Raw genomic sequence first — 144179 nt, 5'->3', positions numbered from 1 at the left:
TCGGACGAGTTTTGTTTTTCTTACGTATTTCTTAGGGTCGGAGGGCATTAGAAACAGGAAGATTCTTTGAGGTAGGTAATATATTTATCTATTTTTTGTTAATTAAGCTTTTAATTTCTTTTGTGGTACTAGAGGTCTTGTTGGAACTGCAGTATTGGCGGCAAATACTATTAGAAAACAGGTCGTAAAAAAATCAAAAAAATTATTGTTTGTTTTTTTAGATATTATTCGATCAATTCTCGCATTTTTTCAGCTTATATAAAAATTGTGTTCACAAAGAGCGCTGAAGCCCTGCATAAATTGTGGCTGGGAAGAGTGGCGTTGTATCGTTTCGATCATGTCGTCACTGTCTCCGCAGCGTACGCTTGGTGGGTGCGCCGACGGCACAAGTGACGACGTGACTTAAATGACTACGTCACTCTTCTAGGCATCATTGTGGGCACGGGTTGCGGGGCTTTTTTCGCGTGAATTTTTCCTAGTAAAAAAAAGCGTGAAAAATGTTGATCACTATTTTAAAAACAAAGATAAATTCTCATTATATAAACTTTTTTTAATTTGTCTCGCGTTTGACCCTAAATTCTGTCAGCACTATAATTTAAACACGAGTCATAACTCTAGTATTAAAAGTCTAATGAACAAATTTTAGTTAACGATTTGACGGTAGAGTTGTTTTTCACAAAACGTTTTTCCAGTGGTCGGTTTTGTGTCAAAAGAATAGTATAAAAAAAGGTCAATTCACATTTTTGTTTTTAATTTTTTAGCGAGAGCGCGTACAGTGCTTCGAAGCTGTTTGTTTAGAAGCATCAAATGAAAATATTGAAGGCGAAAAGTTTTTCACCTTTATTTTCATTCGGTTCCATTTTGGCGCGTCCACCTCCTCGACATTTCAGCGGCTTCAGATTCCTAACCAGAGGTCCTTTACAGCGCTTCTCCGTTGGATGATGAGCTCTCATCGTCTGAATCTAATTTCGAAAAGCGTTAGAAGTTTGAATCGGAAGAGCGAGTGCTTCTTCTGGCACTACCACCAGAAGAGCCGATATTCGAAGCGAGCGTCACGTGCGCGGAGCGTCGAAACTGAAAGCTCTAAACGGTCCAGCAAAGCGAAACACCGTGCGAATAGAAAGTTTATAGTTCGCCAAAAACATAACAAATAGAAAAGCCTCCCGCGGTGCGCACAGTTACCCGTTTAGGCGGGCACCTTCAAATCTGTAATCACTGCCGCACAGGTACGGCAACGGTTGTCAAAGGGTTCATTAATCAAATTACCATTACGGTTATCCCCTCAATGAATATACGCCGAGCCTGATAATTACGTACTAGTAGAGACGGCACTCACCTAACCTTCACCTCAATAAAGAAATAGAACCTGTGCGAGTTAAAACTGAAAACGTTGTCAATTATAAAAAACATACATTCGTAAAATAATTGTTCTTCATCATTTTTTATACGCTCCACTTGTACACCATACTTTTTTAAAAAAAATATTATTTATGAGATATTTCACTGAATATCGAACATCGAAATCTAGTGTTCCGTTGATGCGCAGCCCCTCACCGTTTGTAGAATGATGGCTGCGACGTTTTTTTGTTTTTTTTTACCAACTTGTTAAATTTCTTGTTTTGGCAATGGGGATTATCGAATAAACAACAGCGGACAATATTAGTTGAAACACGTCTCCTTGCTTCGCGGGCACAAACAGCGCTAAGGACGAAGACTAGTAGAAGGAGTGGACTGGGCGGGCGCTGTCTAAGAACTCACATTTATCCACCTAGTCCACCCGATTATTTTGTTAGCCTCTTGGCTTGTTCGGACTTCTAGCCAACTTTAGGAAGCTTTGGTTCAAACTTCACTTGGAACGCGAAGCTCAAGTCTTAATCTTCGAAGGATTTGACAATTGGATATATGACGAAGTTCGCTAGTACTGTAGGCGCAGCAAAAGTTCTGCGTTGCGTGTTTCAACTCGTATTGCCTGGGGGTGTAACGTTTCAGTAGTTCCAAATACCCACTCCTCACTCGCGCACGACCTCTAAAAACAACGACTCATCTCGCGAACCCGACCGAAATCATCTCTCTCAAGAACCTTCCAAATTACGGCCAGAGGTAGCAGCAACACCGCCGCCCCCCAGCGCAGCGATCTGCGCCCCGTTTCACGCTCCGGCGAACGGGAGGGGCCTGCCAAGCAAACGGACCCCTATGAATTGTTATGCGGTAAACTCGATAAACTCTGGCGGCGTAACTAGGTTACGGGGCGTGCCTGGGTCCGGGCGTCCTCCATCGAGGAAGGGGAGAAGGGGGAGGGGGGCGTTCTGGGGCTAATTAAATAAGCCTTAATTCCGCGATAGAGCCACCCCCCGCGCGCTGCGGTTGCAATTAGAGAATTCCTTCTGGCGGAAGCTTGGTCAGTCCGCGACGGGTAATCTTGGCGGCCGCCGTGGTGTCCGTGCAAGCGCGCGAGATGAGTGTGGGAAAGAGCGGACCCGAGCAGGCTGATCTAATTACTCTTTCCACACGGGGACGCCTCCGGCTTGGGCTACTGCTGCTGCTAATGCTGCTGCCGCTGCGAGCTTGGTTACGACGACCCCCCGAAGTTGGGGAAACCGGGAAATACCCCCTTCTGTTTCCCTCACTTTATCTCTCTCTATATGGGGTTGAGGACGGCCGAAGGGTAATTGCCTCCACCTAGCGGATGGGCATCGAAACAATGCCACGGCAAGTTGGAGGTACGTCGCAGGACTGGCGAGCGGTGGCGCTGCGGTAACCAGGTCTTAATAGAAAGCCTAGAGTTAAGAGAGCGAGGCAACTTAAACCATGGCGTGTGTTTGAAATCTAAAGGCCCGTTCACACCCTTGCGGCCTCTTAAAACTGGGATCCTTGAAACCTCTTACAATGAGAGGACACACTTGCGCCATCTATTGGGTAGCAGTGTAAACTTGGCTGTCTGGCATATTTTATATTTCTCTCCAGCATTATCCTTTCTTTCTTGGCTCGGAAACCCTTTGTCAACGTTATAAACAAGCCTTTTTTATAGGTATTACGCACATCTGACCTCGGAAATCACGCAAAACCTTCGCTCTTGTGAAATGCAGTTCCGGGGTCATCGCATAGATGGCGCCAGTGTGCCAGTGTGCTCTCTCGTCCTAAAAAATTTAAAAGGTTTCAACAGGTCTCGTCTCTCTCAGTCGTATTCGGTTGCAAGTGTGAACGGGCCTTAATGGCGGACGCCTCCTGCGCCTATTGATTTCAAGTGCTCTAGAGCTACGTTGTTTATAGGCGAGGAGGAAAGCCGGCAGAAGGGTTGAGACGCTTGCGGACGATCATCGCTTTTGTCACCTCTTTCGCAGCTGGTGTTGTGAACGCTGCCCGTAAACCACGTGCCCCCATTCAAGCAATTGGAAACTAGTAATGTAGGCTTTCTAGCTAGTTCAAAAAGTGTTTGGCGGTCGTGTAGTGAGGGGTCAAAGATAAGAGAGGTGCATGACGCAGAGTCCGTTGTCCTTGTATTTAGTCAAAGGTTACATTGGTGGAAAGTGGCATTCTTCAGGGTTCTCACCCTCTCTCCCTTTTTTTTTTCTTTTGTATCGAAGTGCCTATATAACCAGATTTCGGAAAATAAAAATTTCAGCTGTGTTAGAGACTGTTTAGTGTTGTGTAATTTACCCGCAGTCTCGGGGATTTTTCAACCATGTAGCTAGTTCTACTGCTGTTGCTACGAGTAACGTGGGTACGCTAAAAAAAATTAAAAAACAAAATTGCGGGAAAAAAATTTTTTTTTTTTGTTATTTCGCTAACGAGAAAAAAAAAACAACATAGCAACATATTAATGACTAAAACATATAGCAAAGTTTACCTTAATCAACTACGTGAAAACGAAAAAAAAAAATCACATGACACGTCATTTCGCCGACAGTTACGGTAGAGGAATAAACACCCTGCTATACAATATTCGACTAGTCAGTAAAGAAAAAAAACGAAAAAGAAAGAGAAACGAAGAGGGCTCAGGCAGGGTTGTACACTCGCAGCTCTGCTCTTCATGACAAATCTCGGCGAATTGTGAAAGAAATTACAGTAGAGAAACTTAGGTTTTGATGTGAGTTATACAGAAGGAGGGAGAAATGTAGTACTGGTAATACCAGGACTGATGTGTGCAGACGACATAGTACTTATGGCAGACAATCAGGATACAATACAGGAACTAGCTGGAATATGTGCAGATGAAAGGTACCATAAAATGACCTTTTTACTTTTGCCCAGATAACTTTTACATTAAATCTTCAATGTTCATTGAATGCCGAACCGACATCCGTTTTTGTGTCGGTTTATTAACTTCTACACAAAAAATTAATTAAACACCGACTTTTTCTTTCTCTCCAACTGACCGCAAAACAAGCTTCGGCGTAATTTTGAGGGTCGTGACGTACTCTGGCACAGGAACCGGAAGTTCTCTCGGCAGTAGGAGATTGGGAGCGTTAGCGGCGGCGAGTTGGGGGTGTGCCGGTAGGTTCTACTGCGCTGATGGCCCTGATGTCATCGACGTATTTTCTGAATTGGCGCCTCTCATCGCCACGATAGCCATGGACACATCGTAGCTGAGCGAAATTCAGTTAGATATGTTGGGCTACAGCGACAGCATGGGACCAGTCCCATACGCCGGTATGCCTGTTCCGAGGTTGCTGGTCCGCAACGGCTCGACAGTAAATTAGCACATGCATATTGTACTGTTCGTTAACGGTGAAGTTGTCTGCATTTAACGCACTTGTTATTATACAGATGGTGAAATTTGTTTGATGCTCGCGACGTGACTCACCGTGGTCTTTTTACACTTTGCGACTCTCTCCTGTTCGGGGGGCGACGGTAGCGGAAGTGTCGGAATCGTATCGGGTTTCAGGCGGAGGACTTTTGGAACACCATTCGCGGAGAACACTCTGAATGTGACTGTAATCACGCCCGGTGTTAAAATGTTCCGAGCATGCAGGAATGTCCGTAGACCCGGGGTCCCCCAAACCGATGAGCCTGCACCAAGTGCTTCGACGTGGTTCATCGAGTGTCAACCGGTGAAACTGCAACTGTTTCTATTTAACCACCGGACTGCAGAAGCTGTAATTCGGGCACTTCGGTACACTGCAACCTTTCAGCATAGCACACGAGCGAACGATCACAAACAATGTAAAAACTACTCGAGCAGCCAGAAAATAAAAGTGTTCCCTGCGAAGAAAGCGCGGCCAGGAGCAATCCCGTTCAGCAGACGACGCTCGTCGATTGACTGTGCAGGCGAAGTAGGGTCTCTCTCTTGTTTCGTTTACCACACGATAGATGGCGCTTGGCTCTCAGCATAATCAATTTCGGCAATTTTCGCCATATCTCTAATTATGCTACAAAATGTGGATCTGAATATTATTTAACAAAACGTTTAGTAAACATTCGCCGGCTATTTATTGTTTATGATCGCGGTGCTGGTGAGGTAGGCTCTTACCCAATAGACGACGTGGATTCGGCTGACGTGCTGCGGTTCCGCGGATGCATCGAGTGAAAAAAGAGAGCTTTCGAAGGAAAGAAGGCGCAAAAGAGTCCGGTTTTGTTTTAAAAGTTTTATAGCGAAGAATTTGTTTTTTGGTTCTCTATTTTTTGTTTTTTGGGCGTCTTTCACGCCTTTCACGACGTGCGGTGGATGAAATTCGATTTTAGAATCGTTTCATGGTCCCTTGAAGGGCACTCCTTGGGCATGAGCTTTAGTAGTGACAAGTCTGGGGTAATGGCGTTTAATGACGAAAAGAGGGAACCCCTGAGTATACAAGACATTGTAGTTTACCATGTAGGAAAATAAATATATCTGGGAGTCTGGCTCAATGAGGAAAGGAAATACATAGAGGAACACGAGGAGAATATAATTAGAAGAAGGAAAAGAAATTCATCTATTATGAAGCTCAAGACACTATGGAATTATAATGAATATGAAGTGGCTAGAGATAAATACTAGAAAGAAGTGATGGAATCATGACTGTTTTTCTAAAAACAGGGTGGGGTAGTGTGGATGAAATCAGAGGCTGTCAGGAAAAGAAATTTGACAAAGAAGCTTAGACAGATTGGCACTGGGAGAACATGGAAAGACACCAAATGAGTGTGTACAGAAAGGAATAGGCTTTTCGTCTTTTAAGAGCGGAGAGGCAATAAGTAAGCTGAAATTGAAGTTGAAAGGATTCCCGAAATGAATGATACGCGGTGGGAACGGAAGGTATTTAAGTATTTGTACATAAAAAGTATAAACACAAAATTGACAAACCGAGCCCGAATGCTTACATTTAAGTACCTACACATTAGTGGTGGGGCTGAGCAGACTATTTCAGTAAAGAATTGATTGAGAAAGGCAGAAAGAAAAATGTGTGAGTTAAGAATGCAGGAAAAATGACTTCTAACAATTTAGAGGACACGAAAATAGGACATAAGAAAAAAAAGTGCTTCACAATTAGCCGGGAATTTCTTTACTGTTTGAGGCGAGAACGGGGGTTTTAAGAACGAGAATGTATAGAGCTAAATTTCAGGAGACAGGTATATTATGCGCTGCTTGCCGTAATGAGAGCGAGACACTCACTCTCATTTGAAGTGCGCGGTGCTTCGCCCTGCCCTCTCTAAAAGGGTAATGGATTTTGCCGGGGCCCCGCGTTTCGCTGGGGAAGATAGAAGGACGTAAGATAAAATGATTACAGCCAAAGAAGAAGCGATTAGAGAATTTATGGAAATTATCTAGTCAAAATTTAATGATGCACAACTAACTAGCACACCTGGGGACAGGCGGGACAGAGGAAAATTGGGAGTCCCTCCCGCGTGGCTCCGCCCCAAAAGTCTCAACACTGTCCATCAGTGTGTCCGGTGCTGGGGTAACGTCGAGAAGATTTCACCCGAGGAAAATTGGCGACTTTCTCACCGGGGGAAAGAGGCGGGGGGTGATGATTTTTTTTCCCGATCCCCCAAAGGCCATCTTGGTGATATCCCACACTGTCTGGTGATAGTTAGGGGGAAAACATTGGCTTAGAAGGGCAGAAGGAATCTAATGTTTGTCTTCTTAAACCTAAGCTACGTGGCGCAAGCTACCCCCCGTTACAAAGAATACAGCCATTAACATCCATCGATCTATCCGGTACGGTGACGGAGCAATTAAAAAGATGTGATGAAGCACAAGTGGTTGGGATTGTCTGCAGCCTCCATCCGTTGTCAAACGGTTTCCACACCCCTAAAGGCATACACCAAATTAGCATTGTTCTGCTTTTCAGCATACATTGTGCAGCCGTATTGCTGAGAATGTGAAAAGTATATCAAAATTTAGGTTCGAAAACTTTGAAAGAGAGGAGTGATGACTTTGTGCTTGTGATGTGAGTTATGACTTAGGTATTTGTTCGGGTAGCCTGTGCATGCATGGGAATAAACAAACTCTTTTGTGATGAATTGATTGTATATTTTTCGGTTAATAGATTGTCACGCCCTTTTTCAACGAGAACCATGGGACTTGTAAAGCACGCAACCAAGCCTCCGCTACTTCGCCACCGTATGTACAAACTTTCTCGTGACATAACACAATAATTAGCAAACGGTGGCTGCTAGATAACCGTTATAGTAAACCAAATACAAAATTTAGGATGATGAAGTGTATCACCATTGCTAGATACGGAGCAAAAAAACCTGCTAAACTGACAAAACTCATAAATATTCAAAAATAATATAAGTATATTAGTACTATTGAATAAGTTGGCCAAAAAGCGCTTGCCATTGTTGATGCAAGTCGGGAGTTTTGAAAAGATTGCTGAATTAATCTTGCTGAGAGAAATTTTCAAAAGTTTCCAAAATTTCGTGAAAACAAAAATTGTTGTTTTTAATCGGCCATCAAAATTTTCAGAAGTTTTGCATCCCTAGCTGCGAGCTTGATTACGACGACCTCCGAGGTTAGGGAAACGGGGAGAGAGACAACCTTTCTGCTCCTGCGCTCTCTCTCCATCTCACTCCATTGGGAATGAAAGACGACCGAGGGGTGAGTGACTCCACCTAGTGGAAGAGGATCAAAACATAAAGGCACGGCGAGCCGGGGCGCATCACTGGACTGGCGAGTGGTGGCGTTGCGATAGCCAGCTTTTAATAGATAGCTCGGATTGAAGAGAAAAGTTTACTCAAGCCACTGAATAGAGTTTGAATTTTAATGGTGGATGACGCCCGGGCTTATGAGTCGCATGTGCGTACGCGCTGTATTATTGCTTGGCGAGGGAGCAAGTGGATGGATAAGCGGAGAGGTGGGTGAGTGAGCAAAGCTTTTGTACCTGACCCATAAACCACGTGACCGCAATAGAACTGTTGGATACACTCTAAAAATGAAAGCCGTTAACAACTCTCTGTAACGCCGAGTTAGAGCGCAGCTCTTGAGAAGGAGGACGGGAGAACACTGAGGGGAGGTTATACCCCTTTTCCCTCCTCCTCACCTCCTCATCCTGCCTGCAACTTCGCCATTAGGGCCACGTGCGAGGTCACATGACCCCCCTGAGGTCAAGTAACCTCAGGGGGGTCACAAGATCTCAGGGGGAGGTCACGTGACCTCAGGGGGGTCACGTGACCTCAAGGGGGTCACGTCACCCCCACGAGGTCACGGGGGTCACTTGACTTCACGGTTACGCTTACGCCGCTCAAGCCGGAAACGGGCGCCTAAGAGCTGCGCTCTCAAACTAGGCACACTAGCTTTTAGTAGAGAGCCTGGATTTAAGAGAGGAGGCATATAAAACCATAGAGAGTGTTTGCAATTGAATGGCGGACACCTGAGCAGGTTGGTTGCTATAAGCATCCGTGCGTTGACACGCGGCACAGGGGATTGCGGGTCGAGAACTTGATGCGCTAATTTACTTGGCGGAACCAAGAGGGACTAAGGGACTGCGACATCGCTGCCTGCTGCGATTGGCCAGCCTTGCAACGCTGGCCAATCGCAGCGGGTAGCGATGTCCATGTTTTTTGGTCCCGCTTGGCCCCTCTTTGTAGATTAGGGTGCTTGGAGATGCTTCCTGACGACTGACTTGGTCGCCTCCTCGTCGCGTACCTTGTATTGCAAAGGCGGCTTATAAATAGGAACATGTGTTTTCGGAGTTTATTTCTCTTAAAATTAGGGTGTGTTTCAAAGTTTATTTTGTGGTGAAAATTCGAGGTTTATCGAACTTTATTTTTGTTAGATTAATTGTCTTTAAAATTTGAAGTTTCGTTTACTGTGTTCTCACTTTTCAAAAAAAAAAAAGAAGAAAAAATAAAGTAGGCGTACCGTAACCTTTTGCTTTCTGAAAGAACCTTTATGAGCTAAAATGCAAGCCATTTTCGTCAGTAGTCCGAGGTTTTAAAAGAAACTGAAGTGGCATCTCCTCAGGACCACTCACCCTGTGCGGTTATCAAACTCGTCTAAAAGAGAGAGAAAAAAAATTTCTTTTTGTTTTTTGTCCTTTTGGAATTCGGGGTTTTGTTAAATCCAAATTGACAGAAAATTTCCTGGCGAGTGTTTTTTTCGGAATTTTTCTTGTTTATCCGAAAACACGTAACCCTACCTTCAAATCCCGTGACCCCAATCAAGCAGTTAGAAACACTTTGAAATGTGGGAGTATTAGCATTTAAAAATGACTGTTATTCTGTTGCAGTAAGGAAGAAAAAAGATACACTGTTTTGCCGTGAATCTCATTACAAGCTGCGATATTTACACAGGATTTCACGAATGACGGCAGTACGCGTGCAAAGTTTACCTTGTTTGTATGGTCATGCGTCTTCGTGTGACTAGGCATGGTTCGCAAGGCAGATGTGACAAAGCGCGGAGATACAACGACAACACTTTGTGCGCGTGCAAAATATGTGTACGTGTTTGCCTTAAGGGCACAAGTGTTCTCTGTGGTCGAGATAAAGCTATAATGAGAATAATGACGTACACCTCAGGGAGCACACGACGTGACCAACGGCACCAAAAAAATATTTATGGGAACCGATTTCACAACTTCCAATGCGACGAGAGCTGCCCTCTTCCGCACAATTTTCAACTGTCTGCTGGAATTGTATTCGTTACACAACTGCCCCAGAGTTGTGCGACAAAAGTGAAATTTCAGTTACACTAAACAAGATAAAGAGACATATATAAAATCAAAATAAACATGGCATTGTGTTTCTGGAGCACCACGAAAAATGTGTGCTAGAGAAGGTCATGTTGGACGAACATTTTGAAAATTACAACATCCAAGAAATGCTTCTTCGGGTGGAGTTATACAAATATGTAAAGCCGTCTGTACTATTTGTTTTTTTAATAATTTGTCACTACACCTTGTTTGTGAACTATGCAAGAACTGGTTACGCACGATACGGGATATTTATTTCATTATCGGTTTATAATTTACTGTATTGATATTCTTCACCTGTATTCTCTGCAACAACAAAAAAAGGAAACTTATAAACTTAAGGTTCGAAATTTAGTGATTTCACGCAATGTAATTTCGAACAATTCGATTGCATAATCTAAATACTACTGCGGTAGTTTACCACACTTTGCGATACCTTCCTCTTATAGTTTGTGACAGCCATTTCTCCTTGATGGTAGCAGTACCCAATTGCAGTAGTGTTCAATTTCGCTTCCGCTGCTCTTCAGTCTATGCTTAAATTAGGGCTTTAGACCCCAACTCGATAAATAAAATAAATACTCTGTCCAAGCAGTAGTATGCCAGATACTTTATCGAAACAATGTTGTTTTATGCAGACATCCAATAAGACACTTGTGCCGCTGACGTATCTTGTCTCGTATACGCCTAATTTTTTTTTTGTATCAACATGTTAGTGAGTAGTATTCTTATAATGCACCTCACCGGGTTTCTTTTTTTTCGCTACAAAAAAGTGTTTACATTTTGCGACCTCATTTATCCCTACCGATTCAGTGTCACTAATCCTTGCCTGGCAGGTTACTATGAGCTGGATGTTCAGTGACGCAAATGGGGCTTGTCTTGTAATCGACGCGCTGTACTGTAAAAATTATAAACAAACTTCGAATTTGTCGGCTTAGCAGGGTATTGGATATTTTGAAGGAAAAGAAAATGCAGTGTTTTCTTACAGCAAAAACAATTTATGCATCTCCGTACGCTCAGCCTCCACCGAAATCGATGTAGCGCTAGCTGTTGGGACCATATATGAATGTTCGAGAACTTACACAGTTACGCAATTCGAAAGCTAACAACGATTTTTTTTTTAATTTTGAGTAAGAAAAGGGCGATCAACAAAACCCGCGGCTACATAAAGATTAACGTCGAACAATACCGCGAGCGGGTCTTATTGTTTAATTGAACATTTCAGTAAATCACTGGCAACTTTTTAATTAGATAAGGGTCAGTTCTAAAAATTTTACATTTAGTTCAAACCGCTAGCGCTGCATTTCAGACAACACTGAGCGTTCGGCAAACGGTAGTTTATTTTTTTGGTGAAAAACAAAATAAAAAAAAAAACGCGGTTCTTTTAGAGTGTAACTCTGTATGGCTGGAGTTTCATGAATTTTCCGTGTGCGGCAACAAAAATGACGTCACGTTTCGTGACCTCATGTGACGTCACAACTTTGTGACGTAATGACACGTCAAGTTCCGCGCTAAATTTAGTGGGAAACTTTTCCGCTAAATTTGGCGGGGAAAATGACTTCACAACTTCGTGTCACGTGACGTAAATTTCCCCGCGAGGAAATTGACGTCACATGGGGGGGGGGGTCCAACACCAATTCATTTCCCCGCTCAATTTAGCGGGGAATGTGACGTCACGACTGTGTGTCACGTCACCCATGTACAAATTCAGCGGCAGGAGAAGAGCAGGAGGAAAGGAGGAGGAGGAGAGAAGCGGACCGCCCTCCCTTTGTCGTCGTTCCAAGCCAGTGCCATGGACTAGTGGCGCGGCATCTCTTTACGCCCATCAACACGCACACATACGCGGCTACACAATGCGCACCATCGCCGGTGTAAACCATCTGTGCGTACGAGTGCGTGCATCCCCGATATAGATCAGGAGATTTCCCCGAGGGGTGCTTTTCCTGAACAATTTCTCGCAGACCACCACAAAAATATGGCGATATTGTTTTATATTTATTTTAGGTTGGACGCTGCAAGAATGGGCAATTCAGAACTTTTTTCTTCTTTCGTTCAAACCCGTCCTGACTTTTCCCTTTCTTTTCAAATGTGACACATGGCTTTGTTTACAGCTGCTTGTCATTGTTGTTTTTCCGTCCTTTCCGCATGGTTTTGGTCGCAGAATAGGACGATCGGGGTGATTTCTCTTAACAAGCTGCCTAGGTCTGCAGATCAATCCAACCAATAATATCGGAAAAAAAAAATGCTTACCGCATTTAAGGTTTGCAATCTGTATACAAACCAGGTTGAAAGTTTGAATAACGAAGAAACCAGTTTGAAATAAGATTATAACTTATGAATCAACCAATTTGTTTTTCGATCTCATTGTCTCTTTGCATAACAAGCTACACCACAATGTGCCAGCTACATTACGGGATGTGACGGTTTGTGCTCCATATGCCAAGAACTAGGCGGTTACTAGAAAAATATGTACCCGTTGAATCAGTACCTACAAATATTACGAAGTTTATAAAAAAAATGGCAGAATCATTGCTAGGCAGTCATATCTTACCACCATAATGTTTGCCCTATACGTGCATATAGTTCAAGCAAACAACAGTATTACCGGCATGATTTACGTAATAGATAAAAACGAATTATGAAAAAAAAGGATTACACGAGGACTGCACTTTTTTAGTAACCAATCATGTGCTTATGATCAAAAAGCTACGTTAAACAACGTGCAAAGGCAAAAAAAAAAGTACAGCGTGGTTGTTTCTACACAGGGAAATTTTGTTTTTCTGTATGAAGCTAATTTTTTTTGCAGTTCTTTTTCCGCTACAAAAAAAAAAATGGCCATGATACGAAAAATTCTAGTATGGCAATGGAAAAGTTTGTGCGGCCATCCTTGGTGAACATAGGCATGACTATCACAGAGAGGGTAGCTTATCGAAATATACAGCTTGAAGCCACTGCATCGCAAAGTACAGTGCTAATCACACTTGTCTATAACGCGCGAGCGTACGGCTTTCTCCGGGGAGCGCTAGACTGGTGGCATTCGCGCTAACTAAGCTAGTCACGTGGCGCAACATAGAACGGCCCGCTCGAGGGGTGTCCTGCCAATTCTATCAGCTGGCGGTGAACGCGGAAGGCTGCTCGCAAAGTGTTTACAAACATCATTGCTCGGACAATAAACAAACTAAAGCGTGGAGGCTTATCAACGATCTCGTCATAAAAAAAACAAAAAACAAAAAAACTATATGATAAAGCACTTTACTTGTATCGCTTATCAAGCTGATAGAGTGGGCAGGACACCCCTCGAGCGGGCCGTTTCATGTTGCACCACGTGACTAGCTTAGTTTCCGCGAATGCCACCAGTCTAGCCCTCCCGGAGGAAAGCCGTACGCTCGCGCGTTATAGACAAGTGGGATTAGCAATGTACATCGCGTCTATTCTAAAAATTTTAGGCTTGAAATCTAAATATACCAGGTTGCAATATCGAATAAGCCAGTTTGAAACAGAATTGAAATTGATAAATAAACCAGAAATTTTCTTTTGAGATCCCATTGTCTGTTTGCATATCAATTAAGTTACATCAAAAGGTGCACAACGGGATACGGTGGTCTGTGGTGCATGTGCCGAAAATTAGACGTTTATAAGATAACGCCCCACCTTTTGATTCAGTACCTACAATTATCACGAAGTTTATAAAAAAAATGACGAAATCATTGCGAGGTTTTCACACTGCTGAAATATCAGATAAAAGACAGTCTAGAAACATATTCAAACGCGAGTCATCACGAGATCTGAGCTTCGAATGCCGCACGTTTCTTGACCCTATTTTTTAATAAAGAAGAACTACGCTCTGTAATTTTACAAGAAAAAACCGACCTGTGAAATACACCTTATACGAAAATATTAGATGGCTAGGCGTCGATTTTTACGGTCCATTTTAGATCGAGCCTGGTGACTTGAACCACCCTATATTTGGTATGAACTTAAAACGAGAGGCTAACAGGCACCAAATAAGTTTTTTTCCCTTTCCAGCTCTCATGCGGGGCGCAAATTCGTGTGCCTCTTGAAGAAGGGTTAAGATGAGGACAGAACAGCAAGCTCTTATTGGCTGAATGGAAAAAAAATAGTGGGTAGACCTCAAGGCATCTAGCATTGAGGTCTGCCCACCATTGTTCAAATCAAAGTCAACGAGAACTCGGCGTCGTTCTGATGTCACGGCAACCGCTGCGCAAGAAGCAGATGACTTGCTCTCCGCACAGTCCGGTTTCCTTCGGGCAGGGGGGGCACTATAGTGTCCAGGAGATGCGATCACCGGCAGCGTCCGCGAGACGCGAGCATATTAGGCTTGTCCTAACGTCCCAGCGTGCATTAACCACTAGCATAAACCTCCGTAAAGGGGCACTAACAGAGCGCTTGAAAAGACGTAATGAGAGACAACACGAAAACACAACTTGGAAATATCAAACTTCGCTCGCCAGGGGCAGTGCTGAAAACTTGTGAGTTACGTGTCTGTACACTGTAAGCAGGTACTTTTCGCTGGTTGTCGGATGTTTTGGAACCACTTAATTATAGCAACACTGCGCGACACACGGCAGATGTCAGCTGTCCCGCGACCCAATGGTGTTCACCTCCATTTCCTTCGTCAGCCGCGCAGTGACACTGAGTGGTGTTCAATCTTAAGAAGCGCGTGAAACTCGGTTCATCCGTTTGGGTTTTTACTGAACATTGGGTCTGTCAATTAATTCACAATAATGAGGCTTGATACCTTGCTAAACACGTCTTAGTATTTTCCAGAAGTGCTGGAAAAGACACACGCCAAAACGGGTATTTAAATGTACTATATGTTTTCATGAATTATTCAAGGATATAACTTTCAGTAGAGTCCTTAGTCTTAGAAAGGAGAAAGCTTCTGTTGGAATCCGTTTAGAGTTTTGGAAAGTTTTTTAGTCTGTTGCTATTAATATTTATGTTGTTTAGAAAGTATCTACACATACTCGTATATAAGAGTTATCATTGCTAACCTCCGATATCCATGGTTAACCAGTTTAAAAATAAAATTCAAATTTGCTTTCGTGATGCTCCTAATTTTGTTGCGCCGTAAATTCTCTCCTGTAGGTATATTCGACAGATATAATATATAATCTTTATTTTGGCTTCCCCAAAACAACGACATTGGTCTTCTCATTGCTGCACGAACACAAACAAACAAAATCAGCAAGCAAATACATAGGCTTTAAACGCTTACTAAGTATATAAAACATCTAACACAAAACACAATGCTTAGTGGCTCGAATAATATGATTCCTCCTCAAACCCTCTTAATTTTTGTTTCTTCATCGCACATACATAAATATTAGGCGTTCCTCATTTCCAGACCTTAGACTATCGCAATTCTTCAGTCCTTAAATATAACTCTAGGAAAACCACCTGCCCTCATCCATAGTAATATTAGCATGTTTAGGTTTGTTCAAAACTGCATTTACAAATGATTTGTGCGAAAATGAGCACTGACGTGTTTGAACTTCTACTATATTTCTATCTGTTGTTTCTAGCTACTTCTCTGTAACGTCAACCGAACCTAGGCAATGCGGTTACAAATTAATAAATAAGCATACCTACATGACAAACATTCGTTGACTAAATGTAAGCTACAGAAAATATACTCAGAATTTCACTGAAATATAATTGAATAATTAAATTATTTGAAATCCACTTAAGTGCCTTGTTTTGAAAATGTAATTAAGTCCAAGTATGCTCAAATATTCTGGTCCCACGTGGAGGGCATTGCATTTCAATGTCACAAGCTTGTTTCTAAAACATGCAGATTGCGGAACCCAAAACCGCAGAAGTCTCTCTGGCAAACCCTTATAAGGGTGTAAAAAAAAAAAAAAAAAAAAAAATTTGAGAACGCAAGAAAAAAAAAAGAATTGTTTTCATCCTTATTTCACTTTTTTTTATTTAGACTTAATGTAGGGGTCACCTTTAGCTATGAAAAAAATAAATGCATCTTTTGTAGTGTGCAACTCGGCCGTTTTCTACAGTATGTATGCCAATGCAAAAATAAGCATGAAGTCAGGTTCTAAATAAATTTATGGCATTCGTTTACGTACACAAATATGAGAAGTGCGTTTGTAGGTCAGTCTATTCTCTGAGATATAAAGTTTGCATTATAAATGATAAAAAATGTGATACACTATTATGCCAGAATGTCACTACACCCATGTTTTTTTCAGAAACATATTACGAGTTTTGTTAAGTACGGCGCTACAAAATAAAAAGTTTTCATAAATACCGCGCATAGCTGCCAAAATACTAACTCAATATAACTCATAAAATAGAATACTAAAACGTTCATCCTTTTCTTGCAGGATTCTATGGAAATAACGGGTAAGTAACCTCTGCAAATTCCAGCAGAAATAAAAAAACAAAAAAACATTGCCTGACCTTTTTGTCAAGACATTTTTGAGCTTATTATCGCATGTCAATATAACTTCTGGAATATTCTTACTGCCCGTTTTTTCAAATGTACGCTTCTCTCCCGTAATTAGCTTTATACAAATGTTTGCTGTGGCTTATGCTATGAAGCTTTGAACTCGTACAATATCAATTAAAAGAACTTCGAGCAAGGCTGTTGCTTTTGTTTAAATAAAAAAAATGTTTATGATCAGAAAAGACCCCTAAAGTTAAATAAGCAAATATAAATATTACCTTATATATATTTTTGTTGGTTTAAACGCAACCAAATAAAGACAAAACGTGAGACACACGTATCCTTGCATTTAATCAACTTTGCCAAAGGGTGATGGACAAGGCAATGCTTTTTCTTGTCTAAAACACAGCCATGAACCCGTATAATCTAGCAAGATAGACAACACTATCCAAAAATTCGCTTTATTTACAAACGACAAAAAATATGGAAAAAAAACGTTATTGCTCATGCAAACCAGATTTCTAATCAAATGAATTATTTTATTGAACATCAAAAAGACATTTGAGGAGCGGATGAAAATTCCACTGGCAGGCTTGACTAGGTCCACGTAAGCACAGGTGGCAGATGGCTCCTATCTGCGTCATTTAATTATAGTGATTTTCCTGCCAAGAGCCACATAGGACGGCATCACAACTTTTCTTTATATCCAGGATTCCGAGGTTCGGAACAAAATTTTTGATAGATGGATTTCACAACAGGGTTCATAGAGTCTTGTCAATGGGCGTCCAACATTAACGCGGGGTGGCGTCCCCACTCATTGCATGAAAACACCAGCACTAAAAACAAAAATATCTCGCCATTTCTTTAAGAAACATATCTTAACTTATATAATATGGTCTTATATGTTCATTGGACTCATTCATATCATTTATTTATTTTTGTTTTCACTAAGAACCGCCTCTTGCCAGGTTTCTGCACTCTTGGGGTTCGATTTTGGTCAAGGTGAAATCGAAAGCTTTCTCGGCTGCTGATTGGCTGACGACTCGCAACTAGCGAACGGTTCGCAAGGTCACGATCGGGCAGTAGTTTGGTGAGAACGCCTCACCAACACGCAAGTAGCGAGAGAGGTCTCGAAGCCTCTAATGTGCTTATACTTCGTACTTCTTCATCCCCCGGTCGCTTTCAGATCATGCACAGCAGCAGAACAACTTAATATTTGCGAAAGAAATGCGAGTGGTCATTGATTTCAAACGTGAGATAGGAGACTGCCAGCATTTCAAGCTCCGTCCGATCTCATCTCTCTGCGACTGTCGGTTCGTAGCATACCATAAAATTTGTGCTGGCTCTTCACTCCTTCTGTGATCACATACTGGTTCACATTCTTTTCTGTCGTTTGTTGATCTTTAGATCACTCTCAAGATTAGTAATATATTGACCCACTGCAGAAAGAAAAACAAGTTTGAGAAGTCTTGACAACCACCAGCAAAAATGAAATATTTCACACTACAATTATCCGGAAAATGAAAACTTAAGCCATTGTTTTAGACAGTTACGAAAGGCTTCTACGCAACCCAACGTTTTGCTATATCTTTTAAAAATGCACTTTTATTATTATATTATAAAAGTATGAGGGATGTCATACCTTTAAGAAGAAAAAAAATCGTGAACCACAATTATGTCATGTGCGTTTTCCCCTTTTTTTGAGAGATAACACACCACGTTGTTGCTGATGCTGTGGTTATTTGTCTGAGTCACTAGAAAACCGAGAAGGGACAATTGGCTAAGAAAATCAACCAGCGGTTGTTCGATGCGACTTTGCTAAACGCCATGACATGTCTTTTTTTTTAAAGAAATGGCAGTCTTTTGGTGGATCTGGTAAAAAAAGCTAATGACATCAATGTAAAAAGGAAACATATTCTAGAATGCACGTTCAAGGCTCTCTTAATGCTTCTGAGATGCCACGCACAAAAACACGGCTATAAAAAGGGAAAGATAATTTTTCCTTTACCCCTCTGCACCCATTTCTTGTAACACCTTTCGATGCACGTGGAGGGGAGCTGCATACATTCGAGCATAATGCTCCTAGATTTAAAAGTACCTCCAACTGCTCGATCAAAGTCACCTAGTACATGGGCCCCGCGTTTGCAGCGTCGATTATCTGCAAGCGCTTTTCTCAGCATCTTCGCCCGCTACCCTCCTCGCATGCACACGGGCAACGCATTCGTGCGGAAGGTTACACGCATTACATTACAAACACGCCCTGTGGTTTGCATTTCACCCTTTTTTAAATCTAGACTTACTAATTAATTCTAAAACGTCCATTTAAAAAAAAAAAGTACATGCGCGCCAATTACGTATGCGTCTTGCACAGAGTTAAACAAATAAGAAAGTTCAGCGTGGTTTTCTTTTTGTCCCCCTTTTGATTCGCACTTCCTTAATAAAGTGTTTTTACTTCACCCGTAAGAACATTACAAGCACCCCGCACATGCCAGCTCTGGAGTTCTGTTGGGGACACCAGCAGCAGTGACACTCCTCGATGGTTGCAGAGCTCGACGGCATTAGTGTTCGGCTGTCGCGTGAACGGCAGTATTGCACTGGTACCCAGGTACTGTCACCACCACCAACACCGCCTATACGACGGCGTGCGATACGCACGAGAAGGCAACGAAGGCAGTGTGTGCTTAGAATACTTCGGTGACGAGCTTGTACGGTGGCAGTTCCCGGTGACTTCTGAGAAGAGAGTCTAAGCAAAAAAAGAGGACAGGCAAAAAAAGGTCGTGTTAATCAAAGGTTGAGTACACGGATGCTGTGTGACAGTAAATATGTGTAAACGAATAGTCATAGTGAAGCTTTACGTGTCATAATCTAAAAGTATAAATTCTATTTGCAGCAAGATTTTTAAATGGTTTACACCACGTCCTAACATTTAAAAACATGTACTAAAAACACAAAAAAGTGGAAATTAATTGGGGTCTGGTTTGTCTGCTTTGAGAGCTAATTGTGCGAGTGTGGCAAATATCTAGGCAACACTCGGTAACCTTCTGATACGCATAAAGTTTTTTTTTCTTTAGAGAAGCGTAAAGTTATGACAGTTTCAGATGCTGAAAAGTTTACAGCGAAATCGCGCGAATTAAAACGGTGAAGCTAGAGAAAAAAATGCGCGTGAGTACGGAACATGGTTCGGGCTATAGGTGTCTGCTCTGACTTACTCGATACACTTAAACTAAACACAAAAATTACGAACCATTTTATTTTTCAGGCGTTATGGCAAAATGTTGAGTCGCAAAATAATTTTCTTTGATAATTTAAAATAATGGGACCCTCTTTTAGTTGTTTATTGAAGACATTCGATGGAGCGAAGTGAAAACAAAAACAAGTAGAACATTGGTAATTAATTCTCCCTTAATTTAAATATATAACTGATTATTAAGTTTCTTCTTTTTATATTCACAGAACACAAGAACTTTGTTCAAAGATCGCTCAAAGCAGAATAGTCCTCAGCGCATCTCAATCCACCGTGTCATCGCTTAGACTAAAAGCACATAAACACATATACATAGACGATTGATCATGCTGGACAAAATTGGTAGACACAGGCTGTGTACTAGACCTTCCAGGGAAAAATAAAAAGGACGTCTGAATGGAACCGATTACTGAAGATTTGCTCTCATTTCTGACACACGCCGTGATATGGTCTAGCATGAGAGCAAAGGCCACGAAGAGCGCGACCCCCTATCTGCGTGCTGCGCAGAAGAGTTGGCTTTTGCGTGCTCGAACTAACAATCCTAAATTGCACACCAGTAAAAAAAAAAAAAAAAAAAGAATAAATAAAAAGACCCTGGCTAGCAGAATGAGCAAAGCACTTGGCTCGCAATCTTGTGGTGGTGGGTTCAAGTCCTGCCGGGGAACTGAAATCTCTATATGTGGTTCCCTATGGCCGTAACGCTTTTCGGTAGGTTTTCCGTTGCAGTTGGCTGTTACAGCCGGCCATTACCGCCAAAAAAAAAAAGAAAAAAAAAATACTCCATGAAAATTGACTGATCAAACGAATTTTATGTTAAAAGGGCACTAGGAGTAGCAAACTATTTCTTTGGGATAACACTATTAACTACATTGAACGTCAAGGCACGAGTGCGATGCGATAACTAGAGATTTAATAATATGAAGTTTGCTAATGAATATGATATTAAGCCATTTTTGTTGGCGCATTAAACCAGAAATATGTTGCCCGTCGTAATACCAGGCCAAAACAGTTTTTATATTAAAATAAGATTGCTTTGTGGTGTTTAGTGACAGTTGTCTAAAGTAATTCATGTCCAAAAGGAATGCATAAACAAATAACATTTAAAGAGGTGTTAGTATCCACAAAATCCAAGGATGAAATGAAATGAAAAGGAATGAGAACCACATGCATTACATATCCAATCCCAGATTGAAAAAAGGAACCGTTTTTCAGCAGCACATGACACAGCGCTAATACTGTTTTTCTATTGAGGTGCGCTCCAGGGGGACATGACATACTGCAAATATTGTTTTTATCTTGTTTTGAGCTTAATAAAGGGCACGCTTACGCATGTTTCGTCGTTTTCTTCGATCGCCGTGGTCTCCAGCCTATCTAGTACATACAGGTTTTTGTTTGTTGCTAGGAAGATGATGCTGCTGAAGGCTGCGCTGCATTTACAGCTGCGGCAATGAGCCGGTATGGCCTGCTGTAGTTCCCTTGAGAGATGATGCATGCTCACGAGTCCTATCATTAATAAATCTCTCAGTCAAGCCATAGCCTCCTCTATACTGACAACGCCTGGCAGATCGCCACGAGGCGCAGCCGCCGAAAGTGAAAATGTAGTGTGGCAGACAACAGATGAGAGGCATGTAATGGGCGCACCGCTGTGGCGAGACGCCAAAACACACTTCTCCCGAGCGATGGAATGTCCGCTTGTGCTCCTCGCGATCTTCGCGCTACCGCTTCTTTTCTCGTCGGGTTTGAAAAAGATGGTTTGAAAACCATCTTTTTGGGTCCTCGCCACTGCAGAAGCTGTGCGCTGAATACCAGAAATGCTCTCTGCTACCAGATCCTCGCTCTTTAAATCTGTGACCGGGCTTTCTATGGCTCTGTCATCGAACTGTCAGGCTTTGTGAGTATAGAGGAGGCTATGGGGTGGCCTATGTAGCATTCGCAACATGATAGGAGGATATTATAAAGAACTCCTGTTTTACACGGGGAATATTGTGTGCTGTGAATGATGTTAAAAATTTTCCTTCGGTTTGTGTGGCAGATTACTTTGCGCCACATGGAATATGCTTTGTTTGGTGCAGAGAACACAACCTTAATGCCCTGCCTCGCAGCTATCTTTCATAATCTATGGGTAATTCGATGGATATGGGGTACTGCTGAGGTTTTGTGTTGAGTTTTTGTCGTCTCTCTTCCAAATGTATTAGCTGATTTGTGCTTTAGTTTTGCGTAGATGTTTTCACACGCACGAACTAGGAGACCGATCGAATACCAAGAATCACGTAATTGGGACATTTGAAGGTAAAACGTTGCCCAATATTATGATTGCAGGATACGGTTAAGTGCGATACAAGAGTGGCATTATAGTCGATTACAGGTTAAGAAGGTAGCGGCAAATGCCCCTCAAAGGGATTCATATATCCCTCCGCCACCTCCGCATCCAATAGCGTCCCATCGTTTCCGTGACGTCGCGACCATCGCGCGAGGAGGGTCTTGCCTTTCTGTACACATTTGCTTTAGCTTTCGTCTTTGACTTAGCATTGTGGACGCCACGAGAGGGAGATTAGAGTTTTCCCCCTTCGATGAAACAAATACGACTTTCGGGGATTAGCTTCCCCCTCCGATGGATACAATGGCTGCTTTCAGGCGCTCGGTTCCCCCTCCAATGAATACAAAGGCCGCTTTCTTAAAAAGTGGGACCGGAGACAAGTTGGAATCCATTGAAGCGGAACAAGGAGCGTTTCCAGTGAACCCTTCTTACGACTGCGAAGAGATTTGAAACGGGCGCATCGCGCTTGTGGGAGGGGCTTCTCCTACCTTCTTGACTTGTAACAGACTATAGCAACACTTATTTTTTGCAGTTTTGGAATTTCGGGATGCAAAAAAAAAATAAATCCATTACTTACCTGGGTTCATATTTCTAACACATGTGCATTTCATTAAATTCGAGTGCGAGGCCCAGGAACTTGATGGACCTAACAATGGGTAGTTTAGGCGTGAATACTAATTCTGGGCATTTTGTTTTGGAAGCACTGTAAAATGGCTTCATTGAGTTCATTGTTCTTACCTTCTACCTCCGTTGTACTAAAAATTAGGAAGTCATCGACATACCTGAAGTTGGATGTAAACTTGTTATCATTTAGGTTTTCCTGGGTGGTCCTGGCACATGCTGCTAGGAACGGATCACACAGTTGTGGGGTTATACGAGAGCCTATACACACAACGTTTTTGTGTGCACGGAGCTGGCCTCTGTTGCAGCGACTGTCACTTTTAATTATGCACTGAGCAGTTCCAGAAAAATGTCCCGGTTGAACCCCGCCGCGATTTGTAACGATATGCTCTTGTGTTGTTTTATGGTTTGCCGGAGAATTGATATGAGGCTACATGAGGTATAAAACAATATATTGGATGTCTCTCAAAAAGCCTGAGGCGACATTGGATCCATTTTCTTGAAGGTGTAAAATTGGTTGCTCTGAATTTTGAATCTTGTACGGATCATCGCACTGTATTAAAGACAATAGCTTAGCCAAGAAGGTTGACAGATGTGCTTACCATATACCTATTTCTGACACTAGACTCCACGCAAGCCTTATGCCAATTCTCCAACAAACCATAAAAGAGTACAACAGCACATCGTTCCAGAACGCAGGCGGGCATCAACCTTGACACCTTCGTGGAACTGCTCAATGAATACCTAAAAGCGAGAGTCGTTGGACGCCAATGCCAGCACTCTGTACAAAAATGTTTGTGTGTATAGGTTCTCGTGTAGGTCCACATCGGTGTGATCTATCCCCAGCAGCATGTGGGGGGACCATCCAGAAAAACTTGAATTTTGACAGAGTTACAGCCATCTGCAGGTATGTCGATGGCTTCCTAATTTTTACTACAACGGAGGTAGAAGATCAAACCATGAATGCAAAGAAACCGTTTAAACGATGCTTTTAATAAAACTGCTCATAATTTGTATCCACACATGAACTACCCCTTGATAAGACCTCTCACTAAAATTTAATAAAATACACGTGCGTTGGTAGTATGAACCAAGTTAAAGCGAAGGATTTCTTTTTTATTGTATCCGTACATTCTAAAACTGCAAAAACAAAGTGTTGCTGATACTCCTCTTGTATTGGCCTTAAATAAATCCTGCAATAATAATAATGGACAACATTTTAACAAGCAACTTTCCCGACTACGTCATTCTGGGTTTTCAATCGGTCTCCTGGTTTGCGTGTGTGAAAACATTTGCACAAAACTGAAGCACAAATCAGCTGATACACACGGAAGAGATACGAAAACAACTCAACATAAAATTTCAGCAGTACCCTACATTCATGGTATTACCCATAGCTTAATAAACATAGTCACAAGGCAGGGCATTAAGGTACTGCGCTTTGCACAAAAGACAGCGTATTCCATGTGCTGCAAAGGAAACCGCAACACCAACCAAAGGAAAATTTGTAAAACCTATCACAGGAAACAAAATGCCCCTTGTGAAACGGGCTGTTTATAACATCCCCTTATCACGTGGAAACTGCTACATTGGCCAGACAGGCAGATTTATTAATGATAGGACACATAAGCATGAACAATCTCTGAAGGAAACTACAGCCTAGGCCACCTACCAGCTCATTGTCGCAACTGTAAGTGCAGCGCAACCTTCAGCAGCATCACCATCCTTGCATCAAGCAAAAACCCGCATGCACGAGAGACGCTGGGGATCACAGCGATCGAGAAAATGACGAAACATGCGTCAACATGCCGTCTGTTAAGCTCACCACAAAATAAAGAGAGTATTTGCGGTGTATCATGTCCCGCTGAAACTCACATTAAAAGAAAAACGGTAGTGGCGGTGCGTCAAGTCCTGCTGAAGTACGTATTCTTCAGTCTGGAATTGTATATGGAATGTATGTGGTTCTCATTTCATTTCATTTCATTTTATTTAATCGTTTGGTTCTATGGGATTGTATGGCGGTCTCATGATGAGAAGAAAAGAAGAAGCAGATAGTTGAAGTTTAAGAAGGGGAAGATGCATTAAATCCATAGTTGGTAGTCCACCAGTATCTCACTTTCTCTTTCGCCTACCTCTGTTTGTTTTTATTTTTTTTTTGTCTCCGAAGTTTAAGATTGCCCTATCCTAGTAACGGCTCGCGAGTACTCGACACCTGCTCCCGCAGTGGCCCAGACGTTTACAGATCATGTGCCTTTCAGTTTAGGTATTTCACATTCCTTGCAGATTAAATTTAGTTCTACTCGAAGGAAATGTGGCGGCTTAGTATTTAGGCAAATCAAGAAAAACATTTGAGCAACGATCTCACAAACTATCGTGTGAAGCACCGCGGGATCTTCCGTTCCCATTAACGTTGACTCAAATAAATAATCCAATTACTTCAAGTACCACTTTTGTAAACTTTTAGTCTAAACAGAAACGCATTGCGTAGTGATGAAGTCAGCACTTTTTTATAATAAATTTAATATTAGGTATTGTGAAGAGCTTGGGTGCTACTCACTGTGGCTCCTCCGACGATCCCTGTCACATTCAGCTTCAGAGAATTCATCCAGATCCACCACGTCAGTGGTAGACCGTGCGTCTCGTTCCATGTACTTTCTCGGGCTCCTGACCCAAAGAAATACGACTTGTAATGTCTGTGATATTCACAGGCGGCTTTCAGCCTCTGTGATTACTACCTTCATTGTTAGTATTTGAAATAAACTACAGTGTGTCACAAAAGAAAATTTACAGTTTTTTTTTTACCGCAAAAATAAACTAGGCATTGCCGAACGCTCGTTCTCCGCCCAAAGATAGCGCTAAAGGTAACAACCAGATGCCAAAGTTTCAGCCTGATTCAATAACTTAATCAAAAGTTATAAGGGATTTTCTGAAAATTGCAATCGGAAAAAGGCGGCCGACAGAGTTTTCAAACACATGGGGCTTTATGGCACCAGAAACCAAAAGCGGGAAAAAATGGGCTCCATTTTCCCATTGAACTTTTCAGAAAATCACTTATAATTTCTGATTAAGTTATCGGATCGGGCTGAAACGTTGGCATCTGGTCGTGACCTCTAGCTCTACTTTTGGGCGGAGAACGAGTTCGCCGGTGCCTAGTTTATTTTTTGCAGTAAAAAAGACCGTGAAATTTTCTTTTGTGACACCCTGTATAATCAAATTCACGCTTACTTTCAAATTGATGCCCGCATTATGACAAATTAACATTGAGTGCAAATCTTTAGAGCCGATGAGAGTGTATGGAGATATTCTTACCCAATAAAAACGTCTCCGGAGCGTGCGCACGCGCACAAGAAACACACAAATGATAGCTCATAGAAAAGGTATATTTTCTTTGCAAAATGCGCGCTTTCACTCTGAGTCTTTGTGAAGGTCGTCTACCGGATGCTTTTGTCGAACAGTAAAACGTCCCCCAAAATTGGGTGTTTGAGATTCAAAAGTTAAACACGTTTACAATTCTCTGTAATGCCGAATTGGAGCGCAGCTATTGAGGAGGAGGAGGGGAGAGTACGGAAGGGAGGGTATATCCCTGCCGTCCCTCCGTATTCACCCATACTCCTCTCTTGCTCCCGTCCCATTTAGCAGAAAAGTTTCGCTAAATTCCACGCAAAATTGATCGAAAATTACCCCGCTAACTTTAGAGGGGAAATGTTTCCGCAAAATTTAGCGGGGAATTTTCTCCATTAAAGTTTGCAGGGAAATTTCCCGCTAAATGTAGCGGTAACTTTCCCCCGCTAAATCTAGTGGGAATATTTTCCCACTAAATAAAACGGGGTCGATTTCCTGCAAAATTTAAAAGGTAAATGTTCCCGCTAAACTGACGTGTGACGTCACGTGTATATCACACGCCAATGTTACGTGTGACGTAATGTGACACATGACGTGAAAATTCACGTGTGACGTTATTATGGGAAACATTCTGTTAAATTTAACGAAAACAATTCCCGCCCAATTAAGCGAAACATTTTCCCGCAAAGTTTATCGGGAAACGTTTACCCTTGTGACGTCTCGTGTGACGTCATTATGGGAAACGTCCCATAAGGCAAACGCGCGGTTCCGCTGAGACCGCTCACCCCGGAAACGAGCGCCTAAGAGCTGCACTCTAAAAGAAAATCTTGCAGGAACGGACTGCCAGATACGACGGACTTAAGATGTGGAGAAAAATAAATAAATAAATAAATAAATAAATAAATAAATAAATAAATATATATATGTATGTATGTAAGAACAAATATGTGCAGATGAATGAACCGTACTTAATCCAATGAATCAAAGAATCAAGTTTCTAGGAACCCGCCGAAAGCCAAAAATTGGCGGAGCCAGGATTTGATCTCTGGGCCTCCCAATGTCCGGTCGGGTGTGCTAACCACTACACCACTCCACCTTGGCTTTCTGGCGTTTCCTACCTGTCTTATTAATACACAAGAAACGAAATGTATCCAATCGGAGGTGTTCTGGAAACACACGCCGCCGCGTGGAACGCGGTACGACGCTTAGTGTCACGTGGTACGTGCTCGTTTGTGCTCCAGAAATCCTCCCACTGTTTGTTTCGCCCCGTGTACATGTAGTATTCTTTGTTTATGAGCTTTAGAGGCACGGTATCATCATCGTCTGCGAGAATCAAGAGCCACGTTATTGAGTATACAACACGGGCACTTCACACCATCGTACGTGGTCTCCGAGGAGGATATGAACAAATATGTGTAGATGAATGAACCGTACTTAATCCAATGAATCAAAGAATCAAAGTTTCCAGGAACCCCTTTTTGGCTTTCGGCGGGTTCCTGGAAACTTTGATTCTTTGATTCATTGGATTAAGTACGGTTCATTCATCTGTGCACATATTTGTTCATATCCTTCTCGGAGACCACGTACGATGGTGTGAAGTGCCCGTGTTGTATATATATATATATGTATATATATGAATTAGCAGAGTATTAAAAGCAGACAAATTAACTTCATACTTGCGAACATATACATTTTATTAAATCATATATACCCCTAAATCAGTAAATTATAAAACAGCTTGACGCACGTAGGAGAGTGGTAACTTTAGCGCACCCCCTCTTTCGCCATACGCTTCAAGCGCTATTTTAATTTGTTGATTTAAATGCTTTCCATGATGCTCCGCAATATTTTATTTAGAACTATAAGTTTACTTTGAAAAATTAAAACAAGTTAATTGGTGAATCTTATGTCATTATTTTGCGAATCAATGTTTTTTTTTTTTCAAATCCTCACTTCCGCCGTCGCTGTCAGTTTGTTCCCAAAGGTAATTTATATATTTTCTCAAACATCGTATCTTAGAAATTCTTGAAAGTCTTTACAGAAACACCCTGTGTATTAAAGGAATTACTCTCTCTCTCTCTCTCTCTCTATATATATATATATATAGTTGATACACCGGCTGCCAGTTTGAAACATCCCAGTTTGAAACATCTCTTTTTTAACACGCCAAACTCCACACCGTTTTTTTATAAATAAACTATCGTAAGCCTAGCTATTCACACACCTATTATGCACAGCAATATGTTAAATTGCTGTTTAAGGAATTCCTAATTGCAAAACAATAAGTGATCATAAATTATGATGCTGGATCTATTGCCATGATGATGGGGGTTACATAAACTCTCTTGATGACAATATTTTGGGAAAAATGTGGAAAATATATTTGAAAAAAGTTGAAAACTCACCTATAATGAGGCACTTCGGGATTGTCATCGTACTTTGACTCCGTCTCCAAAAAATCTACAAGGCCTGACAAGAAACAACAACAAGACAGGACAATTTTAATCAAAGGATTAAACGCATTGACAGAAAATACGCACTTAGAAATATACTGTTTAATAACCCATAGTTTTAAGAAAATTTTAAAATACCTCAGAAAATACAACGTTGTCGAGAACTCTTACCTGAGTAAAATTCCCTCTCGCAGCCTTTGGGAACAAAATGCGGACACACTTTTGTTCACTCTGCCTTTTCTAAATGACTCGCTGTACAAATACGTGCAAAAAACAGCAAAGAAAGGCGAGCGGAGGTTCTAATCCTCATGTCATGTGACACCAAGATGCAGTTGCGACATGCAAAAAGAAGAAAAAGAAATGAATCAAAGTATAAATTTGTGCAATCAATGAACATGCATAACTACGGCGCAAACATGAAAGATATTGTTTTTATAAAGTATGCCATTTAAATTTTTTTCAGATTCAGTGAACATGCATAAATCGCGAACAATAAACATGTGCTCGTCTACACCTTCATAAGGATATTCTCCGCACGCGTCAGTGCAATATGGTCAAGACAAGTAATTATGCAACTGAACAAACAATGGCATTTGCCAAATCACGATTGCGACAAAAAGCTCAAAGCACGAGACATTTTTAACACGCATGCGCACATGCACGTCAAAACTAATCAGTGCCGTGGCTGATTTCTGACACCCACTTAACCTCATCAAATCGTAACTTGAGTTTTGATCGAAATTGAAGTGATACGATGGACAATCGAAGAGCTTATATTTTGCAGTATTGAAATGTTCCTGAGCAGTTAGTTATATTTACCTCACAGGCCTTGTTGTAAACAATGGTGAGTGTTACCAGATCCAGACAATAACAAGCTACAATCCCTCTGATGAAATCGCGTTTGTAACGGTGTCGGCGTGAGTGCAGGTGTGGCACTAGGACAGGGTGATCTAGGACGTCAAGCGTGCTCGGGGTGAAAACGAGAACTCTCTAGTTCGGTGACTACTTAGGGTGATCAAAGTGTGAACAGTACCTTGATCTAAATTGAAAGCACCCGTCGGAATCGGTTGCATCCAAAGTCTCGCGTAAGCTGTGTAGTCTTCATTCTGCCGAGACAAAGGAGACGACACAGCTTACTTGGGTGACCCAGGCCTAGTGCCACCACGGCTGCCCTTCGGTTTTTTCTTTGAACTAGGACGTCTGCTGTACCTTTCATGAACGAAAGCCACTTGATACGATTAAATTATGATGCAGTATTAAACTTAAACCCATATCTTCGTCGGGTGCGCGTCATGACGGTGCCTACAATATTTAGGCTTACTGATTACCAGCTGAACGTTAGGAAAAGCGACAATTTAGGCATTCAGATGTACATATATTTTTAATTTGAAGTATAAACTCCCTGGGCGCTTTTAACTACGCACAATATCAGTAATAAGAGTCGGAAAAAAAGGAAATAAACACAAATGGCTATCTTTGTTCCTAGGTTTCTGGATGTTTATTTATTTATTTTTTTACACTTACGGAGCTTTTTTATTTTTTTATTTCGACATTTATTAAAATATAAATTAAAATAAACTTGGGAATAATTTTAACACAGTCATGGGTATTGCGAGATGTAAACCTCGAGTTTACTGCAAGGCGTTGCGAATTGCTTCCTAAAAATGTAAGCAAATGCGAGAAAAAGCAGACTAAATTAGATCTATGGTTTTTACTCATGGGGTAAGAACTTTTAAGATTGCTTGATATGATACATTTTTGTAAAATACGAACTTTTATGTGCTTCCACTGTTCCGAATTATGTTGGGTAAGCATTCTTATTTAAAATATTATAATGTGTATCATTCATCGCGAAATTCACAAACGTAAAGAAACGTTAGAATAGCAGCAGAAGACTTGCTAGATAAAAGCTGCGGGTAGAAGCTTCCCTCACAAGGACGTTTTGAGACTAAGGTCATTCCAACAAGTATGGAGGGTAAAACAAGTAAATCACGGAAATATGAACACGTTGTACAAGCATATTTTATTATATTAAAACATTTCTTAATTTACTGCTACAGTTACACATTTATAAAATAGTCTGACACATGCATACCCATTTACAAACACACAACTGCATGTACAGCAGAAACTTACGTACAAACAAGATAGTGAAATTTAAGAAACTCACATTCACTCTTTGGCATTCGTCCAGTACGTTAAAGCGGAATAGACTACAAAAAATTCGCTCACAGTATACTTATGAGTCATCCCATCTGTAACCCAGGCGTGGACCTATTATAGCACAAGCAGTCCACGTCAGTATAAACTGTTGTATGTTTACTAAGAACCAACAAACTTTAAAATTAAGGCACGTCTTTGATGTATTTGTGTAAGAGGTATGTGGCCCACAGCAATGCAATTAATTCGTGGAAAGTATCTGTCATGATTATTTTTATGTCGGTATGTCCCATAATAACATATTACGGTATTAAAAAGATTTGCTTTTAAATATCTGCTCGAATACACATTCCCCTGTTCAGCTGAATCTATGTTTATCCTGTCTCTTGTATTCTTATCTATCCTGTTTCCTGAACAATTCCACAGTTTCCTCACGTTGCCCGCTGACTTTAACCATATGTATCTACTGTGTTTTGGACCTGTGTTTTTACGTAATTTTGTCTTATATTTAAATCCTCTTATAAATATTACAATTTACATTTTATGGCTATATAACTGGCAAAACGTTTTTTGCATGTATTGGTGTGCATTTAAATTATTAACTTATTCTAGTAAACACCTTTTTAAGAGTGGGAGCAAAAGTTAAAAAAAATACTTAACGTACAGGTGAGATGATGCATATTGAACATTATGGTGAACCCTGCGATGGGTTGAAAAGTGTAAATACATAAAGAGAGAAAAAGAGGCAGAAAACGAAAAGGTCGACAGTGCGTTCCTGCCGAGGGTTGTAAGGAGGAATGTACAATTCGTCTCCGCCAATAACGACACTGGAAAAAGCGTATAGTAGATGCCGGTGAGTGTGCGAATATCTATGTCCCCCTTTTTTGTATCGTTTAATATTATTACTCTTACACGATACGGTGTCCAGATTAATCACCACGTCCAATAATGTCGAACTCGTAGTCACAACCGCTAAATTCGTCACCTCTAAATGTGTAACTCAGGGACATCATACTAGAAACTTTCAAACTGTAAAATGAAGCATGTTGAAGCCCATCGCATTTTAGCCAAAATGCTAGCTATTTTGGTTTTGTGTAGTACGTTTTTGCGACAATGATGTGATGCAGTCATACTTTTGTAATTGTTTTAGAAATTATATTACGATTTACAAGGTAACTTAACTTCCGCGCTTTAGCAGCGCTTTGTATACTGGAGAGTAAAATTGCGCACAATGAAATACTCCTGCTTTCATATTTTTCCATATAAAACGAGCATGAGTAATATATTGCTTTATATTTCTTCTCCTTAAAAGAAAGATCCTTGAGGTTACGATAAGTGAAATAAAGGTTTAAATGAAACAATAAAATATTCTTCTAATAGGTTCCGTTATTATTCCTCATCAAATTATACTCTTATGTCAATGTTAAGTAAACGAGATCTTTAAAACAATCGCTTTAACGTAGCACCACGTTGTTAAAATATTTCCAACATGTTTACACTATGAGCTAGAAGTTGGAGAAAAGAAGTTGCTTGACATTTGTATGTTTAAGCCGAGGCTAGGAAAGGTTCGAAAATCGAAAAATCATTCAGACTTATACTTGACGCTGCATAATTTACGTTCTTTAGGTTTTTTTCTTGACTTTAGGGTGTACCCGACTCTAAGGATCATTTTGTGTGACAAGCGATCTACCAAAATGAGCACTCACAGATGTTCGAAATTAGAAGTATCCAGATTGTTACACTTCCACAATAATCTCTAAATGCACCATTTGCGACACTGGGTGTGCAGGGGCAAGATATATTTCTGCCTAACTCAGTCAACCTTTGAACTTACGCACCAGAAACTTTGAAGTTTTGTGCTATACTTTGTTTAACAAACGTCCCAGTGAGTTCACCCCGTAGCACCATTTATATCTTCATGAAATAAAATCTTGAGCACTACAATCACACCAACTCCATCGTGATATACTTTATATACCACACCGTAAGGTTTCACGCTTTTCTTATAAATATAGTGATTACACAATACTTGTTCATGTACCAAGTACGCACTTACAAAACTTCAACGAACAAATTAAGACAGAGATTGAACTTCATGCGAGAAGGAACTGAATGAAACACGTGCAATAAGAATCACAATGAAAAGCTTATTCGAAGCCCATGAAAATTCGCCAACCTTTAACGATAATACTTGAAACAGTTTAACTGCGCAATTTTTGAGGTCACAAAAACGAGACGCTTTGGGGCTAAAAGCTTGCTTTTTTAAGCGATTTAACCTATTGCTCAATTCAAGAAAATTCCCAAACATATTGAGCAAGTCGGATTGGATTGTAAAAGAGTTCGATATGATTTAAACAACAAAAAGTAAAAAAAAATTACGCAGGTAGGAATTGGTTACAGACGAAGTTCATATGCAATAAATAATGAATAAATAAATATGCACTGAAACATTTTTGTTAGAACAAATAAAGCATCTTTTTTTTTTTGTTGGTTCAAGTACCTGAGCTCACAATCATAAACATCGCTTGTTGCATTTGAGGCAGTTCTTTCTTTGTCACTTAGCCATTTAAACACATTCTCCAACAATATATTGGCGACTCTGCTGTACAAAAAACAAATCTAGCAGTTTGTGCGCTCGCATCACGTACGCCCTTAGTGCTTAGGTAGGAATCTTTGCTTTTGAAGAGCTATTGCCCTAGGCGTAGTTCTGCTACGTCCTCGAACAGAGAAGCTCGGGTACCTGCTTGGGCCTAAGCGGCACGTCGTACAGATGCATTCGGTTCCCGTAGCGATTCCGCTGTAACGTCCCCGCCGCCGACTGGGCGTAGTCGGCGGCCATGTTGGCCTGGAGGTGCCTGCTGGGCGACCCCGACGACATCTCTCCAGCCGACACTTGAGTCGTGGCGTACGGCGACGGGTAGTAGAGTGGCTCCCTCTGGGTGGCGCCCTCGTCGCCTGACGAATCGCAAAAGTGCTTGTCCTTGCCATACGCGGACATGGAGATGCTGTCTGTCTTGCGCACGGACTCGCTTGAATCTGAAAATATGGCAGAAGATGTCCAGGTGGTCACACTTACAGGCCAAGAACTCAAGCCGAAAACTATATGTTGTTCAAAGCACCTTTTTTCGACAAGTTTTAAAAAAGCTCTTCTAAAATCTTTAATACATATTAATAAATATAAATTTTAAAATATTAGGGAAATGTATATTGGTTACTAAATATTTAAAAAAAATCCTCTCGAATTTTCTGTAGAATATAACTTCCCAAACGTGAACCATTACCTAAAGCATATAAATTAAATACATTTATCGCTTGACCTAGGGTAGGAAATTGTATCCTCATAAATCGCAGGATGCCATTATTATTGAGACACGTCTCTTGTTTTTTAAACCAATATTAGTATTTATATAACCCCCTCAGGCTTTTTAAAAATTCACGAGAGGCTGCACTATTAACATATTCTCAGTTTAACTTAAGAACGTGCGGCCAACACTCGCCAGATTATGAAAAAAGGGGCGCGTTCTTCAGCGGTTGCTGGTAAGGATAACTTAAGCAAGACTCTAGAATATCTCTTGTTAGCAATGTTTATGTGAAGTGAAAGAGCTTGTTGTTGCTTTTCCATTGTGTTTTAAGTCCGAGAGGATTTACCAGCTTCCTCTAATAAAAATATGAGCACAAAAGTTGAGTTTCGTCTTAGAACATATAGATGTATGTACTCCTGCACGACCAAAGAAGACCGAACGATCATAAAGTTCAATTTTATAATCTTGTATGTTCAGTCACCAATAGATTTGTTTTTAATTTTTTCACATAGAACATTACCGATGATACATTTCCTTCAGCTCTATAAAAGGTTACACTCTGTTTACTTTCCTACACAAGGCCATCTGAACATTAAAACTTAATTACACATAATAGAACGCTAGCGAGAAAAGCAAGAAGTTTTCCTGTATTTACATCTCAATCTCTTCACACATTACTTCAACAGCCTCAGATGAACCCGAGCGAATGCCCAAAGAGAGTCATGATTCTCACTCACATATGTGCTGCGTGTGGCACGAGTCGTAGGTGTTTTCTCTCCTCCTCAGCACGAGTACCACGCCCACCACGAGGCAGATGACGAGAACCACCACCACGGCGCATGCCACCGGAACCAGGATTGCCGGATCTCTTAGGAACGACGATCCCGACTCCTGGGACTGAGCGGCTAATGGCGCCACAGTGGCTGGAAAAAAAAACATCAAATTTTGGTGTTTTCTTTTTACACTGATTGCTTTTCTTTCCTTTTTAACTTATCGAGATGGTTGTATTGCTGCTAAGATAGAAGAACTGCCGAAAGTTCTAGTGAAATCACGTATTGACGAATTGAAGAATCATCTACAAAAGTCGATGACTAAAAAAACGGACGAGGCACAAACAACTTAATGCATCATGACGTTATAAATTTCCAGTAGAGGAGAGTACTAGTTTGTATAGTCGGGAAATATCTTGAACCGCCGTTCTTTACACTTTGGGAATCTGTGCTCATATACAAGTCACGCGAAAAATACTAAGTGTAAAACGAGCGTGTTGGTAACAGCACTTAAATATGTTTAAGCAAAAAATATAATTCTGAACTTCAATCAGGGAAGGTGGGTTATATATCTAGGTTCTCATCTAGAAGACAAACAAATATATGATAACACATGCATTTATTAATATCTGTGAGAAACCAAGAGGTGCAAGCTTGCTGGAGAAGCAAGTGAAACGATTTTTTAGGAAAAGTGGCGGAAAGAAGGACACACCAAATACTCTTTTTAAGCTTGTGTTTACTGGTTCCTACCGTCATTTTGTTTTTGGCATTGCCACATTTACTCAACCTCTCTTAGTGTTTGCTTCACCTACTAAGCTACTAAGCACATGATAAAAATTCAAAATCATGCACACTCTATGGCTTGATTTCTCGCTGAAACTTGTGCATACTACTCGAAATATCTATTATAGATTGGTGTAGCTCGTCATATTTGTATATATATCCCTCGGGAGTTTCTCCTACGTAACAAAAGCCAATACCTCATATTTAATGACTCCAGCCGATTCCTGTATTGACTTAATTGATCTCATGTGTTCCAAATCACCAACTAAAATTAAGAATTTTGAGAGGAACGTTGCATTCATAAATCGACGCATCTCAGAATGCATGATATACATGAACGTTTTCAGACGTTTTACGTATGTAGACAATTTTGTTGTTCTTATGGATGATCCCCCGGAGATTAGCTTTGGCGACTTAGTTACGAAGATTGTCGATTTTTTAATTGTTTTGTCTGGCGGCTTAAAGCTCACCTAGGGTCTTTCGTGTGGGAAGTGCATCCAGTTTTTGAATTTCCATCTTGCATTTTTCGAGGATCACGTGTTAATGGTACAAACCATGTTCGACTAAAGCATTTCGCCTTTTGACAGTGCTCATTCAAAGTTGAAAAGAGGCATAACTTCTTCCAGCCTTCGGACTGCGGTGTGAAAAAGTTGCCATCACGAAGTAGCTGCCAGTTTTAATCATCAGGTATAGCGCTTAAAAGAAGCCGTTTACCCTTCCTGCTTGATTTCCATTGCGTGTGTAAAAGCATCCTTCAAAGCATCAAGAGAAACGCCAGCAAAATAGATGGTCAACAAAACAAAGTTAAAAAAATAAATGACTCAAGTGATTTGTGATTTGCATAGGCTGTAACACAATCTAAACAAGATAGCTGTAAAATACGAAGTTAATGTGTTTTTATTTTTGCGCCGTCAAATATGTTGAATTTCTGCTCCATGATGACAGGGGAGAAGTTTGTCGAGGGCTCAAAGAAGTATGTCACACAATTTCCATTCTGCACATTTAATGTTGCTTATCAGATACCGCTAACATGCGGGCGCGTTTACATAGGACAGACGAGGCGATGTTTCAATGAAGGGGCGCGTGAGCGTCGACTTCCGGTCCGTAATAAGTCTAGAAGGGAGTAAGGGGGGGGGGGGAGGAACCCTGTGGTTCACTGCATGCGTTGTGGATGTGAACCCGTTTTAGTACTAACAAATGTTATTAAAAGATCCCGTAACAAGGCAGAAAGAGATATAGTTGTGGTGTGGCGTTAATGGATGTGAGCACATGGATTCGCCGAGGGAGACGACGCAAGAGAGAGACAAAACATCTCACCTCCGCTGAGCGTGAGCGTGGCCAGCCGGTACTCTACTTCAGTGGCCCCAGCGTCGTTGTAGGCGGACACCATAACGTCGTACCACGTGCCCGGCGCCAGGTCCGGGATGGTCACGGGGGACTGGGCCATACGGATGTTGTTGGACAGAAGGACCCAGTCCGGCTGCATGTGCGGCTTGTACTGAACAACGAAGAAGGTGATGGGGCAGCCGCCGTCGCTCCAGCCGTCCAGATTCACGGAGATGGAGCTCGAATTGGCCATCAGAACCGACCAGGACTTGTCCTGGGGTGGGATGGGTCCTGCCAAAAGATTTACAAAAAAATTTATTTTGATTCCATTTGTTTATTTGCATCAGCTACTAAGCACATGATACTACAGGCGAGTGGAAGAAGCGGTCACAGCGACAGCTTGACAAAGCCCCAGGCGCTCACATTGAAATTTGTACAGCACAAGCGAAAAATAAACTTTACATGCAGTTCAATATCTAGCGTTAAAAAAAAATAGAAATAGGATTAGCAACGATATATTTAAAAAAAATGACATGCAGATAAATTTTTATCAATCACAAAAACAAAATTCGTACACACCAGTCACCTAGCTGTGTTTGGAGATTTATGTTTGTCCCATGTCCCTCTTGTTCCCCTTCTCCAGGGATTATTTTCAACACCAAGCTGGCTTTAAAACCGCTTGAATTTCAAATGTCAACTACGGAAATGTCAACTATGGTGAGTGCAATGGCCATATTATTTTTGTGTTGGGAAACTTTCTCAAACGGCACCGCTTTATCAACAAAATATAATCGAGTTTTTTTTCCTAATTTTAGTTTGCCAAATTTTGGCAGTACCTTTGTGTCTGCCAAAACTAGTGTCAAGCGAGATACGTAAACAAAGCCACAAAAATAAGAGTTAAATTATGTTAAAATGCAAAAAAGAAAGCTTTGGAAGTGTGTGTTACTGACAAAACAAACGTTCACACCCGCATACTATGTGTTATAATAGCGACATGTCACATTGAAGCCGTCGCTTTTATACAAAGCAAAGAACGAGAAAGGGAAGGAGAAAACAAAATGGTGAGTTGGGCCAGTTGGTTCATAATGGGAAAAGACAAGCGCCGTAAGACTAGGACAAGGTAAGAAGACGACGACACAAGGCGCACTCGCAACTGAAGTTTTATTTATGGAAAAACATAGAAAACGTTTTCACACATAAAGCCTGCTTCAGCGAGTGGTTATTTTTGTAGTGACTCTGTCCCCGATCAATAATTTAAAACGTGTATATGCGTCTATTTTTTTTATTATCACTACCAGCAGGGCCATTGCTGTCTCCAAAGGTTAAAACGATCTTCCAAGTAATCTGGTAAATAATAGCGTAGTTTAACCATACGCACAACACACAAAAAAATGATGTTAAATTGCAGCTAAGATAGCGCTAAAACCTTGTATGCCAAAGCACACTCAATAGTTTTGCTTACCCCTGCCTGTTGTTTCGGCATTCACTAGTTCACTGGGTACTCCCCTCCCAGCAGCGTTGAAGGCAGTGATTGTTACTTGGTAGCGGTTTCCGCATATAAGGTTCGTCAGGAGGTGCTTATGCAGCTTTGAGTTCACTTGCGTTTCTTGCCATTCTCCATATTCGCTCTTGTAGTGCACGACGTATCCTAAAATATAAAAAAATTGTCAATTTGTATAGCTGTTTCCGCGCCACAGGGTATAGCGAAAAAAAAAAGGAAAAGTGGGAGGGTGTCAGTTTACGTCAACGAGCTTTCTGCTTAATTTTTTTACCTCCAGGTAATTTTGAGCGCGTATAGAACTTTGAGTTCATAAACGAATTCGAGTCCAGTGCGAGTTTATCGTGAGAATTCCGTTTGTTGTCACGTTACCGAATGTTTGATGCAAATAGGTGCTAAATAACCAGCGTTTCCAGCATAAAAACTTACCTGTTTTAACATACAGTATAAATGAAAATGAACTAAAAAGATAATTTGAGTCTAATGCGAGTTTATTGTGAGGATTCTGTTCGCTGTCATGTTATCGAATGTTTCATGTAATTGGGTACCAAGTAATTTTGATTGCAAGTATTAAAAAAATCTTTCTTGAGATACAGCATAAATAAAGACGCGAAAAAATTTAAAAAATAATTATTGTCGGAAAGGTTGCTATTTTAAGAAAAAAGGTAGGCAAAAATCATTCTGCGTTTCTTTATTTTTACTTGAGACGAAAGGGGCGCGAACGTTTTAACAACACAATCTCCAGAAAAGGAGTTTGAAGAACAAATTGTCGTCTCAGTGAGGAAAGAACTTTCTACAAACCTGTGATTGGTGTCTCCGTGACTTCCGGAAATTTCCATTCAAGCTCCAGCGTCGAAGACGATTTGGACGTAATCATTAGTTGCGGTGCCGACGGTGGATCTGCGAAATTTGCAGGCAAGAAGAAAGTGAGAACAAGACGGTACTCTAGATTATTAACTGCGCGCGGCAGTCGAGATAGCACCTAAATAGACACCGCTTGTCGCACCTCGTGTGTTTTTTTTTTTATTATTATTTTGTGGCGTGAAGAAGATGTGACAGAAATCCGCCATTTTTTAATAAATATTTCTACAAGTTCTGTTGGTTTAGTCACTGCATTTTCTAACTAAACTCTCTCTGGCCAGGTAGCAGGAATAACGAAGTGTATAACCATAGCCATCCAAACCAAAGCAAATATCAGCGCTTCAGTATTACCCATTTTACTTTTCTTTCCTTGTTCTCTGCCATGTTAAGGCCAGGAAGAGGACCATTTCTTACATAAAATAAAAATATAATCATTTGAAGTTAAGCATTTCGACAACACACACATGGGCTTTATCGTTCATTTTCGTGAAAATCGACAACTTATAATAAATAATTTTCAATACAATTCAGTTAACAGTCAGTGCTCTGTCTGCCTACGTCTCATCTGGTCCTTCGTCTCGTTCGCGCTCTTCTTAATTCTTTAATAAAATGAATACTTTAGCGACTCCACGACTACTAGCAAAATCTAGAGCAGAATTATCTTCATAAAATACGTGATCAATTTTGGAAAGTCGTCTGCAGGTCCATAGAGGTAAACATTTAGGCACTGATGCGTGTCACTTGAGCACCAAGTTAAAGTGAACCTGCAGTTCGCGCCTTTCAGCCATTTCAAAACCCACTAAAGTAGTCCAGTTTCAAAGAGCGCATTTTACCACCGAAGTCATCTGAAACAATGTATGATTTATTTAACGCCTGTTTCTTAATGGCGATTAGAAAAAAAAAACGAAAAAAGCGAGGTACCGTTTCGCCTTTGTAATGATGTCCCACCCTGTACACAACAAAAATATATCTCAAACGTTAATATGTTTAAACTAGCGATATTTCGTCGATGTAGCGCAGTGTAAAATTACGATTAAACGACACAGCTGTGCTTAGTGAGATTTCTTTTTTTTAATACTTTTTACCTAATTTTCGCGCTGTTTATTCTCACGTTGGACATGCATTTTGTAGACTAAAACAAGAGATTATAAAACAAACAATTTTCAAGCACTTCTTTTGCGTGTGTGTGAAACATGAATTGGTTTTCTGGCTGCAGCGCCAGCCTTTTATCTTTTTATCGAACTTGTTACTTCACATTGTTTTATTGATCCCTCTCTATTTCCCCGCTTACATATTACAGAAGTTGCAGCGTTGACACCGGAGGGTGTTGTTGTTAGAGTTGGAGGAAAGGGAAGGGAGGGGGGGAGGAGGTTAGGAGAGAGACACTTGTGTATGCGCTAAGGGCGAATTTGTCCCCGACACCGGAAGTCTGAACCACCCAGGTCTGGTCGAGGGCAATACTCGCCCCGGTAAAGCGTGCACCACCTGGAGAGTATGTTAAAGTGGGGAAGCCAACACTGAATCTGTAGGGGCTGCTGAAAAATCATTTCTCTGTTTGTATTCGCACATCAAACCACTTTTAAGGCGATTAACTGATCAAAGAAACATTTTGTTGGCATTTAATAACTTTTTTGACGGCAGTCAAAAGAATCAAAGTTGATCACATAAATATCTATTTTATTTATGCACGTTTTCAAATTATTGAAAAGCGGACGAAAGTCTTGAAAAGACACATTTGGTCCACATCATTATTTATAGAATCTTTACCCTTATTCTTCCCAAAAAAGTTTAACCATTTTTTCGTGATTGGAAAGTGCTTGTGCTTTGCTAGAATCATCATCTATTTCTTCTAATATCATGTCCTCCTTTGCAACACGCACAGTTTAAGCGATGTCAATGCTGAGATTACCTTGCGTGTAGAAACTCAAGGTTGATCGTAATATTTAAGACATAAAAATTTTGGTGGGAAATATACAATATGTTGCATATTATTAATGTAGCAGAAATAGCTCAGCTTATATCTTTGTTTAAAGGGTATATCGCTATTTTAGGTTTTCGTGTTTCCCCGGCTAATTTTTTATTACTTTTAATTTGGGTACTGTCTTACAAAAGTGCCATAAATTAAGATAATAAACATATAACCTAAAAGTTTAAAAAATTAAACTTTATGCCACAAGAACAATAATGCACTATATGTTCACCTGTTGGCCATATTGAGATTTCATCCCTAACCATTACGAGCTCAAAAGACGATTAACGCCGTACACAATTTGAACCTCGCTTGCTGTACTCACCAAACTCGAGCGTTTGCACCGTGGCTTCTTCGGACAAAGGTCCGGCTCCTTTGTTGTTGAAGGCCTGGACTACGACAGCATACTGCGTGAATCTTCGTAAACCCCGGATCTCAAATTCGTTGTCCTTGGGCTCTTTCTTTGCTTCGTCGTCCTCGACGTTCACAGTTTGGAACTGAAACGTTTCTCTGGAGTTGAGCTGCCTGTATCCCACGTGAAAGCCTTTAAGTTTGCCATGGTACGTTGATTGCAAGGGAGACTGAAACGCAGAAAAACGCGATGCGTAAATATGGCTTCTCCTCATTAATTCAGAAGCGCATCAAGCAATCGACTCAGTAATTGGTAACACAGTATTTCGAGTAACCCTTTTGTAGAAGGAAACGAACGTCCACGAACCTTCCATCGTACGTGGACGGTCTTCGAACTGGTGGCGGTAATTCTGATTTCGTAAGGGGATCCCGAGGGTGCTGAAATGGTATTTGAGAGAAATCACTGATAGCAACTAAGCGCTAAGAATTAACACTGACACACAAGATGCTGCGTTTGCTTCTACAACCACAGGTATTTTTTGTCTAGGCATTTTTAACCTTGTGTCGAATAGATGTATGAGGGTATCCTGGAGATTATTCTAGAATGAAATATCAGTGTGAAAGGCCAATTAAACTTTATTGTACACGCAGTACCGATTATTTGAAAGTTCTGATAGTCACTAATTTTGCGAGTACGCTCATGGACAACACCCACATCATCATCATAATAATAATCATCACCATCGTTTTCAATCATTTTATAACCACTTTTCTTATTAGCCTCTCGAGCGTTCGCGTCTGTTCTTGGACTTCCCCGAGGGCAGTCGCTCAAAACATCCTTTCCTTGTACTGCCCGTCTTATACTCACAACGTGGGACTGGTCACACGTTGTCAGTCATGGTGCTAGACGATATTGTCGGCATTTGCGGAGATGTCAAGAAAGTAATTGTAGCAGGTGTTCCCTGTCGTAGCTCCAGGGTGCAGCGATTGCCATAGGTTGAGCATATCAGAATCAGGCATCACCACACGTTGCGAGGAGTATATGGGCAGATCCAGGGGCGGATTTTTTGAGCGACAGTCCTCGGGGTAATTCAAAAACATACACGAACGTTTTAATTATTTAATTATTTATTTATTTATTTATTCGTAGCTTGAAGGCCCTGGAACAGGGCATTATACAAAGGATGGGCAGATAATGTAAGATAATTAAAAAAAACATAAACACTCATGAACAACAAAACACAAAACCTACAATAAAACATAAAAACAGAAATGGTAAAAAGTTCTAACATATTTTCATTCAAAAATACTAATCTGTTGTGGAGTCTAGAAATTTGCCTAATTTTGTTTTTCAATACGCCTGTATTGTTAGTTATGACTATGTTGTCGAATAAAGCGTTCTTTTCAATTGATGTGAAATGTATAGAAGAGTAAGCGTAAGAAGTGGTGGACGCATATATGGGTTGTATTTCACAGCGGTTATCTAATCTCGTAAAAACTGAAGTGGGAGGAGGAAATAGTTCTTTTTTAATTGTACGGTAATGATAGAAAATCTTGTAAAACAGTGCCAAACGAAATATTTGTCAAATTGAAGTGAGTTCAGGGAGGATCGCTCGTTTATTCAATTCGGACATGCTTGTGTAATAACAAAAATCAGAATAAATAATCCGTAACCCTCTTTCTTGGACACTTTGTAGGTCGTCTCCAAGATACTTTTGCCACGAAGACCAAATGGCTGCAACATATTCTAGTTTTCGACGTACAAAGGATATATAGGCAATTCGCTTTACACTAGGGGGCTGGGCGAGTTTTAATTAATAATAAAAGTGGTTCTAAAATAATTGTGGACGACAGTGATGATGATCATTTTGAAGATCAAGTGCGTATTTTCCCTGAGCACCCTCACAATATATAAAGTACCAGAAACTGAGGGTGCAAGCGAGCTGATGTAAGGAGCTCATAGTGAATATATATATTGTGTATTTTGGTATATGCAGAAATGTAAAATGAATATTAGATTAACTGCCGACAAATTAAAGAGGAAGGACGCTGAGGTAATTATAAGTCTAGCGGTGTTGTTTTAGTTGCTGCTTGTATGTTTTATATTTGTTCAATACCACTATCAAACTCCTTTTTTTATTTCATGACAGAAATGAAATAAGAACGAACCGGGCGTTAACACCTGTTTCCTCTTGCAGTATTACTTTCGCAGTAAATACATAGTACACTGGACGATACTGTTAGCGCAAGGACCGACATTGGCGCGTTTCTGAATTTTGCTCGAAATTGTGCACACTAAACTTTAGAACTTGACAGTCTGCTCTGAAGGAGGCTTCTGGGTCTCACTTGTTTCTTATGAGCACTGCTAAATTACCAATAAAAAACAGAACTAGCAATCGTTTATTCGCACTTTGAGTGTCAAGCTGTGTACAGAAGCATATCGGGCATTCACTAGATCCTTAAAACTTTATAGTTATAACATTGTTGCATAAAACATTCCGCACCAGCTATATCACCAAACGTTTCAGTCGAGAATTGCATTGAACGGTGCAAGCAAAAAGTAGCAGGTTACCTTCCTCCTCCGTGACAACCCTGATCTCGTCGCTGGGGCCTGACTTGCCAACCGCGTTCTCGGCAACGACTCGAAGGATGTAGGCGGTGCCTGGAACCAGTCCTGGCACCGTGGCTCTGTTCTCCGACGTTCCGGTCCTCAGGCTCGAGGGGGCCGACGTCACCTTGTCTTGAACAAAAAGCGCAAGATCAAATTTAAGGCTCCCCATGCTTCTTTCGAAAAATCTAACTATATTTCCAAACGTGTTGTTGATCTAGCAAGCGCTCGTTGCCTTTGATCACGCTGTGGCCGTGATCAAAGGAAACGAAGCATCCTCAAGGATCACGAGACACTGAACCGTTATTCGAGGTAGAAAGCTCGCAGTAGGGACGGGGCAACTGAAGTTCTGCCGGTCTTATTTTGTCAGTGATTCTCACTAAAACTGTGCCTCGCAGGTTTTAGACGCCTAGTGAAGGTGCACAAATGCCCGACTGGAAATGAATTCATCCCGCGTGGAGACCTCTCTTTTAGCGTTCAAATGTTTCGGTATGTTTGCAGTTTAATGCAAAAAAAGAAGACTATATTGAGCCTTGTGCTTAATATGTCCGGTGTTTTAAATAGTAGGGAAATACATGCTTCGTGAAGTTGGTGTAACGAGCAGATAAGTATTGTTTAATCAATATCAAAGATTAAACAAAATTTATCTGCTCCTTACGCCGACTTTATATGTGATGTAAGAAAATATCGCACGATAATATCGTAATGTCAGTTCCAGAGACACATTGCACAGGCGCATTTAGACGTTTCCATCTATATTCATAATTACAATATATCGGCTTCTGCTGATAAGGTAGTTGCGCAGCGTTGTTTAGATTATAGTTAATTATACCTTGAAGTTGTTCTGTGGTGGTATGGAGTTTGTGCAGAAGAAAGGGAGATCACTTTACGTCTTTGCTTTTACGTTAAACTCTATTTGAGTGCTTTTGTACGGTCATTAACGAGTGATATGTACATTGTCATAAAACCGGCGTTTCATAATAATTTATAATTTTTTCTTGTAACTTTATATTCAATTTGTATTCAACATATATGCCTGTCAAGTTGGAGAATCATTATTTAGGCCTGCTAGATTTTTTAAAGTAAATAAAAAACAAAGAACGACAGCAATACCGCTTTTGCAGAAAGATCCCATGCCCTGCCACCACTTACCAGCCTCGGGTACATAGAGGACAGTGTAACCGAGCAGCGGGCTGTTTCCCGTGTGTGGCTGGGTCCAGAAGAGGGTTGCCGACCGGCTGGTTACCTGATCCACGTGAATGTCGCGAGGAATATCTGGAGGACCTGTAAAAAAGAACTAAAATTCACTGTCATGCCCGACTGTTGAGAGTCCGAACGCTTACCAGATGTACACTCTAAAAAATGTCTCTGCATCTACTTTCATGCACAACACTCGGAGAGCCAATCCAAATCAGCGCAACTTACGGAGGCAGCTCAGCGAATGACAATGCGGAAACATATGTTTAGACCAAAAAACGCAGTCTGAGTTGTGACATTAAGCAATGCAAGCGTGACGTTTTGCATTGCTCAATGTCACAACTCAGAATGCGCTTTTTGGTCTAAACATATGCTTCGGCATTGCCATTCGCTGAGCTGCCTCCGCAAGTTGCGCTGATTGGCTTTCCGAGTGTAGTGCGTGGAAGTAGACGCACAGACTTTTTTTAGAGTGTATTTAATTTTAAGATACGGGAAAGTTTTGTTGCACAAAAAGTGTAAAAGGCTATAAAATTTATAAAACAGGAAAGCGCCTCATTCTGCTGCTTGTGTTTGCAGAAATGCATACTTTTAGTTTTAAGTAAAATAAAAACAATATAAATTTAAAAAATATATATATATATATCAAAGAAGATAAATTAAAACCTCAGTGATTAAATTAGTTTGCGCTAGGAAAATGTTAAACAATGATGTCCTGCGTTGGCCTCTAGCACAAAGACATTATAAGCTTCAAATAATTTAGTATTATAAGCAAGTCTTTGAATCATAATATATATCTCAATATCAAGGGCAATAGTAGCGCAGCCAACCTTTGCATCAATATCGCAGAATGTATTTCGTTATTGTTTAGAGAAAAAAAAAGCTTAAATGCTAATATTTCATACTTGCAAGGTAGCCCTAATTGTCATGGTCATACCATAGAAGTTACGGAATGAGTTCGTTCAAGATCTCAATCTTGCGTACGTTGCCTACGCAATGCAGAAGACACTCGGCATGTTCGCCGCAGCACACTATGTGGTTGCCTCTCACAGGTCATTGTGTCTTATATCCTGTAACTTAAAAGATTGTTAAAACACTGATCATTCGACATTGTCTTTTTAATCTGCGGTTTTAGTTTGAGCAGTACATTAAAACAGACTTGCATTTTCAAAACTTTATATGTAACAAACAAGGCGCCAAAGATAGACACTAAAATATCTGTGAGAATAATATGTATTTCAGATTTAAATTATACATCGGACGATGGCTGATCGTTGGTAAGTAAAGATAGAAAACTCTTACCTTGAACAATGAGTTGTATCGTGCGGTCCTTCTTCCCAAACGAGTTTGTTGCTTCGCACACGAACACACCAGAATCTTCCCGTCCGACGGAAGGAATGAAGACTTTAGAAACAATTCCCTCGGCGGTTGTATCCTCCTGAAGAACAAACCTGCGAGAAACAGAAAATATGTACCTCGAATCAGTAGGCAAAATAAAAAAATAACAAGCAAACAAGTATTTTCAACACCTGGTCAAAAAATACACAAAAAGGCACTTCTATTTCTGCAAAGGTTTAAATACCATTAACACTTCTGTGGTCACTGACAGCTTAATAAATGCGGGGCGGGGTTTACTGTGTGCACGCTTTTCGCTTTGCGATTCGTTGTTCTGCATTCGTACTGACCAATGACGCACTCTCGTTGGTATCCGAGCGATAATGAATTGCTCGGACCTAGTCCCGCTCAACGTTTTTAAAGCTGTCAAAAAACCTAATATACTTCGACTTAGTTTTTAGTTGCCCTAGGTTATCGAACATGTTCAGGCATATCACAGGACATCTTAGCAAAACAACAAAATTAACACCTATAAAAATACAAAAACCAAGAGAAGGTAAATTACAGGTACACCGCGAGCTCCATAACTGTTTACATTTGAGGAGTGCCATTTGATTGCGTTTATTGTCCGTGTCAATGACCTTAAGTAGGCAATTCGTATATTATCGAAGCTTACTTACTACGTTTTTTATATTTAGTTATTGACTTGGTTCGTTTAAGCTAAACTTTTGTTCATTTTCAGGGATGAAGATGCAAGTCCATGACGGTCGTTTTGACTGTTTTTTTACTTGCAAACCTAAACAAAGTTTAAATGGGAAGTAAACATTAAATAGAAAACAAAAATGCTATCTGGCTCATACCTTGGAAGCGCCAAGTCGCCGAACGGCCTCCTGTCTTTGGACCAAGCAACAGTGAGCGGCGTCTCTCCAAACACCTCGCAGGAAATGGTAACATCTTCCTTAGACCTAACCGTCTTCGTCTCGAACTCCTCGTGGAAGTACGGGGGAACTGCACTTTGAAAAACACACATTATTCTTAAAATGCGCTAGACAATAAAATGGGCTCATCACCACAGCCACTGACGGCTTAATTGAATTTTCGATGTATTTAGTTATGAAAGACTGATTTTTGCGTGGCCATTTTGACTTAAATGGTCTGCCGCCGCTTGAGTTTCGGTAAACTACGCAATCTACACATAATCGAAGCCACGTAGTTCGTGTTGGAGATAGAAAAACCAAAAGTCGTTTCTGCGTTTTCTAAGTGCCAATTACTTTAGAAGAAAAAAATTAAAAAAGCAATAGATCAATTTGATCAAAATTTTGCAGTGACCACTGGGGCTTTTGCATGGAGTAGCTTGTTCAGCTTAAGAAAGTCACTTGCAAAACTTTGACGGTTACTATGAAGATATGTGTTTAATGTAATGTAGATGCTTAACAGCAACAAACATAAAAAGAAACTTTTCAAACATAAAACTGGTAACGCGTTCAACTGTGGTTTGAATGCAACATATCCGATCGAGGTTCCCTAGCCACCGATGCGTCAACAAGGATGGTCAGTTAGCAGCGGAAATTGTAGACCTGAGAAACACTCCAGAGCATTTTAGTTGACTCGTCCATTATGAGAAAACATAGCGTTTACTAAACCAAGGTGTCTAGTAGGCTTCAAGGGTAAACCAGATATACGAGATCAATACGTGGGAGTTTGGCCATGTGCTTGGCATCGGTTTCTTAAAAAAATATATATACTTCCGATAAGATGTGCTACTAAAAAGTTCATCGTAGGACGATGAATGGTCGTTTTCATGTGTTTTCCTATTAAAATATTTTAGTTCATGATCAGCGCTCGTCCCGTGCGTTTGTTCTTCATCTTCGTCTGTTTTTCGCGCTGTTTCCTACGATGAATTTCCGCCAACTTGCCCAAATATCCATTCTTCTGAAGCGTTCGATCGAACAACGCTACGTATAAAGAAAATTAAGCAAGCGGATTGCATTGGGCCTTATGTATGAATATGTTGACTAAGTTTGAGTAATCTAAACCAAAAAAAAAAGAAAAACAACAACATAGAAATTTAGCCTCGGTGATACTGCTTATGATGCCAGTTCGGTATATATATACATGTAAACATGACTACTGAAGCTTGTGGGCCGGTGATTATTCAAATACAGAAGAAAGATCCATGGACTCAACAAAAACAAGGAAAGTTTCATTGGCGTTTCGATAGGAGGCCTCTTGTGTTTGTTCAGTTCATGAATCTCTCTCTCTCTCTCACACACACACAGGCACACACACATACACACGCACACACACACACACATATATATATATATATATATAGTGGGCATGTGGCATAGTAGCCAAGGGGCCGAAGGCGTATGTATAAAGAAGTGAAAAACTCACGGTGAGAAACAACAAACAGCGGAAGTGTAATCGACAGTTTCGCCGAGAGACTCGACTTCGTCAGGAGATTTCCCGGCTTTATTTTTTTTTTTTTAGCTTCAAAGGTTCACCATCTTTCCTGTGTTTTTGTGTAACTTTTTATATCCGTCCCTTGAAAATAAATTTCCTACAGTCTCTCGATAGGCTGGCGCCCTCTATCGACCAAACTTAAAAGTGTAGTTGGGTTCGGCGATCGATTTTTGAAGTTCACCACGCAGCCACCAGATGTCGACTGCGGACAATGGGTTTTACCTTTCAAGTAATATTTTGAATCTAAAGACGTCGAGGACATTCATAAATAGGCCACTTATATATCATTAAAAAAAAAGGAGTCGACACTTAAGTTGTGTAAAGCTTTTACTTGGGTATTCTGTTCAAAATTAACTCGCGGTCTTTCAGTTTTGTGCGTACATCTTGGTAATAACTTCTACAGACATCTTCAGATTGCAATCTGACTAAAGGATGTTTCCCTTTGCTATTCAGGCATATATATGTAGTAAAAATAAGCATTAAAGAAGTGCAACAAAAAGGTATTAGAAATGTGTCTTGGGGCGGGTGCGTTTGTCATACGTAAATTGCATTAGTGTGGAATTCTAGAAAAGAAATTCGAGTCATTCCATTCCCATGCTCGGGGAAGCCAGCTGGCACAAACCGTCTGCTCTTTTCCACCCCTTCCCCCTTTTTCTGTATATAAGCAAACTCTTGGTGCCATTAAATGTTGTTGCCAGTTGGAAGTTCGTGTTTTTCCGTGTCTCCTCGTTTTCTTCCTCAAGATTAATTATCCCTACCAACCCGCTCGTTCTGTCCTTACGTCTGCTCTGGTTTACGCTGCAGTTGACAGATAGAACAACAAAGAACAAAAACTTGAAAACTTGCTTTTGCGCCTGAAAGAACATCCTGTACATCCGATCGCCTGCGGTACCCTCTGTGGGTATTCCAGTGTCAAACAGATGGTTTATAAAAAAATAATCCCTAGAGAAGAGAAAGAGGGGGACAAATGACAAACGCAATCTCCAATCCCAGCCCTGGTTCGACTCAGGACCAAGGGGTTTTTTTCGGTCGCGCAGCAGTTATCTAGCTGTGATTGGAGATTCGTGTTTGTTTTTTGTCCCCCTTTTGCCCTTCTCTAGGGATTATTTTCGTTAATGCAAAAGCACGCTCGCACTTTTGCATTAACTGCATTATCATCAGATGGTTCGTTTCTGTTTTGCCCCTCGCATAAAAATAACGCGTTTCTCGTTTCTTTAATATTTTTTTTCCTGGAACCTACATTTACAATATTGAAGTGTAATACATTCACCACTTAATAATAGCCCTGTGAAAGGTTTTTTTTAATATAGTTTCTCGGCTCATACACACGCTTTGTGACGCCCACACAGTGCTTGAGAGCTCCGTACCTAATATGTATTTGCACGTTCTACCTTCTAAAATAAGAGCTAGATGAATGAAAGATTGTGACACTAAATTGTTTCGAGCTGCGCTAGGTCTGCGCGAGGGTGCACTGCTCTGTCCCAGCAGTGGTCGCAAAAAGGACTCACCGTTCACTTGCAGGTAGGCGGCCACAGAAAGCGCCGGACCCACACCGTTGCTGGCCTCGCAGAGGTAGTGACCCTGGTCCTTGGGCGTCACTTCGACGATCACCAGGGATCCGTTCTCCAGCACGTGCATGTGGGGACTGCTCACGACGCTGCGAAACTCGGACAGCTTCTCGTTCTTTTTACCTGAGCGTGTAAAACCGCCGTCTATTAGCTAATGTCCACCTCATAATATATTGAATTAGTAATGCATTTAGCTATAGTATATTCTCGAATTTAGTTTTATTATCTTTAGGTACGTGTTTTGGTTGCCTTCCTCCGCGAACAAAATAAGTTGGAACACACTCTCCTCCTTTTTTTTTTGTTTCCGGCCCTACAGACCCCATCTACTCTCAACTTGTGAAATAGTCCCAAGAATAGGACCTCAACTTGGCGTTACTTCCACTACTAGTCGGACAACAGCACCCTCGAAAACTGGAGGGTACGTAAAAAAAGAGTCTGAAGGACTGTTTCAGCTCACCGTTGTCAGCAATAGTATATTTACTTATAATTTGGAAACTTTTTATGTACTTGAGTATTGTGTCTTTATTTATCTCCCTTGGTATTTATATAATGATTATATTGTCTTGTTACGTAGCTATGAATTTGTCTTTTGAAGTCTTTAAATATATTATTAATCACTTAATAAACTATATAAAAAATGCTTGATTACGTGTTTATTTTATCTCGAGCATGTGTGTGACAGAAAGTGACAGAAAACAATAGTTCTGATCTTTTAATAGTGAAAACGTTCGAATTCGAATAATTAAAAAAGTGAAAGGAAGAGGAGACGAAATGTTTTGAGGAGCAAACTAACACAGTACAATACCCTAAAGCTAAAAATTTTTTATTAGGTCTTTGTTTTTCTTGTTTTTTTTTTGTTATGAATTTATTTTCATAAATCTGTTACCTCCAACCGACACCAGAGTTTATAAGAAATCAAATAATTTCGATTAAATTACATAATACACAATGTGAAAAAAAAAAAATTGAAAGTAAAATGTGGTGGGTTCGCTGGCGCGCAAATAAATGTAATCATACCTTTAAAAAAGAATCCGGATTAAAGGTTTAACTCAATTAGGTGATCAGCACTTTTCATAAAATGATCGGAAATCCGGCTTTGCTTCCCTATCGTAGAAGTAAATTTCGGATTCTTAGCCGTTAGGGCAAAAATGACAAATCTCTAACGCGAAATTAGAGCTCAGTTATTGAGGAAGAAAAGGGGAGGGTAAGCCTCTCCTCCTCCTCTCCTCCATACCCTCCACTTCTTACAAACTTCCCCCTAAATTTAGCTGAAGCATTGACGCCACCTGACCTCAACACCAGTTCAATATCCCGCTGAATTTAGCGTCGGAACTGAATCGGTATTGAGGCTATGTGAGTCCTGACGTCAGTTTTACCGCTAAATTTAGCGTGGAAACTGAATGCTAAGTGTGACATTATTGGATGTCACAGACCTACACACCAATTCAGTTTCTTCGATAAATTTTGTGGGGAATTGGGTTTGTGTATAGATCTGCGACGTCGCATAATGCTGAGCCGACGCCGTTACACGCGGAAAAAGGCGCCTAAGAGCTACGCTCTAAAAATGACAGCTACAACGCAGCATCGACGCGCCTAAGAGGAATTTAGGCCATCGGGGGATCTCTCGACCTGCAATCGAAATTTTATTTACGCAACAGCGGTTGCTTTTCAAAGCGTTCCCACGCAAACAAACAAAAAAAAAAGTATGTTTTTTGTTTTTCTTAAGCTGTATACAGATTGTATGTGAGAAAGCGCGAGAGTTTTATTTCTCCCTGGTCTGTTATGCTATCACTTAGTGACTGTCACGCACAAGCACCGCAAGAGCGCTCTACAATATACGCAGGTCCCTGGACATGACAAACTATGTAAAATAAACAAGGCACAGAATTCTCCCCATATACGTGTACATGCCGATGCACATTAACTACACCCACACCACATAGATCTTAGTGCTCTCTCCTGCGTTGTGTGTGTCTCAAAAGCAGATATATTGACCCCATACACGCGAGGCGAGCGGGAGCGATCATTTCTTGGTTCCTCGCAGTGTCCAGCAAACAAAGTGCGACGACAGACAAGACACTACACACAGCTGCACACAGTTACACTGCCATGCCTAACTTTAGCGGACGGTATTCATGTGGCAGTTTGACGTTACACGACACCGCAGAATTCCGCGACAGTGCGATGTCACGTGGCAACGTGGTGTCACGTGACACTACATTCCGGCTAAATTGAGAGGGAACATTGCGACGCGCTGTGGCGCCGCCGTGTTACTACACTGTTATTGTCCGCTAGGTTTATGGGGCAACAGCCTACGCTCCTTAAAATAGACCAAGGATCCGCTATAAATCCTCGCCTATAACCGCTGTCGCCTTACAAACAAGACCAAAAAAACGTTATCAGATACTCGCGCACTTGACTCGAAACAAAGAAACACGCGGAGACGATTCGGCATGCCCGCGCACGAATGAAGATGAACACTCTTCCGAAAGCCACAATATAGAGAAACAAGGACAAGTGTCTGGAGAAGTCTCTGCCAAATCCCTGCAGATAATGTTGGTTGTTTCGGCGGGCATTTAAGACGACAGCAAACAAACTAAACAAACCAATTCAACTGGCGCAGGCTTCGCCGTCTGGCAGATGCGCGCGGAATCGCCGCTCTCACCGTAAGCCACCTTCCAGCGGTGCACGGGCAGGGGATTCCCGTCCGCCTCGCAGTCGAACACGGTGCGCTGTCCGCGGGTCGACGATTGATCGCTGGGCTGCTTCATCCATCTCGGAGACGCTTCGCAGTCGGAATCCAAGGGGGAGCCACGCCGACGAGGGCAAGAGTGGGGAGAAAGGAACGGGGAAAGGCGTGAACACGTTGAACTAACGCGCAAGGTCTGCTGTTCGTTCTGCTAGGGCTACAGTACCATTCACCTTTCGTCCTTCTTCTAAGTACCGACAACCATTGCCGCTAGAGCGTGGGAAACACGTATCACGAGGGAGTGCTTCGCCTCCATTCGCTTCCAAAGGGCGCTCATTTCAGGGATGCACTGCCATTTGATTGCAAGGGCTGGACGATTCATGGGCCTTGTGCATCGGCGCAACATTCGACACTACTTGCGGGACAAACACAAACCCATCAATAGGGTTTGGTAGCCGAACAATAAAGACGAAAATGGGTTGTAATCGCTGCTGCCGCCTAGCTGCGCCAAACGCGTCAGCATTCCCCGCAGCTAGTGTGAAAAGAGCTATTAATTTTATGTGCTTCAATGCTGACTTAACACGGAAAATACAAGAGCGAACGTGCGACACCTGTAGCCTCTTTGACTGGTGTAATTTAACTCCGTTCAGCTGCAGGCTGAGACTGCGGTGGGAGCTACATGGTTGTATGTAACAAAGCATAGAGAAGGCAGCCTCTCGGCACTTTTGGGCGGGGGGAACATTCCCGAAACCCCTCTTCTTCCTGGTGCAGGCAGATCAAGTACCTTAGTGTGTGCGTGAAGGACGTACGGGTGATGCAGGAAAAACGACGATACAATATCGTTGTTGCGCATACACGTTGCGTATGCAGGAGCGACAAAACCGTGCGCTTACGGACCGGTCACACGGCAAGACAACTGCGCGTCAAGAACGGCGTGGTAGGCCGAAGAACAGAACCGCAGCCGGTGTGTGTCCCCAGTTCTCCAAAACCAATTACAGAAGCTTCCAGGCCGTCCAAAGCGCGCACCCGCATGCCGGCCGCGTGACGTAGCACTTAGTAACCGAGGTGCAATTGGGGGACAGTTCGGCTAGGGCGTACTTCCGCCGGCGGCGCACCGAGAGCCCGAGTGCACGAGTGAACCAAGGTGGGTTAATATTTTCTAATTAGCCATCCCCAGACTGTCGTCGCAAAGTGCCGTGAACGGGGGAAGGGGGTGGGAGCGGGGGGGGGGGGGGGGGGGGGGTTTGACACGCGCGCCAGTGATAGACGCGCCGTCCCCCACTGAGTGTCGCCGGTGATCTTCTGTTGCTAGGAGCGTGGTGCCATCCCGTGGCGACGTTGCGAACTTTGAATACGTGTGCTGCAACCAGTCCAAGGTAAGCGCATGTACCAAAGCACTCATGCTGAAGAATTTAAAAAAAATAACAAAAATAAAAAAGAATCGGTGGCGGGTGTGTTAACGCACCGCAGCTCAGAGCACGTGGAGCGAAAGTTCGCACTGACGAACCCAGGGATTGATTATAATGCAATTAAATGCAAAGGTGCAAGCGAGCTGGACAAGAATGACGAAAATAATCCCTGGAGAAGGGGAACAAGAGGGACAAGGGACAAACATAAATCTCCAAACACAGCTAGGTGACTGGTGCGCGACCGAAAAAATCCGCCTGGTCCGGGTATCGAACCCGGGACCTCACCATTGCAGGTGGAGCGCTCTACCAATTGAGCTAACCAGGAGTTAGACGTCAGTAGAGCAAACGGGTTTTATCAGCCGCCACCAGTCTAACACCAACAAGGGTGAAGCTTGCAATTTAAGGTAATGATTATAATGCAATTTGTGTTTGTCCTTTGTCCCTCTTGTTCCCCTTCTCCAGGGATTATTTTCGTCAACCCAGGGACCCTGGGTTCAATCCCTACCCCTGCCCATTTCGATCTGGATGAGCATCGTACCGGCGTGCGGTCGTGTTGAAGTCAACGGGAACATGGGAAAGTGGCAGCATTGCCTTCCCTGCTTGCGAGCCAAACACAAAGATTTACTAACACAGAAACGATCAAACCTTGTAAGGTGGTTTGCTGATTTGTGTTAGTTACCATGACAATATCCATTTTGGTTCATTCAAATTTTTAAGGCCTCGAAACGGTCCTTTTTACCACTCTTGCGAAGATTGCTTTAGAGCATCATCGAATTGAAAGCGTTTCTCGCCAATATAAGCATCTTTGGCATTGTGCACGCAACCCACTAATCAATCATGCTTATCTCAATAGATATCTTACAGTGTAATTGTTCTCCGTATTTAAAGACGAAACAATTATTTTTCAATGCCGCCAAGCACCAACGTCGCATGTGGGGACGGTGAGAATATGTGAGCCTGTTTCGCCTGAGTACGCATGATTACAGAATATCGGTATTCAAGAAAATGTCTTCATAAAGCAACCTGTCACCGGGAATTTAGATAGGCTCACCAAAAATGGAGAGGTCAAGGAGAAGCTGCTCATTCCATGGACCAAAATGGCAACCATACGTGAAGCTTGGTGCTACTTTGCCAGAATTAAGTGAAATTAGGTCGTGCATCACTACTGCGTAGTGCACGTCGAAGACCCCAGTCCAGCGGTTGCATTGCACTGGCAAAATTTCTCATTTACAACTGAGACACCAGAGGCCCATTCAAGCTGACCAACTTCCGGCTGTTTAAACATACACATTTTGTTTATAAATCCATCAAGACGGCATATGTCCTGTTCCTCACACTGATTCTATAAAAATAGGGCTCCCATTTCTTTTTCCGTAGAAAAATTAAGATTTTAATCGGAACATAGTATGGTTTTCATGAGTCACTTTGGAAGTGGTCACTTTATGGTCAGAAAAAAAATGGCCTCGAAATAAATACAACCAAAACAAAAGCGATTGTTTTTAGACCTGTAAATAAACATATTGATGCTAGTTATGCTCTTAAGATTGGAAGCAAGGAAATTGAAATAGTAAGTCATCATAAAACGCTAGGCATAATTTTTTCAGAGTTTATGCAATGGGATCATCATATAGAATTTCTAACTCACAAACTGGCAAAGGTAGCTGGCATCATCGGTCACCGTCGGTCTCTTTTGCCTACAAAAGTTAAGATTCAAATTTATCATGCTCTGTTCGGCTCAAAAATCAACTACTGCCATTTAGTTTTGGGCACAACGACCAAAAGTAACGTCAACAAACTAATAACTCTTCAGAAAAAAATTATTCGTTTCATTGCTAATGTTCCGTACGACACACATGCTGAACCATTATATTTGAGCTACAATATCATGAAAGTTTCTTGTATTTATGACTATCGTTTGCTATTTTCTTACGCCTTTTCAACTTTGGAGTTTATTTCTTTTTTGTCACAGCTAGCAAACCTGAGTGAGCGTGAATCAGTCTTCGATGTTCGTCGTAGAGAATTCTGGAAGGTTCCCCATTTCCGTACAAATTATGCACTGCAGTCGCTTGCTCATAATCTACCTACATTGCTTAACAACATTGCAATGAACCGCATCGATATTCATTGTATAACTAAGAAAACATTGCGTACTTTTTTGTGTTGTTAAATGAAGGAAAAAAAATGTTCTCTAATGTCGGTGATTTTAAAATTTTTATTGGAACATTTTAAATTGTTTGATTTGAATATTGTAAGAAATATTTAGGATTGTTTAAATATGATTGTGTTCCCTGTACATGCAAGGGCACCGGACCCAGTCAAGCTAGCTTCTGTTAGCTTTTTGTCCGGTGTCCTCGGCATAATGTTGCTGAAATAAAGTTCAAAGTTCAAAGTTCAAAGTATACGGCCTCTCGGCGTTTACGAATACAGTCCGGTGGCTAAAAACTAGATTAGGCCGTTCGGATGTCAACGCGATAACACTTCTCTAGACAGCCCCCTCGGGAAAATTCAGCTCTGTAACGGGAACTGCATGCGCATGTGCGGGAGTGTGATAAGCGCATACTATAATGAAAAGAAAGAACGAAATTCCGAACGTCCCCCAAGAAGAACAGAACACGGGAACCCGAAATCTACAGCATGTTGGTCAACTACTGTGCGAGGAGGACAGCTGCAAAGCGATAGTTTGTATGTGCCGTTAGCCTCTCCTCATCGAGCATATGGCCGCGGATGGCAAGGCGTTCGCTGGACATGGCGCAGTCGTTGCAGAGCCTCGCTAGAGGAAGGAGCGAACTGAAGAAGAGACAGTTGATCTTAAGTGGCGACCTGCTGAGTATAAACGACTTTATTAAATGAAAATGGATGGGCATTTGATGCTCAGAGTTCCTCGCTAGAGGTTTTGTGGCAGTTTAATCCGCAAAATATAGCGATTTTAAAAGAGAATCAGTGCTGTTGCATTTTTACTTGGTTTGCAGCGAAGCACCGCGAAAACACTGGGGCCATTTTCCGAAGTATGGCATTAGCTGCTTTTCTGACTGGGTATTTACGAGTATTTACGGATATTTACGAGTATTTATAATATTGGTAGCTCCTCGAGGACAAAGTGAATCATAGCTTGCCTTTTCGACACCGCAATATTTAATATACAATTTTAAATACTACGTCAAGCGGAAATAGAATTCACATCAATAATGCTGAGTCTTCGTGTATCAAAATTTTTAAAAATAAGCCTACATGTGTAAAAAAAAAATTAGCGTGAAATTGCTACATAAAGCGTCCATCTAAAAATGAAAGGCGTCCGGATGACGAAGCAGCCGAGAAAGGGGGGCAGCTAGTGTAATGTAATAAAAATTGCCTGACAATAAAATCTTTATTGAAAAATCTTTACTGTGAAAATTATTTGTCAAAAAAATCGTCCACTACATTGAAAAATATGCACGGCATAATTTGACCCAAAACACATCGTCTGGTATTCGTGGTCAGTGTAGGCGTCTTCGCTCTTATAAATGTCTTTCTCTGTCGGCGGTTGCGCCATTCAGAATTATTTTGTTAGCAGATGAACGCCGTAGGTTGGGCAAGAAGGTTCTTCATTTTTACTCTTTACTTAAGTAAGTTCATACATGTTTAAAAGTGCTATTCTTAAAATGTAACATCCTCGGCAACCTATGTAGACAATCCCAGAACGAAGTAATAAGAGTCCGATGTATACAGCACCTGCAAAGGGCCCACAATTCATCTTACTCACGCAATATATTTGCAAATATTAAGGCGGTTACGTCATTCTGGCGCTTCTTATGGGCGACACTCAACGCCATGAAAGAACTCTTCTTTGATCGCCTATGTCCTGCCCCGAAATGCAGTCCTCGCGCCCGTCAACGAATATCAGAAACACTTCCCGAAGACGGCCGAGACCCATTTGGGAGCGAGAGGCGGCGATGTGCCAGCTCTGCGACGGCAACCGAGATGCTCCCGAGAGCACACATTACCGAGTGACCGTTATGTACCTTGTCGGGGCGCGACAGCTCTTCGGGAGATGGCCGTTATGGCCTCGGGACACCGTTAACACTGCGCAGGAATCCAGAAAGAATTGGAAAAAGGGAAGGGGGTGATGAGGTGGGGGTGAGGAAGGGATGGGGGAAGGGGATGGGGGGGGGGGGGGGAAGGGTGATGGAAAGAAAGACAGAGTACAGGTTGTGTGCTTTCGGGGCTCAGAGAGAACTCTCTCCGGTTCTTGGTCATAAATCCGGAGTATCCGAGGTGTTTGCGAACTGATTTGGGTGACAGGCATCTTGCTCCGCTTGGCCCAGTAATCGCATGAAGACGTGATTCCTATCTTTCTCGAAAACATTTTATGGGACTAGGCGTCCGTGTTCCGGATCTCCATGGACGGACAAAGATGTAATCAAAGTATGACGCCTCGTAACGGCGCGGCTCACTTAGTGGTCATTTCGAGCTTTGAGCAAGTTGTTTTTTGTGTATGTAATAAACGCTCAATATCAATCCTTTTTTTTGTGTAGTAAATACAATCCTATTGCAAGGAACCGTACAGGAGTCTAAATATTACGCGATTTTTCCGCAAGCTTTGTTTTTATTTTAGTTATTGGTGTTCAGACCTTTATGATAAGTGAATTGAGCTGCCCCAGATTCGAACGACTCATAGCCGTTTACCCCGTCCATCACTTGTCATAATCAAGATAGCACGAGCAAGAATACCTTTTTGCAAGATTGAAAACCCTTACTTATCCCATTTACGGAAAAAACAAACGTACAGATATATATGCAGTTTTTGCTACCTTGAAAAAGATGAGAAAGAGTGGAAGCACAAATACATGCAATGTATTTTTGTACATTTATCGTGCTTGCGGTCTGACACGTCTCTAGATGTGGTCCAATATCGGTGAAAAAAAGCTATTCATTTTATGCGCTTAAATACCGGCTTAACATGGAAAATACAAGAGTCAGCGTGCGAAGCCTGTAACCTCTTTGACTGGTGTAACTTAACTACGTTCACCCCTAGGTTGAGACTGCGGTGAAGGCTACGTTCCCGCCGGACCAATCAGCCACCTCCCTTTTATCACCTGAATCGGCTCTCTGCGAACCAGTATGAGCGTGAGCGTTATTAGGTGGCGATTACGTGACGAACAAGAGACAAATGCGATTGGTCCGACGAGGACGGTGCTTCCACCGCAGTTTGAGCTGAAAGAGGAACGGAGTATGACGTCCTGTAGCGCCGATGCATCGAAACTGATCCGGAAGTGGCAACAAAACTCATGACAAAAACCGGCATGATTAAAATGTCACCATTTTGTAGATTAGTTCAAATTCATTCTTTCACCGTAGACTCGATATAACTTTGACGGTGTGACAAGCACAATTCCTCGTAAATCGCTGGCGGATTTCGACTCGGAAATACGGCAAAACTTGCAATCTTGTTACACGCAGTTGCAGGGCCACATGATAGATGACATCAGTGTGTCCTCTCATTGCAAGCGGTTGAAAGAAACCGCAACACAACTCGAGCGCAGCCAGACGCGCGTGTGAACCAGACATTAGGCAGTCACGAGCCGCTAAAACGCAATTAGAACCACTTGTACACACATTTATGCCCCATCTTTAATGGCTATAACTCGGGCGCAAAGAGTCATACGGACTTGGGCGCCAGCTATAGTTGAGCTAGTTGGCACATTTTGGCGATGTGTCAGCTTGAACTTACGGAAAGGGTTGAAGAAAAAAAGGAACAGAAAAAAACAGCCGAATATATGGGGACCGCGCCTGAAAACGACGATTACGCATACGAAAAAAAAAAAAAAAGAAACTGCAGTAAATCAAAGTTGTTAGTCGGCTGTTTTGTCCTGTTTCGTACCTTGGATCGTTTCTGTATGTGCAAGGTGACCCTCCGCCACTATACGTTTACGGACAATCCCGCAAGGCCGCTAGTCAATCACACATCGCACCGCGCGGCGGGAGGAATTGTGGGGTTGTTTCGATGTACGGTTGAGCCGGCTCGTACGCTCTGTACATTCCAGAAGTGGCTTAGTTCCTTCTCTCTTAACCCCTGCGAGTTCAAAACACAAAGTCAAACCGAGTGAACGCTTCGCAAAGCCAATGCGTAACCTACTTCGTTATCGTCCCTTTTTTTTTTTTTGTTCTTTTTTTTCATTTTGGAATTAAAAATGTTAAAGAAACATGAGGCGCTCTTTCTGTTATGGGCAGTCTCCTTCACGCGCCGTACAACGGACGTCCTTAGTGCGTCGAGAAGACGACAGGAAGCGCTGCAAACTTCCGGAAGGGTCAATTCCAACGTCGTTCTCTTCCGGTGCTTACCGCTCACGTCCATCCTGGAGGTGTAGTTGGTGGTGGCGATGCCCGAGGTCGCTTTGCAGCTGTAGTTGCCCGAGTGTCTCCGGGTCACGTTGTCCATGGTGAGCGAGGAGGCGAAGTCCCCCAGGCGCGTGATCTTGGCCTCCGGGTGGACCTCGCTCAGCGGCGCCGAGTCCTTGAGCCAGTCGATCTCGACGGGGGGCTCGCCGGAAAGCACGCTGCACACCACCGTGGTGCGCATGCCTTCCTGTAGGTTCTTCATGAACAGGAACGGATTGATAACCGGCTTGGCTGCAATGGGAAAACCGAGAGTCGTATGGGTGGAGTGTTGGCTAGAACGACCACCGAGTGTCAACAGAAAAAAATTTGAGTGCATACATTTTGAAATTGACATTGAGTCTTTGGAAATGTCATGACAGGAGGCCTAATACTAATTGATTTGGTTTGGACAAGAAACTTAATAATACTTTAATAGCAACATAACATATTTTACTTAGTTCCAGTTACAAAAAAATATAACTAGCGAAGTCCCAAACATAACATATACTGCACATTTATTTTAGATGCTGACACATATGCTAGACATTTATTGCAAGAAAATTGTAAAAACAGAAACGAGATCTCCTGTCTTATGCCTGTTTTCACGTTAACGTGTACAGCGCATGAGCAAGCGCAAAAAAAAAGAACAGAAACTTAAACATTTCCCGCATAATTGAGCATCCAAGTAAATTTAAACGTAAAGGTTTCAATATCAACTTTGAAACGTTGACCGTTTTAAGCTTGCTAATCTGTATATCGGTAAGACAATTTCTGCCTTTGACATCAATGACTTCAACTGTACATCAGCGTTAGTGTGATGTTCTTCTGAAAGACATTACAATATATCCGAAGTCCCGAGTACGTATTAAATGTATTTTACGTCCAGAAAAAAAAAAAAATTACACTGAGATGCTTTGCAATCCAAGTTAGTTAGTGACGGAGTGAGCGTGTGTATGTGTGTGTGTGTGTGAGTGCGTGTGACGGTGCGTGCGTGCGTGCGTGCGTGTGCTTATACCTGCGTACGTGTGTGCGTGTGTGTGTGTGTTTGACAGGGCACTTTCAAGGCGCGTTAAACTTGCGTTGTCAGTATAAAAAAATATGAAAAAAAAATACACAAAAAAAAGTTAAGAAGTCCGTCGTGGCCACCGCCAGCGACCCCGAAGGCGCTCCCGATGTGAAGTCACTTGCGGAGATTGGCACAAGCGCGGAGGAAGCCCGGCGAGCTGCTTCCCGATGAAGACGACCTACGTGCCGAAACCAACGGCCGCTACGTGAGGCACCTCGGCCCATCAGGCGAGCTCGAGGACGGACATCCATCGCCGCGCAAGGCCATCAGGGGACACCGCCCGCGACGAGGAAGAACTCTGATCTCCGACGGGAAATTCCGGTAAATGGATCCAGCGTCCGCAGGCTCCCAAATGGCCGTGTCGTCCCGATCTTGGCGATAGCGACAGCCGCCCTGCTTGGGGTATAACCCTCCGAGTTTGATGCACTCAGAGTCGCCTCGGTGGAAATGGAAAGGCCGAATAAAAAATTGACGAAGAACAAATATAGACTATGGCGAGATGGAGTTTGCGGTGTGCTTGAAGAGAGAGTGCGGATTCAGGTTGACCGCACCGATTTCACGAGTCATCAAGCGCGGAAGATGGTCTGGAAAATCTCTGTTTTCAAAAAGAAAAATCGTGAACGTAGCCTCTGACGCGGTTACGTTTTGAAAATATTTTTTATTCTTTTTTTTAATGTTATTGCCATTGGACCAACGAGGGAATGACCGTCGTCAGCCCAATCTTGTGTATGTGTTTCCCAACAAATTTGGGTATGTAAGAATAAAATAAGTGAGACGCGTTCCAAGCGCTCCAGTGAGTCCTATATGGCTGAGATATTAATATAAGCTTTCTTTTTATGCGCGCTTGGGCTGCAAATTTTAAAGCCCTAGATTTTCTTTTTATCCAACGTTCCCTTACAAAGACACGCCATACGCCGTTTTACTTACGTGTATAATATATTTATATATATATACCAAATACAAAAGCTGAGCTCTTACAGAAGGAATAGGTTGCTGTGCGAATTTATGTGTTAATTTGTTTTGTAAAAAAGCTTTTTTTTTAAAGTCAGAGGTATATCACTTTTGTCGTCACAAGATGTCTATCAGGATCGTAGACGATTGACGGAAGGATAATCATACCCATGAAATAGATAGCGAACTAAAATTTGTTCATAAAACTTTTATCTTCTATAATTTTTTTGACTGTTCATCTTTGAATAGCAGTCTTAAAGTCAGTTATTCTCGGGGGCCAAATAAAATCAAACAATTTGCAAATACGGAAAATGTTTTTGTGAAATTCATAGCTCAGTTATCGTGGACACAGAAAACGTGCCGAAAGTCCTGTTCACTCTCCCGCTTACGGGAGTGACGTAGTTTGTTCAGTCGCGTTGTCAGTGCCTCAGCCGCACGTCTTTGGCGAATGCGATGACGACCGGCTGACGATATAAAGATGAGGTTTCAGAATTGGTACATGACTTTTTTTTTATGCATGAATGTGAAAAAGGCTTGTCATCCCTTTGTTTACATCGCTTTAGACTCAGGCAACAAAAACGCTGAAAAAATGATTGATGAGTATTGCAAAGCCCGTTGCCTTCTTTGAAAATCTTTAAAATACTTTATCCTTTCCTAGTAATTGCACTCCACAGTGCAATAGCACCAACATGATTCATAAAACCGTTTATCCAAAGGTGAATTAAGAGATTTCATTTATTTAGCATACTGATCGTGACGGTCATGTTGCCATCTATTGTATGGTGAGCCTAATACATATGCAGTAAAAGTATAAAAGTATAATTCATCTAGCGCTTGCACCCAAAAGAAAATTTTGCAACAAAAAAAAGCTCCTGTGTATACCGGCTGTTCAAACAAACCTCGAGTAGGTTTTATTGTATAGGTAGGTAGTTGATTCATCACTCTCTCTTAAATTCTGTTTTAGGTTTATAGCTTTTAGGTTGATAAAAGTTTCCTTTCGACTTGAATAATTACTTTTTTAGTAGTAAAAATAAACAAATTTCAATTAGACTCTCGATGGGCATCATTAAAAACCACCAACTTAGTTAATTTTCAAGATATTTATAGTGCTCGCTTTATTTTTTATTTTTCGTTTTAATCTCAAAAAGGCATCCAAGTTTGACGCACCCGCTGGGAATTTTCCGTTTCTTATCTTCCGAAGTTCCGCTCCGCGAGCTTCACGCATGCAGCACGCCCGATAACGCTTCCGAACCTCGATGCTTCCAAAACGCTCTTTTTTTTTCCTTTTTTTTTGTTTATTGATTTATTTGTTTTGAATGACAAGTAGTGCCATATATATTTTTTTAATTAGATCTGCATACTTATCTATTTTTACTATCCAAGAGGTTAATTACGAAATACTGATTCGGGGCCTAATTATGCGAAACGCTACGCGCCCCAATAAACTGGCCCCTCGGTCATTACTAACGCGGTGCCAATCGTTTTTCTCAGCGATGCGCAGCTTTTGTAGGCAAAGTTTTCACGATGTTCGGTGATACACCCTGCATGATCACTACACGACGATTGGTTCCGTTCGCTTAAACAGAGTAGTGTCGGACTCTAAACTGCACAACAATTGATGTTCATTCACAAAATAATATTCTGACACACGAGGAGTCTAGGCATTAAAAAAACCTCTCAGCTCTGAGATAAGAAGTGTACCAACCGATGATATTGAATGTGCGCTGACTGTGTCGCCCTACTCAAGACTACATTTTTTTCTGAACGGTACAGGCTGCTCAAAAATGCATGCACTATTATGTAGGCTATACTAGCTAAACAGAAATTTTAACATCGTCAAGAAATGAAAGCTAAAAAAAAAACGAAAGACCAAACAAAAAACAGTCATGTCCTGTTTTATTTTTTAACCCTAAAACGTGCAAGAATAAAAGACGATTATGGACTGGGAGAAAAAACAAAAAAAAAAGATCGTCGTTGTTTCGGTTGAAGCAAATGTAAACCAAACAAGGGAATCCCTTGAGAAAAAAAAATAAGGACGCGTGCACTGAAAAATAAAACACGGCAGTACCATCTCCGCTGGGATGCTAAATTCCGACCCTCATCACCAAGGGGCAAACACAGACGCCAGGGGGCGCGTCGTTCGCTTACTCGATGCTTGTGTGGTTTTTCGTCAACCCTTACTCGTTGCATATATGTATATATTCCGGAGCCTAAAATCGATCAAATCTTCTCAGGGATCCTTACTACCTACTTAACCCTCCTTTTTGTATTCATTACGTCTAGCCAGTTAGATATAAATTTAAAAAAAAAGTAGAAGACACGTGTATGACAAAAAGTGGAAGCTTGCCATAACCCTTATAGCAAAAATACACGCCACCTCGTGCTTGTGTCAGCGGGCGTGCGTTAGGAACTTTATGCTTCCCGAATTTCCGCTCCCTGCCTCGAGCGATATTGATTTCTTTTTTTTCCCTGGGAAATTAAAGTTCAATTTAGCTTCCTCGAGGGAAATTCCCAGAGTACCAACGGAAAGGAGAAGACTATGTTGGCAGATATAAGTAAATAAAACGAAACTTCGAGGGGAAGCGTTCGCAAGGCCATCTTGCCCATAGCGTACATGTTTTCTTCCTGCTCGTCATGGTTCATTTTATCGACCGGGTACATTTTATGCTATCTCCTTTTACTACATACATGTCTCTGTTTTGAGATATATTTAAATCACTTGTGTATAACTCCTTCCCTAGCAAAATTAAGTCCGCGTTATGATGTTTGCAAACATAACAGAATAAGAAAAATGAGTTTTTATAATGTAGAGTGTGGTGCTGACGATATTTATTGTGCTAATTTCCTAGTGTTCATGTACTCATCTTTGACGCGTTTTGGTTACTTTTTTTCACGCACATCAAGGCTTACTACATGCCATAAGTGAAGTATCAACCAAGATAGTGCGTTTGATCTACCTACATGCTCCTGCAGAAACTCCCACTGTGAGCTTCTCACCGCCTCTTCCTTTCACCTTGTTTCATTTTTTACCATATTCACCAAATGATTGTTACATGCCGTATGATCCTGCAGAAAGGAGGTTATTCCGTTGAAACATTACGTCTATTATTTCTGGCTTTTTGCCCAGTAAAGTACGTTCGAAGCTGAACCTTTAAGGCAGAGCATGTTGCGATGATCACGGAAACACACGTCCTTACAAGAAATGCAATGTCCGAAATGAATGTCTGCCTGCATATCATTTGAACCCGGAATATCTACATTACAATAGCGAGCTCTTGCTTGAAGTGCTGCGAAGGTATGCTGTCAGTTGGCTCTTCTTGTGGCGCCTTCTTTTTTTTTTTATCTCCTTCACTTCTTTAATAATAAGAACCACCATTTTCCATCCAGCATGAAGAGGACCGCCTGTAGTTCGCTCTCTACTTTATTGGCTCGGATACTAGCACGTACTTTCCCTTTGTGTTCAATTGGATTGTAATCATAAACCTCTAAGCGTGTAAAAAAAAAAAAGAAACAAAGGAGGAAAACGAACGAATTGGTCCGTAGACAAAATAAAGAAAAGCAAAATGCGTTTGTTGTTATAGAATAATAAAACCAAATAACTTCCAGGTGCTGGCAGAAAGATCGTGCATGCTACAGTCATAAAAAATTGGTAATATCGTGTAAGAGTTGTGTTAAGTCATTACATAATTACTCGCCTAACTTGCAATCACCACGTTTTTCTTTTTTTTTATACTGCAAGTATCCCAAATAGCTGTTTTACTCTACAACATAAATATTTAGAGTCATAAATCTTCAATCAGTGACGTTACTGAAACACTCAGTTGGAAAACTCCTCGTCAAAACCTGGGCCGCTGGCGTCCACCGCGACCGAGCTAAATACGACAACAGCGCCACTCTTTATCATTTGTCTGTACTGTGGTCACCTTGACCTTTTAGAAAGCATGTTTTTGGCGTAAAAACAAACGGAAAAGACTCTTTTTGTATGAAATTTATTCGAGTTTAGTACAAAATGAAGGGCGCGTGATGTTTCTAAAATCTTTAGTTTGCAAGATTTTGCGGCATAATTAATATTGTTTTCATACAACCATGCCTCAGCGGTGCTTTCCGGTACCGCGTCCCGACCTAGGTGCATTTTAACTTCGGTAGTAAGACGCGGCGCGTCCGCTGTGGAGGCGGGGGTGGCACCTCTGTAACCTCTTCCGCTGTATCTGTTTCGGCACCAAAATGGCCGATTTAAGCCAAAATAGACGTCACGTGCAGTTCTTTGAGTGGCCGCTGCAGAAGAGGTGGCGGCGTTTTGTTCCTCATTAGCTCGGTGCTCGAGGACAGATCGGGGACACTTTTTCAGAGCAGTCATTATGGCAGTTTCCCAACTGAGTGTTTTAGTAACGTTAGTCAGTGCTCAGCAAAAAAATATAATAATAAAAACGTTAAATAAGACCGGTGGTGGGATGCAAGACGTGCGACTAAAATATCGACATCAGAAAAACAGATGGGGCACCTTTCCATCATTCACCACTGAGTCCTTCTAACTTGCCAGGTGCAAATTTGTACTTATATTTTATTGAATCGCACTTTTGGCTTGCCATCGATACACACGCAAATTCAGGCGCAAATTCAGGATGCATTGCACGTCGTACATTTACCGCGTCATAGTGCACCAGGTGTAGAAATGCCTTCTGAGTAATTCGGGTCCATGCAATATGAGCCCTCTGTGATGCATACGAGCTCACGTTGAAACGCGAACATGTTCTTTGTTAACCTAGTCGATAAAACGCTGCACGCAAGGTGCGTAATTGTAGCGATCATAAAAATAACAAAAACAAAAGCGCAACAACTGACAAAAAACAAACCCGCGGTTTTTCCACACACGGTGAAACCCGACTGCGTCGGGTCGATATTCACGAGCCACTAAAAGCTGTCCCAAAGAGAGACATAATGTGCCAAACTCACACTCACAGCCATGCGACGGGTCGATATCAATGAAAGCTTAATGAACGTGTACCTCAACCAAAGGGTCGCTTTCCAAAACAACAATGAGCCTGCACGTTTTTGCCAACCCAAAAGCGTGTGCGAACCATCGATTTTCTTCATGTGTATTTGTCTAATGCAGCCTGGCTTGTTTACGTAGGCTTTAAGCCATATCCTTTCTCCGCGTAATTCGAGTGCTATTTTGTCCCAGCCTCTATTACAACTTGCATGAGGAAAGCTTTATTTTTGTTTTTGTGCAAGAAGACATTTCCTTTACTATTATTTGAAAAGAAAAATAAACTCGCTTCACTGAAAGTGCACGTATGAAAATCTTATATCTGGGCCATATCTGGCCATATCAAACATTATATGATTATATACGGCGTATATACAGCCTTATCTGGCGTATATACATACTTATCTGGCGTATATACTGCCTGATATGGCGTATATACAGACTTATCTGGTGTATATACATACTTACCTGGCATATATACAGCCTGATATGGCGTATGTACAGACTTATCTGGCGTATATACAGACTTATCTGGCAGCCGGTTTTCAATATATCAAAATGTTAAAAAAAGTAAACAAAAATTCTTCCTTAGCAAACTCTGAATGACTCATTGTTCGCGAGCTAAATATTAGCACAAATAATCCCAAACTTCAGCTTTGACAAGCTTAAGTTTGAGATATTTGTGCTAGTTTTCACGAAAATTTCAATGTAGCTTAATTATTTCAAAGTGTTAACATGACACTTGAATAGGCAATTTGCTAAATCCCCCAAGCGCTTCAGCCCGCACTCGAGGAATCATGGGGGCGGTGTTTCTTCAGCTGCCTAATGATCGAAGATTTCGAAAAATTCTATGGTTACACAAATTTGAGTGTAATTCGGAGTCACCCTGAACACGTGCCGTACAGAACCCAAGTACCTGCCATACAACTTTTAAAATGTCCCGCCAATGTCAGTACTGTGCATTCCGTCCAACCTTCAACCTGGATGAGCTGCAGATATATCTCTTACATTATTATCATTCTCGTACAGCTTCAAAGACGCTGATATTAAGTTAGAAACGCTAAAAATGTCATAAACAGATCCGCTGAATCCGAGCTAAATCCCGGGATGGTTGTTGTAATTTCTCGGCTTTTAAGCCATACCTGCTAAAACAACAATCACGAGAATGATAATATGGTAAGAGATTTTGGCGGCTAAGCCTGGTTGAAGGTTGGACAGAATGTACAGTATCATAATAGCTGCCATTGACGAAAAAATTTAAAAGTGATATGACAGGTACTTGAGCCCTATGGGACGCTAGTTCAGGGTGACTACGAATTACACTCGAAACTGTGTGACCTTGAATTGGTCAAGACTAGCGATCGCTAAGGACTGTTTCCAACTCCTGGAGTGCGGGCCAGGGCACTTGGGAGAATTGTAGACAATAAAAAGCTATAAAGTGCTGATTTCAAGCTTGTGTCCTTTTAAAATACCTGGCTAGATCTGGAATTTCCTTACTTAGCCCGATCTGGGATTTCCATACCTAGCCAGGGGTATCGGGCTATATCTGGCAGATATACCATATCAGGTTATATGTGGCCAATTTTTTATATGGCCATATCTGAAATCTTCAGATCTGGCCGGATATAAATTTTTTGTAAGGGATGCATATACTAATGTTGCTCTTCCTTAAATACTTCGTAAAAAGAAGTACAAATAAATAAATATGAAATTAGCATTTATTGTGATCAAATGTAAAGGCTTCTTATTTATATTGCATTCTGAAACGTCTACTCCTTTTAACTTTTTTTTTCATTTGAGCTGCTGGAGAGGCGCAATGCAGAATATATTCGCATTAACACCACATTAGAATAAAAAATACCCCTTATATATTTCCTCAAATTACTTTGAATTAAAGTGATGAATATATAAACATGACGTTGGTAATAAAAACACATTTTGATTCAAAGTGACTACGCTAAAGCGCTTCTTAAAAAAAAGAGCATGCTCGCCGACATTTATTGCTGAATCTGCACGGGTGTAAACCTCTTTTTGTACACAAAACACATTGACTGACTTTGTTCAATTGCATTTTCAAAAAAAAAAAGAATAAATAGCAACTGCTCAGCCAACGACTTTGATACACTGATTAGTGCTTTTACAGCTCACGGGGTAAAAAATGTTAAGATGACGTCAGTAAGCCTGTATTAACAAGAAATAGAAGCCATAATGCAGGATATTGTGTGTGAAACTGTTGTAAGTATGCATGGGCGGGTGTTTTGTTTTGTACGTGCAATAATGGCCGACCGAAAATATTCCAAGAGTTTTCACTTAACATTTGTAGTGGAGAAAATTATGAATATACGCCGCAAAATCATAAATAAAAGTTAAAATTTCTCATCCAGTTTTTGCTATTTTAGAACAATCAGCTGTGAGTTCGTAGCAAGAAAACGTTCACAAATACGTTCTAACATCAACATAGTTTTCTCCTCTGATGTACAAATGAAATTGAATTTCTTTTTTGCCTCTGGTAGTTGTTCAACTAGGGAAAAAGCGAATTTATTACGATATAAAATTAAAATTGGTTAAATCTGGGAAGCATGTCTAACTTTTTTCACAGAACAATGACTCCTGTGAAGACAATAAAAAAAAACGAATTAACACTTTGGTGTTATCAAAACCAAGTAATGCCATACCCTACTGTGTGTACAAAATGTGGCTGGTGTAGGAAGCTTTACATTTTTCTAAATAAATTGAAAGCTTGTTGATTTATAAGATTTTAGCTAGATTAAGTTGTTGCGCGTTTATTTCTTCTTATGATAGGTCACAAAAACTGGAAGAGAGCAGAGGTAACATTTATGGCCCGTCAACGCTCGCTTGCATCTGAGCATTTAAATACGTAACTTACAGTCCCACTACCAATTTGAAAAACAAAAAAAACAAAAAAAAAAAAACATGATATATTTTTTAAGTCGAGGAAGCGCTGAGGCACCTGGGCCGGCTCGCTAAAACAGCGTCTCAGCTGAGACTGGTTGAAAGAAAGCACTGCAAAGGCTGGGGCGCGCGAGCGTCTTGAGACACGGCTTGGGTCCCGCTCAGCCTGTGCGCTGGCTTTACCAGTGCTTTCTTTCACCTAGTCTCAGCTGAGACGCTGTTGTCGGAAATCGGCCCAGGGTTCAGCCTATGTACGCGTTAAACAGTTTTCTGTTAAATAGAACCATGCATGTCCTAACTTAGTGTTTCTTTTATAGCGTCTCCAATGATTTTATCTGTGTGTCTTTGCATTGTATTGTTTACCCTATACCATCCTTTGTTTTTACTTGTTTTATTGAATATAAATCATGAGTCAGCGCTTATGTGTCATGTCTAACACTGCTATGTACCTATTCTTTTTGTGCGCTGCATTCCACGATTTATTTTTTTTACGTCAGACAAAAACATTTTTTGTGCACACTTCAGCTTAACAGACTTTTCGATGTCATTAGCGGCAAATCAAAAGCGAAAACTTCGTCTTCTACTTCAAAGCCAAAGATAAAAGCAAAATATTCGCGCAGGCTAACAAAAATGTAAACGAACCCCCCGACGCGCTGATGAAGTATGCAAAACATAGAAGCATAGGAGCGAGCACAAATCAAACGCTGGAGTCAAAATTCTCGACTCGCGACATTCACTGCAACGCGGTATCTTTTTTTCCTTTTCTTTTTTTTTTGTGTGTCCTTGTGCAAAGGAATGCCCTAAAATGTGCCTCCTCGGCCAATAGCGGCGAAGTGTCGCGTCAACACTTTCTGCAAACTCGCGAGCTATCCAGCCGACACCACTGCGCCGACAGGCCGTTCGGCTCCACATTCCGAAAGACATCGCGAAAGCCAAAGGCAAGCAACGAATCACATAGAAGAGGGCAACACTAGGCACGTGAGACACTCATCAAAAGAATGAGCAGTCGAGCAAGACCCCCCCCCCCCCCCCCCCCCCCCAAGTGTCGAGCTCGTTCTTTCGAAACGCTCCTTCCCCCCTCCCCCTCCTCCACTTCCTCACGGTCGTGCGGTGTTCCCCTTTCTCCTCAATGACCCTCATTTCGGGAGCCTCGATGTAAGAGAGGGAACAACTCAAAGCATGAATAGCGTTTGCAATTTTTTGGCGGACGTCGTCTGCGCCAATGGCTCGAAGTGCGTATGCGTTGCGTTGTGGCGTGGCAAGAAGAACAGAGGGCATAAAAGGCGGAAGACGCTTGAAGATGACTAGCGCGTTCCTCTCCTCTCCACGCCGCTGGTATTGCAAACGCCACCCGTAAACCACGTGATCTCAATCGAGCACTTGGTAACGCTCTGCAATTTAGGCACTCTACCCTCATTTGATTGTGCGTCCCGGAAGCTCTCGCAGGGGAACAGCCGGCGGCGGAACATAATTGGAGCGCTGATTCAGCGTCGCACATTCTCGGAAGGTGCCCGAAGAAACGAGTTTCTTGAGCGCCCGATAATCACCGACCCTTTTAGTTCCAGTTCACTGCGCCGAAAGTCATCGCTATTCGTCGTCTACCGATCCTCGAAAGTCTCAGATAGAAAGGCGAATTTCCGAAGCCGATCAGCAATGCGTGCCCCGCGAAAACGCGTAGTCATCGGGTGCATAGGTGTTACTTCTAGAGGTCGTTGGAGTGCATTCGAGTAGAAATATTGTTGGCGAAGTGAGGTTGGCTGATGTGTGATTCGTCGTGGCAGTTCTGCATTTCAAAGCGAACCTGAAATTTGTCACTGTTCGCAAAAAGCGCACGACAGTTTCAGCAAAAAAGAAAAATATATATATTATGAGACCACAACACGATTTTGTGCTTAATGGTTCAGGTTACCGCTAAATCTTAATCTCGATATTATTACGAAACATTTTGTCAAGTGCAGGTACCTTAGATGTTACTTTATATATTGGTAAAAATGCGGCATTGGCAGGTTTTCAAAGGCTAACAAAAAGGCTAGACAAGGATGGTGCTCGGAAACTGCGAAACTGCGACTGACACGAAACTTCATTGCCATGCTAGAATTTAAAGAAACGAAGAAAACACGTGATATACAAATGCAATCCTATAAAAAAATAAATTCCAGTGAACCTCAGAACGTCAGCATACTCTCTTATAAGACGCTTAGCTTCTGTAGGACAAAGATTTATCTAATATATTTTTTTTTTTATGACCGAAGCGTTGATTGATACTTTAGGCTGCAGGTTTCTTTGCTTCCTGGCGCAACCGCCTAATAACCTAATAATTTACTTGTACAAAAGGACTATCCGTTCTTCTCCAGTACTGCAAACTAACTAAAACCTGCCAATGCCGCATGCGCATTAGCACTAACACGAGAAAATATTATACGAATAAATATTACAGGCACTTAGTAAAAATTAAAAAAGAAAACAGGTGATGTGTCTTCAAGTTACTTCGGTTGCATATGAAAACTGTTTCGTACAATTGTAATGGCGTTTACACATGGCCTTTCTTTCCCGTGAATGCAAATATTCTGACTGGATGTCTACGTCTATTGCTGATAGATGCTTTTTTGTTTGTGTTTTTTAGTACGAAGTTTAGGTTAAGAAGCGTGGCCTTAAATATAAAAAATACAACAAGAATCTAAAGTAACATCACCCTAATAATTAAAATGCAAACACGTGCTGAACGAAGATAATGATTTATCGCTATCTGATGAGAAAATACATAAGCATAAATCTAAAAGGATCCCTTCGGGACGCACAACTCTACTGCACTTCTGCAAGAAGAACACTTTTAAATTAGGCAGGACCGATGACCGTATTTTTAGAATAATCACCTCAAGCCACCCCGATGAGGACAGTCACGCTACCTGTCAATTAGCAAGGGCGAAAATTACATTTCATTGGGCTCCTAGATATTGCGATTTCACATCGGAATACTTATAGAAGATAGCGTTGAACCTATGTTTCTTAAAACATTTCGAGGCAAGCACATTTCAAGTGAAAAAAACGAACTCCTGCACCTCATAATACATGAACAGTTTGTAAACATAATTTGTGCTCGTCTGTTTTTTTGTTTTTTTTACTAGCTTGTGTTTAATTGTGAACGTCGTACACGACTTTCTCCGTGTTTTCATCATTACCTTTGGTAATGTTTATATTAATTGCGGAACAGGTGCAATCGAAGGAAATATTGTCCACTTTTGCGCTATAATCCGTATTCTCTCTACACTTTTTCGCGCATAGACAGCATACGGGCCCAATGTCTCGCATTTTAGCTGCTCCGCGCCCCTTTTTTCTCAAGTGCTGTAACCTCCCCTATCTGAAGCAGAACAAACGAGTCTCCAGCGTTAAAAGGCCGATATTATGTTCAGAATTTGTCTTTTTTTTTTTACACTTTTTCCTTGGTTTTCTTTTGCATGTGGCTCATTGATTGCTTCACGTGACCAGACGACTTCAGTCCCCTGCTGTCGTTCATTACATACATTCAAAAAACGCCTGCACGTCCTCTTTTAACGTTTTCGTCCCTCTGCTAGATGTTCTTCACGCCCATACGCGTATAGCGCTATGTCATCATTCTCTAAAACTCTAAAAATATCTATATTAACAAAGTTCTGCAATGGAGATCATGCGGATATCAAGACCATTTTTTTTTGTAGTTTCATTTGACAGGCAACTCACGTCAATACGTCGATACAACTCAGCGGTTGGCATTCACTTGGCTACGCTCGAATACACTCGCTCCTTATTTGTACTGTGTTTCGTTTATTTCCGACATCGGTTTGCGCCAGGTGTGAAGGTACGATGGAACGATCTCGACAACTCTGACTCGACACCCCGGTGATCACTCTCCATATCGATCTCCGGACATCGATAAAAAGGAGGAAAAAAAAGACAGCAACAAAAACAAAGAAGTTAGGCTTAACCGAGAGAGAGTCATTCATCGTCGCCCTCTCGCCGCTCCGGAAGTCGCGTTTTGCTGGTCACGAGGCAGGGGGATTCCACCGGAAAATCTTTTCCGATCCTCCCCCAAGATGGCGCTCGAAGTACGCTCTTCCAAAAGTAAGTCCGGTGGGTTCGGGAGGAAGCAGACTGAGTAAATACTCTTTACAAAACCATCAACGGGCCCCCATCCGATCGTAAACCTTCACGGAGAAGAAGGCGATCGATGCGCTACCTCAGGTTTTGTTGTGTTGCCAGAAGGGAGACTTGAACAGTGGCGCTCCCTTTCTCGTTGAATGAGCTCTAAATGTGGCTGCTCTGTTGATCCTCACAAAATCTTTTTTTTTTACCGCCCACTTTGTTGTACTTAAGAAAGAGGAGCACCATATCTTGTTGTTGTTTTTGTATAGAAGCAACAGATTCATCCCCTGACCGAAAGATGTCGTTAAAAGACAATAAACACGAAAATACGCCGACAAAAACAAAAGGCACCCAAAACATTATGCGGGTTTGCTGCAAAACAACCTCAAGGGCAGTGTGTCCAATAAGTAATCAAACTCTCTTTGTTTTTGCTTCCCACTTCAAAGTGTTGGAACATTTATGTCAACCTCAAAATCATCAAGGACACATATTTCATCCGGTATTATCGTATAAATAGACAATATCTCTGCAAGGTGAGCAACCATAACTTACATATCGGGAATATACTATTGCTTTAATGTTTCTCGCGGCTTATCATTCCGCAGTCAATCAGATTCCGGCATCGACCAATAAGAAAGCTAAAAAACACATCTCGAAGCAAGAAACATAACGACACGCCCTGCGTTTCTATAGGCTGCGAGTAACAACGCTGGGCGCAAGTTCGTCTGCTTCTGAAACACGGATTATGATGATGGCAGAGCGCCGAGCTCTCATTGGCTGATTGAAAAATACAAATAGTGGGTAGACCTCAAGGCATCTAGCACTGAGGTCTACCGAATATCCTTCCAATCGAACCCAATCAGAACACGGCGTCGTTGTGACGTCACAGCAAACCTTGCACAAGAAGCAGACAACTTGCTCTCGGCGTAGACATCTTTTCATCTTTTCCTATTTTATTTAGATCAAAAATAAACACTAGCATTGGCAACACGTACGCAGACTGTGAAGCGGAACTTTGTATCAAGGCGCTCATCAATAAACGACCGCCACCGGCCGCCGACAAAATTAGCGGCGTGACTCGTCTTCTCACGCGGCCTGATGTCAGACTGCGAACGACACGGCTTGAGATGCCATGTTTCGACGGTCCACGCTGGCAGAAACCAATAACGTTGGCGCACGCCTCGACAGATCGGCAAAAAGAAAAAAAAAAGGGCCTTGTAGTCTTCGGACATCGTTTTTCTTTTTTCTTTTTCTTCGTGCTGTGTTATATATTGCGTTCTTGCAGCGAAGACACTGAAATTTTTGGCGCGCCGACGATACATAAATGGTGATAGATGGAGACGGTGACAGGCATTGTACCCGAGATTCAATTTCGGGTTTTTTTCGCTCCCGAGCCTTCGCTTCTGCGGTAAACTATTCTCCTCGGTTTGTGCTCGAAATTGAAAATATGATACTAAACGGCGAAACAAGAAAATACAAAGTAGTTAGCTCAAACGAGAAATAATGGACAAAGCAAAATAGTAAAAAAAAAAAAAAAAAAAAAAAAAAAAAACGTTAGATCACCTAATAATATATATATATATATATATATATATATATATATATATATTCAATGATCGAAGGGATTAAATCATCGTCATATGTCTACCAAGAACCCGTTCTACGACGGACTTCGAGCGTTCACATGAATTTGTTCAAAAAACGAAAACGTCGTGTTAGTGTGTTACATATCGCTTATTGATTATTGTTAGGGGTAGAAAAACCTGACCAGTGTGCAACACGCACATGTACAAAATTGCTTTTACTGTTGAAACGAGCAGCAAATAGTGAACATTCTTATATGTTTATCCATTTTGTTATTTAAACAGCTATGACAGAGCCATGAAATATCAGACTACGTCGCAGTCTTTAAAGAAGTACAGAACCGGACTTTTTTTTTTTAAATATACAACAGTGTCTACGCTGTATGCAACGTTACTAAAACACTCAGTTGGGAAACTCGCCGTCGAAACCTGGGCCGCTGGCGTCCACCAAGACCGAGCTAAATGCGACAACAGCGCCACTCTTTATCGTTTGTCTGTACTGTGGTCACCTTGAGCTTTTTGAAAGCCTGTTTTTGCGTAAATACAAACGGAAAAGACTTTTTCTGTTTGAAATTTATTGGAGTTTCGTACAAAAAAAGGGGCGCGTTATGTTTTTAAAATCTTTAGTTCGCAGGGTTTTGCGGCACAATTAATATTGTTTTTATACAACCATGCCTCAGTGGGACTTTCAGGTAGCGCGTCCCGACCTAGGTGCATTTTAACTTCGGGTAGTTCGACGCGGCGCGTCCGCGGGGATGGCACCCCTGTTACCTCTTCCGCTGTATCTCTCACGTGCAGTTCCTCGAGTGGCCGCTGCGGGAGAAATGGTGGCGTTGTGTTCGTCATTAGCTCGGCGCTCGGAGACATATTGGGGCCACTTTTTCAAAGCTGTCTCTATGGGAGTTTCCCAACTGAGTGTTTTAGTAACGTTGGCTGTATGTTTTACTTCTTTCTTTTTCGAAGAGCACTAAAAAATAACCAGTTACTATAAAAACAAAATTCCCATATTAAAAGGCTTTTCAGACGTGGAGCATCGTACAAGAAAATACGCTCGTTGAAACAATAAAAAATCTTAATTTAATAAATAAATTCGTAGTTATTACGGTATTTTTTCGTAAGCGCTTTCATTTATACGTATATTTATGTAAGAAAAGCTAGTTTTTTTTTTAAAATAATAAATGCAAAAGCGATAGGAAGTACCGTAGAAACAATAAGGCGGAAATATTTTCTTTTTTTTTTCCTCCGTTTTGAATGTCGTCCTTGAACCGACGACGACAATGGCGTTGACGTGCTCACGTAATTCTCAATCTCAAATCCCGCGATTTATTTTTAGCGGAAACGTTATTTCGAATATCAAGTCTTGTTCTTTTTTTCTACTTTCTACACATCTCTACTCTCTATCTATGTATTTCTACCTATCCCAGTAATTGGCGCTTCCGAGTTTTCGTTGGAGTAGCAGAAGTAAGGGCATATTTTTGGAGGCGCGCTATTCGATCTAATGCCGCGATATTGCGCCGGCGTTCGTGTCGGCATACGCCGCCATAACGTTAGCTGCGGAACGATAATAAATACTCGAACGCTTTCCAGCGCCAAAACTTCGACGCCAGCGGTCGACGTTCGAACGCATTCAAAGAGTGAGTATAGACAAAGGCAGCTGCTAGCTTTGCATCTATCGAATGGTCATTCCAGGCAAATTGTTCGACTCTCTTGCGACCCCCCCCCCCCCCCTCGCTCTCGCCTATCACTATCTCTCAGTCTCTACATGTTTAGGGTCGTTTCATAAAATAGAAAATTATCAAACCAAATAAAACGAGAAAAAAAAAAGGTCTATCTGTACATATGATGTAACCGGCGCCATTGATAAAGCAGCCAAGCTTTCCATAGCCTTCATTCATCCTTTCTCTTTCCTCGTAACTTTATGTACTTCTGCAGGAAAATCAGCGGCTTTCGTATAAACCGGAATTACGAGGAAAGAAAGTGCACGAGACGGCACAATGGATGTTTACAAATTTCCGGACGTTCCTCTCCAAGCAATGATCACTCCCCGTCTCCATTTTCAAATGAAATTTTTTTTGTCTCTTCTTTTTTGTTGCTCGTTGTTTGTTTCATTTTTTTTGTTTTTTTTTTGTCCGGGCTGCGGATTCTATTACACGTAGAAAAATAATGACTGCTAATGTATCTCTCCCTCGCAAAAACGAAACGAACAGCGACGTTTTGCGAGCGTCGGAGAGCGCCTGCAAAAACCACGAATGTATATCTATGCAAAGCGGGTCTAACGACTCCGCCGGAGCTCGCTAAACAAATGAGCGCAGTTCCGACTCGAGTGCCCGCAATGTTTCACGTTTCATCATCGCCGACGGCCTTTCCGGTTTTCGTTGATGTTCTCTATATTTTTCTTCGTTTTAGGGTTGTTCGATTTGTCAGCTTCCTTCACTTTGTTTCGCGTGTGCGTCGGATCTGTGCCGTGTGTTATACGAGAGAGGAAGCCACTGCCTTCCTTTGTGATCCAAGCAAAGTTTTCTTTTTTTGCTTTCAGTCGTCCATTCGTGCCTTCCGACTGTAGCCGTGAACTATTTAAAGAGTTGTACTACGGTTACCGACAGCTCAAGAAATATGGGGAGAGGTTTAATTATTATTTTCAGGCTTCTCGTTACGTGATTGGTCTCTCAGGCATTCATATCGGACAATGCCTCAATCTTATTGGCTGTGAAGACCGATATTGAAATGTCCGGGACCTGTCATGCCCCGCTTTTGTTAAGCTGCCAATGCCTATACAAATGCTTAAAATATAAGGTTCGCACTTAGGTATTTTTTTACTGTTTCACTGATAACGAAAAAAAAAAAAAGAATTTCGAAATGGGAGCGCTTTTGCACAGATATAGGTGCGCGCGAACGTCCGCGTGCACAAACAGACTCACGCTCATAATCGCGCGTACGCACGCACACCTACGATTTTTTGTTCTCGATTTAGTCTGTCTAACAACACGGGTTGATTAGGACAATGTACACGAACGTTTCTCCACAGTGTCCTTTCTCTCAGTTTTTTTTTAAATTCAGCCTAATTTTGTATGCCTTGTACAAGGTCGTGCTTAGTGCAGAGAGACGGAAGCAAAATGCGGAAAATTACGACAGAAAAAAAATTGTTATTATATGAAACTTTGTTCTACAGAAGAACGTAAACAAACAAAACATTTTTATATGTTTTTCTTTCCTTTTGACGACGACGCCCTTTGCGCGAGTTCTATAAAAACATAGGTGCGCAAATGGGAGTCTTAATTACTCATTTTTTTATTGAAAACTGGAGTAGGGGTGGTGGAAACTGATATCACGGAAACTAATTTGCGTGCTCGATTTTTTTACGTGAACCTTCCGGAGAACGCATGGACGTTCCAAGGAGAACACTCACTTAACATATCAGCATGCGCTACGTAAATGCTAATTCTTCTGAAAGAAAAGCACGCTCTCAAGGATTTGCTGCCTTGTCATGGGAGCATAGAGGGTTCAGCCGTGCTCGCCGTAAGGCCCATCGTCTTTCGTCACTGAGGTTGTCAAGTTACGACATTTCGCTCCGAGCGAGCACGATGTACGATTTTACTGAGTCACCGTCGTCGCTTCGCTCAAGCAAGGCTCCGCGAAAATTTTGAGTGTCCGTTATCAGGAGCGGGAACATGAACAGAGATATTTTCGACCAAAAACAATATAAAAATATATCCCCCCCCCAGCGAATTCAAATCAATCTATACAAGTTTATTATTGTATTCGATAAATGGTTTTACCTATGACCTCATATAAAAAATTAAACGCTTTTCAAAGCGCTCTTCTTTCCGTGCAAATGTCAAACTCGATGGGCCTTAGAGACACGCTCCTTCGTTTAGGAGTCAAGTCATGGAATTCGCGCGAACCGAGAATAACAACAACAAACGTAACACGTGATACGGACTGCTCACCGATGACTCGCAAGAACATGGATCCGACAGCGGTGTTGCCCTTCTTGTTGCTCACGGCGCACTCGTACCAGCCCTGGTCCGACTGGCTAACGTGCACGATGTGCAGGGACCCGTTGTCGCTGGACACGAGTCGAGAAGACGGCCGCAGTCCCTCGTTGTCTGCCCAGGTGCCGACAAAGTGAGCGAAAAAAGGTCCATATTAGGCATGCTATACTTTTTCGGGATAGTCTATAGAAGTTTCCAAGAAAATGGGCTCCTAGCCGGTTTCATTTTCAGTTTGTGTGCGTTTGGTGCCTGATTTGCTCGATTCGCGGAGCGACGAACGTGCCCGTTGTTGGGCTGAGGAGATCGCGCGCATTTCTGAGGACTCGTAAATATCGGAATGGTGCACATAGTTGTAATACGGGGATCCTTGTCCGAATAGGCTATAGCGTAGACAGCGTAGGCTAGCACACACCAGTGGCCCTAATCTGGACACTAGGCGAGAAACTCGGCGAGAAATCTAGCGGGCGTGATTGGCCAACGCCGCACTTGACCTTGGCGCCGGCCAATCAGAGCCGCGGGATTTCTCGCCGACTTTTTCGCCAAGTGTCCAGATTAGGGCCCCAGCTCGGAGCACGTGGAGCGAAAGCTCGCCCTGCAGAACCCAGGGGTCCTGGGTTCAATCCCTACCCCTGGCCATTTTGATCTGGATGAGCATCTTACAGGCGTGCGCTTGTGTGTCACTGCTGCGTGATGCACGTTAAGACCCAGGCTAGCGGCTTGTTCTACACTGTCTAAGTTGCTCATACCGCTAAGACACCAGACGCCCGTTGGGGCTAATGAATTTCAGGTTGTATAAACATACGCATAGTGCAATTGATATAATATTCTCATAAGTAATATGCTTCGATCCGCGTAAAGGAAAGGTTTTATGTTTAACCATCTTTGTCTGTTTTGTTTCCTTAAAGACGATGATCGCCCTTTAAAGAAGACTGCGGTTGTGTAAAACATGTAAAAAACCCTATAATGAAGCGAGAGAAGGTACGTGTTTTTTGGCGCCGTTCGCCGGCCCCAGTATTTATTTCACTTATTGCTTTGGCGACCAATTCTAGCTGTAAACTGAAAGGCTTCGTCAGTATGAAGGAGGCCATGGTGTCATATAGGGAAATTCAACAATTACGCAGCGTGATCAGACATTTAAAGACAGAATGTAACACAGAAACTTATCTCTTCGTCGTCACGTTTCACACACTACTGAGAACGCTCGCTCTCGAGACAGTTCTCAAATCGTATTTAGTACGTGCAAAACAAAATGATCGAATATGATCTCTTTAATAGAAAGCTAAAGAGGTTCTCGAAAAATAAAACTAGTTAGAGTTGAATATGGATATATTCATTATTATATTATTATATATTATTCGTTGAATATGGATATCACGGTTGGTTTCCACGAAGATGTGTTTAAACGGGAGAAAACACTTCGGCCAGTCGTTAAGTTATAAAAGGTTCTCTTGTCCGCCAAGTGTGTGTCACTCGCGTGGGCAGCGCATGCAGTTGAGGTACATCCCCCCCCCCCCCCCCTCTGACACCAGAGGTGACGTTTTTTTCTCACTTTTTTTGAAAACAGCGAGAGTGCGCGTGCCTAGCTTTGATAGGCGCTGAAGATGCGGGACAGCGGAACACCTTTAATGACGTAACGCTCCGGGAAGGTGAGTCTTCAGCGTTATTTAAAAAAAAATATATATATACAGTTCTGCAGCTTTTGTGCACAACATTTAAAACAATATTCGATCCATACTCGTGGTCCTGGATGCCAAATGAAGACAACTTAAGTATGTTTACTCAAATACAGAACCGCTTCAGCTTCTCCCAAAGTGGAAAGGTCGTCATGCGCGGTCTCGTAGCACGAAGTGACGGTTCCCACCTTTCTTCCAGGAGATGAGTGTAATGGGGTACCCCGAGGCCGCACACTGCATCCGCGCATCGGAGCCGCTCACGTGGGTCACGTTGTCCATGCGGTGCACGAACGGCGGGCCGTACACCGACAGCCGGGCCGTGTGCTCCACCGAGGCCAGCTCGTTCTCGGCCCGGCAGCTGTACACGCCGCCGTGCTCCGTCGCCAGGGAACTCACGTTCACGAAGCTCGTCACAACGCCGGAAGCGTCCACAAAATCGCCTGTAGGTGTAGTGTAGGAAGAGAGGAAATGGGGAAGCAGTCACCACACTCGAGAAGGGTAGCTCGCTGCCGTAATGAAAATCAATTGCTGGGATAGTTGGGTAAACATTATATATACTATAGCGCGAGAGGACAGGAACATGAAAGGACATCCCTTTGTTCGCCGACACCATAGTTCTAAACCGTTCCCGCAACCGGATGTTCAGAGAGCTTTATGAGCCAAAACTATGAGGGCTCAGGGTAAGTTTTTCTGCCCTTGCTTTTTCGTTTATCTGAATTGTATTAATATTTTTGTTTGCCATTTTTTTACTATTTTTGAATATTTGTGGATTTTAAAATGTTTATAATCTAATAATTTAGTTTAGTTGATTTTGTGTCAATTGTCATCTCTTTTTCTTGTATTTGTTATTAAAAAAAAGAGATAGAAAGAAAAGAGAGGGAAGCCAAGGAGTACCCTCGACTGGCTACTCCGTTAGAGAATAGGAAAAAGGATAAATAAGTGTCAGAAGAAGAGCCGGAGGGGAGAGGAAGAAGTGGGATGGCATTTTTGGGCGTAAACGCCCACGCACATTCTCAAGTGGCGACGTCTCTTAGTGTGCAGTCTGTCGGGACGCTTTCATTGCCGCAAAAGAACACACTAGCATTCATAATCATAACAAGTCCCGGTCACAGATATATTCATAGTCCCAAATATTCACAGTGTGGCTACTGTCACGAGTATTGTTAGCATAAAGAAAAAATTAAACGTTTACAATTCTTTGTAATGCCGAATTAGAGCGCAGATCTTGAGGAGGACGGGGAGGGGGGGGGGGGGTACAAAAGCCCGTACTCTTCCCTCCGTACCCTTCTTTCTTCCTCACCTGCTGCACTCTCATTTAGCGGGAAATTTCCTCTAAATTTCCAGCTAAACTTAGCAAAAATTTCTCCGCCTAATTTAGCGGTATAATATTCCCGCTAAGTTTAGCTGGGAAATTTAACCAAAGTATTCCCGCTAAATTTAGAGGGGAAACTGATTTGGTTTTGAGGTCGCGTTACGTCAATTTCCCCGCTAAATATATTGGGGAAGCTTAACCCGCTAAATTTAGCCGTGAAACTTAGCTGGAAAATTTCCTACAATGCAACGCGCGAGGTTACGCCGACGCTGACGGCCACGACTCTCAACCCGGAAACGGACGCCTAAGAGCTGCGCTCTAAAATTACTGTGGCAGGCTTCAAAGCTAAAATCTCCTTCCAAACATCACATTCCATGCTTCGTCCTCGTCTTGCTCTATAAAGTACCAATTCTGAGTAGCGCTTGTCCTGGCGCCTGCCTTCCGTGTTTCCGTCCTCCTGCGCTATTGTACACTCTTAAGAAATGCCCGCAGGTGTATTCACCCGCAAAACGCTCAAAGAGCCAATCTCTGCGATCTACGAAATCAGCTCAACGAGTGATGAGGCAGAACATCCGTTTAGATCTAAAAGTTAAGTCTGCGCTGTGGCATTTCCCAATGCAAAGCATGAAGCTTTGCATTGCGCAATGCCACATTGCGGCAGACCTCATTTTGTGGTCTAAACAGAAGTTTCGACTCCTCATTTGCTGAGCTGATTTCGTAGATCGCAAGACTGGCTCTTCGAATGTTTTGCGGGTAAGTACGCGCGCATGCAATTCTTAGAGTGTATATACGCGGCAGTAAGTCACAGATGAAACCAATAAACACTTTGAATTGATGTGATTATTTTTACGAGAAATAAAGTCGCCGAGACTGCATCATTTGAACTTAATTTCTGAACTACCTCCAAAAGGTTAGGGTACGTTTATTTTTTTTATTTTTGTTTAAAAATAAAAGTAAATACAGGACGACAGTTAAAACTGCTTATGTTAAGGAACGCGAACGTCACGCAGTGGGGGAGAGTGACGTCACGCTGCCCCCACTGCGCAGGTGCGGCAAACCCTGCCGGCTCCACGGCTCCCGTGACGAAGCACCTGCGTTGCTGCGCTTTTCTTTGTGTTTTCTTTTTTTTTTGGAGGCGCGTCCACCTTAACCTTGAGCGCCCCGCCGACTTCCGGGACGAAGCAGCTGGTATGACGCGTCGCAGCCGGTAAGAACGCGTCGCAGAAATTTTAACTGCCGTTTATTTAGATGCCTGCTTTTTGTGGCCACAGCCAACGCCTTGTGCGCTCCATGGGACAGTTAATGCTCCCGCATGAATACAAAATTGTGTCTTACTGAAGCTAACTCGAGAGTTTTAGTTTCCCGATGCCTGCCTTCAGAGTGACGCGGAGGGCAGCAGAGTTGACCGACTGCAAGACACTTTCGCCGCCCATGAATCACCCATGTTCGACCGCGTGACCCCACGACGCTCTCTGGGCTTATGCCGTGTATTAACGGCGTCTAAATGTAAACGGGAACTTTACTGTTTCTAAGCTTAGCGTCGGTGAAGCTAGGAAGGTGCCTTCGAGATGACTTTTCGAATAATTCATTTAGCACCATCGCGATTACACGAGATGCCCGGCGCACCGCCGTATGCTCATCGTAAATCGGCAAACGGCGAAGGCTACAGTCCCAGTGGGCCAATCAGCGCGCCAGAAAGAGACACGTCACTACACTTTATCCTACTAGTTGCGCGCTATGGTGTCAAAACCACGGGCGGCCAAGAGAAAAAAGGTCGCCTTTCTACAAACCTTTCATCACGGGATAATCTTCTAGGGGAAGAAAACCGTCTGGGACACACAAAAGAAAAAGGCTCCGGGTATGAGGGGAGTTCCTCCTTTTCGTGTTTTCGAACTACCCGGGTTATACCCTTGTTCCTGTACCAGGGGAGTCACGTGCTTCGCCTCCGTTTGATTTGATTGGCTCCAGGGGGCGTTGGCCTTTTGCCAAGTCACGGTGATACAAAGTATAGTACGAGTCCTACTTTTTTTACGTCTCCAGCAACGTGAAATATTTTCGTAGAATAAAGAATAACGAACACCGAAAAGTAGAAGCAGGGGCACTTTCCACGCGGCGCACTCACCGATGCGGAGTCCCGAGCGGTCGGAGAGGAGGCGTCCGTAGCGGAACCAGGAGATCTGCGGCAGTGGGTTCCCCGTCACGGAGCACTTGAGGGAGACCGCAGAGCCCGGCTTAAGCAGCTGGTCCGGGAACGTCTCCAGAAAGTCCGGGGGATTTTCTGCACACGCCGGAAGAGGAAAAATCAAACATAACGAATCGGAAGCGCCCGAAGCTCCTTTGCGGCCAGAAAAAGAAAACAACAACAACAACCAGGAAATGCTTTCTTCCGAAACCATCTTCCGCCTCCTATTCTCGTATTTTGAGAGCCGTCGTCGCTGTGAATTGAAGATTCGGCGCAGACATTTCTTCTCCCATACACCGTTTCACTTTGTGGCGGAGCGCAGCCGACGCCGCGATCCCATGCAACCAATCGAAACGAAAGGCATCGTGGTTTTTGTGCGCTCGCTGTCACCGCCTAAACTAATCACACACATTTATTGCCGCGTCATTCCTCCGTTTTCTATTTTCTGAACATGATTACTTTAGCAGTTCAGAGCAAATCAACAAAGACAAGGCGCACCAGGACGATGCGATTTTGGCGCCGCTTCGTTTACAAGACCGCATTGTAGTGTGGAGTATAGTTCAGGGACGGGTGCTAGAGTCACGTGACTCTCAGAGAGGGCGCAGCGACGACGCTTGGGGCAGAGCCATATATGTAGAGAGTTTGGCCATTCTTTGGGAGGTATAGGAGACAAATGAGGAGGCGCCATTGGCCGAAAGCGGGCTGGGCGTGTTCCAGGGCGTCTTCAGAAATTCGAATGTGACCAACCAGAAGCCGGAAATAATACCCTGGCGGTGGTCGCAAGAAACAAACCTGATAACTCTATTGGAGTAACGCTCGATGGCTGAAAATATGGTACACGTGATGTTTCAATCACGCTCATCCGAAATGATGGTGGAAGAGTGCGACTAGCGGAACGATGGATATAATCCGTACTCCAAGCGCCGAAAGCCGGGAATCTGCCGTCCGAGCGGTCATACTCTGTCCGCGCAAAACAGAGTTGAGCGGCGCATTCGTTTCTTACATCTTTCTGCGTGATCATGATCAAAACATCACGTGCACCCTATTTTCAACCACGAAGAGTTACTACACCTCACTCTTACGCGCTTATTAGAGCCATATACGAACATAGACCTTTGATCAGAACTGTTTCTCGCTACCACCGCTAGGGGGTTCTTTTCGGCTTCTGGTTGGTCAAGAGAGCATGCCAAGCCCTCTTTCCGAGTCTGGCGCACGCCCTGGCTCTGCCCGCGCCTCCCATTGACCAAACTCTCCACATATATGGCTCTGGCTTGGGGCGTCTTGTCACGTGACGCGTTCGCATCGCTGGACTGGCTGGGACGACCCGCTACGATCCATCGCAGTGTGGAACGGAGCGTTTCTGCCGCGCTACCCACGCTGGCGTTCGGCTGAGCCCCTCACACGCGTTTGGCACGTTAAAAAGGAACTTCGATACGTAGGCGAGCTTTTTTCTGTTCACGCGAACAAGCACGTTCCGCCCCCGGGATCTGCACGCATATCACCGTTCATGCGCGCAAAAACCGGTGTTTTTTGTGTTGTTTATTTTTAAAGCGGAGCGTACGCGCGTGTTTTGTTTCGAAAAGCCGACTCCCACGTCGTGGCGCAACGTCAAAAACGTTGGTCGGTTTCTCAGGGAGCTTTCGCCCTTTATTTGTCGGAGCGCACCGGAGTTCTCTCGGGAGGAAAATAGAGGGGACCTTCCCTGGCAATTAATTTCCAACGTAGTGAGGAAAAACGGAGCATTAAATTAACTGCATCGACAGCTAAATACTTGTATGGTTATCTATAGATATATATCCCTTATCTGTAAAAAAAAAAAAAAAAACGTCAAGAAAAAGAGAATGCAAAATTCGATACGTGGAATGTTACTTCTTACGATTATTAAGCGGCCCTAGTCTGAAAAAAAAAAAAAAAAAAAAAAAAAAAAAAAACTTTAAAGAGCCATTTATCTTTCTAAAACTCACCACTTATTAAAAACAAACCGCAGTCCGTTGGCGAAAGTCAGAATCAGAATTGCACCCACACAATGTTTGTCCTTAGCCTACTCATAATAGGCATACACGACGAGTACTTCTACCTGCGCAATATCTTACTCTGTACATTGCTGGAAGGTACGCACCTCGCCTGAAGTTCTGATCCAAATAGACATTTATATACGTCTCGCGTGATGTGCTAGACAATATTTGACCATCAACACCCCTCAGAATCGAAACGTTCTATGGTGCAACAGCAGTAAATAATACACAAACCAGGCGATGAAGCTGCAAAAAAAGTGTGTTATTTTCTACCTAGCCTGAATTCAAACGAAGACTCAGTGCGCGAAAACGAAGCTGCGTGGTCGTTATCTTATCTAGTACGTGTCAAGGCTAAGAGTTCGCGCTCATAGCGTTGCCTGCGTTATATTTTGGTAGTGTTGACAGATGACCTTGCGCTAGTGGGAGAGCATTTTAGAATCACGCGAGAACCCGTGAAAACCCGCAAATGAGAAAAAACCAAGTGTTCCTCCTACTCTTTGCTCCAGCGAATCTTCTCAGCAACGTTTTTTTTAATGATTTATGTTTCGACCACCAGCCGTAAAGAGTGAATGCTTTTCTCTAAATGACGTGCCCTATGTTTACAATTTCTTTATAAGGCCGACAGTTACGCTAGCACCAGCTGACAAACTGCAAAAGCATTCGAGTTGATACAGGCGTTTTAGGCGGTAAAACATCGCCGTCTACTGAAGTTCACAAGTGAACTAGAGGACGACAAATTGACGTGGACAAGACAAAGCGAGACCGCCGACTGCAGTCCCGTATAACTGCAACAGTTTTCTTTTTTTCTTTCTTTTTCTTTTTTGCGGGCCCCTTTCAAACAAGGCTTCCTTAAACTGAAGGACCAGCGGCCCTCTATTTTAACCGCGGCGACGTAATTAGAAAAAAAAGAAGGAAAAAGTCTATCGCGCCAGTTGACAAGCCAACGTAAAAGCAAAACGAATAGGCCTACTTAGGACGCGAAATTGCGCAGCAACGAAAACGGAGCGTTGCAATTTGCAAGAAAACGGAGCGACTAAATATGGTAACAGCGTGTTTTTAAACAGACGACGGAAGAAAGCCAAAAAGGTATAAACAAACGGGGAGAGGAAGAGAGAACGAGAAAGAGTGAGAGATAGAGAGAAAGAAAGGGGCGAAAAGCATTATTCCGATAACGAGGTTCGTTTCGCGTTTGGTACGCGGTGCGCCGCGACAGCCGACGACGCCGACAAGGACAGCGCTCGTGGATCGAGCTCCGAGCATTTTCGGCGGACGGAATTGATCGCTTCGTCGCAAAACTTCGCACGCTGCGCACGTTTCTGAAACTGCGAACGACGTCGAAATTAGAGATAGCGGGGAGGCTTAGGACGCCACGCTTTTGTGTGTGCGAGTGAGCGTGTTTTAAGCCTCCCGAAGGCCCTGACGCGACGGCGCCCGTTCAGCGGGCCTGTCAGCCCACGACCGCTAGACAAAACGATACGCGGCAAAATTTGCGACGATCTCGAGGACGAGCTTGAGCGCCCGTTATAGGTTTTTGTTCGTTCGTTCGTTTTATTCTGTTCTTTTTATTAAGTTCCGATTTGCGAAACAACGCATCTCCGATGCGTGAAGATCAAATGGCTGTTACTGGATTTCGAAACTCGAGCTGACTGCATTGAACGCCGAGGACTAAATACGAGCGTAGCTCGGATTTCAGTGTCATTTTCGAAAGCACTTTAGAAGACATGACGGAAAATTACAGTCGAACATAATGTTTTCTGTTTTAGAAGAATCTGAATGCAAATGGTCGCCGTCTTCCGAGTTTTAGAGGCGTCGTTTTAGCTTTCATATGTTCGCGCAAAAAAAAAAGCTTTACAGTATCGTGTTACGTTCGCGCGCTTGTGTCGGTCCTTGAAGGTTTGTTCAGACAGAGGCGTTTGACTAGGTTAGGTTAGTTTACGACCGCTTACGCCGGGAGTCCCCAAGACATCCGTGCTTCGAATGAAACGTGGCGCGACAGGTTAAAGTAGTAGCTCTGCATGCCGACATGCGAAACACGAATATCCAGGTGACTGCTCACGTAACGTAAGAAATCGTAAGAAAACGCCCCGGTATGAACCGATTTTTAGCCTATAACGTTCTACGTTTGAGCGCATATAAGCTATGAAAAGAGGAGCGATACCTACAGTAAGAAGCATTGTACCCAGCGTCTCTGTGCCCCGGATTATTTGAAGATAATTTTGAACGAAATCAGAAGTTACATCGAATATGTCTAAGTTTAGATTTGTGATAGAATTAGTATCTGTGAACAAAAAAAGATCAGTAAAATACATTACTTACTGCTTTTTCAACCGACATTTTTTTATTGGTAAGCAATTATAAAACCGGTAATGTGCGTGATTCCTCAGCTACTCTGCTCATTTTTACATTAAAAAGGTACTCCCGCGTTTTCTTTATAATCCTCCATTTGCCTCAAAATTTGCTGAGTATACCGACAAGCATTGCTGAAAAATCAACTGACATATTTGGCCAAAATCAATTTGTTTTGCGAAGTTATTGAATTTAAAAATTTGGTTCCCACCGCGTTTCTTAAAGTGAATGTCTCTACTGGCAAGAATGAAAAACTGACGTTAGGGAAAGGCAGGCGTTCACTCTTTGGACAATTTACTTTGTTACCAATGGATTACAAGCAGTTTCATGATGCCAAATGAGTGATTTGCAAGCTCGCTCTAGCACCCTCGCAGCAGCACGAAACAAATGCCCGGCGTAGTCACTCCCTGAAGAAGTTATGTGGACCCCGAAGTTTTGGGAACCGATTGTTTCTGAGCTTTTGTTTTGAGATATCTTTGTTTCGCATTGTTTTCCCCAACCAGACAGATTTCTGTCGAAGATGTTTACTTTCAAGTTTTTTAGACCGTCCGCTCGATCTGAAAGCCTGCTTTCCCCTGACGTCACGGCACTGAAAAGAGCCGGTACATGTGAATGTTTGGTTTTGGGATGAATTTCAGAAGTAAATTTTACAATAACTATTCTGAATTTCGCGACACTAAGAACATACAAGAAAGGCCGGTGATTCCAAAATTATAGTTAGTTAAGGTATAGTTTAAAAAACTCGCTGGAGTACCTTTTTAAGTCCAGGTGGCAGCCGACTTTACGAGCTGATGCGACCAATCAAAGAGCATGACAAGCGCGCCATCATGGCGCTAAAAATGTTTCTGAACATCGTGTATTGTCGCTGAACCAATCATGAAAAAAAAACCTAGTGACTCGCGCTTTCGAGGCTGCATGATTGGTCCCACTACCTGTAGCGTCGGCAGCGTTTGGATGTAAAGTGGCCACTAAAGTGTTTTTTGACATCATCGTTCGATTTTCATAACACGACCTACGAGCTCTAAGCACCGTAAGCAAACCCAAAATTCCATCCACGTGCAACCGATTTATATATTAAAGAGGTGATCAAAATGTTGTGCCACATGCCATTGTCGCAGAATGACAGATGGCGCCACCTAAAACCCTGCTGCATCAGGTCGAACGACGAACGGCGCTTGTCTACCACTCACGAGCGATGGGCTCCCGCGTCGACGAGTGGGATCGGTCCATGTGGGAACATGCATCGTTCGCGAGTGACTGACAAGCGCAATCCGTTGTTCGACCATGTTCAGCAAGTTTCGGTAGAATCATCTATCATTCTGCGACAAAGGTATGTGTCGCAAACTTTAACCCCTTTATTTGGTATGCAAATTGGCCGCGCACGAATGAATTTTTTTTAGGATGCTTAGAGCTCGTAGAGTAAGTTATGACAATAAATTCGGGATCTAAAACGGCCCTTTTAGTCTGAAACTAAGTATAGGAGAAGTCGGTTAGATCACGACATGCTCGAACTGTTTTCTACGTTTTGAGTTTATCCGCGTTATAAAGCGTGAATTCAACGTGCTCTTTATTAAACAAGAACTGAGTTCACGAAAACAATTCACATTATTTATTTGTATTTAGTGAAAAAAGTACCACATGTGTAGCTGATATGCAGCAGTATTACGAATATGTTGTTTTGTTTTATTCTAGAAACACGCGGGCGAAGCATTATAGAGCGATCAAGAAGTCTGATTTTCGTTTGAACCTAAAAATATAATACGAGTCGTGCGGTTTTATAAGTAAATGAAACGAGCGAGGTATAGCCTCTTGATGCGATGCGAATTTCACATTCCGACTGTTTATACAAATGAATGTTTACCAAAAGAGACCAGAAATGCCCAAATTTGACAGCTAAACAAGAACAATAAAAAACAACCCTCGTGCAAACGCCGCAAAAGTTGACGAGCTGACAAAACATAGTTTTACCAACTTGGCGAAACTTTCCTCATATTTTGTTTTTACAAAATAAAATATTAGAGTGAAAACATTTTGACGGTGTGAAATTTCCTCTAGGGGGCACCGCTTCTCTAATCCGCTTCAACGCAAATAAAGCCGACGACAAGAAAATAAAAAAAAAACTAATATATATATATATAAATAGTAAAAAAAAAAAAAACGGGCAACGTCAGAAATTTTAGGTTGAGTGGTTTTTGAAAGCTAAAAGAAGCCGCTGCTTCCACGAGAAAGCTACTTCTCTGTCGGAAACACAAACCACAAAGCTTACGCGAAAAAAAAAATGCGATCTCGCGGCACCCCTCGTCTAAAATACGAGAAACTCGCAGCGACTGCCTTGACAGCGCCACGACAGGCTCCATTAGAGTTTGCTGGAAGTCAAGGGTTACAGGAAGGCGGCTGACGTCGCGGAAACAAAACAAAAATATACGAGTGATCTTATGTCAGCACCTTATCTTGTTTTGGAAGTGTTCAAAAAGCTCGCCGCGTGCCGCCGTAAAAAATAAAGAAAAACAAGTCTCACTTACGGGAGGAGCGCGTGGCCATAAATATATTTGTCAACATTGTGAAATATGTCCAGGAATAAATAATACCCAGCGGTGCACCAGCTTTCAAGTACTTGGCTTCTGGCGCGGCGTGAGACAGGCTCGAACAAGAGAGAGTCAACGCGCGCATATAGCAAATACTAAAAGAAATGTCCCGTGTGCCTGCTTTTCCAGAGAACATACTGAGAGCCAATCAGTAGAATTGAGTTCAGCAATATGATTAGGCGAAAGATATATTTATAACTTAAGATTAACGTACGCGAAGTGACATTGAGCGTGAGTGATCACGTATAAAAAACGGCGTACTTAGTGCCGGTGGAAACACAATCAAACCGAAGGTGCAAGCGAGCTGGACAAGAATGAGGATAATAATAATTCTGGAGAAGTGGAAAAGGGGGGACAAGGAACAAACGCAAATCTACAAACGGAACTAGGTGACTGGTGCGACACTGTAAAAATACGCCTGGTCCGGGTATCAAACCAGGGACCTCTTCATTTCCAGTGGAGCGCTCTACCCAACACCAACGAGGTCTTTCATAATTGTTGGTACTCCGACTGGTAGCAGCTGTTAAAACCCGTTTGCTCTACTGACGCCCAATTCCTGGTCCAAGGTCTGACTAGTTTGTTGAGCGCTGCCCTAGAAATGTAGAGGTCCCTGGTTCAATACCTGGAGGACCAGGCGGAATTTTGCAGTCGCTCAGCAGTCACCTATACTAGTGTTCGGAGATTTATGTTTGTCCTTTGTCCCTCTTGTTCCATGGAATATCATTATCCGCACTTAATGCCATAGCCCAATTTTAATTTTAGTCGATACTATAGTATCGACTAAAATTAACTGAAATTAAAACTAGTTAAAACAAAAACGAAATTACCATAATAAAAACGTATACGTTCTTATTATGGTAATTGCGTTTTTGTTTTAACTTCCCCCGTAAATAACATTGACTGGGTGATTCGGTACAGTGTATGTGGGCACTCGAAATACACCTTTTGATTGGTTGTTATCGTGAACTACACCGACGTAATGCGCAAATATATATTTATCCGAAAGCAACTGCAATCACACACAGTTTTAAGACACGCGGCGCGTGGCGATTCTTGAGCTTCTTACTCATCGTTCCACACCAAGTCATATTGCTGCATTAGCCGATAAGAACGACGTAAGACCAATCCCGAGAAAAGAAGCATGAAGATTACAAGTCATGCCTCACGTTTTATAGGCTGTCACTGACTGTACGCTTCCGTAGGCGACCGACTAGCTTTCAGTTGCGTACTGTGCATCGGTGTGGTCTTCGAAGGTTTCAATATTACAATTTGTATTGAATTCAAGGTACATTAAACGACGTCCGATAGCACGACGTTTAGATAGGGTCAGCTGAACAAAATAAACACGCACAAAGAGAAGATAAAGCAAAGCAAATTGTTGCGTGTATGTTTATACTCCCGGAAGTTAGTCTGGTCTACACCAGTAGGCGTCTGGTGTCTCAGCTGTAGATGAGCAATCTGGCCAGTGCTGTACAACCGCTAACTTTGGGTATTTAACGTGCACCACGCAGTAGTGATACACGACCGCACGCCGGTACGATGCTAACCCAGATCGAAACAAGCAGGGATGGGGATTGAACCCGGGATCCCTGGGAAGAAAAGATCATACACACCGCTGGACAACAACTCCTCTTCTACTACGAACCCCCACGTGAAGAAATATTCTTTTTTTCTTTTTCTTCCTTCTACTTCTCCGAATAACAACTGCTTTTCTTTCTCCTCCTCTTCTACTACGAACCCCACTACAACCCCCCCGTGATGGAAATATTATTTTTTCTTCTTCCCTCCTACTTCTCCGAATATTTAACATCGAAGGAACATTTTCTTGCTTTCTCGTGCAAGCAGTTATCGCCCTTTTCCTCAATGGCAAGGGTCCGCAGGATTTCACTTCCCAGTCTCCTCCTGTTGTTTGCCACGAAGTTTACGTCGTAGAACCGTGCTGAACATTGACATGCAGGATAATGGGTCGGCAAATTTCCTCCTGCTGACAGGTTTTTCAATGACGTAGCGTGCTCCCTCATCCGATCGTTGATGCAATGGCCGTTTTCTCCAATGTAACTTCGTCCGCATGTCAGCAGAATGTGGCGCACCACCTCGCTCTTATTGAGATTTGTGAGCTGTGCCACACACCCTCTCGTTGTTGCTTCGCTTCTGGCTAACTTTGTGACACATGGAAGAGGCTTTGTTCGGAGCCAAACACACCACCTGAACGTCTTGCGTCCAAGAAACCTTCTTAACTTGTGGCTAATTCCTAGAACATAGGGCGCTACCACCACCGCTTGTCGAGTCTTTTTTGTTTCCTTTGTAGTTTCATCCATTAACCAAAATCCGCTCTCGCTGGTCCTGCAGAACTGCTCGCAAATCGCTACCAGGTGCGATTTTTCTCAAGACCGGATTTTTAAAACTTCGCTTGACCTGATGGTGACAAGGCTTGTTTAGGGCGTATAAATAGGCCGAGGTGGAAATACCTTGTTTCACATTGTCAGATTGTCCTGAGTCTAAAAGTCGGAAGCCTTTGCATGACGTGGCTTGGCATCTCCAGCACACCTGGTTACTGCTGAATTCCAATGCCAGGTCCAGGAATATGAAGGAATTATCCACGGGGAGTTCATGGCCGATAATGAGCCCCAAACAGGTCTGTTCTAAGTATCGCGAAACTGTTTCTCGACACCGTTCTATTCGTCAACCTTTGTGTTGCATACAATGAGAATATCATCGACGTACTTACACATACCTTCAATCCTTGGATCTTTTCATCTTTCTTGAATTTTTCTCTATTCCGCAAACCTCGAGGAAAACATCGCTGAGGTACGGGGCCATGCGTGACCCAGTACGTACGCTACTCCTTTGTAGATATGCGCAATTCTCGTGCGACACTACTGTTGCCGTCAGGCAAACACGTAGAAGCTCCAAGAAACTGTTCAGGCTTATGAGGCTGTCTTTTGGAAGGCTACGACTGTTGCTCGATGGTTATTCGAAGAATCGATAGCAAGTTTGCTTGTGGTATAGCGTAATAAACGTCCTGAATGTCAATGAAAATCCCGGAAACGATGTCAGACTCCTTCTCCCGAAGGAAGGCGATCACACTTTCGGAGTTGGGAATCCTGAAAGGATCTTGCACCGTACACTGGGGGGAAATTTCTTTGCCAGACAGGTCGACACCTGTCCTTGTCGTGTGTTTCTTTCCGAAGCTACAGCCCGAAAATAAAACCCGTCCCTCTGTGCTCTTGCTGAAAAAAAAAAAAAAAAACACAAACAGGTGGGTCTACCTTGTTCCTTTGACTTTTGTTACGAGACTTCTTTGAAAGTCGTCTTCATATATCTTGAGAATGGCCTTTTTTTGCTGATATAGTTATTTTTTGCTCCAATGGGAGGAAATTTTGAGCCACGGCTTGAGTCGCCTTTTCCCAATACATTTTAAAATCCAGCACCGGAAACCCTCCCTTTTTATGGACTACACAAAGCCTGAGGCTTTGATCCGCAATTAATGCAAGGTTGTTCTAAAACTAAATTTAAGATGCGCTTGGCTCCTCAGGCTCGCTAGGCAGTCAGTCCCTTCATTAATGATCTGTGATGCTTTCTCTTCGGACGCGTTTGATAGAATGTACCGTACTAGCGTCTCTTTGTCCACTGCTTTCATCTCTATTGGAATTACAATTTTTGGTCATTTTTCAAGCACACGTTTCGCCTACGCCGAAAGACTAACATCTCCAATTACCTGCATTGGCAACATTTCTTGACGGGCCTTGCTGTTTCTTCCTATGTGAAATATCCTTGTAAGAGGAAAGCATTCTTTCCAAAAACACTTTGCAATGCATCTTGTCGTCGTAATTTGGTTTAGGAATGTGTTGTAGCTGGAGAATTTTATTCTCAGAAAATCTGTGAGTAACCGTACTTGACGCCATATGACTCTGACCTGAAGATTTTCAAGACTTGCTGGTTTTTGGACGCAAGACGTTCAGGCGGTATGTTTGGCTCCGAACAATGCCTCTTCCACGTGTCACGGCGTTAGCCAGGAGCGAAGTAACAACGAGGGGGCGTGTGGCACAGCTCACAAGTCTCAATAGGCCCTGTCTAAAGGCAAGGTGGTGTACCACATTCTGTTGACATGCGGCCGAAGTTACTTTGGACGAACCGGCTGATGCATCAAGATCGGACAAGGGAGCACGCTACATCAGTGAAAAACCTGCCAGCAGGAGGACATTTGCTAACCGATTGTCGTGCGTGTCAATGATCAACACGGTTCTCCGACGTAAACATCGTGACAAAGAACAAGATATATTTGGAACCTGAAATTCTAGCGGCCTTTGCATTGAGGCAAAGGGCGATAAATGCTTTAGTGCATCTTCTTTCGCGTTGCACGAGAAAAGAAAAAGGAAACATTTCTTCGGGTCTTAAATATTTGATGGACAAGGAAGGAAGACGAAGAAGGAAGAGAGAGAGAATGAACTTTATCCTTTATAAACTTCATTCGAAAAAGGAAAGAGAATATTTTTCTAATGTGGGGTGCGTAGTAGAAAAGGTGAAAAAGAAAAGTAGTTGTTAGTCCACAGATGTCTATCGTCTTTTTGTTGTGTATGTTCATTTTAGTTCAGCTGACCTTATATGATGTATAAACCAACTAGTTCAGTTTATGCCTGTTGCACGTATTTCGCCACAAACGTTAACACCTGAACTAATAAAAAAACGTAACTTTTAAATATTCTGATATAGAACGGGTGAATAAATCTCTGCTACACAATTATAAATTTCATAGATAATTTTATTAGGTAAACGCTTCAATCGACGTTTAGAGAGGAAATTTTATTGGTGCATAAGCATGCCCCATCTGAGGTTATATACCACTGTATTTAGCGAGAAAACACTAAACCTAACAATCGAGCCGTGACGTACGAGCGCACATATTATCGCCGTCTCGTAACACTTAGCGCTGTCGCATAAATAGCTATGCAATGCTATATCTGACCTCGAAGTGTAGTGAGCTTATAGACCAGTCGCATTTGTATGAAGTGATTGGTTAGTAGAAATATTTATAAAACCCTTAGTGAAAAAAATCACCTAATCTATTTGACCTCTAAGTGTAGTAAACATATAAACCAGGGGTTTATCACAAGTTATCAATCGGTACTGATGTCTATATAACCCACAGCAAAAATAAAGATAAAACAAACGCAATAATATTGATTGCACGTCCAAGCGAGGTGAATGTATTGACCTGTCGCATTTACCGCAAGTGATTTGGTACAGATGTTTATGAAATCCGCAATAAAAAAAGGAATAAAGAACGACGAATATCAGTTTGTGCATGGCTTCTAGGCGTAGCGGAGTTGTGTCCCTTTACCTTCGAGCACAAGCTGCGCCGCGCCCTGCGCCGAGCTGTCGTGGCCGTGGGCGACGCACTGGTACATTCCCCGGTCGGCGCGCTGGACGCCGCTGATGTGTAGCACAGTCTGTCCGACGGCGCGCACACGGTTGCTGGGAACGAGCAGCTGCTGGTTCTTCATCCAGCTCACCGAGGACACCGGAAAGCCCCGCACCGAGCAGTTGAACACGACCGTCTTGCCCTCTTGCGTCAACACCGTGCCGGGGCTCACGCTCACCTTCAGGGACACTGAGCGCGCACAGGACAGTCATAGAAACAAATGTCAATGAGATGAACATATCGTCTGCTTCTTGCGTTGCGGTAACGTCAGAACGATGCCGAGTTCTGATTGGCTTTGATTGGAAAAATAGCGGGTCGATCTCATTGCTAGATTGAGGTCTACGCCCTATTTAAGGAAAGTGGAAAGTTGAGCCAGTTGGTTCATGGTTCTTTAAATAATTAAAACCGCCGAAAAAGATAAGGACAAAGAAGTGGAACGACTTGCGCCTTGTGTCGTTCCACTTCTTTGTCCTTGTCTTTTTCGGCGCTTTTAATTATTTAAAGAGCCCTATTTAAATTGTCAATCAGCCAATAATAGCTTGGCGTTCGACATCATCGCAACCTCTGTGCAAGAACCAGACAAATTTCCACTCCGGATTTGTTCGTTGTTCGTCTCGTTTTTAACACGGAATGTCTTTCGTCAGCCGAATTATATCATAAACCCTCGTTAAGAACCCGGATGGGTTCTTAACTAGACGGGACGATAATATTATGAGGTCATTCGAATGTGTGACGTCATGCGTGACGCCACGACCTCACGTGACCGTGATGGGTTCTTAACTAGACGGGACGATAATATTATGACGTCATTCGAATGTGTGACGTCATGCGTGACACCACGACCTCACGTGACCGTGATGTAACGTGACGCCATATTATTGTATCATTTCGAAAAATATGATTCCTCTCAAAAATCGGGTCCTCTCCAGTAGAAATGGCTACTTACATTACACTTTTTGTATCTCTGGACATCGTTACCCAACAAACCCTGAATTGGCTAAATCGGATCGTGTCATATTGCAAGATCCAGTACTGAAACCGCACTCACGATGTTCACACGTCAAACAAAAGACACTTTGCTTGCTGCAGACATGACAACCGAATTGTCCGAGGACACGTCTCAGGAATATTCAAAGCATGTTTGTCTCACATATACGCATGGATCGAACAAATCTGCAGACAATGTCTGCGGTTATCAAGTCATAAACCAGGGTGGGGGGGGGGGGGGGGGGAGAGGGGGGGTGGTTTGACCTCACGAGACCCCCGCCCTCTCCTCCCGCCCCCCCCCCCCCCCCCCCCTTTGACTTCAGGCACTGGCGTGTCACACCCCGCAGCGTGAAGTGGGAGCTGGCACGTACTTGTCACGACGACCTCGAACTGCGTGCGGTCTTCACCGGCCGAGTTGTTAGCGGCGCAGACGTACGTGCCAGCGTCCTGGCGCACGGTCGACTGGATCAGGAGGAAGCCCCGGAAGACTCGGACCCGGCCGCCGCCGCCGGTGGCCATGGGCAGCACGAGGGAGTCGTCCTTGCGGAACCAGCGGTACGAGGGCGCCGGGTAGCCCTGGGCGACGCAAGCCAGCCGCAGGGGGTCCCCTGCGGATAGCCTCACGGTCTGCTTCAGGCGACGGATGCGGGGTGGCAGGTAGTTGGACGTGTCTGCGCAAAATGCGACACGCGAACTAAGCACGAACTTTGATAGATTAATGAAGAAATGGATATGAGTATAGAGGCTTTTAGCAAACCGGTATTGCGTACCACGAACCGCACTACCTCACCGCCTTTGAAGCGCGCGCCCCGCGGTCAAGGCATTACTCTGGGCGAGCGTTTAAAGGGGCCATGAAACGATATCGAGTTGGAATGTTTATGACTTCGCAGAGGCGTACTGGTCGTTGTCTGGCGGAACTACAATCGCACAAACCGCGACCGATTCAGAAGCTTCCTTGTCGCGGTGGAATTGCGAGGATAAAAGGGAACTATTTATTTCAGTCTTGCCTTCGCAACGCTTGCTGGCGGAATTGTAGAATCGAAGCCACCCACCTGACGACAGTCGAGCGCGGATCATGGATTGGACACGAGAACTGCATGAGCACTCGATTTCGGCTCCTATCAATCGATGCCTCGGTGGACACTCGGGTAGGGGCTTGTGCCCAACCACTGCGGTGATGAGAATAGCCGAACAATGCCTGGAGCTCAGCACGCATTTTCTACTGAGCCAATCCCAACGCATGGCCATGATTAGCGCTGACGGCATAGTGTAGGCACCAGGTCACGTGGCAGCTTGTTGCGACTCCGAGTTCGGGGGGTTAAACGATACTAATATTTCTAGAATTTGTTTGGTGACTGCGGTTGCCTAAAAAGAAAAAAAAACTAAGGCTTCTTGATTCTGTTATCAACGCTAAGGAGTGATTCTAAGTAGTATTTAGCCACAATGGAAAACTTTTTCATGGCTCCTTTAAAAGCATGCTTCAAGGGCACCAGCAGTGTGGTACGCCGAACACAGTGACGGTTCACTAAAAGTCTCTAACGATAAATAATAAATTAATTAGTGATTCACATATTACATTTGTAACCAGTGTGCTGGTATAAAAATACTTCTAGGAGAAAGAATGAAACAAAAGGAGGACATCTGTGTCTGTATCTCACCGTCTGTGTCTCGTTCCCTTTTTTTTAATATTTCTGCTAGGAAGATCCGTATTTTACAAACGTCATTTTAAGGGCGTTTGGTAGGCTTAGTCCCGCGTTACTGCACGTGTTTTAATGCGAAAGCATTAACTGTCCCATGGAGCGGGCCGACGTTATCAGTTTGAATCGCGAAAACGGCACCTAGTTTCCCTGATCCCAAAGGTCCCATTGGCTGGCGCGCGGCGACGAGGCTCCCATTGGCCGCTGCGCGTATCAGTTTTAAGGACCACCTCCAGATGGCGCTGCGTGTCCGTGCCGCCAGCGCGCCGATAAAACTAACCGTCGCAACCCCACGTCACTACGGGCCCCGCGGCGGTTGAAACGGACACGTTGGCGCGCGGTCAGAGGCTTCTGCTCGTCTCGCCGCCGACGAACATGGCGTCGCCTCTAGCATCCACATCGCCAGACATTCATGCTTTCGCATTCACAGCTCATAAGAAGGGCTTAGGTGTCTTCCGAATTTTTTGTTTTGTTTTACTGATTATGGTGATCGGTCGTAATATGTCTTGATTTTATAGTTTGTTTTTGTTTTGTGTACTCTTGTAACTTTACTGCAATGCGTTTTTTTTTTGCTGAATATACCACCTGTTGCAAAGCGTCTTGTTTTTGTTTTGTATTCATTTATACCTTTAAGTTCGAGTGATACTGCTCATATCATTATACAAAAGACAGTCTGCAAACACGAGTCACCGGAATATCCGTCGTTCAAAGGCCGTGTGCCAAGTTTCCTCCTTAAACTCATTGCCATGCGGCATTCGAAGCACGGACCTCGCCGTGACTTGGGTTCGAATTTGTGTGCAGACTGTCTTTTGTATGACGCATATTCAGTGAGATCTCCGGCTTTGCTACTGTAAAAGCCCTAAATAGGTTTACAGCATGAATGAATGATTAAATGAATGAATGAATGAATGAATATATTATACAACATTACACAATACGACCGAACGCAGAAGACTCTGCGTTCTGATGGAGGTAATCAAGCAGCATAAAAAGTGCATGGTCATGGGGCTTGTCTTATTTGTGCGTTCGAGGTCACCTGTTAAAACAAATCAGGCGCAGTAAATTGCGCAGGATAATGGCGTATCCCCTGTTTGTGATTGGTTTACTCAATAATTTCAAGCCCACAAAAAAAAACAAAAAAAAACAACGAACGCCTCTGTTGCCTCGTCTGCTCTCGGACTCTGAATGAAAAAGACTATAATTGATGTACCTTACATATCGGACGGTGACTTCCACCATCTATGCGAGAAAGGTTTCTACCCCTACTTTTAAATATTTCGAGCCATAAAAGTTATTATGCGGAATAGGACACTTCCAATACTTATTTATTTTTTACACCAATCTTTCATTTCTTTTTTCTGCAATGGGTATACGGTTGTGAATTTGGCTTGACCGACTTCGTGCAGTCTACATGAGACTGAAGAAAAACGTTGACTGTTAAAGGGCAACTCCAATAGAAAACGAAACCAAAATATATGATTTGTGACACCAAATATGGTCACAGCCGAAATATTATACGTCTGAGTGAAGTCGCGAACTCCATTATAATCGATTTTAGAGGTGCGATTGGCTGTTCTTTAGCGAGCGGTAAGCGGCTTAGCTTTTCGCAGAGTTATTAGGAAGTTTTCCTAGACCGCGTTGCCCCCTCCGCTAAGCGTTCCGTAACGAAGAAGTTGCTACTGCGCCTGGGCGCCGATAGCCTTGACTGTAGAGCTCCCGGTATCGTAGCGGGTTGCGGAGGGTCTTGCGGGACGACGAAAACGATCTACTAAAACTCCCTTCTAGATTAGCTCAGTTAGAAAAGTGCTCATAGACGCCTGCTTGCACGAGCAGTACCCCCCTGACTCACCATTACTCGCCCCCTGTCGTTCGTCGCGCCGGACGGCTGCTATGGTAACCGCAGTGTATTCTATGGAACACGGACGTTTCGAAGCACAGGTCTAGATGGCGCTCCAGCTCTGCTCAATAGAAAACTCGGTTTGTAAACAAAAATCTAGATGGCGCTTCGAACGATAGGAGGCGGACTTAGGTGAATGAGGCTCCTTCACTCGCCAGTTGTGGAACTCCCGCGTAAAGGGTACCCCTTATGCGGGAGTTCCGTTACTGAAGTAATCTAGTAACGTTGAATTTTAGTCAACGAACAGTGGCGCAACATCCTTGTAATTCCACGTCATGGTAGAGCTACGGTTGATCGGTTGTACCGAATATTGTGTCGTCCCGTGGCGGCCGTACGGCTGATGAGCAATGTTGCCATCCCCCCCAGCAGATAGTTTCGGTTTGGCCGTAGACGCCCGAAACCAAATTTTGAGCAGTGATATTTATAAAACCACGCACAATATCGAGAAAAAAATGATACCTTATAATTCAGGGACGATGCTTCAGCTGAAAGCTTTAGTGATCCCAAATTCGAAATATCGACCGCAGTTACCCTATAAGGTAATTAATTCATTGTGAGCGCGAAATGAAGAGAGTAATTCATTACTCGATTTAGACCCGCTGTCGAAGTGACGCCTACCTCATCAATAGTACCAATTTTAAGAAAATAAAAAAATGACAGTATTACTTTCAGGTTATTTTACCAATAATACTATAATAATCGCGGGCATGCATGAACGAAGTGTTATGGGCTCAAAGGAAACACGAAGTATATAATATTAAATATGGTGCTATTTCACCGTACTCATTGGTATTTAACCCATCATTATGAATCTGTTGAATAGTGCTGCTTTATTTATTTTCGCTTATATGTTCTCACGGTAAGAAATTTCCCATAAACATTTTCCACCATTACAATAATGTTGGCGCTGCCAAATCTTCTGTGACAGAAGCAATATAGCTATTATCACCCCACCTATAATAATACTATAGCCGTGTAGGAACTTAAAAAAAGTAAAGAAAAGGCTAACGAGCGAAAATAAAAACCAAAAGTGAGGGCCCTGAATTATTGATGCCGACGATTTGAGCCAGCCGGCAGATCTCAGGATAAACGCTCCCGCCCGAAAGGTTTGCTTCTGCCACCTGGCTACATCCAGCCGTGCCAAACAGATACAACTCAATCGAAGACAGAAAACCAAACCGCCATTCTAAGAACCTTCAATTACTTGGAACCATCATAGAAAGCGCACACGTCATGGAAAACAATCAAACGACAAATACAGAAAACAAAAACATGCTGTCGTGCACACCTCAAACCTCAAGAAAGCGGTTCTCTTCACTTCCCCCACAAAGCCCATCGCTTGCCTCGCACGCACACCTATAAACGACGACGTAAGACAAACACAAAAAAAAACATCAGTCAATAATCTTACTGCCACGAACTGTACCGAATGATCGCCCCCCCCCCCCCCCCTTCCCCCCGCAGTCAGTAAGCCTTCCATAGTCGTCATGTTCCCAGCTCGATAGACCCATATCACGATTGAGGATTTTCCTTTCTATCGCGTGTGGTAAGATATCAAGCCTAGGGGGGGGGGGGGGGGGGAGTCAATGCGGCACGGCTGTCTTTCACGCGAACGCATTAATTTGCTCCTCGCGCGCCCCGCCACGGGCGGTGCAATTTACAATTCGTATCAGAAGTACGAACGGCAGCAGAGAAAACTGCGTCTGCGGCGGCCTAGGCGCAGCAGAACATGGGATCGAACTTCAGCGGGAGCATCCCAGCCTTCCGGCGGGACGGGGAGGAGAGGACAAAGTCGAAAGACGCGCTCATTTGCAAGTCTATGTCGCCCGCAGGCTAATCACTTCCCAGCAGCTTGAAATAATTCAAGCGTCGCAACGGCTCGAATGACGCCGCTCCTCGCGCGTCGCTGTGTCGGATACTGCCACGAGTGGAGTTGTTGTCGTGCTTCAGGCGTGCGTTTGGCTCGGGACGATTGAGTTTGGCGTGTGGGGAAGAATTAAGTTTTTTTAGCCATCATTTATGAATGGAATGAAGCGGGTGACGGGTCCCTCCCCTCGCAATCCCAAGTTCCAAGAGGAAACATTGAGAATTCACTTTTCAAAACGTCAGAACTCTCACGCTGACTACGTTTACAATATTAGATGCTCTAACGTATTCTTTTGTAAAGCAGAAAGGGCTGAAAACTTTGGATTCGCTGGCCACGACGCTTTACAGTTTTGCCTAATTAATGTAAGTTTGATTAGCGCTTATCACGAAACGTAGACTGTAGGTATCATAATCCTCTGTAAAAATGCCTGTTAACTATGACATGCAGTACGCTGCATCACTACCGGAGGATGGCTGCAACGCTCAACACGGATTCGTGTTGAAGCGCCTACCCAAAGACCAAACAAAAAACCTCACATCCGTACAAAAACCGAGTTTAAGAAAGTCTCGTCTCAAGGCGACACCTCTGGACGGTTGTCGTTCAAGGACTTCAGATAGGTTACTGGGACACGTCCCGTTTTAGTCTCACACAAATAGACCTCACAAGGCCAATCCGCCTGCACTTCATTTCCCTCCTGAACCGTTCAACCCATCACGAGAAGGTTCGGCGGATATTATCATAAGCATACAGGCTTCCCAGTCCGCTATCCTCCCTTCCGAGACATGCAAATGAAGACCGACAAACGACTCCCATGTAGGTATCTCAGGTGTCCCCGACGAAACCGAAGGAAAGCAGCGAGCAGAACCGAGCACATAAAGTGCAGGCGCGTCCCGTGCCCCTCAGCCTCAGGTAAAAACGTAGGTAATCATGCGCGCGTGTAAGCCTCCCCATTAGCATTTCCCGTTCCCAAATAAAAAAAAAAGAGACTAGGATCCAATTACCACAACGCAGAAGCAAACGAAGCACGCCGAGGAAGCAATCGGGACAAGGAGGCGAGGGAGGCAAGAGGAAGGCTGCGAGGCAAAGGACACTCTTCTGAGGAGAGCAAACATCGTGCGCCTCGGTTTCAGAGCGTTTCCAAGCGCTCGACTGGAGTCACGTGATTCATGTCCGCGTTTGCTATACGGGTAGAGATTGAGAGAGAGGAGGAGACTGGAGTCCGCGGGATCGACAGTACACCGAGCTGTGGTTGGAACGACAATGGGGTAGGTGAAAACACTAGATGCCTCTATCTTTACTTACTGTTCGAACGCGTTGGAACGCCAAACGCCGGCGTTCGGCGTTTGAACGCGTTCAAAGCGTGAGTAAAGACAAAGGCCGGTAGCTTCGCGTCTACTCACTAACCATTCCAACTGGAACTCGGTGTATACTGATGTCCCTGCAAACTCACGTCTGCCCCTCTCTCTATATTTCTACCCGTGTGCGAGCAGTGAGAGGCTGACGAAAGCGTTGGTCGTCTACTAGCGTTTTCGCAGTCTGTCTTTCGCGTCACGGGACGGCGCAACGCATGCGCACGTGCGACCATTTTGTGCAGCAACCGTGTGCCATTCAATTGTAAACGTGCTCCGTGGTTTGAGTTGCTTCCTCTCTTTCATCTTGGCTCTCTTAGCAAACGCCGAGCCGAGCCTGCACTTTAGCGGAACAAGCCGCATGAGACACGATCTTCATGCAAATGGGGACATCGAGTTTGGAAAAGTGCCAATCAATAGCGAGCCAGACTGGATGAAACGGTCGTCCTCAATGTCGGAGCAGCGAATCATGGCTGCAACGAGGGGGGTCGATTGAGTTTGCTGTTCTCGACGAAGAAAGTACGAAATAAAACAATCGCGAATAATTAGACCCAAATGCTTCTTGTCGAACGTTATTATTTTTTTTATTGTTTCAATTGCGCCGAATGACTTGTTTCGCAGATCAATGTTTGCTATAACGATCTTCGCTGTGTCACAGGCATGCGTATTGCACTCTAAGAGATCTGCTGCGCCTACTTTCTCACAAAAAACGTGGAAACGACAATCGCTGCAATCTGCAGATGGGACTCGGCGAATGAAGACGCTGCAAGTGTGTTTCGATGTAAAACAAACAGTGCATGGCGTGACACCGAGCACCAAGTTCCACGCTCTAGCGTAGCATTTAAAGTCACAACGCTGAATGTAATTTTTTCTTTGTTTCTTTTTAGATCTTGACATATTTTTAGTTTCGCGACTCGCCGAGGCTCCCTTCATATTATACAGTGAGAGACCTTCTCACGTGCTCTGTGGGAAAGGAGAAGCACTGTATATTTAGTGTGCTGTTAAGGCTTTTGCTAATATATGTGGTGTGCTGTTATGGTTACATCATGCTTTCATGGTCATGCAGAGAATGAAAAAAAGTAAAATTAGCCTATAATCAGTCGTATATTGAAGTAGCATAAAACAGGGCATCCGTTTTATGTCTTAAAGAGTTCGTCAAGTAGCGACGCTGGTCAATCGATATTATTATGATTGGACGGGTGCTTCAGGACTACACACAAAACCGGTCACGCTGACATGCGCCGGAGGCTTTCTAGCTGCTCCAGCGCACGAGTTAAGTACATATAATAAAACTATTTACCCAAATTGGCACACACCAATTAAGGTTAAGAATTTTTGTTTTCACCTTAAATAAGTTATTACTCAACGGGATGCTCGGTCTCCGCTAAACTCTAGCTTTAGCAATCCACGAGAGGTGGCAATATTAGAAAGCTTGGCGTTAGCTGCTTAGTAATGTTATAATTATGTACGAAAATTTCCGCGCAAAAAAGCGGCCAACGAAGCCCTCGAACGCAGAGAGATAAATTACTTCGGCTACCGGCATCGGGCATCATTTCCTCATTGCGACTTTCTGAAGATAGGTTATAACTCTCGAATAACATGATGGCAAGCTATAAAAATTAGCATCTGGTCTGTACCGCTAGCGCTGCAATCCTGCGAAGGCTAAGTGTTCGCTAAAACAAAAACGTAATGTGCTTACATTTTTTTAGAGACACCCGGTACATTGCTAATGGTTCATAGCTAAGTTGGCGTACAATAATTTTTTTTTTCTAACTGCAAAAATGTATAACCCTGGCTACAAGCGAGTTATTCTTTAACTCCACCAGGAATTCCCGCTTGTGCAGTGACGACACTTCCCCTAAACTCCCCGAACCTGACGTGCCTCAAGGCCGAGACGTAAAGCTCTATTATTTATTCGCCAAGCCACCTGAGAGATTTGGTCCGAAAAAATGAATTGGTGTTTTCGTAACGCTTCATTCGTTTACCTTGTGGAGGCAAGGCTGTACGTCAAGAAGGCTAAAATTTGCGACCAAAGAAACAAAGTGTTGGGCACAGAACGAAAAGGTCAGCTGAATAGCTGAGTACATTTTGTCATCCTTACTTCGTTGAATTTTGGTATTGACCTTCTTCGACGGATTAAATGTGCAACTGAGCGGCGCGTGGCAGAATTACATTGCATCAAATCAGAGTGCTGTTACGGCTAATTTTGATGATGGGGCATATATTTATATTTGAGGTTCGCCAACAAATCCTTGAAACTAAACCAGGTGTGTAGGAAAACTAGTTCAATAGTGGACTGTGCGGGCGAGCCGTGTTTTGAGCTTTTCGTTGTCCGTCCTGTTTCTCCTTCGCTCCTAAATTACCATGCCAACTGATACAAACGTGCGAAAAACTATGAGTGCGTTTTACGTATCAATTTAAGAATTAACGCGTCACACTAGGGTCCTGCAAATGGCAGTGGACAATATTTTTATTAAAAAGATACGAAAGCAGAATAATATTATGTTATTTATTTGTGATATTTCTCAATACAAGACGAACAAATTGTGTCTTCACCTTTATCGCGATCGCAAGTAAAATTAACGTTGCAATTACTCGACGTTCTGCCTTACAGTTAATTAAAACCCCGCTTCGGTCGATCTTACCATATGGGCCGCCGTGGCACAGTTACACGTGAAAAGCTATCCTGGCATCGGTCAAGACGACCCTTTGCAGAGACGGAATAAGATATGGTACCTCGAGGCGGGCTGAGATCTGTAAGTGGAACTTCTTTCTCAAACGTCTAATTGGACATGGCATCTTTTAGTAGGCAACCAACGTCATGAAACGAGAGCCTCCATTCTTAGTCTAGCGTGGCCACTTGCAGGGTAACAAACGTAGTACATGGCGAGTCCCAGCCGTCTCATTATCCCTCAGTGGCAAGAGGAGTAAAAAAACCGCGTACAAAAAGTTAAAAAAATAACCAATCACGAAAACAGAAGCATTAAGCTAGTAAACCACGGCTGCGTTTCTTCAGAAGTCAGAGCCAGTTCCAGCATGTTCATACTATCTCGCAGGTTACGAGTCAGATTGCTGCTCCAAGCTTATTCAAAACGTGTACAAACTGAGGACATTGTTCGATGCCAACGGTCAAAACACGAAAAATTGCCTCGTGTTGCCAGATAATGTTTCTCTCCATGTCAACGTCGCAGCTACCGCCGTTCGCTGCCGCTCCCCGCCAAAGGCGCCTCTTACCACCGCCTTCGCTTCGCTGAAGGAGTAATCCTCCTCTCCCTTCCCTCCATCCGTTCTCCATCGAAGCATCGCTCGGCCAACATCTTGGGTTACGAGGCGTTCCGGCGGGAATCCCCCATAAATTATCAATTAGCAAGGCGAGACGCCCAATCTGCGCCGAACGGAGAAGACAGCCCTGACAGGGACGCCGAGAAAACTGACGACTTTCCGAGCCAGTTTCCGCTTGCAGCGTGCGGCGTTCGCCCAGCTCCGACGGCACAGACTAGTGACCGCGCCGATGACCAAGCCGGCGGACTGCAGCCAGAAATCTCGCCAACACGACGAGAGACGAAAGAAACGCCATATTTCATGCCGGCCTCGGTACCGTGTTCCGTTGGAAGGATGACCGAACGTATAATTTAACTCATTCGCACGCGAGGGAAGCTCGTGTTACGGAAATGGCATAATTTATCTGCCTCACCCCGGTCCAAAAAACAAAGAAACAAAACCAAAACCCATTTGCAAAATTAGGAGAACCTCTGTAGGATGTCACTGGTTGTGACATAAAATCAGATTGCGTTGCACGTTGGCGCAATGATTGGAGTGCGTAATTATCGGAGAAGCTAACGCTTTTGCAATATGAACTTCATTGTGCCAGTCTCGAACAAATAATTTGTCCCGCGAAAAATCAAATACAAACGCGTTGTTTCTAAGGGCTTCTGTTCTCCGGAGAAATAATGTTTCTTAAAGCATGAAAGGCTTTTTTTTTTTTTTTTACTATAGTTACTTAATCCTACGGTGTAAAAAAAAAGTGTTAAAAAAGTCGGGAGAAAATTCAGAGCCTTTTGATCGTTTCGCAAGTGGCAGCTGCCGCAGGGTTGGCAAGACGCCATGTTGATTTCGTCTTTCGGTCCAGTTGTGTCGTTTAGTCTCGTCCCCTCCCCACCCCCCCCCCCCCCCGCCCCCCCGCCCCCCCCCCCCCCCCCCCAAGGCTACGCTTCTCTCCAGCTGCGTCACTCGAGGTGCCGGCAATACTTCTTGGGCGTCTTTGATGAAAGCCTTTTACGCTTTTTTTAGCGTATCGTGGAGAGGCGACCGTATACCCATTGCAGAAACTGATTCCCAAGCCGGGGAGAAGGTCCCAGCTTGAAGCGCTGCGCCCCATCTCCCTCAACTCGTGCGTAGGGAAACTGATGGAGCATTTCGACAAAAACCACGAGACTGGGTCAAAAAGGGACGGACAAACACAAAGTATCAATGATGAAGCACGTTTTAATAAACTGACTGAACAGCTACGTGGAGCGGAAAAAGCTCTTCCCACACACCATGATCGGATTTCGACCTCATCTATCAACGCAAGACATCATGCTTTGGCTCAAGCATCAGATGATAGACGAAGTGCAAAGCTCGCACCTATATACGAAAGCGATACTCAGGTTCGACATAACCAAAGCCTTTAATAACGTCAAGCACGACGCCATTCTCGAGAACCTGGAAAAACTCGGAGTGAATGCTCGCACGAACGACTACATTCAGGATTATCTCAGCAACAGAACGTCGCAAATTTCGATCGGAGGCGCCACGTCAGACGACATCATGCTAGGAGGAAGAGGGACGCCCCTGGGATCAGTCCTTCCACCGTACCTTTTCAACATCGCCATGATCGGACTTCCGGACAAGCTAGAAGGGATCACCGGGTTACACACCACCGCATTTACGCGGACGATATCACGCTCTGGGTGACCGGCGGCAGCGATAATTTTGTCCAAGACACGCTGCAAGAAGCGATTCGGGCGGCGGAGAGTTTCGTCGAACCAAGGGGCCTTGCCTGTTCCTTTTCCTCAAGCCGGTCCCGGCCCGCCAACTGCCGTCCGACACCGAGCTGTAAGCGCAGGTTAACAGAATCACCCCGGTCAGGAGCATACGAGTCCTAACCCTTAGGACACAAGCCGATGAAAACAACTCCGAAGCGATAGCGTCGCTAAAAGCAAGCGCATACCAAATTACGCTCCTCATCGCCCGAATCACCGGTAGAAACTATGGCCTGAAGGAGAACATCATGCACCTGGTCTGCGATTTCTTCGTCAGCAGGTTGGCGTACGCCCTCCCTTTCCTAAGACTCGACCTCGCGGAAACGAACCAAGCTCAACTGTCTCATCAGAAACTCCTACAAGAGAGCACTCGCCATCCCGCACACCACCTCGAACGAGAAGCTAGCGGCTTTAGGCCTGCACAACACGGTCGACGTGATCATAGAAGCTCAGCGTATATTGCAGCTGGAGAGGCTGGCGAAGAGTGCGACGGGGCCACCACATCCTGGGCAGCCTTGGAATCCGCTAGGAGAGGCAAACGAGGGAGAAGGCCGACATTCCGAGGTGGGTCAGGGAGGCTCTCGTCATACCAAACATCTCGAAGCACATGCAAACGGTGCATCAAGCGGAACGCAGAGCGGTGCGAGCCAAGGCGCTGCAGAAACGGCTAAGCATCGCGGAGGGCGTTCTATACGGACGCTGCCACAGGCGGCGGGGGCGCCATGGTCGCAACCGCGGTCAATCAACAAGGAGATGTGAGCTGCAATGTCAAGACGTCGGAAGCCGAAGTCGCAGAGGAGGTAGCCATTGCCCACGCGATCTGGTTCCGGGGGCACGCATTGTCGTCAGCGACTCGCAGTAAGCAATACGACAGTTGGCCAAAGGAAGAATCTCTACCGCCGCGGTGAGGGTCCTGGGCGACCCCGAGAAGACGTCAACGAGAGTACAGCTCATCTCAACACCGGCGCACTCGTCGCTCCCCGGCAACGAGAAGGCGCAAGGCGCGGCTCGAGAACTCACTCACCGGGCCGGGGCGCCAGGGGACCCTTCTCTGGCCTTTTTGACGGGAGGTGACAGGCTGGTCACGTACAGGAACATTCTCGATCACTAGGCTGGCGAGAGGTAGCCCTATTTATCCGTGCAACCCTCTCTGGACAAGAGGACGTCGGTGGCATGGCGCCGCCTCCAGATGGTGTCTTTCCCAGAGCCGCTCCCTACTCTATAAATGGTATACCCAACAGGTACAAGCCAAACTGCAAGCTCTGCGGAGGCCACCCCAAACTCAGACAACTAATGTGGGATTGCAGCAGGATAGACCGCAAGTCCCACCCCCTACTGAAGGAGATCGGCAAGCAGGAGAGCTGGGAACCCGTACTTCTCTGCGGCGCTCTTTCGGTGCAAACTTAACTAGTCAAGCTGGTCGAGGACGCCGCCAGGACCCGGGGGGTTCAGGCCGCCGTCCGAGGGGTGACTGGCGGGGCGAACCTAGGAGTCTTTCGTTCCGTAATCAACTCTGGCTTGGGCAAATAAAACTTCTTTACTACTATTACTACTACTACCTCCGAGTTTAAATAAAGAGTATGTAATACGTTGCGTGGCCTTATGGGGGTACGGAAACGAAACGACGTGTCCATGGGCTCAATACTTCTCGCTTCAAATTCGGCCGGCGAGAATGCAACGCGAATCGCGCTCGTGAAGTCAAGTGCCGCTGCACGGTCAAGGGTACTCTAGTTGCGAGCATTGCCGCTTGCTGGCGTCAACACGTGACAATCTCTCCTAGCAGTAATATCCGAGGACTGTACGCCCGATGGCCTATGCATAGCTTGCCCGTAACGTCATCCGTGGCGATGCCGATATTTTATTCACCGTGAGCATTCGGCTCACCGTGTTAGTTAGTTTTACATCGCAGAAGCAGGAGCTCGACGGAACCAGTGTGTAATAAGCACCCAGCAATAATCAGCACCCAGCAATGACGAAACCTGCTAGCTATATATATAAGGTAGTCACTTGGCGCCATATTTGAGCTCGTTATTCACAGCGCATCCGGGGGTGGTGTGGTTGGCGTGACACAGGTCCCCGCATCCTCAGATAGTCCTCAGATTAAACTCCTACTCATCGTCTGCGAAGAACGGCGATCTTGATGGAGAGGAATGCACGTTGCGGAAGCATTGCGGATTTCTTCGCCAAGCTTCGCGATTCCGTACAAGCCCCGAGCTGATAATACATACATGCGCTGTACTTATGTGAGTGGCGCTGGGGCGGGGGGCTACACACCGCCTCCCAACTACCAGGTGGCGCTGAGAAATCGTTTTATTCGTTTTAAAAGTGGTCTCCGTGCGTTTGCGACCGGAAGGTGTTTTTAAGGTGCTGACACAACGCTGTTTCTGGCTAAACAAAGAAATAAGAGCTAAAATTCTGTTTCCGTACCTCTTTATGGTGAAATCGACTTATGAAACGCAGTAAGTGTAATGTTTGACGCTAAGCGTTGAAACATTTTAAAGAAGAAAAAAGAAAAAACAGGCCAAGCAGCACGGATTTTGGCCAAGCAATGGCCAATGTCTGGCGATGGCTGATGGCCAGTGGCCATTGGCCAATGGCCAGAGAAAAGCCAGTCACCGGCCAGTCTCTTGCCACTGTCTGGCCACTTGGCCAAGGACGATTGCAGCCATCGACCGATGACTGGCCAACTCTGTGCTGCTTGGGAGAATAGAGAAAAATGTTTTTCATGATATTTCCATGCGTTTGCGACCGGAAGGTGTTTTTAAGGTGCTGACACAACGCTGTTTCTGGTTAAACAAAGAAATAAGAGCTAAAATTCTGTTTCCGTACCTCTTTATGGTGAAATCGACTTATGAAACGCAGTAAGTGTAATGTTTGACGCTAAGCGTTGCAACAATTTAAAAGAGAAAAAAAAAAAAACAGCCCAAGCAGCACGGATTTTGGCCAAGCAATGGCCAATGTCTGGCGATGGCTGATGGCCAGTGGCCATTGGCCAATGGCCAGACAAAAGCCAGTCACCGGCCAGTCTCTGGCTACAGTCTGGCCACTTGGCCAAGGACGATTGCAGCCATTGAACGATGACTGGCCAACTCTGTGCTGCTTGGGAGAATAGAGAAAAATTTTTTCATGATATTTCCATGCGTTTGCGACCGGAAGGTGTTTTTAAGGTGCTGACACAACGCTGTTTCTGGCTAAACAAAGAAATAAGAGCTAAAATTCTGTTTCCGTACCTCTTTATGGTGAAATCGACTTATGAAACGCAGTAAGTGTAATGTTTGACGCTAAGCGTTGCAACATTTTAAAGAAAAAAAAAAAACAGCCCAAGCAGCACGGATTTTGGCCAAGCAATGGCCAATGTCTGGCGATGGCTGATGGCCAGTGGCCATTGGCCAATGGCCAGACAAAAGCCAGTCACCGGCCAGTCTCTAGCCACTGTCTGGCCACTTGGCCAAGGACGATTGCAGCCATTGACCGATGACTGGCCAACTCTGTGCTGCTTGGGAGAATAGAGAAAAATGTTTTTAATGATATTTCCAAGATCCTTTTAAGTCTAACAAAAAAAAAAAAGATTCAGACATAAAATTTGCTGATTGTTAAAGTGCAACTACCAGTTACATTAGGCGTTTTTAGGTATCGTTGGCTGCACGCAGAAAACTTAACGTTGTTCTTTAGGGCGTTTTCCTTTTTTTTATATTTTGGCGGAAACTGTATAAATTAATTAAACGTAAATACGTTTTTGCTTTTAGAGCGCAGCTCTTAGGGGCCCGTTTCCGGCTTGAGCGGCGTCGGCGTCGCCGTCGCCGTCGCCGTCGCCGTCGCCGTCGCCGTCGGCGTAACCGCGCGGTGCATCATGGGAAATGTCCCATAATGCACCGCGCGAGCCCCCCACCGGGGTCACGTGACTTCGTGGGGGGGCACGTGACCCCCCCGAGGTCACGTGACCCCCCGAAGTCACGTGACTCCCGTGAGGTCACGTGACCCCCTCCTCGAGGTCACGTGACCCCCCGAGGTCACGTGACCCCCGGCGATGTCGCGTGACCCCCCGATGACGTCATCGACACTAATGACGTAACCGGCATCCACATCGTCATCGTCATCATCACTGATGACGTCGACATCAGTGATGATGACGATGACGATGCGGATGCCGGTGACGTCATCAGTGATGATGACGATGACGATGTGGATGCCGGTGACGTCATCAGTGATGACGACGATGACGATGTGGATGCCGGTGACGTCATCAGTGATGATGACGTCATCAGTGACGATGACGATGTGGATGCCGGTGACGTCATCAGTGATGATGACGATGTGGATGCCGGTGACGTCATCAGTGATGATGACGATGACGATGCGGATGCCGGTGACGTCATCAGTGATGATGACGATGATGATGTGGATGCCGGTGACGTCATCAGTGATATGACGATGACGATGTGGATGCCGGTGACGTCATCAGGGATGATGACGATGACCATGTGGATGCCGGTGACGTTACCGACATCCGCATCGTCATCGCCATCACCACTGATGACGTCATCAGTGACGTCACTGATGTCGTCACCGGCATCCGCATCGTCATCGTCATCATCACTGATGACGTCGTCAGCGACGTCACTGATGACGTCACCGACATTCGCATCGTCATCGTCATCATCACTGGTGAAGTCATCAGTGACGTCACTAATGACGTCATCGGTACCCGCATCGTCATCGTCACTGCTGACATCATCAGTGACGTCAGTGATGACATCATCGGCATTGGGGGTCACGTGACCCCCAAGGTCACGTGACCCCCCCTGGTTAGTCTAACCCCCCCCCCCCCCAGCGCCCTTCCCTCCTCCTCCTCAAGAGCTGCGCTCCAATTCGGCGTTACAGGGAGTTGTAAGCGGCTTTCACTTTTTGTCTGAAGGACACATAAGGACACAACTTGAAGGACACATAAATCTAGGTGCTCAAAATGATTGTATTTTAACATTTCTTCAGTGAGAGTTCGTACCTAAAATAATCATTCACGGCAGTTTGCACTGTTCTTCATCAGTCGCCTTGTTACCGTGTCTGGTGCTTCCACAAGCAACTAAACAGCTACTGTTTGTTCTCCTAATATTTGCCATCTCTCCTCGCATTTGCAGTGAAATGAAAAAGGAGTGTGCGGTTATGCTCCAAAAGCTCGTTTTACTTTTCCAAAATGAACTTTTGGCTGCTCCAATAGCTTCTCCGGAATGGCTATGACCAATCACATCACTGCTCCTATCACCTGACCTAACCCCTTGCGCGTGGGTATGGCCGGGAGCGTGATGATGTGGCAAAAGAGAGGCGTATGATTGGTCTAACGAGGACGTAGCTTCCACCACAGCCTCAGCTTAGAGGTGAACAAAGTGTGGTGGCTGCAGCACCAATTATCGAAGTCTGCCATTTTTTTTTAACTGACGCGAGAATTGTTTGAAGCGCATAAAAACGACTCAAGTTTTAAAGTAATATCAGTCTCTTGTTTTCTTCTTTCTGTTATTCATTTTTACATTCTTTATTTGGATTTTTACCGGCGTTAACGGGAAGGGAGGCAGCAACAAAAGGCAAAGCTGCTTGACGCCCCCCCCCCCCCCCCCACGGCACATAGTTCAGGGCATCATAAAAATTAACATATGACATGCTAAAAGTATGACACCGTCATTTTACGTAACTGAAGTGTGGTGCAGCATAAAATAAAATAAAACAGGTAGGAGATAGAACAGTAGGGTAACACTCGTCACAGCACTAACTGCTATAGGCATGTTGCATTTTGTGGATTGCGCCTTCATCATTGGTGAGATCTTAATATTAGGCACATATAATTCCTAAACGTCACATATTAAAAAAAAAAAAAAAAATATTACAAAACAAAAGGCACGAAAGAGGCAATACGCCTTTTAAATTATATATATATATATATATATATATATATATACCGGGTGTTTTTGTGAAGACTTTCAGAAATCCTGAAAATTAGGGCGTTTGAAAAAAGAAGAAACTGTCTTCGGGAACAAACTACCAGCCACGGCGGACGTCAGGGATTGCCAAAAACATACTAATTAGCCAGCTAATTAATTAAAATTTGTTAATTAACTTTTTAATTAGGGGAAATAGACATATGGTTCCAATTAGAAAGTTGCTGAGCGTTATTTAAAACCACTAAATCTGCCGTTTTCAGCAAGACTTTGAGCGCGTGAGAAGCGGAGTAGTGCACTAAAGTTACCGGTCTTTGAGCAGGTACAAAGCGAGAGGTTGCGATAAGGCGCCCGCGCGATTTTTCTGTCTCTTTTCTAGCCCCAGCCCTGTACCTGCTCCACGAGTGGTAACTTTAGTACAATACTACGCTTCTCATGCACCGAAAGTGTTTCTGAAAATGACTGATTTAGTGGTTTTCGATAACGCTCAGCAACTTTCTAATTAGAACCATATGTCTATTTCCACTAATTCAAAAGTTAATTAACAAATTTTAATTAATTAGTTTGCTAATTACTATGTTTTTGGCAATTCCTGACGTCCACCGTGGCTGGTAGTTTGTTCCCGAAGTTTTTTTTTTTATTTTTTGACGCTTTATTTTTAGGATTTTTGAAAATCTTCGCAGGAACACCCGGTATATATATAGTGTATAACTATGCAAGCATTTCTTTAAACCGTTCGAACATCGTTTAATATGACTCGTTATATAAGAAGCTTGAACACTGAAGGTGTTCTGCCTTGTTCTGCATTCATGTAATAGCATTGTAGATGACTTGGCAATAACAGTACTTTAATGCCAACGCCTCCATAAGCGTTTAAAATGCTATTAAAAATATAACGTACCAGCGGAATTTTATCGAACTGTACACAGCTGTCGCGTCACCTGTCGTCACTGGTAGTTGACCACCGGCCAAACAAAGGCAGCAACGAAACTTTTCCCTCCGGCGGTAATCAATCATATGCAAACTACGCCAACAGCAAAAAACAAAACAAAAAACCTTGGCTTTTTTTTTTACCCTCGTTTCCAAGCACTTCAAACACTTTTTGGTCTTCGTAAAATGCGCTCACAGCAACTCCAAAATTGAGGGGAAAAAACGCACGCTCCCATGCGCGCATAAAATATAGCGGTCGGGAAGTCTAAATCACTCGAGCAACTAAAACTACGGGGACCAGGAAATGTTGCAGAGATAAAAAAAAAAAGCTTTGTAAATAAAAAGTAAAAAAAGAATCCCAGGTTTTATCGGGAGTTTACGCTGGTCGGCAATTGCTCGTGAGGGAGGCGCTGGTGGCGCAGATAGTCTGCTCCACTTAACGACGGCCGATCGACGCAGCCAGCCGGCACGCTTCGCCACGCGGCGCGATCGACCGCGCCAGGACTGAAGGCCTGCCAGCGACGGGACGCAGGCTGACACGCCGGGCCAGGCACACGCGCGACACAAAGGAACGTAAGAACAAAAGAGGTGGTCGCGAGAGGAGAGAGGATGGAAAACGGGGAGAAGTGGAGGTTGCCCCATTAACGAGTCTACGTAGTGCTTCGTTCTTAGAAACACATAGCTGGGGAAAGAAAACAAAAACCTTTCGTTTCGAGTGGGGAGCAGACAGCTTGTCGAAATTGGCGAAATTTATTTTTCCTCGTCAACTTGTTTGGGTGGGGCGACCGTCGAGGAGAGACAGTTTGGGTAAGTCGAAGAATGATGCCTGCCTGTCTTGACTGAGTGGTAATCTGAGGTGAACGTGTTTGTAGTAGTCAGTAGTAAAGGAGAAAGTTATCGGAGCCGATTCTCGAAGCTATAAGAAGGGAAGAAAGAAATAAGGTTCACCACATTAGGACACGATTGTAAGGATGACGACTCCATTTTGGTTCAACTCATGAATACCAAATAATAGGAATGTGATTAGGTGGTGCTGCCAATCTGCCTTCCAAAACATAAAAAGTGCTGCAGGATCAACTTTAACAGAGCAGCTACAAGACAAACAATTATTTGCTTTCTAGTTATTAATAAAATGAGTTATTGGTATGTTTTTATAGCCTAAAGTTAGTTTTTCTCAACGGGCGACTTTTCTCTCAGTTGTCGATGAGCAATTTAGCCAGTGCAGTACACCTGCTAGACTGGGAGCCTTTAACGTACATCACGAAGTAGTGATAAACGACCGCACACCGGTACGATGCTCATCCAGATCGAAACAGGGAGGTGTGGGAGTGAACCCAGGATCCCTGGGTTTAGTAGCACGCAAGATTTCACTCCACGTGCTTCGAGCTGGTGTGCGCTAAAGTTACTGGATCCTGGGAAAGTAACGCCAAGCTCCCCGTGTGGTCGCCATCTTGGTCCGTGAAATGAGCAATTTCTCCTTGACCACTTCGTTCTTGGTGAGCCGATCTGAATTCGCTGGTGACAGGTAGCTTTATGGAGGCGTTTATTATCCACACACCGGCGAAACAAGCGCACATATTTGTACCACCACCACATGCTGGACCGGTGCTTGGAGGCACTGAAAAACAAGTTTACTGTCTTGAAATACGCAAGATGAACAATACAATAGTAAGAGATCCATGGATATATGCATGATTAATAAGTTGATCGCATACGAAGTGCCAAAGACTCTTAAATTGGTGGGGAACGCTTCTAGTACGATGATGCTCCATGGTGATCTTGGCGCGAGTGGTTTAGAACGACCCCCTGGAGGCTTCGAAGATTTAAATGGACCAAGATGGCGATTTCCATGGCAACCTAGACCAACTAGCCAATCGCCTTGCGAGGTTTGGGTCGTGTGTATGTTAGTATCCGTTTGTGCCCGGCTAGCAGGTAGGGAAGGTAATGGCGCTACTTTCCCAGGATCCAGTGACTTTAGTGTGCGCTAGCCCACTCGGCCACTGATCCCCTTGTTATATAAACCATTTTCGCTCAATCTCATACCAGCGCGCAACCCTCGACGGGGTGCATTTTTGGACTGCCGGATGGCACAGGGTATGCAACAAGGAACTAGGCGAAAGGCTTAGAAACAGATGTCGGGTGTGGGTTAGTTCTAAGTTCTTCTTGTTTATCATTACAATTTCTGAAAATCTACGATTGACTGACTATCACTGCGTCGTCGTCGGGCACGTAAATAAATTTAATAAGCGCAAGAACAATCGCGGAAAGTGTTCGATGAGCACAAGAAGCTGCAGCGCGAGTGTGACAGCAATGTAATTGAGCTTCACATGCTCCCCAAGGATCCTTACTTATGAAATCAGTCGATTGCGAGCGTGAATCGCGACCGATTCCAGCCCGATGCAGGTGCCCCGATTAGGCCATCACTGGAAGGTATGCTATTCTTCTATGGCATGTGAAGGGTATTACAACGCTTACCTGCCACCACTCAAGATACATCTAGCAAACGCCGAGAGAACACCTCCTATAGGTTACATGGAACTGCTCATATATACCTTTGCTGTCGAAACTCAATCAAACCACCCCTCCGTCCCCATCCTCCTTCTTCAGAGGAGGCAGGGTATTGGTTGACATTAGCCAGCTCGATTCAACCGGCCAGGGGGATCGGTGTCCGACTGTACCAACGTACACCAGCTCAGAACACGTGGAGCGGAAAGCTCCCGCTGCACAACCCAGGGATCCTAGGTTCAATCCCCACCCCTGCCCGTTTCGATCTGGATGAGTATCATGCCGGCGTGCGGTCGTGTATCAGTACTGCGTGGTGCACGTTAAAGATCCCAGGTCGTACTACGCTGGCTAAATTGCTTATCTACAATGGTTAACTATGTCGCCATGTTCTGGCGGACTATACTGCTGTTGTATAAATAACTAACAACATTTTCTTACTTTTCAGCTAACCAAGTTTCAGTCAAGTTATTGTAGCCCACCGAAGCCATGTCTAGTCACGTTACCCTCGTACCCACAGCGTTTGCTACCCAGAAAGCTGTATTGCCAGAACCAGCGGGTATTTCGAGTTTTAATCCGTTGGACCGCATCGTCGGCGCTGCAATCCTCAAGACGGTGGCACCATTAAGAAAACGTCTATTATAATTACTAAAAAGATATATATTTTTAAGCTACTCAACATTTTTGCGAATTTAGAACTCGCGGCAGGAGACATGTGGGAAGCAAGTTTAGTTTTATGTTAGCGATTTTTGTTTATTTTTCTGCCTATATTCTTCTCAATGTATCGACTACATATTCACTGATCTTTCAATTATCATCCAACCCATTAAATAGGTATTCTAACGGTGACCTCCTTAAGGTGTTGTTCAGCCACAAATGTATATTGCCACGCTCGTCGACGAGCGACCGCTTGCGTGGCCGAGTGGTTACCGTGCTTGACTGTCGCGCGGAATGTCAGGGTTCGATTCCAGTCAGTGGAAAGCTCTTTTATTTGTTCTCTCAACATTGCGTTCTCGTGTGTTCGAGAAAATTCTCGTATGATCGAGTTCCGAATGTTCCAGTCGCCGAACAATCTAGGCCGATTGTTCCAGAATCCAACGCGCGTACATAAGGGACTCCGCGTGCTGATCTGCAGTCAGTTTCGCCCCAGCGTTCGACTCTGCTGCTACTTCGACGCCCGCGACGCTCTGTTATTATCTTTTGTACGCTTTTATTTTTGGCACAAGTTCGCCATATTAAACGTTTATTTCTTTCTGTTCATTTATTGTTTATTGGTCACCACCCGTGACAATATACGGTGTGCTCTATTTTCTTTTCATTTTTTTTTGAGGGTGGGGTAGGTTGGGGGAGGGGGGGGGGTACAGGCTTGTTTAAAAAAAAAACCTGAACGCAAGACAAAAGTGGTATGTGGCGGGGATTTTTAGAGTCCGGGTGGACAATACATCGGGTACTAATGGTCACGATAAGTTGGCGAATTAACTAGATTGTGTTAATTACATTTTTTATTAGAGATACTAAACATATGGTTTCAATAAGAAACTTGTTGAGCTTAATCGAAACCTGCTCAATCAGTTAATTTTGGAAGTACCTAAACAACGTGGGAAGCACAGTGGAGCGCTAAAGTTAACCCCTTGCGCAGCAGAAGCAAGGCTACAAATGCGATAGCGGGCTGCCTGGATGTTCCATTTTAGGGTCGAAGCTCCTAAGGGTTTAGCCTTGTCCGTCCGGTGTCCGTGCTCACATCGATCTTGTTGGTGCTCGTGCTCGTGCTCGTGAGCTCACATGCTCGTGTGGAGCAAAAAATAAATAAATAAATAAAAAATGATGAAAAAAAAATGTTTGCGCAGTCGACAAGATTCGAACCTGCGGGACCAGTAGGGGGCTCTGAGATGTTGTAGTAACTCAAGAACTGGGGGCGTCATGGATGAAACGTTGCATGTAGCCGCTTAACGTCTATACAGGAGAGGGCGCTGCGGTCAAATGCATATATAATCGCGCTAAACTTTGCATGCATTGGCTCAGTGCTTGTAGACGAGAGGGCGCTGCGGTCAAATGCTCAAATGCGTATATAACCACGTTCTATACCACACATTCTCTTTCTGACATGGATGAAAACGAACGAAAGGCTCGGCATGCTGCGGCTCAGCGTCTACGCAGACAAGCGCCACTAGAGCTTCGCCCCAATCAACATCATTCACCACGTAGAGATGCGGTCAATTGTTTTTTTTTTTTTCATCCGGGTTTTCTCACCCCTACCCTTGTGCCCGTGGCACGAGTGCTAACGTTAGAGCGCTACTGCGCTTCCCACCCGCCCAGTCTTTCTAAAATGTTTGATTGAGTGTCTTTCCTAAACGGTCAGCAAGTTTCTAATTTGAATCATACGTATACTTTACTAACTGAGATGTTATCAAATTTGAGTTAAGTATTTAACTTATCATGACAATCAGCACCCTGTATTATGTCCCCTTGGAAATATAACACACCTGCACAAACCACATTAGGGTAGCTTTCACGTTTGTTCTTTTAAAGAAATTCGTAAAGTCTCTAGGAACAGCCTGTACACAAAATAGTTTTGGGCCGCACTGCATTTTTCCGCCTCAAGTAATATGGGTAGAGATATTTGGTGAGATTCGTGAATGTTTCAGAACAAGACGCTACCAGAACCAAAAATGAAGGAGCAAAGCCGGAATTTATTTACCAGCCGAAGTTCGCATGAACCATAAACTCATCCAGCAAAAAAAAAAAAAAAAATGTTCACGGCGCCTGTAGCGCTCATTTGATCAAAAACCAACTTTTCGCCAACAAAACAAATTTTGTTTTTATTTCCCCCCCCCCCCCTCACAACGTTTCCCACTAAAATAAACCCCAAAAAGGCCCACAATTGAATTCGTTTTTGAGACACATGGACGGCAGAATCGTCCGATCCGACGTCGGATCCGACAGTCCGAACGTCGCTCCGAATTGCCGCACGCGACAGTTTGAGACACACGCTTCCGACCTTGCATGCGACACGACGATCTGTTCCGCTCCGCCCAGGAGATCCGAGCACTCCAGCGGAGGTCCGCGTTCACAGATCTCTGGTCCCAGACTGACGGTTTAGCTCACACGAGCAAACTTAGAAGCTCGTTCTCGTTAGCGCGTGTATTCTTTGCCGGGGCCATCTTTCTCGAATGGGTCAGCGGGATCCACGCGCCCGGCTTCCCGTCGCCCGTCCCGTTTTCTTGTTCGTCCCGACAGACCCAGTACGTCATGATGACGTTCGCGCTAGCTGTGCTGTCATTGGCTGGACGCATCCGACAATCCGTCCGCCGTGCGAAACTATCTGGCGCGTTGGACGCACGTCGGATCGCCGATCCGACGTCTGATGCGACCAAATTTTTTGGATCAGGCAGTCGTACTGCCGGATCGGACGTCGGATCGGATGGTTTTTTCGCGCATGTGTCTCGCGCTTTAAGGGGTAGTCTGCTCTTAGCGAGGTTTCGTTTTTCTCCCATATTTCTTAATCTAGGTAACATATATATGTATGAATTTTTCTGCGTATATATCCTCTCAAAGTATCTACGGTATGTATCATGTGTTACATAAATACATAGTTACATATAACTCTCTATGTGTGTATCATGTTGCTACGAAAAACGTAAATATTGCCGCCTGATTACTTTTTGAATGCCATTGCGTCTTGTCTATTTTTTTCTCTTGCCACTGCTGTTTGTGTGACAGAGGAGCCGGGGACTCGTCGAGTTGCATGATGCAGCTTTTTTCATAGGTCTCCCTCCATCATTTGTTTGATGGGGAAAAAAGAACATTATTATTAATATAATATATTATTATTGTTCGGGAAAATTTCGCATTCTATCATGACCCCTGGGACACACAGATATTTAGCTGCCTCCGATACGTACTTATTTACAGGGGCAGAAAACTCGGTTTTCTTCTTTTCCTCGTAACCTCTAGTATAAAAGACAAAGAAAGAATAATGTTAGGAGTGTCTAGATCTTGATTCTTACTCTCGTCGTCTGCCACGTAATTGTTTCGGTATACGATATAGACGACGTAAATAAAGCAAAACATTTCAAGATAGAAAAGGTAAATTAATAAATATAGAAGATACATATGGCAGAGTTACTGACATTCACGCTTAACGAGAAAAAACCTTCCGATGGCGTGGCGAGAGCAAAACAAGGTTTGCGCCCATATAATGTACACGACTTAATCTTCGCGAGGACCTAATTGTTGCGAATTTCACGAATCGCCTAAAATTCGCGAAAAATAGGTTCCGCGAACAATTCCGGTAAAATGCAAGCACGTTGGAATCTATATTGAGATCCCACCGCGTGACAAAAATTAGGACCCTCGAATTATTTCTAAACTTCAGCTTTGAGATAAATCGCGAAATATTGAGCCCACGAAAATAAGTCATTTGCAGTGTACTGTTTGACCGTTCAAGATGGCGATGGCTGCGTAGAATAGGTGTTCAGGACTCATGAATAGGCTTAAACACAAATGTTCTGAAGTTTTGTTTGCTGCCGGGCTCCTCTTCTGCTCAATGCTGATGCCTTTCTTTTTTCTTTTTTTTTTTCGGCGTTCGTTTGCGATTTTTGGTTAGACTGGTTTTGTTTAAAACAATTATTCAACTGGCACATGAAAAAGCATTCTCAGCGCGCATTTATTCCTCGGGAGAAATGCTATCTCCATCACGAAAATATTGCCGGAACAAAACAAAGAAAACTCTGATTGCATATCTCTCTCCGCTGTCCCTCTTCTCGCGCCCCTACATTTGATTCGGTCAGGTGATTCCGCAATTATGGTAATTTGGGGTGCAAGTCGCCCAGTGTGAGCCTCCACGTGCTTTGAGTGCCGTAAGCAGAGAAGAAACAAATACCAGCATAAAACTCCAGCCGCTTACGGGTGACAAATTTTGTCTGCGCTAGATACATATTAAATGCGTTGCCACCGCTGAAAAAAAGAAGAAAAAAAAAACATAAAAAGCGGAAACCTAGTCGTCTCTAACAAATTCATAGAAACAAAACCTCGGTCTAGGAGTTTTTATTGTTTTTGTTAACTCTACTTAAAGTAATTAAAGCACAAGAGAAAATATACTAAGCTACAAAGACAGCTGATTTTCATCTGCATGCAAGTACGCAGCGCTATGTCGCGCTTGGCCGCCTTTCATTTTTTGTTATTCTTTCTTACCAAGATTTTGGTGGACATTACGTGATGCGAGGTCGCAGTTGAGTGATTCCAGGCAATTCATCGACACTAATGGTGTCATACAGCAGTAAGGGCATATGTATAATGCGACTGAGTGTGTCTGCTACCCCGCGCGTTACGAGAGGGTAGCTTGCTGGAGAGGGAAGTGATTGCTTTGTTTGGCCATTTGCAGGGTCCTATCTTATCAGTGCGTAACTTACTGTGTCCTTCGGTTTATTACCCATTTGATTAATAGACACTACACTCCGTCTCACCTTGCGATGCAACGCTGCGGACACTACAAGCCATCCCGGCTACACTCTGTTCACTCTTCATCTGACACAGCAGCTAAAGCTACAAGCGCGAGCTATCCCGCGCTCCTGGCTTTGAAGCGTCCATTTGTAGAGAGATTGCGCGTTCTGGGGAAGTACGTTTCAAAGGAGCGTCCTCGAGCTCTTGTGCTTGTGGCACTGGCGACACACTCAGCTTGTGAACGAAGCATAATCCAGCGCTAGGGACGCACCAGGTGACCGTGCGCCCAGCACGTCAGCGCATCCCTTTTGAATGCCACGTGACAATAACACGTCATTAAAACGGCCTCGGCGGCTCTTAGTATCTTCGGTGGTTTGTTTCAAAGTCAAACAAGGTACCTCACTGGTGTTATTGACTTTTCAGTCTTAAAGGGGCGATGCAACGACGGTTCTACTTTGCGCAAATACCGCTTAGAACGAAATCTCCGACGCTAACGAGCTATCATCACGCGTTAGTTTTCCCCGCACGCAAAAGAAGTCACAGCAAAAATTAAAGAAAGACGAGCAGCGTTTACGCCCTCAACTCGCGGGCAGATCAACTGGCCACGTGATCTGGAGCCGATGATATGCCTCTAATGCGGATCCTAGCCACGCGCTGGGGTTGGCAAAGAACAGGACACGCGCTGGGTTTCAGACATCGTTATGGTTTGGTTATCGCCATTGCAGCGATTGGGCACGGCCTACTCCTCAAATGCGTGTCGAGCTTTTATCACGAGCCCGAATTGAATGCTGCCCGACCAGGTCACCGGAGGCAGCGCGAGCGCGCTGCCCGGGTGCCAAAGCGCAGACATTATTTTTCTGTCTAAACGGATATTCTGCCTCATCATTCGCTGAGCTCATTTCGTAGATCGCAGAGATTGGCTCATTGAGTGCTTTGCGGGTAAGCAGACGCGCAGGCGTTTCTTAGAGTGTACGGTGCCAGGGAAGGGCCAGTATTTACAAGAAGCACGGTAGAGGGTGGGGTATGTGGCATCGAGGGCATTGTGGGGGTAAGAGTTAGTTTATAGTCGTCGGAAGACGGTAGCGTCGGCTCTGGATAGGTGCGGGTGTGATGCTGGATATTGTTGGCGCTCGTGCCGGTAGTGGGCGAATATGTCGGCGAATTTTTGGGGAGGTATGGGCTTGAGGGTGTCTTGAGCTTGGAAGTCTGCTCCCTCTTGGAAAACAACCCCAGTGTGTATGGGCACGGGCAGCACCGTGTGCCGCCTCGTTTTTTTTTGTTTTTTTTTTTTGGAGATTTGTGTTTAGGGGATTAAACGATGTATGTTTCTGGAAGTTGCTTCACTTGTTGTAGGACAGTCAATGGTGGCTGTGATAATAAAATTATGGTTTAACTAAATAGCGTCGCAATAAATCAAGTAGCTCAGGGTACCAATCTGGACAACTTAAACAAACTAATCTAATCAATGAAAACCCAGGTGGCAAGTTTTACAAATTTAAAAGCAATCGTGGCGGAGTGCCAAAAAGGGCCGGGAAAACCTACAGAATGTCAGGCAGGCCCTCGTATCAAAAATTGATGGCCTTGAAAATCGCAGTAGGTTGTGTAATCTTCGATTCTACGGTACAAAGGGCGTAGGTAGCCGCGGGTATCAGTGACACTCGTTCAAGAACTGTGTGAAACAATGATTGACATAACTCCGACCACAATTGAGAGATATCATTAAATAAAAATGATAGGCGGGGCAAAAATTAAATCTTGACTGGAAACGTTGTGTCATTTAAATAAACAGAGGCCGTTATAGGAAATTGTAAGCAATTAGAAATATTATACGCATAGGGGACGACACAGCCAGCACAGATGACATAGGCGGCTTTTATCCGTCTCCTCTTCTTAAATGTTTACGATAGCCACCACCACGCTCAAATATTACAAGTCATAGGGAACGTCAAGAAATTGAAAGGGCCCGGAATCAGTAAATTCAACGATTTCCTTCAAGCGATACTTAGGAAAAGACGGGTTTGGCAAGATTTTGCCAAGAGTCATCGTAGCGACAATGCGCAGGTTAAACTAAAGAATGACGCTTTTTATATCAATAACGTAAAGTACACTTACGATGACGGCATCAACAACTTAATGAAGTTCGGGTGAGCATGCCTTAGTGTGCCCAACACCATCTCTTTAATTAATTGTCGAAGTATAACAAATAAGATCGATGATTTTTCTGCCATCCTGGTCACAGTTGTACCAGTACTTAATACGAGCGCGTAGTTATAACAAACACTTAAAACGAAAAAAAAAACACACGAATGACGTATACTGACGACTTCTTTTATGTGTACGTCTTTTATGTTTTTATTCGTTTGGTTCTGAGTTTTTATTAACGGTTAAACCATCGGTTATACGTTCGGCGTTGCAAATAGCACCACAGTCACTTTTGTTCTAGATATAATTTTGGCTACGGAAAATATATTATTCAATTCCAATGTAATAGCATACAGTCTTATTGGAGGGTTTAAATGTTTCAAAGGCTGCTGGTCCTGGTTGCCTACCGATAGCACTGCTAAATTATTGTGCTCGGTCAATGTCCCCATATCTGAAAATTATTTTTGAAAAGTCACTGAATGATTGCTCTCTATCAGATGACTGGAAGATAGCTTCTGTCATACCAGTTAATAAATATGGGCTTACAAATATCGTTTCAAATTATCGTCTTATTTCACTGTGATATGTTTGTTTTAAAATTCTTGAACACATCTTTTAAACTTGCTTTGTTAAACAAAGGGATGATCAGTCATCGTTTAATCCGAAACATCATGGCTTCAGGAGGGGGTTTTCCTGCGACAAGAGATTAACCGAGTTTACTCAAAATTTTTGATGAAGCAAGGGATAACCGTAAAACTGTCGACTGCGTTTTTTTTTAGATTTCAGTGGAGCATTTAATGTGTATCATAATTTTAAAATCCTCCCCCCCCCCCCCCCCCCGCGTTTCCCTGTCCTAAATTTTTACATGCAGAATTCAAGACGGGGGTGAGGCGGGTACGCGCTGGCCTGACGTTAGGCCTAACGATACACTTTGACTTCTAACGCCGTCAACCGGTAGCCGCAGCTAGGGCGATGATGATGATGAGATGACACGTGATTTTAGCAGACGCCGCGCCGAGCTTCACACTCGCGCCGTTGCGTCACCCAGCGGCGCGGCAATCACCAGCGAGCCAGGGCGGTCTGCGCGGCGCACCGCCGCACTCCCTGTCGGCGCTGCGGCAGCTTTTTTCTTTTTTTTTTTCAAAAGTCAATTGTTACGCATTGGAAATCAAAATAAACTCTCTGCTCATATGTGATAAACGTTGAAATGGCAAATAAGTATGCGCGTTATCTGATTACATGCCTGCTGAAATTCGGAATGCGAACGGTCATACCCTTGCTGCATGCCAGCGGTGAATCAGTGCCTCGACCAATACCGCGACGCCATATACCGGCACTATCCGTTTATATAATGTCTGCGTATTACATGAAGTTCGAACTCTGTAAATGTGACAGGTGGTCATACAAAATTATAAAGAAATACTAACTGAAAGTCGACAAGATTCATTTGCTCCTCTTTTCAAACGAAAACTATGAAATGATTGAGAGTGTGTTGAACGTTCAATAGACCGTACATTAGACGTTCGCATGGCTAGAGAGAGCTGGTGCTATCACTTCGAAGCCTGGATTTAGCACGCGCCTGCTGGACCCGCTTTCCGCAGCGTACGATCTAGCAAAAGTCTCTCATATTTATAGTTTTCTTACTTTTTATCTCCAAGCTGACTTACTTTAAGTCACAAAAATTATATAGATATATATATTAGGACGAAGATATATATCTCCCTCCGCCTTTAAAAATGACAATGTTTGGTGTTCCTATAAATGTTTTTGTGATTTCTTCTTCAAGTAAATAAAATATTATGCTACGTATAGACACTTTCAGGCAGCTGTGCATAAGCGCCGCCGTAACCGACCTCCAGTTTTTGTTTCTTCTTATTCCGTTCGCTTCACTTCATCATTACCTCAGCAGGACAAGGTATCGCCACTCTAGGTGCTACTGGGTCCTTCTCCCCAGCATAGGCATCTGTGGAAGCTCATGCATAAACGCCCACTTCATTGGCTCGGCATTTCGGTAAAACAAGAGAAGGTCGGCTACGGCGGCTCAATCTGGCACGTCTTTAAAGCGTCTATAAGAGCTGCTCCTAGTATTGTACTGCATCTGCAGAGACCATATAATAATTTAAAAATAATACATTGGAGCGCGGGAAAAATATACGCCAATTTTTAAAAAAAAGACCTGTACTCGCTTTTCACGCACCTTAAACGCATTTTACGCAGTTGGAATTGACAGCTTACTTCAAAACGCTTATTGAAACAAAAATAAAGAAATAAACAAAAACAAGATATACAAAAACACAAAACAAAAACGGTGGTGGAGCATGCATTTATGTTCACAAATGTTGTGGTTATTATTCGGCGTTCAAACATGGGCATTCGGTGAAATAAATTGACGTTACCTAAACCCGACCAAAAAATTCCGCGTTGCATTTGAGGCTCCTTTCACAAAGTATATTGTTGAAGAGGGTAAGAGGAAGTCAAGAGGATTGCCGTTTCTGGTCAGACGACGCGGAAACAGAATTGAACGACCGACTTCTCCAAAACTGCGGGCGGGCGTTACAGACCCCCCCCCCCCCCCCCCCTACAACGGAAACTAAAATATAAAGAAAGAATCGAAGAACGAAAGTTTAGCTCAAAACGTAAATAAGGACGAGGATTCAAGAAACGACATAAAAGTGCATTCACAGACCAAAGAAAAAAAGGACAGGAAGGTGGAGGCAAACTGAATTCCGTGACATCCCCAGAATCGATCAGGAAGACGTGCCTCCGATTGAATCCGAGTCGCCCTTCGACGGCGTGCCCCTCGGTTCGTTTCCGCCACATCACGTAGTCGGAAAAACGGGGCGACGTGAAAATACCGGCGAGTGGTTCTATTGGGTCAAGCGGTTTTCCTTGGCGTTTTCGCCCAGGAATAAGAAATGAGTGTGTGCATAAACAAAATGACGAGGAAGGATGGAGGAGTGTTAAACGCACCCATACGTGACTTGGCGCAGGCAAAAAAAAAAAGTAAAAAAGCAAGAAAAAAAAAGCGAGCATTACCCTTGTAAAAAGATGCGATTTGAGAAGGAAACGAGCTGTCTTGCTTGTACGTTTAGAAAGCGGGAACTTGGTCAGCCTTATTCGGCGTCTGGGCTTTCGACTTTAGATGATAAATATCGCTAGTTCAGGACGAAACTAGCAATATTTATCATCTAGCAATATTTATCATTTATCAACAGGGGTTTTAAGGTGCATCAGGCAGTAACGATACACAACCGCACGGTAGTTCGCTGCTTATTCAGATCTAAACAGGCAGAGGTCTAAACTGAAGCGTAGATTTGGTATCCCGGTGAAACGGCAACTTACTCGATCTCCATTCTTCGGACATAAAATTTGTTTCCTAATCCACGGCAGAATACATCGGCACCCCGAACCGTGTGCCTAACCTAGTTAAACGAAACTCATATATTTTATTCATTTGCCCCGTCTCTTGGTATTTGTGCTTATCCAAGGAAACCGGTTTTTCGGCTTTTGCTGCATCCGACCGGCATGCAAATTTTAATTTTGTTGTTGTTGCATCGACAAGTAAGCCTCTCTCTATACACGTTCCAGTTTAGCGCAGAGTTTTTGCAACGTTTACTGATGGGGGGAACAGAGACACATGCAAAGACCATTTTGAAGGTTGCAATTTTTTAGATATAAAATAAAGCCAATTTGTGTCCTTTCCTTTTTTTTTTGAAATATGTTATTATTTAAACATTTCGACGAAAAATGAAACTCAAGCAATAAATAAAAACAAAAATACCACCTCAAGATAATTTTGAACTTTTGATTGTCAGCAGTCATGTAGACGATTTGGAATGATATAATATTATAAAAATACAAAAAAATTAATGCAATAGTTTTTTTATCTTAAATACATTTTTAGTTGATTGCCAGCATCTATAGACTTGTCAGTTTTCGTCCTATGGCTTTTATGTTTTTAGTGCCCTCTTCCGCTCTGTTTCACCTTGTGTCGTACCGCAGGAAAGGCTACAAGCGCGAGCTCCTTGCTCTGAAGGACACCTTGGCGGCACAAGCTCTCGTGCAGCAAGGGCAGCTGCCAACGCAATGAGCTCGCACTCCTAGCCTTTGCTGCGGTACAACAGAAGGTGAAACGGAGTATAGCCCAACATGTCATTTTATGGAAGAGCCTGCACGACCTGTGAGCAGGTGGGGACACGATAATATATAAAATAATAAAGGCAGGAATCGGGTCGTGCGTATTCGGTATTGAGCAAGCACAGTGTCGGGGTTCGGACGTAAAACAGTTTGAAAACAAATAATCGTATTTACACCAAATATTAGAAAAAACGTATGACAGGTATTTAAATTTTACATTTCCTTCGCTGAACGTTTTATTATGAGTCACGTTTGAGCCGTTGTGAAGTTTTTAATTTACTAGTCACGATGTCATTTTGAAGAACTCATTAGGGTGGGTAAATTTCAATACGTAACATTTTTAAAAAGTACTGACTCGAAAACACGTCTTTATTATTTATTTTTGAATCTTCCTGTTACATACACTTTTTCTCAAGAATGTTCATTCGCGCATACTCATATTATTATAAAAACGCTACTTAGCGCCGGCACCTTGGCTCTGACGAATAAAAACATGTCCGAATTTGTCGCTACCGTTCTCTTTGTTACTTTAATCGTTTTCAACCTGCCAATTTTCAGTGAGAGCTTAAACCTAGCAAGAGCATGGCGAATTCGAAGCATCTTATTCTCGCTTCCTAGTGGATGAGATTGGTCCCGAGCCATTAAGAAGACCGAAGAAAAAATCACGAAGCAAATACAAAATGTGCGCCTACCAAGTCACACCCCGTGATTCTTAAGCTGTCAGCGAATATACGGGGGAAAATGAGCCTGATAGTAGCGAGTTTTAGTAGACCGTGTTTCCCGCTCCGCTCAGCCCCTCCGCTACCCGGAACTCTACAGTCAAGGCCATCGGCGCGCAGGCGCAGTGGCGGTTTCTCCGCAGCGGAGGGTTAGCGGAGGGGAAAACACGGTCTACTAAAACTCCCTATTAAATGAGAGCGCGTGGAACGTTAGGGTGGCGAGCGCTTGTTGTAAAGATTAATGGGAAGACTCAAAGGCTAATAGCCGCCTTTGCCTTAACCCTCGGTCTCCCTCCAATCGGAACGAACAAGAACATCGTCTGCTCCTCATGCCGTGCCTGGCGTTTGAACGCCGGACGCCGGCGTTCGGCGGTTGGACGCGTTCGAGCAGTCGGTGGAGACAAAGGCTCCTAGCGTTGGCGTCTACAAGAACATCTACCGGTCGTTCCAGTGAATATGGGGGGGGGGGGGGGGGTATTCACTGGACGCCATATTTGAGGGACGTGTTCAGAATGCATGCTCAGAACGAGCTTACATCAGTAGGCTGCTAAGACATGCAATCTTGATGGTGCGGAATGCACGTTCAAGAAGAACTGTGGACACTCGCAGTCAAAACGCACTCAGCAGTACCACGCAGAACTATGCCTGCCAATGAATACTCCCTATATTGTCTCTACATTTGTCCCTATATTGCCCTATATAGTCTCTATAAGGTCCTAAGAAAGCCTGGTTAGTCTAAAGCCCCCCAATTTCCTTGCGTCTATCTTGCAAGTAGCGTCAAATGCGCCAGTGCACGAGGCCCATGTCTCTCGCGGCCCTTGAAAGCAAATGGCGGCGCAGCACTGAAACGAGCGGCCCTTGAATCGAACGGCGACGGAGCACTCGCTCGTGGCACGTTTCTTACGGGTTTACGCTACAATTAATAGCTTGCGGTACTTGTAAAAAACGCCTTTATCGAGGGGCTTTAGGCTTGTCTTCCGGCCACTGCCCCCCTCGGTGACAGCTACCGAATGAAAGGGCGTGGCGGCGCTGTGAGCAATCGGCGTGCTTAAAATTAATAGTTACCAACGCCCCCCCCCCTCCCCCCCCCCCCAAAAAAAAAAAATCAGGAGAAAAAACAAAAAAAGGTCTGCGATTCCCCCCTCCCAAGCGTCATCACCGGTAGTTTCAGGAAGCGCCGCCTAGATGGCGTCAGCATCGCTTCCAGCACGTTTTGCTGCGTCTCCCAACGTGCGCAACGATAGTGCATGTCGAAGCAGAGACGCACGCGTCTGCCGCCTGGCGGCGACTCAGGTCAAGCTTCAGCGTGTTTGCCCCTTGGGGCGGATCGGCGATCAACTAACAATGTATTTATTCGGTATTAATTTATTTATTTAGTTATATTTACACACTAGAGTCTCGTTGGAGCTAGTCCATGGGTGGGGATTTTGAAACAATTGCATTCATACAAGGTAAAAAAAAGGCATGCAATATATAACAACATAAACATCAACATAAACCGCTATAAACGGCGCACAGAAATTACTCAGAGGCGATAGTAATCGATTATTGCCGGGTAATAAGATTCAAATTTCAATTGCTCCTGTAAAGAAGCTGCATTTGAACGAGTCAGTATGCCGATAAAGGGGTGAAAAAATTAAGATGTTTGATTGTCTTTTAGATTACAAATTGTAAAAGCTTGGATATGAATTCACTCAGGTGAGACGTCACGAGCTAATTAAAAAAAGTATAGGAACGTCACAGATGCGTGTGGCCAACGCGCAGACATGGGGCCCAGGCCTAACGTAGTATAAGTTTAGAGGTTGGTAAAAAATCGTTCATAGTGGTTAAGAAATTAAGCGTACTGGTTTCTCCTTAATTGACTCGAGTTTCTTAATATTTGATTTTAATAAAAACATCATGCACACACCTTTTCTTCTAAGTGGTATTGCATCAAACCGTTCGTGGCACGCCACAATCCTGCTAACCACAACCGTCACCAATACAGCTACGGTACAACTACCCCAAGACATACGCATCCCTTGTCCCCGTTGTTTCCAGAAAGAACGAAAGAAAGAGGCGTGCTGCAGGCAGTATGCATGGCACCCACCGGTGACGAGCAGCTGCGCCCATCCGGAACTGGACACGGTCTCGCCGACGAGCGCGTTCCTGGTGATGCAGCGGTACTTTCGGCGAGCGTCGGCCACGTCCACCCGGTCGATGACGAGGTCCCCGTCCGTCGATATCTGGTACTTGTCTGCACAGAGGAATGCCAAGTATCGGGAACTCGTTAGCGGCAGAAGAGGGCCGACAAGGACGCGTCAGCGAGGACGGACAAAAAAAATCCCGCCGTGCGCCGGTTTCCTATCGGCCTCCGCATCGCAACAGGGCGCCGTTATTAGGCAGGCTGCTTAATGCGCCCTCCTGTTCCGTCCCCCCTTCCGTGCATTATTTTCCCATTGCACTAAAGTGGACGGCAAGATGACTGGTCTAGAACGTTCGGAGAAAAATGACCAGGCATACGTTCACGTGTTGCGCTATAAGTTGCCCGAAAACGGGATATTATTTTTGAGCGTATGATATTTTATGTGTGATCTTACTCGACATATTTCGAATGTATTTTGTCGATAATTAAAATATGTATCATTAAGTTGACTAAAATATATTTGGCAGTATTGGAGGTTTCTTAGGTGTGTAATATAGCGAAAAGTAAGCGCCATAAGTCACTCGAAACAAACACATAATTAGAACACTGTTGCTAGAAAAGCAAAATATTGAAAACATGGATGGGCAAAATACGTGCAAATATTTATCGTAATAAAAATACAAAATACTTCGTCAAAATGTATTTAATTACAAATCTAATTACATTTCCAAAAAAAAGCATTTAAGTACAAGATACAAATACAACCAAATGTATTTGGTCTCCTTCAAATACTTTTCCAAATACATTCCTCAAAATTTGCTTCAGCGACTTAAGGGCACCTGCAACGGGTTTCTGGGTATCTCATTTTAATTTCGCATCGCACACTGGGGAATTAGTGTGCGAGGCTCTACTAACGTAATAGAAATATGATCACAAAAAAAAAAAAAATGTAATCAGCTTGGACGTAATAGGTGAAAAAAGTACAAAGCTTCAAGCAGCTTTTTTGTCGATTACATTTTGGTATAGACCAACAAAGAACCGAGACGACCAAGACGCGCAGCACTAGCTAGAGAGTTTTTATTGTTGCAACTCGCACCAGTTACGAAAGTCTGGACGACCCCCGCATTTAGAATGTTCCAGGCAAAAATATGGATGGATATTTGGCTGGAAAGCATCGCAAGTTGTCACAGGCACTTATTTAGCCAGTCTGCCTGTGAACGTTGATTTCGTCACTATTCTTGCCCTGGACTAGCACCGTAATCACAAAGTCACTAAACGCTTGTTCGTGAGCGTGATTGAGAGACACTGCATTCGGTGCCGAACGTAGTTTTCTTCCTGCTCTGGACAATGACAATAAATTTGAGGGGTGTTTTTTCGCCCACAAAATTGTATTTATTTACAATTTTATTTGAAATACCTACGTTTTAGTATTTAAATACACACGTCAAATGCATTACCCAATTTGTAATTAAATACAAATGCAAAATACACAAAGTATTTGAAATACGCATTTAAAATATTTGTATTTGAAATACTGCCCATCCCTGAATTTGAAAAGAATGAACACGGGACAATAATAAATGATTATGTTTTAACTTGAGTGAACAACGTCAATCTCAGTGAGGTCCGTGAATTACCCTTATAAACATGTGAAAGCCGCTCACATTCTCACAACTTAGCTTAGCAGACAGTCAAACATTCAGAGAATGTCCGTTATATATATTTTAAGGGAAAAAACAAGAAAAACTTAAGGATGCTGGGCATTCAAAATAGGATAACGCTCACATTGATCGATGTTCTGTGTTTCCGCCGAATGTTCGTATTTTTAAATAGTTTGAATGCGAGAGCACTAACTGTCCCACGGAGTGAAGCCTGCAAATGGCACCGAAATTCCCCACTAGCTGCGACGCGCGTCATGTGGCTCCATAGCAACGGCGTCATCGTTGCTAAGCAACCAGCCGAACTGCTGGCGGCGCAGCGCAAAAAGCAGAACACTTCAAAAATGTCTCAGCGAGGTTCTTGTAAACAAAATAAATTATTCGTTTGAAAAAAAAAAAAAAGACGTACATTTTGGTATGGGTGGGAATCGAACCCGGGTCTCTGGGGTGCGAGACGAGCACGCTTCACCGAACCCACGTCGTTTTTTTTTTTCTTTTCTTTATTGCCGTTGTGTAGATGACCATATATACAGTAGAGTGACAATGCAAATAAAAACACACAAAAATCAACAGCAGTGACTAATGAAATGTCCATACAGCCCTGGGCAGGGCTCGACCGCCTAAAATCTTTTCATGGTCATTAAGGATTCTACGATTATAATCCAGTCTGGCAGGCACACTTGTGCTTTATGCGATTCAACCAAAGGAGGAATACTTTCGCGGAAATAGTGCCCCGCCTCGCGCGCGTCAATATCGGCATGGCGCGTAGCCATCCGACACCTCCAAATGCTGTGCGGGCCCAATAACATTACCATATCAAAGGGCACCCCGTCCTTATTTTCAATGGAAAGATACCTGATGCCGTGTTCGTCTAACGGAAAGTCTTTCTTCAGAGTGCGTTGGAGGACGTCCCTTAGGAAGACGCCGTCCCAGCACTCCAGAAAGACGTGCTCGATTGTTTCAGGTTTCTTGCAGTACAAACAATGGTCACCCCATGGGACAAATATTCCTTTCATCGCCATCCGCGTCTTTACAGTTATCGTGCCGGTGTGCAATTCAAAAAAAGAATGGCTTTACACTTGAAGGAACCATCATTCTCTTAACACGTTTTAAGACGTCTTGTCCTGGGCCTGCACAATACATAGCTCTATACAAAGGAACTGGAAGTACAACATCACAAAGGTCTCTGTACAACCATTTACGCGACACTTCGCTTAAGTAATCCAAAGAAAAACGCGCTGCCAAAAATCGACATGGACCAACAACTTCTTTAAGGTAACCATAAACACCACCTGGCTCACTTGACGCAGAAACAATAAACTCGGGTAGGGAACTACTCAGTCTAACTTGACAAACGGTGCGTAAAAAGGTGTCACTGTCGTCACGAAAAAAAGGAAACGATTAACAATCTGCCTCAAAAACAATAGTGAGAGTCATAGTCCGCCATCGCGTACGCGCCGGAACAGGTTCATACGACTCGTACGTTCCCATGTCGAGCCCCAAATAAAAAGGGCAAAAACGCGGTTAACTCTTAACTCGAACGTTAACTCTTGAACAGTGTAAACCTTGTAGCACGTACCACAGTTTGCTAACAAAAAACAAATAGCAAACTGTGGCACGGGCGAAAATGGAAAAATCCCAACCTCTGAACTTCTCTACCTTCTCCCGGAGCTCCGCGACCCGTCCACGCCAGTAAGCAGTCTCAAGTGTCTCGTCCTAATTTTTAAAGACATTCTCAGCATTACGTTTACCTGTATTCAACGACAGATTAATATCCTAACGCAACGTTATTATTCGACAGTGCGTTCTCCAATTAAAACGTAAACCTCTATCCCGTAGCAATACTTGGCCAAATAAATCGTTTTTATTTTTGCACTAATTTCTTGGCCATGCATTTTGACATAGCAATCGTTTACGAGTAGTTCCAGTTAAGGTGAGATGCTATTGATAATCACACAATGTTTAGAGTACCAGCCTCCAAACCTGGAACGCTTCCTTTTTTTCTAAGTCAGGTCTCAAAAAGCTCTAGACATCGTGCTTGACGGGTGCAACATCTGACCGAATCAGTGTTATGATTCTTAAGAAAGATTTTTTTGTTAAACATTCACGTGTTTCTGCTGGGAACTCCAATTCATTTTAAGAAGGGCCCCGCTTTACACAACAAATTGTGTGAGCTTAATCAGCGTTGGACATGTGTTATATGGCGACGCTTTAGTCAGCACAGGAAGGCATAGCAGCAAGGTCAAGTTGAATCACCTCATTCGGTCAAAGACGTTGCTCTTATAGGGGGGGGGGGGGGGGGCAGTCGCAGTTTATATTAAGGTGAACACGCGGTCGTCGACCTCTCCTTAGTGTCGGCGTCATGACGTCCTGGCGGCAAGTGCGCTGCAAGGCAAAGGAGGATAGAAGGTTTTCGAGCTTCCATTGACGCCACTTTATGACGCTGTGTTCCCATCCACATAGTTCGGGACTACAGGTTTTCCCACCCATTTGACTCACAACGACGGTCAATTTAATTCGAGTGCCCTCAAATTTAATTCAAGTGCCGTGTTATTTATTACCCGCACTCCCCAATTTATTCCCTGCATCAGTCAATTTAATCCACACTATATACATGGACTCATTGTCTTCAGTGTCCGCGTTTCGCTTACACTTTGAATGCCTTAGAGTAATTGTTTATAGAATTTGATATTGTTGGGGACAACTGGTATTTTAACCACTCTTTCGATTACTTGGAGTTACTAGTCGCATGATCGACGAAGCTGCGGTAACCTCTTGCTCTTGCGGTAACCTTGCGGTAACCTTGAGTTATTAGTGGCGCACTCGACTTTCCAGCTGAATTGACGTTTTGCTTACTCTTTCTTATTACTCCGACTTATAGTTGAAACAGCTAAAATAATATAAGTGCAATTGCAGTTTGCGATTACTTATTTGACTATTTCGCGTTATTAATGACACATCTGACTTTATTCAAATCTTAATGGACGTATGGCTTGCAGTTCTAGTTACTTCGAACTATTCATAACACAATTCACATGATAAATGTTAAACAAACTCTTGACTACTCTCAATTACTTCGAGACATTATTGACAAAATTTATGTTCGTAGAAGCTCACTTGACCTTATGATTACTTTTTGGTTATATAGGTATTATTGACAGAAATAACTTTATAGGAGCAAACTTTCAATTACTCAGTCGCTACTCCGAGATAGTATTAATAAATGCGACTACATAAAAGTTTAGCTAAGGTTTCCATTACCCCTCTGATTACTCTGCGTTACTAATCATCCAACCGACTTTACATTAACTCAAATATAACTTAGCGGTTACTTTTTATCTTTCCCTGATATATTGGTCACACAACTGAGTTTATATCACCATTATTGCAATCTTGATTACTTTGACAAAGTAATCACCTGTTTGACTTTATATTGGTCTAATTGACATAATCCTCACTCTTATTATTACTTTGAGCTTTTGTAAAATTAAGTAATTTCTTCTCCGCTAAGTTAACATTATGATCACTCTTTTAATTACATCGACTTAAAGTTGACCCGATAAAGTTTGACTCACCCTGATTGGCATCATGATTACTGTTGACAGTATTTTGATCCAATAATAAACTAACTGATTTATTGGGAGGACGAGTCACATTACGATTACTATTTTGATTGCTTCAAGTTACTATTGAACCAATGTACTTCAATTCGCCTAATTGGCATCTGAATGACTTGATAACTTCTAGCTACTATACAACCAATTGATTTGTTCCGAGTCTAATTGATGCTATGATTAGTAGTTTGATTACTTCGAGTTACTAATAACGTAATAAAATTTATATTAGTTTGATTGACCCATTGCCGTGTCTTAATTGTTTTGAATCCTTTACAACCAATTCATCTATTATGAGTTCAATTTACTTTATTATTACTCTTTTGACAAACTTCGAGTTACTCTTTACCTAATGGACTTTGTGGTAATATTCAACGAATTGATTTATTATTAGCTTAATCGACATTACAACTATTCTTTTGGTCACTTTGAGCTACTATTAACCCATTGAACCTCATTTAGACTCAATCAACATTTTGGTGATTCTCTTCATTACTTCGAGCTTTTATACAACCAGTTCATCGTTTATGAGCTGAATTCACATTAGTAATTCTATTTTGATTACTTTCACTTTTCCTACAATAAACTTTAGTTAGGCCTCTTTAGCATTGCTATAAATGATTGGTTTGATTACTTAGAGTTGATATTCAACCAATAGATTTATTATTAACATAATTGACATTATGGTCACTCTTTTAATTACTTTGGGTTACATTGACCCAATTGATTTTTTCCAGCCTAATTGACAATTTAATTGAATACTAATGCTTTGAGTTATATCACCAATCGATTGATTATGAGCTTAATTCCAATTAGTATTACTTTTTATTACTTTGACTTAGATTTGACCCAGTGGGCTACAATTCGGCCTAATTGACATTTTTGTTATACTTCTTACTACTGTAAGTTAATATTCAACAAAATTATTTATTCTGAGCTCAATTCATATTATCATGCCTCCTAATATTATTTTAACTTACTATTAACGTAATAAATTCAATTCGGCCTAACTGTCATTTTGGTGATCATCTTGATTATTTCTATTTACTATACCCAATGTTTATGTATTAGGAGGTCAATTCACATTACTATTGCTCCTTTGATTACTTCAAGCTATTTCTGACCCAGTCCACTTTAATTAGGCCTAATTGACATTGTGGTGACTATTATTTATTTGAGCTAATATTCAACCAATTGAAATATTATGAGTCTAATTCACGTTATTACTCTTTTATTTACTCTGTGTTACTATTGATCCAATATACATTCATTAGACATAATTGCCCTTCGTTGTCTTGATTGTTTAGTTTTGTTATACCACAAATTGGTCTATTATGAGCTCAATTCGCATTATTATTACTCTCAAATATTTCGAGTCACTTTTTGACACAATAGAATTTAATTCGGCCTAATTGACACTGTGTTAACTATTTCTATTAGTTGGAGCTAATATTCAACCGAAATATTTATTATGAGCTCGGTTGACATTGTCAATCAATCAATCAAATATTTTGTGTTTTATTATGCCCTACTGGGCACAAAAACCCAGCTGGCAAGGCCTTAGGAAGGTTACACTTGAACAATAGAGAAGACAATTGGACTACGATATTTTCACACACTAAGTGAGCCTTAATATTACACTTTTTTTTTAAACATGCAAGGGTAGTGAAAAAATCCACGTAAGGGTCTGCATGCGAGTCAATGGAGGGCTAGACTCTAAGTTAGAAGGTTAAAAGAAACCCTAGATCGCTTTGGTCGCTGGGGTACATGAAGCGAAATTCTACTCAATAACAGGGGTGAATCAATTATAGAATCGGGCAGTTTATATAAAAACCATTATTATTTGGATTACCGTATTTACTCGAGTAATAGCCGCACTGTTTATGAAGAAAGCCTGAGGGTTCGCTTTTCCGCGGAGCACGCAGGCTGCCAATCACCGCGTTCGACCGCATGATTCCAGCTGTTTACAGGAAAGGCATAACGTCTTCGTACCAAGATACCATATTTGAAGATTGAATTTGTATGAAGAATCGTATTCTCGATCTCGTTGCTCGCTATGTTATTAATGCTCAACGCAATGAATGGCTGTATATCTGTTCTGTGCGAAAGTAGACGAAAGGGAATTGTTCATAAATAGTGCGGCTATTACTCGAGTAAACACGGTACTTTGAGTTCCGATTGACATGAACTTTAATTTGGCCTGATTGCCATTTTTGCGGCTCCCTTGATTACTTAAAGTGATTATACAAGCCATTAAACTATTATGAGGTCAGTTCACATTATTATTGCTCTTTTGATCAATTCTAGTCTTTTTTTACACACCGGAATTCAATCCGGCCTAATTCGCATTGCAACGACTCTTGATTACCTTGAGCTAATGGTCAGTCCTAATACATCAATTGATTTTATATTAGTTTAAATCAGGGTGTAAGATAGACAGGTGGGGAAACGGCCCATAGAAGCCTACCGCAGCGCCGTGACCGGATTGTGTACTCGTCTGCTTGCGGGTACCCCCGATTAGCGACAGATGGCGCTGCGGCGAGAGGAAAAAAATCGGAATCGGATTTTTGTGCAACTTTATGGGAGAGTGCGCAAAATGAACCAAGAGCACGACAGTCCTGCATTGAAAATCTACGAGAAACCGTCTCCGTCAGTTTAGCCGGTCGCCACCGGTCGCCCACCCGGAGTGAGAGTTCGCGATGCTTCACATAGATGGCGCCACAGAGAAAGAGAAAACCGAGGGGGACACAATCCGGTCGCTCATTTGGCCCTCGTTTCCCCACCTGTCTATCTTACACCCTGGTTTAAATTGATCAAAATAGTCACCAGAATGTCAATTAGACCGAGTTAAAGCCCATTGGGTGAGCAGTTCCTCGAAGTAATCGAAAGAACAATAATAATGTAATTTGAGGTCATAATAGATTAATTACGGGCGTAATAACTGGAAGTAATCAAGAGAATCACGAAAATGTCAGTTATGGCGGGTTAAAGTCTATTGGGTCAATAGTAACTACGAATAATAAAACGAGTCATTACAATGTCAACTAGCCTCATAATAAACCAGTTGTTTGAATATTCTAACGAGGTAATAAAAAGAGTCACCACAATGTCGCGCAGGCCGCATTGAAGTCCATCGGGTGAGAAGTAACTCGAGGTAATAAAAAGTAAAACATTATTGTGAATTCCTCGCATCCTGACATATTACTGTGAATTCCTCGTTTTCCTGTGTAAATGCATTCATGGATCAATTGATTGGCCAGATCCAACATCTGCTATTAATATTCACGTTCCGAGACCAGTTCTGCGGGTTTCTCCGACTTTCCATGTTAATCACATCATCTCAACCAGTCCCCTGACCCCGTATTCAACACTTCTACAATACCCTCAGTGGAGCAGATATCGATGTTTTTAACCCAATGTTCGTAGCTTTCAAGCGTTTTGTAACTAACCTGTGAACAGTTTGTTGTGCATCATTATCAAGGCGTCAAGCTGTTCATGAGCACAGGACAAACATGTATGCGAATTATTTTTTTGTTAAAACCATTAAGGGGTGTGAAATATGTTGACTGAAGACCAACTGTGCTCAACAAATAAAGATTTTTTTTTTTCAAAACCGTAACCCCCTGCAATAACGCCTCCGGACAATGCGGGGTAATCTTTGAATAAAGAATAAAGAATAAGGAAAATAAACAAACGAATGAATGAATAAATAAATAATAATAAATAATAGATCAATCGGTGGTATAACTCGATGTTATCAAAATAGTTACTGAGGTGTATATTCAGCCATTGGGTCCATAGTGACCCAAAGCAATCAAAAAGGTAATCATTACGTCAACTAAGCTTATAAGAAATGAGTTCGTTGA

At 43.2% G+C, this 144179-nt stretch overlaps 2 protein-coding genes, 1 non-coding gene and 1 pseudogene across 3 annotated transcripts; all 4 read right to left on the bottom strand.

Annotated features, from left to right (window-relative positions):
• Positions 1-33377: 33377 nt before the first annotated feature.
• LOC121048390 (Down syndrome cell adhesion molecule homolog) lies at positions 33378-47694 on the bottom strand. Its single transcript, XM_040504690.2, has 11 exons — positions 47525-47694; positions 46632-46780; positions 45288-45419; positions 44100-44267; positions 41895-41965; positions 41502-41757; positions 39148-39246; positions 38311-38496; positions 36840-37139; positions 34707-34892; positions 33378-33703 (listed from the first exon to the last, which is right to left on the bottom strand). The coding sequence occupies exons 1-11, from the start codon at positions 47692-47694 to the stop codon at positions 33378-33380; spliced, it is 2043 nt and encodes a 680-aa protein (XP_040360624.2).
• Positions 47695-49255: 1561 nt separating this feature from the next.
• Positions 49256-135502, bottom strand: LOC8040197 (Down syndrome cell adhesion molecule-like protein Dscam2). The gene is made up of 9 exons (XM_042286470.1): positions 135496-135502; positions 135006-135152; positions 99655-99954; positions 98216-98485; positions 85869-86024; positions 82623-82874; positions 61115-61402; positions 50639-50821; positions 49256-49332 (listed from the first exon to the last, which is right to left on the bottom strand). The coding sequence occupies exons 1-9, from the start codon at positions 135500-135502 to the stop codon at positions 49256-49258; spliced, it is 1680 nt and encodes a 559-aa protein (XP_042142404.1).
• Positions 55049-55121, bottom strand: Trnaa-ugc. Its single transcript has one exon. It is a non-coding gene; the product is annotated as a tRNA-Ala (tRNA).
• A 1817-nt stretch (positions 135503-137319) lies between the features above and the next one.
• LOC120848730 lies at positions 137320-138135 on the bottom strand (annotated as a pseudogene).
• Positions 138136-144179: the final 6044 nt, after the last annotated feature.

Source organism: Ixodes scapularis, unplaced genomic scaffold, assembly GCF_016920785.2.
Source record: "Ixodes scapularis isolate PalLabHiFi unplaced genomic scaffold, ASM1692078v2 PGA_scaffold7__128_contigs__length_106722199, whole genome shotgun sequence".
NCBI lineage: Eukaryota > Metazoa > Arthropoda > Arachnida > Ixodida > Ixodidae > Ixodes > Ixodes scapularis.
This window is presented reverse-complemented; position numbering and strand designations above follow the sequence as displayed.

Excerpts from the sequence above, each read along its gene's own strand:
- LOC121048390 (XM_040504690.2), bottom strand. The coding sequence starts at position 47,694 with ATGTGTGTTTTTCAAAGTGCAGTTCCCCCGTACTTCCACGAGGAGTTC. Across the intron at positions 41,966-44,099 it reads GGTTGTCACGGAGGAGGAAG|CACCCTCGGGATCCCCTTAC; the intron begins GTAACCTGCTAC and ends ATACCATTTCAG. Across the intron at positions 41,758-41,894 it reads CCGTCCACGTACGATGGAAG|TCTCCCTTGCAATCAACGTA; the intron begins GTTCGTGGACGT and ends TCTGCGTTTCAG.
- LOC8040197 (XM_042286470.1), bottom strand. Across the intron at positions 86,025-98,215 it reads GGCGCAGCTTGTGCTCGAAG|AAAATCCCCCGGACTTTCTG; the intron begins GTAAAGGGACAC and ends CGGCGTGTGCAG. Across the intron at positions 82,875-85,868 it reads CCGCTCGGGACTCCGCATCG|GCGATTTTGTGGACGCTTCC; the intron begins GTGAGTGCGCCG and ends CTACACCTACAG.